This window comes from Cygnus atratus, chromosome 1 (assembly GCF_013377495.2).
Source record: "Cygnus atratus isolate AKBS03 ecotype Queensland, Australia chromosome 1, CAtr_DNAZoo_HiC_assembly, whole genome shotgun sequence".
NCBI lineage: Eukaryota > Metazoa > Chordata > Aves > Anseriformes > Anatidae > Cygnus > Cygnus atratus.
In genome coordinates, this window is record NC_066362.1 from 88377598 (window position 1) to 88521776 (window position 144179).

The 144179-nt window shown below is 38.4% G+C and overlaps 4 protein-coding genes across 11 annotated transcripts; 2 read left to right on the forward strand and 2 right to left on the reverse strand.

The window, feature by feature from the left end:
- Positions 1 to 6254: 6254 nt before the first annotated feature.
- NSUN3 (NOP2/Sun RNA methyltransferase 3) lies at positions 6255 to 25390 on the reverse strand. 3 transcript variants are annotated; one of them, XM_050713267.1, is made up of 6 exons: positions 25271 to 25390; positions 24034 to 24143; positions 22454 to 22653; positions 20585 to 20739; positions 19947 to 20068; positions 6255 to 6519 (listed from the first exon to the last, which is right to left on the reverse strand). In XM_050713267.1, the coding sequence occupies exons 1-6, from the start codon at positions 25367 to 25369 to the stop codon at positions 6258 to 6260; spliced, it is 948 nt and encodes a 315-aa protein (XP_050569224.1). In that variant the 5' UTR covers positions 25370 to 25390; the 3' UTR covers positions 6255 to 6257. The 3 variants fall into 3 exon arrangements, with proteins under 3 accessions (XP_050569224.1, XP_050569222.1, XP_035396404.1); XM_050713265.1 differs by having other exon boundaries at positions 22346 to 22653; XM_035540511.2 differs by having other exon boundaries at positions 22310 to 22653; positions 25271 to 25385.
- Positions 25391 to 28293: 2903 nt separating this feature from the next.
- On the reverse strand, positions 28294 to 77920 carry ARL13B (ADP ribosylation factor like GTPase 13B). 5 transcript variants are annotated; one of them, XM_050708040.1, is made up of 11 exons: positions 77765 to 77885; positions 73914 to 74004; positions 72411 to 72481; positions 67331 to 67580; positions 42033 to 42138; positions 39115 to 39317; positions 36702 to 36798; positions 35617 to 35839; positions 35020 to 35136; positions 34479 to 34547; positions 28294 to 30583 (listed from the first exon to the last, which is right to left on the reverse strand). In XM_050708040.1, the coding sequence occupies exons 2-11, from the start codon at positions 73970 to 73972 to the stop codon at positions 30507 to 30509; spliced, it is 1272 nt and encodes a 423-aa protein (XP_050563997.1). In that variant the 5' UTR covers positions 73973 to 74004; positions 77765 to 77885; the 3' UTR covers positions 28294 to 30506. The 5 variants fall into 5 exon arrangements, with proteins under 5 accessions (XP_050563997.1, XP_035396517.1, XP_050563995.1 ...); XM_050708038.1 differs by having other exon boundaries at positions 28307 to 30583; positions 77802 to 77866; XM_035540623.2 differs by having other exon boundaries at positions 28308 to 30583; positions 73914 to 74085; positions 77802 to 77920.
- STX19 (syntaxin 19) lies at positions 58336 to 59211 on the forward strand. Its single transcript, XM_035540625.1, has one exon. It carries the CDS (start codon positions 58336 to 58338, stop codon positions 59209 to 59211), a length of 876 nt encoding a protein of 291 aa, XP_035396518.1.
- An 88-nt stretch (positions 77921 to 78008) lies between the features above and the next one.
- On the forward strand, positions 78009 to 112554 carry PROS1 (protein S). 2 transcript variants are annotated; one of them, XM_035540528.2, is made up of 15 exons: positions 78009 to 78158; positions 83485 to 83642; positions 84737 to 84761; positions 85086 to 85172; positions 88861 to 88983; positions 89136 to 89258; positions 91427 to 91552; positions 97860 to 97981; positions 100427 to 100545; positions 102632 to 102821; positions 103780 to 103947; positions 104999 to 105167; positions 106685 to 106833; positions 107667 to 107880; positions 110718 to 112554. In XM_035540528.2, exons 1-15 carry the CDS (start codon positions 78080 to 78082, stop codon positions 110861 to 110863), a joined length of 1998 nt encoding a protein of 665 aa, XP_035396421.1. In that variant the 5' UTR covers positions 78009 to 78079; the 3' UTR covers positions 110864 to 112554. The 2 variants fall into 2 exon arrangements, with proteins under 2 accessions (XP_035396421.1, XP_050563994.1); XM_050708037.1 differs by lacking the exons at positions 106685 to 106833; positions 110718 to 112554 and having other exon boundaries at positions 78031 to 78158; positions 107667 to 107877.
- The last annotated feature ends 31625 nt before the right edge of the window (positions 112555 to 144179 follow it).

Consider the following 144179-nt stretch of genomic DNA (forward strand, 5'->3'; position numbering starts at 1 on the left):
AGGTACTAACCCACTGATCCATGCTGCCTTCAATTTTCTTTGATGTTTCCCATTTTTCAATTCTGAAGCATAATGGTAACCTTGCAACCGTAACGTGTATTTCTAATCTAGTTACCTCCTGCAATTTATTTGGGGAAATTTTCCAAAGACAGCCCTTTACACATGGAGACCTTCTACATGCACATTATGCCTAAAATAAATAAATAAATATCAACCTTTAAATCTCCTTTTGAAGACAGATCACGTTATCAGCTGGAGACTACATCAATGGTTGTGAGTTAACCACTTTATAAAACATTCTCAGAGCCTCAAATGAGAGGTACGTTATACACAGAAAGTAGTATGTGTAGAAAATACACATTGTATATCTACAGAATGGGCCATATCCCACCGCCATTAAAATTGATGGGAGTTTTGCCATTCACTTCAATGGGATCAGCAGCAGTATATAAAGATGAATTGGCTATAAGCACACACACTGGTGCTTTATGGGCATGACAATATAAAAGCCCCGTGTGAAGTAATGAAATGAATTATAACAGCGCTGGGTATGTCAATCTTCCTTCTTCTACCTTCAGTTGCTATATCAGGAACATTAAACTTTTCCCTGGTTAGCCACAGAATCATAAAAATTACAGATAAAAAAGTACTATTAAGTCTATTTCCTGCCAACACAAAATTATTCCTCCCTGTACCTTTTCTAATCCTCCGTGCAGTCTAGTTTTAAACTACTCAAATGTTCTGGTCTCTCCTCCTTCCTGTAAGGAATTACTCCATCAGCTACTTAATCACACACTCGACCTCGTTTTTTCCCAGAAAATATATCAACAAAGAAAAAAAAAAAAACCACAAAACTGTAAAACACACGATGTACTGCTCCAAACTCTTATAACCCTATTTCACTTAAGGACAATTAGAAAAATATTTCTTGAGAACTCTCTGTATTTCTGTGCCTTTCACAGCCCACCACACCCAAATGAAGGCACGGTAGCAGCTCATTTGTTCCTGGTGTGACAGAGACCACAAGATGCAGGCAGGGATGTGAACTGCTCATTTTGTTTTCTAAATTTTGAGTAATGTGACTTGAAAACTGTCCCTCAGTGGAGATGAGAAACCTGAAATCTTTGAGATAAAGCTTTAGCACTTGATGGCAGGCATATATGAGACTCGCCAAAGCAGAGAGCTACAACTGGTGGTACGGGAGGTCCTTTTCACTCATATGTTCGTAAGACACACTTAATGCCAAACCCCTTGATATAGGCAGTCCTTATTTTGCCAACCAGATAGATAAGCATCGTCAGAAGTAAGGTCAGGCTAAACTAATGGTCATTAAAGATGAAAGACATATGTCAGGGAAGCATCACTTTAGAAAAAAACAAGGTAAGAATATCACTACTTTTATCAGCTGAAGTACTAGTCTCATTCCAATCTGGGTAGCTGTGCTACCTTCTTGTACTTTTATCTCCTTTGACAAAAGACTTAGCTCTGCAAAAACTTTTGGAGAAGCTCTTATTATAGATTTCAATATTACCTGTAGTTTTAGGGTAGGACATCTTTCTTTTTTCCCCTGTGACTCTGACATGTTATGTCACCACAGCACACTGGCAAGTGACCACAATTTCCATGTCCATAGGACCATCACTAAGTGAAACAGCAAGGAAACACTTATGTAAGTGACCAACTTAAGCACAGCTGTAGGGAGTGGAAATTCTTCAGTGAAATATATAGACCGGTATGAAACCCAGATTTATGTTCTACCCCTTCCTTTCAAGAGTAGTTGTTTGTTTGTTTTTTGTTGTTGTTGTTTTGTTTTTGAACAGGGGATTTGATTTTCATACTTTTCATACTAGTCGAAACATTTAAAAAATGAAGCCATGGGAGCTCTGTTATGCTTGCCTCTCTTGAAAACTGTGTACCCTGCTAAGAAAAATCCAACCCCTTCCAAGGCCACTAGACCTTGACCTCAAATCTTAGGAGGCAGCAAGTAAGATCAGCCAATGAAAACATTTTCTGACAAATAGTTCTTGATTGCTATGATCTGTCTTATAAAATCCTATCTTTATTCGAAAATCATGCGGGGACACAGCAGCACCATCTAAAAGCTAAGACTAGTCACTGCATATGCCCTGTAAGCTCCGATCCAAGTTTGACAAATCATAACTGAAAACTTGAAAGAGTTTCACTTTTACCTAAGTTTTTACCTGGAAGTTGACTATTAATATGTGCTGTGCAAGTTTCCTCTGGGGCCTCATTTATAGCCAATATTGCATAGGTTTCCCAGCAGGCCATATTCTTTGACAGAACAGACTACTTAACCCATTTCCAATTCTCAGAATTTTCTCCCACCAAATCAATTTTTCTGACAAGAACACTGCACCAATTGTCATCCATTTTACTAGAAACAGCTAGCCAGATTTTATTTCAATGCTCCTAACCAATTTAAATACTTTGAAAACTTAAAGCAAAACCCCACAGCCTTCCTGGCAACATTCTCAAAAGGTATTTTCCTACAAAGATAGAAAAACAAACTAATCAGATCCCCTCCACCCCCAGCACACACAACTGGGGTTCCAAACAACTTGGGTACCCCTTCTTCCCCAAAGGGATTCTCCTCTCCCCCTACACCCATTTGCAAATCTTCTCCTGCACAGGATTCAGCACTGCTGCTGTTCCATTCAATTCAGCACTGCGGAAAGCCATTGTACCTCTCCTCCACCGTTTCACATTTTTCTTCCATTGCTATAGTCTTGCTCTTTCTGTTTTACCCCTCTTTCAGTGTATTTCCCTCTCTTTTTGAATACCTTAGTAAGAAAGCCAAGAGGTTGTTAGCTCTAGCTGACTGCAACAGTCCAGTGACATTTGTGTGTAATCTGTTTTTCTGCTCTACTCTACTGTGGAGAATACTTTTGACAAGCCATAATTGAACTGGGTCAGATATCATTGATAAAGGATAAGTTTTGGCAAATAGTGAAGTTTCTTTTATATAAGATCTTAATTTCTTATTGTACCATACGTATATATTTAAAAACAAAAAAAAAACTAAAGAAATAAATTCTTTTTTGTATGTTTGAAAGAGGAATGCCAGAACAGCATGATAGTATTTGAGCTCCAGTTATCTCTACTGCCTCTGAATAATAAAGGCACTGATATATGCTATGTATAACTCAATTGTGAGTAGTTACACAAGCACTCTCTTAAGTGCCTGCCTTAAAAATTAGGCAGATTTCTCTGGCTACTCCACCACACAACAGAATGGGGCACTTTCTCGCCCTCAGCTTGCTTACCTGCCTTTTTCCTGGGGCTGCCATTTCCACCACGATGGAGAGGCTGGCTAATTTGCTTCCTCATTTCCAACTGTGTTGCTTATCAGAGAGGAAGCAGGATGTAGTAAGGACTTTGACTACGGTTCCCTGAGAAAAAGCTGTAAAAGGGGAAAATGTTGCAGCCTTGTCCTGAAGGTGAGCAGAGAAAGCCCTATAGCATCAGAAGTATTGAAGAAGTATCTGAATGGACAAATAAAGCTTTCCAAGAAGTACCCTTACTTGGAAGGTGCTTCCTCATTTGTGCAAACTTATCCCCTTGCCTCCATGGGCATGCCTTCCTTCCTTTCTGCTTTTCCCTTCCTTTCCCCTCTCCCTCCAGAAATGCTTACCAAATCCCTGTCGGCAGCCAGAAGTGATAGAATATAACAATAAAAAATAATTCTCCGCAGCACTTTGGACTAGCATTCATCTGCTACAAAACAAAATAAATATCACTTCTTAGTTGGCCTCTTTTTTTCCTGCCTTTTTAGACTAGTTGAAAAGAAACTCCAGGAGAACAGCAAAGGGTTATACAGAACCCAGCGCAGCTTTTACATAAATCAGGAGGCCTTGCTGCATAAGTTAGGTCTAATGCAATGCAGTTCACAGGGACTTGCCCATATGCCGAGATTGAGCAAAGTTCAGTTTTCAAGGATTCCTTTGTTCTTTATGTGATTACCTAGCCCACGTTCTCCTCAACCATTCAGTTTAACCACATATTTTTAATTCTATTCCTGAATAAGTTATATTCTTGGCTTTCCATTTCAATTTCCACAGGGCAAATAAAACTGATGGAAAGCATTTTGACAAGGGTATTGTTATTTCATCCAGTAGCCTGAGATGACTCCAAATTCAGATATTACATTTAATGTTTCTGGGACAGATGCTGTTAGGTCTTTTCATAGGAACACAATATCATCTGCATGCATTAGTAACTTCTGTGCCTCAAGTTGCATACGCTTTATTTTTATATATATTATAGTTTTCAGACACTGATGATGATTTAATACTATAGGGACACCTCAAGTATTTTTCATCACAAAGTAGGGGAGAGGATAACTGTGGCAGCTCACGTACCCAAAGGAGCAGAGTACTTTATGCATTTATTTCCTTCAGCAGAAGGTGCAGCAGTGAGATACTATTCTGAGGACAAGCTGCCCAAACCATCCTCCTCTCTGTCACAGGGGCCTGAAGAACCAAAGCTACTGCTTGAGATCAACATCTGGTTTTAGGCAACTAAGATTTTCTTCAGGTCAGGTGCCGTGCTTTTGAACACTGCCATCTCCCTGCTGCAGATGCGATGGCCAGGAAGTTCCCAGCAAACATCATGCTCAGAGGGGGGACAAACGTTCAGTGCTCCTTGACCATGGATGTACTGAGGACTGGTACAAATACAGTGGAGGCCCATCAGTATAACAAGGTGAGCAAAGAATAAAGGCAATGAAAAGTCAATTGAATTTTTCCAGAGACAAGAGGCAGTTTAGTCACAGTTGTAACAAGTATTTTTGAGCTTACACCAACAGAATTGCTAGAGAAACTAATGTAGAAATACTGCATTTACAATGTGCTTACATGGAGCTTCTGATAGAAGACCTCGCACAGTCAGTGCCTGATTTTTTTTCTGCCTTTGTTAATGAGGTGCAGGATCAATAATTACTTGCTTATTTACCACTACTCACAAGTTGATGCCCTTTTGTATTCTGAAAAAAAATAAATAATCAAACCTGCATTAGTAAGTCATGTTTTTGATTGTGAAAACCTTACTACATAGATATACACACAGAGATGCATATGCAAAATATATGAAATATCTAAGTGTACACAGTCATACACACCTTCTGGTAGATGAGTGGCACATGTCTGAAAACTTGCACACTCCATTCTGCTTCAATACAGGGAGTCAACCTAATAGATATACCTATATAGTTATATTTATATATATTTATTACCTATATATATATATGCCTATATAGCTGTATTTATCCATAGGACTGTGTAGTAGGATTGAGGGAACCCAAGAGCAACATTAGTACACTGGGACTCTCTTTCCTTACACACCACAGATGTGACATCACAAATTCACACAACATTTCTCAACTTGGTGGATAAATCACTTCAGATTGTCCGTTTTGCTCATTATGACTGTAATTATGTAACAAAACTCTTTGAATGCTGTACCAATATTGTAATCATTAGTCATTCTGGTTCTATATGCTTTATAGCCTGCTGGATGTACTGCATTATGCCACAAACTGATATCAAAACTAAACACATCTAAACCTACTCTTTTAAGGACCTTTAAACAAAATTTACTCTTTCAAATTATATTTTGTAAGCTCAAAAATACAGAACCCAAAAAAGCTGGTGTTGATATAGCTGCTGACCTTTGCAACTGTAAACATAAGGCAGTTTTTAACCAGTGAACAACCCAGCAAATGTGAAACCTATTTTGCCAGTGCTTGGAATAGTCAGAGCTTAAGGTGACAGACTCTGCATACAAATCAGCTCTTACAGGAACACAGATTACTGGAAGCATTTGAGAATGAATGCAGGATTTCCAAGACTTCAGAAGGAGACACCATTCAAAATATTTATTTTAAAATATGCTGTATTTAAACCAAACAATTAGAAGTAATTTTTTAAAAAGTGCAAAAAAACACCACACAGACTTCTACTCTGGAATGTAAATCCTGTTCAGAGCATCACCTTGAAAATAACACAAAGCTTTCTTGACTTCAAAAGGACTTCACAGAAGCCCCCAAGTCCACGTTAGAAGACGCTCTGTATTTCTAGCTAAGCTAAATTTTTAGCTTCCATTTTACTAGGGAGCAGCATATACAAAACTGCAAAGGTCTAAATTCAGTTGACTTGGACGTGTGTTCACATACACAGAGTATATTAGGAATAAATATCATTTTATCCGCTTATAAATGAAACTAACAGACATCACATGGACTATATTTTCTTTAATTTAGCTACATACATTGGGCCCCAGGCTTTCCCTTCCTCCGGCAGAACCAGAAGTTCATGCTGTTGTGTATCACAGAGAAAAGTGAATTCCTGGGAAACAGCTTTGGCCATTTCACTTATATCTACAGGCATTACATTAGCGCAGGATTTTAGAATGAGATTTATTACATCGCTGTTTTCTGCCTTCGAGAGAGTGCAAGTGGAATAGACCAATGATCCACCAGGACGCAATGCTTTAATAGCAGACCTGCAAATAATGAAAAAAACCATAATTCAACATATGAAGTGACATGCTCAAAGAAGGGGCTGGGGGGTGAAGGGAGAAAGGTGCAAGAGTTTTCCATCCAGATTTACAAATAGGTATAAATAGAAAAAAAATAAATAACATCATGGAACAGTCTTAACAGAATATAACTAACAGTTCAGGAAACAACCCGCAACACGTTTTTGCTTTCTCATTTATTAATGTATTCTCAGTTAACTAAGGGTATTTTTTTTTTAAATATGAGAATGACGAGTAGATAGCAGCGTCCATTCAGAGTCACAGAATATACTTTGGAACATTTATATGCACAGTACTACTGTGAAAATGGTGCAACTGTGCATACAAAGTGGGTGAACACCACATCAGAAGTACTAGTTAGATAGTTAGATACTTAGCTGGCTCCTTGTGTGAACAAACAGAAGAATGTAGAGTTGTAGTAATAGCCTGGACTAATTACTAGGCTGTAATTAATTTTACAATCATTTTTGCAATTTCAGCAACTTATTTAGTGTATAACAGGACTGGGGGTTTCTCCGAGTCACTACTTTTCAACCTGATTTCCTAAGGAAATATGATTTATAGCATCATATTGTCTGTTTATGTGCCCTTCACTTATTAAGCCGTTGACAAATTTTGAAAAAAGTGGTTTAAGATTTCAGGTTTCCTTGAAAGCTTCAAGACTACTTGACTACTGGTGGACAGAAGAGAGGTGGGTTTTGTTTTTTTGTTTTTACTTTCCCACTGAAACTGAGTTTAAACAGACTGTTTACTTTCCATTAAAGCAGATCCCCAAGGTCCTTTTCAGAGAGAGAAAATATAGCCTGTGAGAGTAAGGAATTAAGGAAATAAGCAATCCATATTCACTTCTAGCAAATTAAAAGACTTAAAAAAAAAAAAAAAAAAAACTTGGATCACAGAAGAGCATTCTTCAAATCACAGATGGGTAGATATTATTTAGACCACTGTACTGACCAAAAAGAAAACCCCAAAACCCAACACCCACTAAACATATCCCTCCCCCCCCCCAACCCTACTACATGGAAAAGAAAAACCCCAGCTCCTGAATCAGGTGAGCAGACCCAAAAAGCAGTGAGCTTGGTTCCAAGCCCAGATGAATAAATGCAATGATATTGAAACAGCAGTTCCTCCAGAGACAAGCTGAGAAGCTGCTAAGCCTGATATCAGAATGAAAACAGTTGAGAAAGCAAAGGGGGAAAAAAGGGAAAAAGCAAGTCCTTTATGACAGGATTGTGCCTTTTCAGGAAAAGAATCAATAAAGAAGAGCCTTATCACAAGCAGGATCAAAGCAAATCTGAAAGTCCTGTCCAAAATAATAAGGAAACACTAGGACAAATGGGTGTTTCCTACAGAGATAATACAACTCTGTTCACCTTCCCAGGTGAAAACTCCTGTGTTACACCAAATCTCTTTCCCTGGGGAGAGTACGCAAATCTTGCTCATTTCTTCTATTGGTCTTGGCTAGGTTAATCAACAAGCCAAATACATAATTTACTGGTGTCTACCCTACTCCAGTTTTACTTAGCATAAGGCAACAGATCTCTCTTAACAGATGATGTTAAAAAAATCAGTGTTTAATGCCTGTGTTGTATCAGATCAATAAAAAGATGGAGTGAGCAGATGGCTAGCACATTTAGAATAAGTGATAGAGCAGTTCAAGTTCAGCCTGTTAAAGGTAAAGAACAGGTTACAAAGGACTTTGGAGGTCTGAATATTTTCAATTTAACTGGGTCTAATGGACTTCCAAAATTAGCTAAAGCTATCACAAAATAGGAAGCTTATCTCAGACTTCAAGTAGCTTTTTGAGAGTCTGCGAAAGCGTTTAAGAATATTTGAGACACTGGTTGATACAGATGATATTTACAACTTCACCTTGAGACAGTAAAACAGAGCAGGTGTCATCCCAACATTGCAGCTCTTCCCTGGTGACAGCTGTCCATTTAAAAGGGCTGGGTTTATGCTGCTTCTGTCTGGCAACCAAAATGGGCCCAGATATATGGAAGATAGCTATTGTAAAGCAGAGTAGGAAGCTACAGCGTGCATGTCTGACAAAATATTTGCAAGAAATTCAGTAAGTTAAGTAACATTCCATTCTGTCTTATGGCAGACAAAAGCAGTTTTTAAATGTTTTGTGTTGACTGCCTGTTTGCTTTCACACCAGCATTTGACACCTATCTTTCCAAAATCGGCTTGTTATGGCTCAATTTTTAGCACCATTTTCTAATTCAGAGAAGTTTTGCAGTAAAGCATCTCAGGAATTTTGGGCTAACGCTCAATGCCACTGCACTGTATGCTGGGAGGGAATAGCCCAGTGCAAGTGTCACTTGCTTGTATTTGCTAGTGAGAAATGGTAGGGCACAATGGAAACTTTGTACTTTTAAACATGTGAACAAAACAATACAAAGACCATTAAGTGTCACAGTCAGTGTCCCAAAGTATGCCAACACATCCATTACTTTGACAAATGCAAGCACTGATAAAAGTTGGGAATGCAGTTCACAAGTAAGCAGTTCCTCATTCGTACCAAGTAGATTATATACCTGAATTTTGCATGTAAAAAAAAAATACATATACATATATATATATCTATATACACACACACACACATATATATATATATATATATGTATGCAACATTATAACCAAGACTTAACAGAACTCAAGAGACCATTGAGATATGGGGTTTTGCCACAGGCAGAGTTGTTTCTGCTACTACGAGAAAGGAAAAGAATAACTATTGACGTAAGTTGGATTAATTTTTTTAAAGAAAGTTTAACTTGTTTACTTGTGCTACAGCAGTATCTGAAGGCTTCACTTATGCTAGGGTACCTAAGTACTGTACTGAAACATTGTGACACCATTCCTAAAGAGTCTGCTGTGTTTAAGCATAATCCAAAACTAAATACATAAATAAAAGAAACAGTTGAAGAGGCAAATACAATCTTCTCGTTCCAAAGATGAACAAACCAGCAAGAGAACCACACACCGATCAAGCCTCCTTAGCCTCATACCAGTTCTGGAAATCATAAAAGCTTTTTATCCCCCAGCGTAATAGAAAATTTATAAAGCAAACAACTACGCGAACTCAAAGAAAACAGAGCTAAATTTTCTAAGACTGGCTCAAAGTGGAGCTAATCTTCACAGTATTCTAAGAAACAACCTAATCTTCTCATTTTTATAGAATTTCCTCTCTTTACACCTTTTCCATCTATACAGGATTGCCAAGTCATCCAAGGGCAACTAGCTGAAATGTGAATTTTTTTTTTTGCACAACAATCAAGATATTCTTTTAGTACACCTGATAACTTCACTCAAAGAGTTGATAACAACAACTGTTTTCTTATAATGCAGAGACTATGAGAATATATACAAGTGAGAAGATGTTTTTACTGCGGAAAAGGTAAAAGGTAAATACCAAAAAGGTAGATGTAGCTCAAGTGAAAAGCACAGACGCTTGCTAAGTGTCTTTCTCTTACCATATATAAAGTAAGAACCATTCAAGACAGTACTTTCAAAGGCACTGTGCTCCTGCAACTGAATCTCTGGTGCAGTGATTCAGAGGAAGGAGCAACATAGTCTTCTGAACAAAATCCTGAAAAATCTCACAACAAAAAAAACTAATTAACCATAAGCCTCCTTAGTCTGGGAATTTTCACTAGCCCATGACCCAAAAAGCCTGGAGAATGAGAAGTTATCTTTACTCTGAACTTAAGTCATAAATTAAAAAACCTAAGAGGGATTACTTTACACTGCAAGGTTAATCAATGTATCTATCCATCTTGTCAAGTTCAGCAACAGTTGTTTCCGTGGCTGTGTTCAATGTCAACCGACCGCCACCCCCAATCAAGCTGTGCTCGGCTTTTGAAAAACCTTCAGCACAGAGCTGCAAAATGCAAAGTGAAGAAGTGTTGGGCTCAAAGTCACAGGGTGATACCGCGCTGGGTAAACAGGTTCAGGCGATCTGATCCCCTCGTCACTGGCACGAGGGAAAATTCATTCCTAAAAGTTTGTACAAATAAATTTCAGAAACTAGTCATCTTCTGTAATCAACGGAGGGGAACAAGCTCATTCAAGGGGTATGTCAGAACTGGAGCTTAATTTACTGACATCTAGCAGAACCCACCACCACTGCTGTGACCATACGATCTGAGCGTGTATGATTCCTCTTACATTAGGCATTACCCCCAAATGCTTCAGCTAAGAGTTGAGCTTTAAGTAAGGAATCTCATGCTTGTTATAAGGCACTTTGTAGCTTCTGAAACTGAGCTTCAAATCTAGAATGATTAAAATGTAGAGAGGTGGGGGTTGGTCTATTCTCCCACGTGCCTGGTGACAGGACGAGGGGGAATGGGCTAAAGTTGCGCCAGGGGAGGTTTAGGTTGGATATTAGGAAGAACTTCTTTACTGAAAGGGTTGTTAGGCATTGGAATGGGCTGCCCAGGGAAGTGGTTGAGTCACCATCCCTGGAGGTCTTTAAAAGACATTTAGATGTAGCCCTTAGTGATATGGTTTCGTGGAGGTCTTGTTAGTGTTAGGACAGAGGTTGGACTAGGTGATCTTGGAGGTCTCTTCCAACCTAGACGATTCTGTGATTCTGTGAAAAAGGATGCTAGTGCAGAAGACACTATAATATTTTTCACCTTTCTTTTATTAAAATGTGTAGCTTAAAGGTAAAATATATTGAAGGTTATTAATTTGGAGTTATTCTTCTCTTAGTGGTACAGATGTCCTCCATTGTATTTATTAAAGCAGTAAAACTTCACTTTAAATATAAATCTAGTTATAATTAATTTCATAATTTTAAATCTAAGTATATATATTTGCCATACTGAATTTCACATGTTACAGGCACTAATATTGTAAAGTTTCAAGCTTCCCATGGAGAAAAATGAGAACACATACTACAAGCACAGGGAAATTTTCCTGGAGTTCACAGTATGCCCACTTTTCCATACATTCAATTTTGTTTTACTAATGTGACAAACCTTTAGCACTTGCAATCAAGACCCTGAAGAAGAAGCACCACTGTCAGCATGTGGCATGCGTAACTCAGCTTGTGTTGCATATTGTCATATTATACCAATTATACCTCTAAGATAGTCAAGACAAAAATTGGTAAAGTGCAAGACCATCCATTAACACATCCTTTTCACCATGCAAGGCCTGAATACAAGACCTCCAAGTTTAGCTCTGCCAGGAAATAATATAAAACAGTATGCAAAATGAAATAATTATATGATAGAACTGCAAGCACTAATGCATGTTTGTTACAAAAAAATATACATGCTAAACAAACAAAAAAAACACAATGTTTTCTGAGGTACTGAATGTAACTTTAGGAGATAACAGCGTATCACAATTTAGGAGGGTCACTGTGATATCAACAGTAACAGTATTTTCAAATCATTAGTAACTTGCAATTACAGCAGCTGGAAAACCGCAGGATAGACTGATATTAACTGGCACATCATTCTGTAGAAACGTGCATGATGCTTCTCGACATCTGCTTTGACCTACTGACATTATCACTTCACAGTAACTGAATCCATGCTTAAATCTTTCCAGCACATAAGCCTAAAGCACAATTGCAATCCAAACATGAGGGTGGTTGGTATCCAGCCCATTCAGGAAGTACTTTAAGACAGTTAAAGACATGCAGATTGCTCTTCTCATTCTAAATTATTTTTTTAACTAAAAAAAATATTTTACTTCACTTTATATTTTTGCAGGATGTCTATTTACTTCAAAAGCACATATTGAGCTATGGAAGTCAGAGGTAGAAAAGATGCACTAGTCTCTTCTAACCCTTCATATTACAGGAGTACCGGATAAGATTTTTTTGGAAAGGAATATACTATTTTAAAGCACTTTTATTTAGTTTACTTCATAAGACTTACTTTAAAGTCTAAGAATGGATAAGGCACAATAAATTAGGGAAAACAAAGCAGTATGATTATTTAATATCTCACAGAAAAAAAAAGACCACTCTAGAGCCATACACCTCTTAAAGCAAAGCACTTGTATGTGCAACTAAAACGTAGTTAGACAAAACCCCAAAAGATTTTTCACACTTAAAGAAAATTAAACATGATAGGCTGACATTTCAGTTGTTCTAAAAGTCTTGGCATCTCAAACATCCTTTTAAAAAAAGCAGACAATAAATGTGCATTTCAAACTACAGCTAGCACCTGTATGTCCAGCCCACTCCTCCTATGCTTGGGTATACATTTTGTGCCATTGGAAGTGTCAGCATTAATTACATTACTCATTTAACCTTTTCCAGTATTAAAGTAAAAAGATTACATACATTTTAGGGTAATTTAAAAATAATACAACACTTCAATACTGCCATCTTTTGGCAACTGGGACATATTTCTGCTCAGTATGTGAGAATGTCTGATCAGAATAACACCTGCTTTTACAAGCTTTTCAAGAAGTAGAGCATCTCAAGATACCTTTGCTTTTATCCTCAGTTCTATTCTTTTTATTCACAAAAGATATTTATTTCCTTCTTGCTCTTACAAGAGTCCAGATGCATCATTGTAACATGGACTGCATATTGAAGGTTTTGCTTTGTTTTTTCCCCATATAAAGCCAAATTGATAAGGAAGTCCCTCCCGTGTCAAAATACCCACTTTTAATAATTTGTGAAGAGCAGTTACAAAGGTGTACAGGAGAAATTTTCTACGGCAAATAATTTTAAATTCTTCTCACAAAAAGACTGGACCTTCAGTTTAACATTATTAAGCTTTCTTCTCCAGTGCATGGTGAGTCCTGGAATAATCATCCTGTTAACACAGATATATAGGATATCCCTTGCAACACCAGAACTGCTGTGACCCTTTAAGGGCAACAAGTCAGCTTAATTCTGTTCCCAGATGTAAGAACCACAAATGACAATGCAATGCCCAAGAATTTTGCAGCCGCTCTCTTCCACACAGTCAGCATCACTAACAGCAAGGCTGGTTTTAGCTGGACAGCCTGCAGCATCCAGAGGCAGTTCACTCCAAACAACTTTCAACCCTTCTGTCATTTTATTTAACCCAGAATTAACTTCTATCTTACACACTTACGGAGACCCATTCCTATTCCCAACCTCTATTTGTTATTTAAAAAAAAAAAAAAAAGATAAACATATACAGCCCAAGCAGAACCATCTCAGCTAGGAAAGGGAGAACAGAAGACCTTTGAAGCCCACTACAGACTTTGCCACACAGCTTTAGAAGTAGTGTTTTTCATTACAGCTTACTAACCATGCATATACACAGGAAGGACTGAAGGTGGAATTAAAGCAAAATTAGTGTCTTAATTAAATCTGTGATCCCAACTACCTAGGCAACTACCTAGCTGCTGGGTAGCCTATTTGTTAATTTACTTATTAATTCCAGAAACTTCCTTTTGCAACCTGTCGCTAGGGACTCGATATGTAAGTTATGCACAGGGCACTACGAAAGGCTTAAGGAACTAGGCAGAACTTAAAATCAGAAACTATTTAATATCTCTAATGGAAGATGAGATGGGTCCACAACAACGGCCACAGAACTCACTCTTTGTGAGGAAATTCAAAACCAACCATGAGTCTAAAAAATAACTTGAGCCTATTCCAAGATAAAGACATTCCCTAGCTAAATTACTTACTACTTAAATGCATAAAGATAAAAGGCTGTGTCTCACAAGTGAGGTAGCTCAGGTACTTACTTAGAAGAGTAAGAGTCTTCAGATTCAGTTTGCAAGGAGTATTCCAGTGTTTTAGTTAACTGCTATTTATGCAAAATAGATAAATAGCCGCTGGAATACCAGACCAGAATCTAAGACTCCTCACTCTTTCCCCTAAACTCAGACATTGTGCTCTCTCCCCTTAATTCATCTCTATTTCTTTTCTGTCTGGTGGCACCACCTTGAGAGGAAGAAGTAAGAATGACTTGAACCTCCAGCAACATAACCAACAGTGTTTTGGGGAACGGCACAGAACATTGTACATGTAGGTATATGTAATTAGACCAAAAAGGTTCACTGACCAGTCAGCAGCTATCTAACCATTTCCAACCAGAGGGGCAAGGAGGCACAGAGAGAGAACACTGTTTGCCCCAAACAGCACACCTGGTATGAAGCCTTGGGTCAGCAGTCTATATAACTATTAACTGTCTTCCATCTTGGAGAAGTTGAAAGACAGAACCATCCACACAATCCATGGAAAATCTGTTAGTCCAAGAACGAGCCAAAGAACAATGCAGAGAAGCAATCCTCAGCACAACTTTCCATGCTTTCCCACGTGCCTTCTCTTTCCTTCTGCACAGGACATGGCTTTCCTTTCCTTTCCCTTTCCTTATTCACCTCCCCACCCCAGTACCTCCGTTCAGAATTCCCTCAGGTCATTTCAAAACACCCCATAACTTTACCCACAGAGGTTCGATGTCGGAGTTGAGCACTATACAAGAAGACTGCCATGTTTCTGAAGGGTCTCTTCTCTATTTCTGCTACCAGATGACATTCAGCCTTGCCATCCTTCTAAGGCCTCACACTAAATAAAGTCGGGCAGCTTCCAGAATAGTAACTTCTTTTTCAAGGCACAAGTCACTGGCTCTCCCTGCCTTTGCCAAGAACACTCGTGGCTGATATTTTTTTCATCAGCAGCAAATCACAAACTAAACTAAATCATTGCTTTGACAGAACAACAAGCTAATTACGAGTATATTCTTTTTAATATCATCATTACATGCCCATGTGCCATAAAGACTCTTGTCTTAATCAAAGCAGAAATCTCATGGCGGTATCCATATGCTGGTACAATATCGGGCAATACACAATGGTACATAAAAAAAAAAAGGACCATCACTTTACAACAAAATAAACAATTAACAGCTTAGACACACATCAAAAGTGTAATAGAGGGATTGTAATTCCTCTTCTAAGTACATGAGGAAAACCCTACATTTCAGTGAAAATGCACAAGTGACACTGAATTCCAGAGAAAGAACATTGGGATTTTTTGAGTAGTTCAATTTTTACTACACACTAGGCAAAAAAAAAAAAAAAAGCTCTCAAAAAAAATCTATGATGCAAATACATATGTATTCTATGAAGCCATGTCACTAATTTTGACACATTCAGAGAAAACAGAGCAACTTGCAACTTAAATTCTATTACATTTGTGTCTTAAGGTTTCACCAAAAGTTTTAATATTTCTTTCTAAGCAAAGGTCTGAGCATGAGAAAATAAGGCTTGTCTGCTGGTATGTAGGTTAGCCTTTAGAGACTTGGGTTGCCAATTCTATCTGATGACTTAAAGGAAAACGTCAATCTCACTTGACTTTCCACGTGTGTAGATTGGTAAACCACCGTACAAACTGGCTGCATGATCAGCAGTCTCTGCTCCAGTGGAGCCTGGGACTGCAGCAGCAAGGCAAACACAGATTGGAAGCTTGACGAAACTGTTTGCACAATACCTGGTTACTTACATTTGACATTAATTATTTATGTTCCATTTCATTCAGAAAATGAAGTACAGAATATTTAGGTGTAGGCTTTCTTTTTTTTCCTTCTGAGTAAAAGCAAGTATGCAACCCTCCCACTTCCTAAACTATTCAGCAGGAAATAATAAAGCAAGCAAGCAAACAAAAACATCTCACAACTTCTGGTAACCTTTTCTTGGAAAAGATCAGCAACTTCAAATACCATGTTATGACTGGCATCCAAAGAAAAAAAGAAAAAAAAAGTTCTTTGTTTAGAGGGAAACATTCCTTTTATCTCACTATTGCATTCCAGTTGCATAAGGTTTGTAACAGGAGATGCATTATGTTGCAGAGAATCAGCCACAGTTCCTTAAAAATCATAGTGTTTGTAATGACAAACAGGGATTGAAGCATTTCATTAACTAGGGAGAATAAAGTGTTTTCCTGATTTCTCAACCCAAATTTAGTGCTTCATTCTGAGTTCTGAAAAAGGAGAATCCGAAAAAACTCTAAAGATCAACTAGAAAAATGAGCATTTTGTATGGCTAATTTGCCACCAGTAATCAAAAGGGCAGAATATTCAAGGCCCTTCAAACTTCTCACATACTCAGAATTCCCTCAAACCTGCTGGTTTTGAATATGCAAGACAAGCACGCACAATCTCCCTTCCAGTTAACTACTAAGGAGAAAAAGAGTTGAAAACAGAAAAAGCCAACCACAATGTATCTTTTAAAGTTGGTTTGAGCTCCTCTGGACCAGAACTCTGTTAAACACCAATTAGAGCCATTTAATTACTGTGAGATGTTGTGTACAGAAGAGTTACAGTAGTCTGAACACCTTTTCTGCATTTTCCAATTCGTATCCTGTTTGGATTTATTTTCAGCTGAATCCTAACACCGTTTCTTTCAGCTGCAATTACTGGTCTAGGAATAATTACAACATCTGTAGCAGTTTCACCGTTAAGTTATTACGCACTTGACCCTAACCCCAAGTTTAACTTCCATCTAAGAATTGATAACAATGGTAAATTCACATGTGGGAATCACTGCCTTTTGCACTAGCATTCAGTGTCAGGAAATGAACTTTCCTTACTTATTTTGCGATTTGTTTTCTGCATGAACACCCCAAATAATAACAAGATTTGCAGTGTGTTCTCGGATTATAGCACTCTGCAGGGATGCTTTGGTTTTGGTATTAACAATCACTACAATCTCAATTTCCTTCAAATCAGTAGTGCCCTCGCTGCTTATAAAATTTGCTCTTCAGCTTTTATGCTGTTCATTTAGATTGCAAACTTGATTCAGACTGACATAGGAAGATCATTCCATCAAAGTTTCTTTCAGATCTTCATTCTCAGAAGCCTCCAAGTACTTGTAGTATATATCATAATGCAACAATACTTTTTCTTCCCTCAGTTCCTCTCTGATTTCCCCACCTTCCCCTACTCCCAAAGGCTGATTTGCTTAAAAAAAAAAAAAAAAAAGAAAAGAACCCACAAGATGACAAAACCCAGAAAAAGATGACAAGTGAAGCACTTCCATAATTAAAGAATCCCAAATTTTGTGCCAAAAATCACTTCATAGAAGTGACAATTCATAATTCTCTCCCATTTCAGAATTCTCATTTGTGGGTTCCTCCTTCTACTCTCTTCCTTATACTTCACTACTATTGCTAAACTGAAGTACTGCTTGGCCCTTATATTTCATCTTCAAATCACACAGCATTTCTTTCACTACTCCCAGCAAAATTGCAGGGATCCAGCTTTATACTTATTTTTGTTCTACAGATACAACAACTGAGGTGAGAAAAATCCCTGAGCATAAAACACCAGGTAACCTGAATAGGTAAGCCAGAGCTAGTGCTGCATGAACTGATTCAAACAAGGTGGAGTACAGCAGAATTAGTGTAGTTTCAACCTTCCTAAATATTAATGGAAGGTATCAGAGACAGAATTCAGTGTCAATTTTTGACTTATGATTATGCACCCTAACCATAAAATAAAGACTTGAATACGGTAGCATTCTACAATTTTAGTTTTGTAAACTTCTAATGCACTTGCAAGAATCACTTAACCTTTCCTGGTCTCATTTTATGATTTCTTTTTTCCCTTTCACACCAAATCTGACATGTCACTGATGTTTGGGAATCCATTCTAAAATGATCAGATGGAAGGAACAATAAAAATCCTCTGGACATCTATAGCATTTACCAAGTGTACGCCAAATATTTTACTGAATAAAGGTTGTAATATCTACATCTTGAATATAACCATGTATTTTATGTGCTCTAAAATCTTTTACAAGGCAATAAATAAATGAAAATCCAGTGCACGTAACAATAGATTGTTCAATCTATAGAACTACTCAGATGTATGTTGAACAACAAAACAGAAATTACAATCCTTTTACTTCAACTTACATGTAAAAAGTATTCTGTCCTTACAAATCCAATTCTTCTTGCTGTTGCTATAGTAAAGCGTACTTTCAACAGAAGCAAAGTTCTCTTCTTGACTTAGGAATAATTCAATTAAATCTGATTTGGGCTGACAGGAGCATCTCCTTTTTTAAAAACAAGATTCCTGCTGTCATGAGTTCTCCACTTCAGGATTACAATCTGAAGAGATTTATGCAAATTCCCAAAATTTCACTGCATGATATATGCTTTCTTTTGGTTGGGGCCCACAAATTGGATTTTATATGTCAAATATTGAAAAGAGAAAACCGGAACAGGTCAGTGTTTTAAATGTGATTGATTTCTTCAAAGGAAATGGGTGACATGATGCATTACTGCAATAAGATACTCATATTTCTGCTATAAATCATACCCCTCTGTTAGGTCTTTTTCAACTGGAACTCATGCAGAACTATCTGGAACTGCTGTAAATTGGAACTTTCCATAAAAACTTCTTTTTGTTGTTTTGTAGTATGTTATTTTTCCCCTCAATTTGCTTTGACAGATGGACTTCAGGCATGATTGTTACTTAGTTAAAAACACTCAGGTCTAAAAGGTATTATTGGGAAGTCACATTAGAGTTTTTCCTCATTGGGGAAAAAGGATTTTCAAAGTCTTCACAAATGCTAGCTAGCCTATGGCTGGTATCATTAGAAAGCGTAATACAGGACAACCTTGATTTGGATTATTGGATGGATGTTCCTTAAAACCACACAGTCCTCTCCAACTTGCCCCAAACCAACATTCTTTTACTTTTTTTACCCTATCAGTTACGATGAACAGTATGTGTGCCATAAGTAGTTAAATGGATATTAAATTCAAGCAACACTTAAGAATGTGCCACAGTAGACTCAAACTTTTCATAAAAACAGTGCAAGAAACAAATTCTGAAGCAGTATCAACTAATGAACTAAATGATGGTTGGTAACCAGTGTTGACTGACAGTTTGGTTATCATGTAGGCTGTAAAAAACCGTAACAGATAATTCTGCGACAGAACAACAACAAAATGTGTTGGGGAATGAGTACCCAGCTTGGCAGGTTTATAGACTACTTTCACAGATTAAAAAAAAAAAAAAAACAAAAAAAAACCACAACATTAAACATTCAATGCATGTTTTTGCTTCAACTGAGTAGTTCTGAAATCATTTTAGCTATGTCAACCAAAAACATTTCGCTATGGTACCAGACTGCTCTGAATCACCTGTAAATGGACATAAATGTTAACAAGTGAATTAATGGGACTGTACAACAGTGCATTAGTAGAGGATCTGGACCTCACCATTTATGTTATACCATGCAAATTTCCATATTCACTTTTTTTTTTAATCTGAACAGCAATTGCAACAATATATTCTTGAAATTTTTTCATGTGGTGAAACCTAGGTTTAGATATTAAATATGACAAATCTTGTCCACACCCCACCCCCCCAACACATTTTCATTAACTACGAAAAGCTCCTTTAATAGCTTTTCTTTGCATTTCTCACCTTAGCAGCTGGAATTGTAGAGAAGACAATTCTTTTCTTTGTATTAGCCTAAGCTTAGCTTGCTGAGTATCAGAAGAGAATAACCAGCTTCTGTCATTTGAACAAGGAGCATCAACCAGTACCTGTACAGCAAATAGGAGCAAAGAAGACAATTCACAATACAGTTTTCAGAAAGTGATTATCTGTACCAAAATCCACTCAACTGATTTTTGCAAGCACCTGGAACACCATTTTTATTTTCAATTTTAGGAGAAAAAATGATCTAATTACTATTTTGAGATGCTTATAAGGAGTCATCAAGGAGGAAGAAAAAAAAAATGCCTCAAAACTACCCTCTACCTGGAGAACAGAGCTTTCTCACTTGATCCCCTGTTCTTAAGTACACATCATGCATGGAAGCTACAAGGTCTTCAAAACTCATTACCAAAACTAAATGGGAAACATCATCTAACACATGAACAAATGCACAATAAGCTTCATAAAGGGATTCCTGAGGCCTTAAAAATCCTGTATATGACCTTGGTTCCCCTTGATAAGTTAAATATTTTTTTGGAGTCTGGAAAAACATGAAAAATAAAGCAGCACGGGAAAAGAATCAGAAGGAAGAAATATCATTTACTAATAACTAATAATGTTACCTTGTCGTACAATTCAGGTTTAAAATCTCCAATCTGTCTACCGTCTAGTTTAGAGACAGTTATTAAGTTAACCAACGGATCCGGGATGAAGGATTCCATTGTCTGTTTCAACCACCTTGATCTCAAATCATCATACTCGTTACAGTGAAATTGACCTTAAAAAATAAAAAATGAAGTAAACACCCTAAAATCAGTCCTCTGTATTTTCTGTGAATACAAAGAGTAACAACAAATTCAGAAATTGTTTTTTTTTCTATGACAGCCATAGACTTTACACCCTATGTGCTTATGCTATTGCACATTTTATGGCACTGCTAGATTTTTATAAACCCTAGTAAATTTCAACATGTTCCTACAGAGCAATCCATAAATATTTACTAGCAAATACTTATGGTAGCAATACACTTCCACAGTAAAACCAACTTTAAACATAAGCCACATCCCAAATCAGTGCTGAGTGTTTTTCTGTGTTCCTTCTACCACTGTCGTTAGACAATGAAGTATGTCTCTTATAGGTTAATTGCCTTTTAACTAAATAAAGCCTCAGCTTTCTGCACCCTATACCGAGCAGTCCAATTCCTGACTGAGTTGAAATTTAAGCTGTGTTTTAACAAAAGCCTGTTGCACTTAAAACAAAGCCTAAGTAGTTATCTCTTCTGAAGAAACTGTTGCTTGTAACTCAACCCAGGCCAGCAACGCACTTTCCTCTTAATTCCTGTTTACTATTTTTAAAAAAGTTTCTCTTTTTGAGTCTCTGGACACCCACCTATGGTTTGTCCCACACCTTTTGTCTGCCATACATAATAGGAAATGTTTTAGCATTCACTGAGATATAGTCAGAATCAACTTTCTTGCACCTTACTTTCTCAGCAACAAACTAATATCTTCAGAAGAAGATGTGGGATAAAAGGTTTTATTTTTAATTTTTATTTTTACTTTTATTTTTCCCCAAACTTTTTGAAAGGGCAAGTCATTCAATTCATTTCATTGGCAGCACCTGGTTCCTCTAGAAGAGGGGGTGAGAACAAGCTGTAATCAACATTTACAGGTGGCTACAATTAATATTCTCATCCTTAAGAACCTAAGGTGCTATAAACATTTTGAGACAATTTCTGCTCAACTTAACATATAAACTTGGGAACAGATGCTTATTGTTGCCTTCTAACATGCTGTGATTATCTTGGTGCTTTATTCTGATAAATCCAGGTAGATCAAGACACAGAACTTTTAAAATGCTGATTTAGACCAATTCCTCATCATAAACTCTTCCCCCCTACCTAGATCTAGCACATTTAATTTATATTCCATTTGATATTGGTACACTTATATTTACTTATACTATTTGCATAGCACTGGCCAGGCAGGTAGCAGAGTAAAAGAAAAAAAGGATTGCAAATTACTTAACTTCCTGGGCCAACAAATCTACAAAGGAGTTAAATTAGCTTCTTCAGAAGTAACAGTAAGAAAATCAGCGAAGTAAAACATAAAGCTACTACGCTTTTGTCTGTTAGTATGCAGTAACAGATATTTAAATAACTAATGCAATTTTCATGCTCTTGTAGGTAAACAAACCTAATAAAAATCTTACTAAAAGGCACAGAACTAATTAGAATATATATATTTTTTTCTTCCCACCCCCAATCCAAATCTATACAGAATACAGACACAACTAATATAGCCCAGGAACAGAGTGAGGAATCAACTAACAGCACCTCAATACAGTACCTGGATAGGCACACTGTAGGATAGTTACTGATTTACCCCCTGGTGCAGCACAGAGATCCAAAACGTCTTCCCCATCTTTCACCTCTAATGCCAGCACTGGTAACACTGAAGCAGCATTCAGCAGGTAATATTCTTTCAGTTTACCAGTTTGGTGTTTTTGCGCAGGGAATCTCCTAGGAGTTCTACTGATGTAACACTTCAATGATCTTGGAAGATAAGGCAAAGTTCCTCGAAAGGCAAGATGATATCCCTTCACACGCAACGTATTCTCCAGTTCAGCGGACTGGCTGAATTTGTTAAGCAGAATGGCATACTGCCAGCACGACGGGCATGTGAGTACATCTCTAGATTGGAAAAAGAAAAAGCTGTTTAATAACTTGACAAATAAAATTAACTTTCCAATATGAAGCACAATGCTTTTTCTGACTATAAGGAACTTCCCTGGGGCAAAGAATGACTGCAAAATTAGCTGCCAGAAATCACAGCAAAAAGAATCACAGTGGTTTTGCAGTGGTCATTCCAGCCACCACTGTAAAATGTACATCTATACATACATATACATGTGTATATATATATATATATACACATCTATACATTTATCTATGTATACACACATATATATACACACACACATCGATACATCTATAAAATGTAGTCTTTACAAGTGTTCTTTGCTAAATTTCCATTTACATTCTACAATCATTGGGCTAGAAAAACATAAACCAATAAATGTTCCTTGAAAGTAACCAAAAAGCAGCGTTTACATCTAGGAATATCCCTGCTTGTATTTCAGTTTGCTTTCTCAGACCTTTCTTCAAGGATTTTCATCATTTTCTAATTGAATTCTTCTCAGTACTTTTTCCTTCAGCACTATAAAATACTCCTCAGTAATATTTGTTGACTAAAAGAGAAATATGCATTGATCCAACCTAGGAGTTTCTAAGTTGATTCGGTTAAACTAATGTTATGTATCTATGCTTATAACTTCTTTCTAAATGTTATTTACGTATTTCAAGAGGGTACTCAGTAATCACATGGTTACTAAGATCCTGATGATGTGAGATGCTTTTCCATTCAAAGTAATGTGGCACAGATCACATCAGCATTCCTCATGCACTTCAGCTTGAAATCAACTGCTTTTGTTCACATTCCTGTTGGAAAGTATGTAAGCTAAGCAATGAACTTCTCCAGAAGGGCTCTTCTGCTGGCTTTCCTATGAGTGACAAGCACCACCTAGCAGAGGAGAGATGTCTTCTCTCAGTGCCAGTTCTTTAGCTACTGTGTGTTCAAGGCCCAAATTAACTGATATCATTTTTCTGTACACGTAAACAGACAGTAGTCAATTTCTTCTCCAGTCTCTACTATAAAGCTATAGAGAAAAAAATACTAACAGCATCTGTTGGGTATGAAGGGTTACTTTGGACCATGCTTTTACAAAACAGCAAACTGAAACACAGAAGATGGCAGTGTCCTTACAGTGTATACACATGTAGGAGAACAGAAACTTAATCACCATATAAAGAAATCTATTTCCTTATTATCAATGAGAAAAAAAATATCAAATTTTAGTCTTCTGTTATTCCACACTTTTATTATAGTTCTAAACTGCAAATAAACTGAAACAGCTGCCACAGTCTATGACTCTTTTTGAAGTTATTTTATGACGCACTTAAAAACTAACAGAACCTCTCTCCTCCCTCCCCCATTTCCCCAAAACAACAGACCTGACACTGGTCCACTTATCTCCCAGTTCCACTGTGTACTGCTTCTCAAAATGATCCAGAACAACTTGACAAATTTGCTTTTCAAGTTTCCCTTTTATTTTATTTTCCACCTTCAGAGAAGGGAATAGAAAAGTTAAAAAAAAAAAAAAAGTTATCGCAAGAACTATTAAAAGAACATTTTTCCAGCTTAAACCAATTTCTCCCTGATATTCAGATGCTCTGATATGAAGGTCATATCACACACGCAATCAAAACCTAACAGATTTTAGAGAATGAAGTTAAGCTAGTGTACTCTCTTGTTTCCTATGTGTGAGGAGGTCAATCAAAGCTTGATGATAATACTCTGTCTCCACATCAACTGAGATAACACAGCGGGTCCTGGGGCTGTGATACATCAGGAGCAAAATAAGCAATGCATGATTACGGAGATTGTTCCTTAGAACCATGATCACCTGCCACCAAGGTGTATCAAAGTGCTTAACTAAAAGAAAGAAATTCACCTGAATCACTGTGCGAGTCAGCTAGAATATAGTTAGAAAATACTGCAATAAGTAAGATAAGGAATAAGAAAAAAAATTACTTTAGCTATACTTTTTTTTTTTTTTCAACCGATAATAAATTGTTTCATTTGACAAGGAAGGGGAGGAAGAACTTGTGTTTCCTCAATAAACTTGTACTATTCAGAAGGAGAGCTCCAAATGATTCTTTTCTGTTTCACTTGACGGGGGGGGGAGGGGAGTGTTAGAACTTGTGCTTTCCACATAAACTTGTGCACCTCAGAACAACTCCAAATGCAAACCCGCCATTTTGCTGGAGTTTCGTGTTTAGGGACATACAGCACCTCCCTGCTGCGACCCAGTACCATCGTTATTGCTGGTTTCCAGACATGCCGTCCACGGCTCACCCCACATCAGAAAACCCAGTCTCCCAAAAGCCCTCCCCAACAGACGCTAGCGAGGAGGAAAGGGGTACACCTAACCACGGGCAGCCTTCGCAGAAGGAACAAGGCAGCAAAGGGACGGCACAAACCCCCAAGGCAGCCCCTGGCTTTATTATCCACTGTTCGCTCTCCCCGCAGCCCTTCACGTCGCCCGACCCCGGCGGGCAGGCGGGGACTGCAGCGCTGCGGGAGCCGCCTCCGAAGGCCGGCCCGGCCCGGGGGCCGCGGAAGGCCGCCCAGGAAGGGGCCGGGCGCTGCCAGATCCCCGCTGCCCCTGCTGCTCGCCCGGTGCCTCACCTGCTCCGACGGCCGGGCGGCCCCTCGCCGCGGCCACAGGCCGGCCCCGGCGGGGAGCGGTGCCGGCAGCAGCCGGGCCGCGGCGGGCGGCAGCCGCATGGCCAGGGCCGGAGCCGGGCGGGGCGCGGCAAGAGGGCGGCCCTCGGCCTGTCAGGTGGTGGCTGTGTGGTTAAACCGTGGGGTTACGGAGCGCACCGCCCTCCTCCTCCGCCCCGGGAGCGGGGCTTCGGGTGCTACAGTGGAAGGCGTAACGCAGGGTGATGGTGGGCCTGGGTTAATCAGTTTATAAAAACCTGCTCCAGCTGCCCCTGCCAGCCCCCATCCAAGCCCTGCATCAGACCTGTCTGCTAATAGTTTGTCTGCAGCCCTTAGCTCCCGGCTGGCCCAAACTTACAGGCGTTGTGACTACCACACAGCTACTCAGCGACCTCTTGCAAACCACGTCAGAGATCGGTTCTAGTTTCATCTGCTGTTACTGCTAATAAATCATTGGAAACTTAAAAATTACACACAAGAATGTCTTAAGGTTTTTAAGGTTTGAGATTGCTGCTTGCCGTTCCCAGACAAGAGGGAACATTTCTATTAATGGCTGCCTGGGCAGCTATTGGGTGCTTACGCTGGCCTCTAAAATCCAGAATCGAAAAGGGTGCAAAGGTAAAGGCAAGAGTGCTGTCATATAAATAAATATTTGAGTTTCAGGCACTGATTAATGAAGACTAAGAACGTTCATGCAAGCCTCATGCAAATTATCATCATCAAACTTCAAAGATTATTAGAAATGTTTGAATCAGCATCCTGAGAAGGAGCCAGTAGGTGAAACGTAGACCTACACAACAAATGCGAAAGGAAAACAGAAGGGTTTTTGATAAAGGAATTGTACAACCAGATATGGGACAAAACTGGTATAAAAGTATAGTTCTCTGCGGTTATAATTCTTCCAAGTCCTACAACACATACAAGAAAACACATAAGGTAATTTAATTTTATTTTGCTAACAAAATAAAAAAAAAAAATGCTGTGAGAGCCACCCTTGCTTAAATGTAGAGGACAAAAATTGCCCCATTCTGAAGAAATTTTAAGTTTATGTAAACAATTAAAAAGTCTGAGTCTGCTGCTCTTCCCCAGTCCTTCAGTCTTATCATCTTGTTGCTTACCAGTGAATCATTGTTTCAGTAGCATGGCTACCCCACCCAGGTCTCCCTTGGCTTTGTTGGTCTTCACCAGTCTAACCCGTGTACTTGTCTTGATGTAAGGACTTCACTTATTACACACTCTCACTCCACTTTTTCCACTGTCTCAATCCTTCCACTAGCCCAACATGAAGAGAATTTGATGTTAAATTCATATTCACTGAGGAATATACACTTACTTACTAACATTGCCAATCAGATTCCTAAAATTTTGTGAAAAGCGTGTGTTTTGTTACTACAGAGCAGTTGCCAGAGTAATCCTAGGAAAGAAAATAACAGTGTGTCTGAATAGTGAGGGGAAAGGGAGGAATTCCTCTGTCCTAGGATAAACTGGTCTCCAAACTTCATTCACTTTTAAAATTTAGTACCTTCTTCATTAAAGGATGCATCTGTTGAAATACCATGGGACTTGTTCTATTCAAAGTAATAAGTTGGATCAGTTCCAGAAGCTAGAAAGCTAATGGGCAGTGCTGCTATGTTAGTGGGTAGCATCCTGAAATTACAGTACTATGCTTTTAATTAAATTTTGCAATATGTGAGTGAAAAAAGAAATACTGGCTGAACGTTATTTTACAAAAAGACATGCTACTTGCTTTGTTACTGTCCATCAACCTTTTCTAATGTGGTATCACTGTATCTGAAAATAACTGCTCTCAGGATAAACACTGGCTACCACAGCAAAACTAAGAAATCCATTTTTAAGTGACAGATAGGTCTTCAGAGGATCCGGAGAGTTCTTTGAGTTTCAAGGAAAAAATAATGACCATGTCCTTTATAAAACCCATGCAAAAGTCACAGCCTAGAAAGTGATCTAACAGCGGCTTAGACCCTACTACAGGATGGGCTTCCAAGGCCTGTTGATAGCCAGTGAGATTATTTATGTGCTTAAGGTTTGCTGGCTACATTTGACTCATCGGCACTTTGGTGAATAGCAGAAGTGTTCCTTCCATCTTGGTCCTCACAACTAGAGCTCACAAGAGGGCCATTAGAAAGCATGCATCAGCTTTCTATTGCAGGCAATTCCTTTAAAGCATTCATAACTGTAGAACTGAAATACAAATCTTGCAAGATTATCTAAGCAATAAAAGCACAGTACTTTTGCCCCACCTCAGTAGGCATGTCCCCTTACTTACTGTGAATTATTTACATAGAGAGACCACGTCACAGACGTGATGCTAAATCTAACGGATATCAAACATACCTACCTTTTCGGTCAGCTATAGTTACTATTCTCTATTTTAAGACTAAGTAGGGTCCTTCTTTAAAACTTGAAATTTTGATCTTTCTGTGCGTTCTAGGTTTTGGCTAAATAAGATGGCGACGGTGAGAACAGCTTACTTGGAAGCACTGATTACTTTTTAGACTAATTCAGCTTAGGAAAGTTACTGTTCCTTATCTCAGAAGATACATGTAACTTACATTTTGAACAAAATATTTCAAAAGGTACTTAAATTGTTGCACAGTACAATGCAAAATGTTCTGCTTACACAGAATATTTCTGTATGCTTACCATTCATTAAGTAAAAATATTCTTAGCTGCATGCACTGTTGCATTTTGAAAATGAGGTCACTGACAATTAGAATATATTGAAATTTTAATTTTTTATCTTCTCATATGTTAAGTATGCTATCAAAGAATGTTAAATGTATCCTAATACATATATCCTAACGTCAATCTATCATGATATTCTCAATTTGACCATACTGCATTTGTGAAAATATGCAAAGATTCCATCTATAAGGTATCTATTTTGTACATGATAGCAATGTGAGACTTGCAGACATTAACCATTTATGATTATACTTGCCTAAAAAAGGGAAATTTATAATAATATGGGAAACATTGATGCTGTGCATTAGTTTTATTCAATACATAAATGTAAACTTGAGCAAATAAAAAGTCAAGATAATATAAAGTACTAAAAAAAAGCTACTGTAGTAAATAATTAAAAAGCATATTCATAAACAAACTTGTATGAAAAATTTTTTAGTATTTAGGTCATATATTGGTACAAATTTATTTTAAAAGCAGAAACAAAACTGATACATGTCCACACACAACACGCTTAATACACATTTCACACATAAGTAACAACATTTTACATTTCAGTTCTTCGAATTTTGTTTCCACAGCAGTATTTAGCTTTATTTATAATAGACTTCCATTAATTTATTTTGGATTGGTGTTAAAGTGAAAGGGTAATACACTTCTAGACACTGAAGCTGTAAAAAAAAAAAAAAGTCAGCAAAAGTGAAGCCTTTAAGCCAAAACAATTAGGTGGTAATGCAGTCAAAAATAGTAAGACTGGGATTGCACATGTAAACTTACATGCAATCCCCCCCCCAATCATCATGTTTAAGTGAAAATGACTAAATCCCGAGAATAATTAAACCGAATCACGTTGCACTACTAGAATACAAGACAAGTATTCTCATGCTGACAGTTACAATTGTTTAATCTTTATACTAAATTTGCAAGCTTGGAATATTTCTCTCTACCCAATTCAAACTTAATATTCTTAAGTCTGATCATGTTTTCCACTCATAATTTAAAAAATCTTAATCTTGTCATTTCAATTAATATGTTCAATTAATATGTATATGTTTGTGTAACTCATTGACCTAAGGGTTATGTGGCAAAGACTTCTAATGTCAACGTGATGAATATATCCATGGCATTAATTTAACTTCTACTAAAATAATTTGTTAATATCACATTATGGAAGACAGTGTAATAGAAAATCAAATAGCGCTTCTTCAAAAAACCTTTCAATGGGGGTTTCATCCTTGCTGTAATTAAGTGGCATAACTACATACCTTTACACAATATACCAATGATTGTCTCCAATGTAAGAGGAAAAACATCATATACATAATATATAAATAAGAATATATCTAATTCTAACCCGTTTTACCTATCTCCTGTATTTTATTTTATTTTTTAAATGTAAAATTAAAACACTACATAGAAGTATTATATAACTCCTTAAAATTCTGTTGGTTTTGTTTTGTTTTGATTTCAAGATGGCATTTTAGTATTGACGAGATTAAAAAGTGCTGGAGTTTATATGCATATTGGATGATTCAGTTTTCCATCAGAACTGATGACTGAATTAGTGCAAACTTTCACTATGTGCAATTTTATTATATGCCATAGTAGACAATACAACATTCAGCTCTTTTTCAAACTGAATTTATTACCTACACCCAACTCAGTTAACAAAACTAAGAAAACTATGCATAAGAAAACTTTCAGACAATTCAAATAGCATAATTTTGTATAAAATGTATTTACCTTAAACTTCCCTTTCTACCTTCCCCCCCTCCCCCCTTCAGATTGACAGAAATATGAAATATGCTTCTGGTAATGTAATCCCTAATAAGAGGTATTGCTACTGCAAGAAATATGTGAAAGTCAAACATGTTCTACTTGCATGTATTTGGCTATCAGTTTTCCAATGCTTTCTAGGTATCATCTTATTGGTAGTAGGTATGCATGTCCCCTCAAATTTTCAAATAGTTATATAAAAAGTTAGAAAAATATACTCAGTATTTGTTGCATAACCTGCCTATATTAACCCTAACATACATGAATCTTATAAAATGCTTTAGAACTATTTAGTAGCTGCAAAAATATCAAATCACTGCACAGCACCTGGTGAAAGGTCTTGATGAGTACATACAATCCCATATCGTGGCCTTGAAGGTATTTTTCTTCAGGTTTACAGCTGAAGAAATACAGCAGTTTATGTATTTTTGCAAGTAAACCCAACACATATTCCATACCATGTTCATAGGAGCTTCCACGGACACACAGACCTTTCTTGCACTCACTCTAAATCCTGAAGAAGAGCTGGTGATGTGAAAAGTAAAAGGATCAACCACGTACGATAGAATGAAGTCCACATTTAGTCGTTACCAAGTTATTATTTTGCAAGAAGCTGATAGACTTTTTATTATTATTATTATTAATTTTCCTTTAATGGCAAAACCCATTTCTAATACAATTTTTTGACCACGTGTTTTAGATGTTATCTATGATCCAGTTAAGCGATGATGTCGTGGGTATCACTGTTGGGTCTTTGGCGTATAGTCAGTGGGGGCAGAGGCTTTCCATAGAAATCTGTATAAGAAATGCCAGAAACAAAAACACATTAAACTGTGATTTACCATCTCCCTTGCTTAATAGGCTGTTTAAATAAAGTAAATTCTTGTTTTCTTAATAGAAGCTAAGTAACCTACAAGTTTAGAGCTAATTCCTACAAAGCAACCTTCAAGCATAGTGCTACCGTCTGGAGGTACATTGGCCAAACCAGCGTTTAATTACATTTTGTTAGACATGCACCAGCATTTGCAAGATCAAGTCCAGAATAACCTACAAACATCACGAAATGTATGAAACATCCAAAGTGTACAAATAACAATTAAGAAAATGAAGTATAAAAATTTGAATGTTGCTGTAGTAAATAACACATTGCAATAAGCTTTTAAGTGATAGTAACACTAGGCAGCATCCAAAATTTTGGTATTATTTCTGCATGACATCTACCTTGAAAGCCATACTAACTTTCTAGAATAACTATACTATGAAGTTTTAGATACAGGTATAGCATCTCTTGCTGCTAATAAAGGAATTCAAAATAGGAAAAATTTTCAAGGAAAAGTTATTAAACATACCAGAAGAAAGTATCATCCTCAAACATTTGCTAGTGATATGAAAGAAAAAAAAGAAAACAAACATGCAGAGTGGTACACATAATGCATTTCACACACACACAAAAAAAAAGAATATCAAGAAAAATGGTAAGTGGAAGCAGAGAGAAATCAAGAAAAATTAAAAGCAGCTTTTTGAAGCGTTCAAATCTCAATTTCTGTTACGTGGACAATCTCCTCCTCAACAAAGCTTTGACGATGTGCCATCAAAATTCACATTTAATAAATCCTATTTTTCCAAGAAAAGCTATATTACACTCATTCTATGTAGAGAATAACTTGCATTGAAACCGCATTTCTGAGCTAAAGTTAACAAAAGCAAGCAAGTTGGATCTCATTGCTCTTACAAGAATATGTGTACACGTATGTAGGATCACGTTTTTAGTTATCCTAATGTTTAATCAGTAAAATAGTAATAATTTTATACTGTTGTAATCCTTTGACTTCAATGAAGCTAGGTCAATGTTACAGCAGCATGAAAAAAGCAACAGTGCAACAAATGATTTTAGGGTAAATGAAAACCTGTACAATGGATGCTTTATTAGTCAGCTTCTTGAAGTCTGGCAGACAGCTTTACAACTGGCATACAATTTTAGCTCCTATAATAAGAGAAGTTCATCATTCTTGCAAATGTATCCTCCAGTGACAATAAATAGGCACTTACTAGCAAGTGTTGTGCTAGAATCATTACCATGACTGAAAAAATTGCAGTCTTTAGTGAAAATAATTGTGTAATTAAAGATTTATAGAATTGACAGCCTGTTAACTCTGCCTAAACATCCAATGTTTATGTAATGTTCTCTGCTAAGAATGACACAAAAATGACTCAATATATATACACGAAATAGCCCTATCACTAACACATTTTTCGGTTTGCACATTAAATCATTAAGACAGATTTACAACTCTAAGAACATCTAGCATTAAAAACCAGACCTTTGCATGTTGTTTTAACCTCACACCACACTAATTTTATGTGTTTCAGCAGCAACGTCAGTACAACCTCTCTGTGCTACTTCAAAAAAAAAAAAGTTAATACAAAATCAGAAGAATAACTGCTCTCCTAAACTAACAAAGACTTGCACTAGAATGCACATGAATTCTGAGAAATGCCTATTCCTGTGTTTTTTCATGGACTAGTAGAAATCAACATTAGGAAAATTCATGTTTGTTTTAAAGCATAAGGGTTTTTTCTTGACTTACATTGAGGAGCTATCAAATGATTAAGTGATGCACTCTTGGATATGGACTCAGAGTACTCCTGAAAATAACCTCTATGCATAAACAAGGCTCCTTAAAATTTTAAAAGCAAACTTTTAGTTAAATACTTGGAAAGGTTAAATAGCTTTTTTCTTTCCTTGCTCCTACGGACACAAACAACCTTAGTTGGAACCCTGACACAAGCACCCACTGGATCAGCCTACTGGAATTACATTTTTTCAGCCTGGTCTATAAGAAGGTAGGTGTTTATTTGCCCCATAGACAAAGACTTTACAGACACTTAGCCATTAATTGTTGGACAAAGCAAGAGAGGTCAACAGAATTCAATATTGCTGGATGAAACAGTTCACCTCTTTTTCCGTCTTAAGGAATCTGAGAATCACAGAGAAGAAAGCTTTACCAAAGCTCCAGATAAAGGAAATAAAAAAACTTGTAAGCTTTAACTGCAAATTGTGCCTTCAAGACACTCATGTTAATTAACATGAAACCAAGCTAGAAGCCTTGGCTCAGTCCCAGAGCTACAACATCATTGGCATAAGCAAAACCTAAAGGGAAGAGGCCAGTCACTAGGGTGTTAAAACAACAGATGGTTACAGGATCTTTACAAAGGATGGGCAGGGCAGGAAAGGAGGGGGGATGCCCCCAGAAATGGCAATATTCGAAAAAGATGAAGAAGTGAGGTTAATGAAGAACTTTTCTTTTTTCTTTGTTTAAAAGAAAATGTAAGCAGAAAGTAAGGACTTCTCCACAGCATTTGTTAAAAAACTGAGAATGCACAGGTTGCCCAGTCCTTGGAGACATTCAAAAGCCGCCTGGACATGGTCCAGGGCAATCTGCTCTAGGCAGCCCTGCTAGAGCAGTGGGAGTTGACTAAATGACCTCTGTCCCTTCCAGCCTCTGTGATATGAAAAAAACATCATCTGTGGTTCTTGAAAAATAAAATCAACCATCAATAAAGAGAAACATCAAGATTCTACCTACTGAACCTTGACATTTCAAGTTACTAAACCTATTTCTCCTACCAGTTTGTGAACTTTCAGGGACATGGCTCTTCAAAAGTAAAGCACCAGACAGATCTCAAGCTTTCCCCCTCACATCTCTCCTGGCAAACCAATAAGCAAGTTTTAAATTGGAAATCTCAATTCTGCAATCAAATTTATGTTGGACTTTTCATCAGAGCTGGGACTGCAGTACCTCATTTGGAATTGCTAACGTAATGCAATTAATGCATGGGTGCCCACATGTCCTTAGCTCTCCTCCTCACAAAAAAACAAGACAAACACCTCCAAATCCTTGACAAAAAGCTTATAGTCTATGCTTTTTAAACTGTATGTAAATGGAAGCAGTAGGTAGAAGAATGTGTAGACTGTCTCAAGAGGCAACATAAGCTGTCAGATTACACACCACAAATTCAGCTGGAGGTAAACTACAGTTCACAAAACCACAGAAATACACAGGACCCATTTGGGTTCATCATTGTGAAGTAATTAGCAGTTCCCGATCAGATCGTAAGATCAGTGTGGAAACAATCACACAGCTCAGTGCAGAACCAAATCAATAAGCCCAGCTGGATCTCTGCAGTCCTGCAGAAGTGTTTCTGCAGTATTCTTTCTGCTTAACACCTTAGGGATTTTCCAATATCTAATCTAGGTAACCCAAACCCTGTCCTCAGTGCATCAGATAATGAGGAGCTGTCTACACATGGACAGCAGAAAAATACCTTGACATCTTTATTTTGGAAGAAGTATGTGTTTGCACACTTAAAGTAACTGATCCTGTTACTCTTTGTCATATGCAACTTTATATTTAGTTGCATGCTGCTGAGCAAATAAATAGCTTTCTATATCCCATGTCACTTTAAACTTTGCACAGGAATCTGAGGGAACTTACTCTTTTGGTTAAAAAAAGGAAACATGACTTGAAAAATCAAAAAGATGCTTTCTACTAAGCAAAAGAGTTGCTTTTGGTCAAAGAATGCTGGCATTAAGAATTAAAAAAAGGATGAAGAATGAAATGAATATAAAAGTGAATGAATTATGGAGAAAGCTTTAAAAGAGGTCAAAACCCAAAATATTTTAAATTACCAGCATGATGTGTTTCACCAAGAGGCTCAAGTTTTCGAAGTCTATTAAGTTTGGGAGTTCCCCAGCCAACTAAAGGGAAAAAAAGACAGTCAAAACACATCACCACTGCACTTGATTCTGAGAAAATGTATGGAAGCCATATCCTTTTGGGAGAATTCAAAGCATTTAGAAATGGAAAAGTATGTAATATATTATACGTATATGATGAATATTGATGAAATAATATTCAAATAAACCAATCTACCCTTAAAAATACTGGTATTTTGACTACTCACTGATGAAAAATTGATTAGCATCTGACATTTTTGCGCGTGTGAAAATAATAACTTCCCCCCATGGAATGGATCAAATGATCAGATCAATACTGCTGAAAGTTCAGACCATGAAGTGCGAAACTGCATCAAAGATTTCTCAGAGAGGAATGCTCAGTAGCATACCTCTGCATAAAGGCATTTTAGTTTCGCCATTCACAAATTAATATTTTAAATGTTTAAAAAACACGAATTGAGACATCCATTATTTTGTTTGTTAGTACACTTACCTGGCGGAAGAGATGGTGGTGGTGTAGGATTTTTGGGAACAGTATCTTCTGCATTAATGGGTTCCACTCTGTGGCCCCTTTTTAATTTTGTTTTTCTATTTTTCTTCTTATTGTTATCTATATCAAGCAGAAATAAAGCATTACATACCATATAGTGATATCCAAAGAACATGTTAAATCATCTTTTAATACAATTGGTGGGGTGAGATGCATCAGCGTTTTCACTCTAGACTTGCACAATACAACAAAAGCTTGTGAAATGTACAATGTTCACAGCATGCTTTGCTATATAGAACAAAATGTAAGCATAAAATATATGGAAACTTTACATTTTAGTAAGTTCAACTTAACTTGGTACTGATGGCAATTTGATCACATATTTGATTATAATAAAAAAAAAATCCAATTTCAGCTAAACCAACAAATTCACGGTTCTTAAAAATAGTGGTTTTTTTTTCAATACAATAACCTAATGGTGTATTTGTATGTTTTCAACAGATTTAACTGCCATGTGGTGTCCTGAAAAGTTATGCAGACACAGGGAAGAATTACATGAGAAGTAACATTAAATGAAACATTAATAGGAAGCAGCATTACCTGAGTCATGCCTTTCTGAGGCTTGCTGCTCGTTTTCTTCATGCTGCAAATGCTGTGTAGCTGTAGAATTGCATGTTTCTAGTCTACTGTCATTTGTTTTTTGGCTACTGCTACTGGATAGTTGCTGCGCATCCATTTGTTCCTGCTCTGTTTGAGATTTTGAGACAACAGTAGCCTTTTCAGTCTCCAACCTTAGCCGCTTCTTTTCCATTTGTTTTTCATTCTAATGAGAATAATAATATATGTTTGTTTGTTTGCTTGTTTTTGTGTTTTTTTTTTTACAACTTCTAATGGAGTAAACTAATAATAAAAGGGTTTTTTTAATAAAAGGTTATTTTAAAATCAGAATATTCCTATATTCCTACTATCTTTTTTTCTTTAAATGTTTCACATGAAGAAACTAACATTTCCAATATACTGTCCAGTGGGGCACAAGAAAAAAAAAAAAAGAAAGAGATTAACAGCAGAAGAAATATCTTTGGATTTATATATTGACATTCACTTACATATGATTGACAGAGCTTTACAGTCTTGCTTTGTCTTTTTTTTGGGGGGGGGGGGGGGGGGGGGGGGGGGGGGGGGGGGCGGGGAGGGATATAGGAGGAAAAAAAATCATACTGGATATATAAACAACATGAACAGTCCTAAGCAAAACCTTTTCTACTGTCCTAGTTTTCAACAGAAAAGAAAACAAGTTATGCTCACAAATCTAAACAGTTGATGTAGGCAGGAAGATTTTGTGTGACCCACTATAGATCTCAAATACTTTAGAAGATACTGGTAGACCATGAATATTTTCCACTCCTGAATATCCAATAGTTTAATTGGCAAATATTTTCAATCATTTGGTTATAATACCTTTATTTTACTTGGTTTACAATTTTTTCCCCTGAATCTACGACAGGTGATTTTCATAATATGAAAGCATTGATTCAATGCACACAAAACAAGACTGAAGATTAAAAAAAAGTATTGTATGTACAGACTTAAAACAATTCTTTCAAAGGAACCATTTTTCTTATTACCTCTCAGACATTTGTTAGTAGTAGGTCTAAAATGATCCAGATTTCCACATATTCTCATACCTCAGAGATTACGGCTGCTATAGGCTGGAAGGGATTTTCAGAGTTCCCAGGCTCAGGGTCCTCATCATCAGGTATGCTTCTTCCTTCTTCTCTTTCCCTTTTTTATTGTTTTGTTGTTTAGTGTGTTTTGCGAGTGGAGGGAGGAAGATGAACAAAGAATTATGAATAAGACACACTATAAATTTTACTTAATAGAGAACAGTCGTTAGGTCATCTAGCTCATCCTCTAATTTATGCCAGCTGATTTTTACAGTATGCTTCTGTATTTTGAAAGACATTTGTCAAATATCACAACAACAGGCTGACCTCAATAAAGCACAAGTACATGTTACGTCAGTGGTAGAAACACATGCTTCTTTATGGCAAAACATTACAGAAAGTGGAAGCAGTTTCTAAGGACCAGATATGTGACAGAATGTTTCTGTAACTGGAAGGTATTGATTGTTCAACAGCGTGTTGAAATATTCTCACTGGTAATCTTTTGTAACAATTATTTCTAGGTATTCAACTTTAAAAAGAAACTACACTGTCAGAAACCATACTATCTGAAACATCACCTTCAATTTTTAATACACCTCCATTTCTCGTAATTCTAGATACATCTTAATATATGGAAGGAAGAACAGGTGACAAGCTATTCAGTATATATAGGAACAGTTAGGGAATCTTATTTGTTCCAACGACTCAGAAACGTTCAGAAAGATGCATGCTGCTCAGTACACTGTTATTGCAACAGCACCAGCTATTTTGTATGCACCAGATCTCTATGCAATGAATATTCAATTACCATGGATTAAATAATATATTATTAATATACTACATTGAAACACTTTTCATCAATAGATCTAATGTTACTTACACACAGGAAGTCACTGTTACACAAATTTTACAGCTGCAAATGCTGAGAAAGGAAGTAATGCTGTTTTTCAGAGGCACAGATGGGAACGAAACTGAGCTGATCTACCCATGAAACCACGCAGCTTGGAAGAAAAGGCCAATGCTATTTTAAAATTTACTTGCACTACTTCTCATTTTCCATTTGGAACAAGATGATTGCTACTAACATTGTAGCACATTGTGGAGGAAATGCACTTTGAGAAAACATTCAGGGAAGCAAATCTGAACAAAATAGAGCAGTCTGGAGAATTATTAGAACATAGAATGAAACAGAATTCTACTTGAATCAAGAATAACCTGTTTCTTACAGTAACAAATTGATTGGATACAAACAGCAAAATGCCATCTCTTAAACCTGAGCCAATCCCTCAGCTACATGATAAAACATCAGAAATTACTAGTTAGCTTCCTTCTAAGATGCAACGAGTTAGGCAACAATTTAAGCCTTTAATCCAGATCCAACCATTCCTCCAGTGAACAAACACTATCAAGATCACTCCGATCAGTAACAGAATATATGGAAAATGCCCATGTTATCAGACACTCCCTTTGAGACATTTTCTGCAGTCACCCCTTCTCTCTCTCAACACGGCATAAAGCCAACATGGTCAGAGGGCTTTGTCTACGCAGACATCTGGCAAGCTAACAGCATGTGCATTTTTATATGTTTGTAAAACATATTAAGACTGTGACAAACTCCAGGTGTTTAAAAACATATTCATCTCAATTGCAGTGTCTAAGTTATTCACTGTACTGGAGTATAACAAATCAATAAGAGCACAAGCCAAGATACTCACCAGTAACTTCACAATCACTTCTCAGTAACTGAGACTTGCAGGTCTCTGCATGTATAGGGCAGACAGCGAAAAAGGGGTGCTTGGAAGATTTTGTAATAATGCTCCAGTAAAATGATTCACAACAGTCTCTGATAGGAACCCTTGTAGGTTGCAGAGCCACAAGGGGTCTAAATAAATCACGAGTCCCTGGTTCCCCTGCATCAATGTAAGTCCCTCCATACCTCACCTGCTGGATAACCTAGTTTATCAAGCATTCTGTTGAGTAAAGTTTCACATTTACTCTTCGATATTCATGTGTGGATTACAAAGTCTTATTTAAGTTAATAAAAGTTTATTTTAGGACACACTTGAAGGCATATTAAAAATAAATGACAAGATTTTTTTTTTTTTTTTTTTAGGTTAGCCTCCTATGAAGTTATACCAGCAAGACTAAATTTATTCCACAACTGCCTTACAATTCTCACTCACAAACTCATAGTGCATCTCCAGCACAGTTAAAAAAAAAATAATAATAAAGGGAGTGAACCAAGCAAAAACTTGTAGGTCTTAAAGAAACGCTTTAGCATTCAGGTCACTATTTCTAATATGAAGGCTCTTGGCTTGTAAGCCAAATCAATCGTAGCAGGATTCCCACAAGCTTTATGTACAAGAATGAATCAAGCATCTTAGCGAGAGAAGGAAGGAGGAAAGTGAGGTAGGAGAAATTACAGAAAGAATACCTTTCTTCACGTATCCTTCTCACTCGCTCAGCTCGTTCTTGTTTCTTTTGTTCTTCAAATGCTTTTTGTTCTGTAGTGTCTCTTTGGATGCGCTCATTTAAGGCATCAAAATCTTTTGCTATGATATGTAGAAGCCAATACAAACCCTTTTTTATTGATTTATCAATTTTTTTCCCACAGCCCATGACAGCCGAACAAGGTTCCTGTAAATACAAGGAAGAGAAATGGGGAAAATTATTTGCAGTTCTGATCACATTACTTAACCAAAAACAAGAACTCAGCCAAACAACAATATTATGCATCTCAACTAGAATTAATTTTTTTTTTTTTATGATATTCTCATCAGCAAGCAAGAGAAACACCATTAGGCAAATCTGTTGGAAGATAGGTGCAAAACATTGCTAAATTAGTTTGGAATACTTTATCTAGCTTGGATGAAACACTTGAAGGAAGGCGTAGCTTGACTGGAAGGTATCAAGACGAACAGAAAAATAAAAAAAATCTGGTTATGAAAACACATCTGGGTAAGAAAACACTAAAGAAACAGGAGTGGTTTCTCCCTTGAGAAGAAAAAGCTTCAACCTTATAATAATAACCCTCAAGAAATGGGATTAATTGCAAATAGGAAAAGAGTAATTTGTTCTTCGTGTTCATAGTCAGGAATACAAGTATAATGGGCTCTAATTGGAACCAAAGAGACATGGCTTGATTCCAGTTTAGAGCATGGAAAAGGACTAGCAGACCTTTCTAGATCTCTTCCGAACTGTTTTCCAGAATCTTCTGGCACCCTGTATGGGTCTTGAACTCGATTAAAAGCTATTGCATATTTCAAGCTGTTTATTTGAAATGAAGAACAAATGTTTCATACTGATTGTATGATTTGATTGATTTGGGATTTATGTTCATGATTTATTTTTTTTTTTTAATTTTTCTTCCTTCTCAACTCATACCACCTAAAAATTCCCTGTATTCTATCTTCAGTTACAAGCACTTAAATTACACCATAGCCAGATAAGGTATGGACAATTTGAAACAGAAAAAAAGTAATTTTGACCTGTTGTGTCCCCCCTTGAGTGCCAAACATTGCTTGCATTTTAATACATTCCAACACTGTCTAAATTAAGGTTCAAGTATGAGTGTCATTCACCTTACAACCCTACAGTATTCTCTAGCAGAACCTAATCAGGGAGATGTATAGGCAATAATACCTTGTTTCTCTGAGAAGACTAAACTTGTTTATCTGAGAAAACTAAGATAATGGACAGCACTGGGGCAATTTTATTCTAGGTTTGCACAAAGGTTATTGTTGCTGTAGTTCAGATATAAAATACAGAAGTTTAGAAATATAGAAAGTATAGAAATATTTTTTAAAAAGGAAAAGATAAAGGTCATTCTCACTAACACTGTGTGACAGTGAGAAAATGATTCCATTTGTTTTAATATTTTTGCAGGGAATTAAAAAACAGAAGAAAACCAATTAAAATAGTAAGATCAAACAAAAATATGGCCTAATTTTATTTCTATCTTTTAAAAAATCCTCTTTAAATTCATCCCATAAGTCATCATATTGAAAGACCTTGGGATCAGGTTTATCTTTGATGAAACTTGTAAAAAAGAAGCTCCCCTTCATACTTTGTAAAGGGGTATACAAGACTCTCAACAACTGCTTTCAGCTAAGATGCCAGAGTACGCAATCTAGTGTCTTCGTTGACTACATTGAGATAAAAATGGAGAATGAGAACAGCACTGTGATGAAATATCATAAATTACATAATTCTAAAGTATTGGAAAAACATTTGAATCATTCAGGCCTTTTTTTTAATTATTGGTAGTGCTTTGCAGGAAAATATTTTTGCCACAGAAATCCCTCATGAAAAAAAAGTGAGCTCTTTTTTTTTTTAAATGATTGCTGTATATGCCTATTGCAAAGTCCACTGACTGAAGAAAAGCCCTCAAAGAGTCATGACATAATGAATATAGCTGTGGCACCGCTATAACCCAACTTTCTAATTCCCAACCCTCCCTTGGGAATTAAGAGGTTTTTTTTCTTTTTTTTTTTTTTTTAACTTCAAAACCCAAATACTGGATGGAATAGTTTTGCAAAATTGTCTTCAAATGATGTTTAATAGTCTCAGCATAACCCAGATCATCTTTTAAAACATTTATTGTTTCAATTAGAAAAAGATCATGAAGCTCAAGCCCACAAATAGTTAAATTAGCAGCCTTGTTGATTAAAACAAAGGCTGAAAGAAAACTTGAAGCACTGTTGATTTGGATAAGTTATCCAAAATTCTGACTAATATTAAATATCCTTTATGGAGCCTTTTGTTGTCTTTTTAAATAAATATTTTAAGGATTTTTTTTTTTTTTTAAACATGACACTGACTACTGCACCTGAAATGTGGTTATTTTAAGACAGATGTTAACCTGATCTTACTGTGACTACTGGGCTAGGAAATAAATTAAATTCTTACTCTTTGTCAGATGGTAGCTCAGACTAAATGGTGGTTGTAGCTATCAACAGAAAGGAGACAAATATCATATCTGAACAGTGGTTCTTCCTGAATGTCGACATCAGCAAATTTTATTTCCTACTTTTTTTTTTTTAAAAGGTGGAATAATAAACTTGCTGTATTAGCTGAAAAAGTTTTAATCCACATTGGTACGTAATTATCTGTATGTGGTTTCAGAGTGGACCAGGAAGTATACTCTGAGGGCCATTACATAGATTTCTTTAACAGATCCAGAAACCAAGTGTCAAGGTGAACAGTAGATCTACTTGCAAAACATATGCACCTACTGTATCTTTGCTGGAATTGCAGCGTTCCAGATTGGTTTTATGCTATATGGCATAATCCTCTACCTCTGGCAAGCGTTACGTATGTATAAGAAAATGAAACATCTTAAAAAATACTTACAATTTGACATAGACACTTGTGTTCATTGACAAGCTTTTCCAGAGATAAGGACTCAATTACATCTGCTTCTGACAGAGCTCCTTCTCTGTCCTGCTTATTTGCCAGCCTAAAGAAAAAAAAAACAAAAGAAAAGAAACACTTAGCACCCTGACACAAAGAGATCAGATCTCCAAAACTGTATTTTTGACAGAAGTAGGAAAAATGAAGAAAATAAAGAGAAAACTCCTTGCTCCAGCCTTATTTCTTAGCTTTTCTTTCAACTTAATAAACGATATGTTAGTCCATATACCATTTTCAGAGATACTAATATCAAGTAATTACTATGCACCCGTAGACAAAACAATTTTATTTTACAGCTAAGAAGACAGAGGTAAAAGATTGTACTGCTCTACACCTGAAGCCACCCAGTACAGCCTGGTGGAGTATATGGATCAAAGTTCAGAACATCATAGCTTCCCAAACCATGTGCATTTTCCTACATAACACTACTCCATGATCATCTCAGGTCTGTGTACTCTCTAGAATCTTTCTCTGCTGCCAGTTTGGTATGTAGTGTTTTAAATCTGCCCTTCATAAGTAAAACTCAGAACTTGCACGAGTGGCTCTAAAAGACATTCTTTATTATTGCATGGAGAGAAGAAAAGGAAGGTATATGAAACACATAGCTTGTAAAATAAGTCTTCTGTATGATAAAGTGACATTATTGTCTTATTTCTTAGAAATATGGTAACAATGAGGACTCCAGAATATAAACATCTCCTTAATTTTGGGGAGATTATTGTTCTAGATAACACTTGTCTTCCACATACTCCATAACTGTATCCAACACTATTGCCAATAACATGTTTTGTAGATGGTACAAAACCAATCTGCCTCACCACCCAAACGAATGTTATTCATCATTTCACACTCAAATACGTACATAGATCTGAAAACAGAGGATATTATGTTCCTTTCAACACTGTTATCCATAACTATTAAAAAGAGTGCTGTCCGGAGTAATAAACATCCCAATATTTAAATTCTTCACCTCAGTAAACTTGTGGTGATACCATAGTACAACCACAAAAACTTGAGTTGCTTCCTCAAGTCTAATTTTTGAATGTTTCACTGGCAACTCCTTTGTATGATATCAAACTGGAAAAGCTTCTGATCTAACGCCCTAATAGGTGCATCACAAACTACATGTAAGGAAAAGTACAACTGCCAAAACCTCTATAGAACCGTGTCTCGCAGAAAGGTGAAATCTTGTCCCTGATGGGGATTTCTCTCAGCTGTCCAAGTAATAATTTTCATGACACAGTGGACTCGACAGTCCCTGAGAACTCAATTCCTTGATTACAATAGTCTTAAATCGGTAAACATCCAAGAAGGTACGAAGGACTATAGGCATTAGGATTGTGTATGCCTCATTTCTTTAGGAAAAATAGAGGCTAAAATCTCCTCAGTCATTCTCCAGCAACATGCATTCATCCTAATAAATGTATTCTATACCTGTAGATTTCAAATTCAACAGAAAAGGATAAAGTTGTTAGAAGCAAAAGACAAGTCTACATGAAAAAATGTGTAGAAAAATGTTAACAAGATAACTAACTTCACCTAAGCGTATAGAAACATGTTAGCCAAGCAGACATATTCCCCTAGAACAAATTTTAAAAAGCAAACTTGCACTCACAATTGGTGAATGATTTTCTGAGTTCACGTGTAAGCAGATGTTAATAACAAATCAGCAAGTTTAGATAGAAATCCAAAGAATACTTTTATACAAACAAAGGCAACAAAAAAGAGACAAACACATAAGAAATATTTTATGTTCATGAGGAGCTAAGGGTTTTATAAGAAATAAACAAAACTTCACAAGAGGAGTCAAGTCCAGGTGTTGATCCCATCCTTCAGAAAAACAGTTGGTGACAACAGGATATATAGTCGTTCCTTTCTCATTAACTGCTTTTAATTAAAAGCTAGTATGGTAAATCTCCAGGAACTGTGAAAAGGCATTAAATAATATTTCATCAACAATATACCATTCCTGTTCAAAGTTACTACTTGCCAGCATGTAAATTAGTACTGTTTGTGTCGAACAAACGTAGACCATTTTGGAATATAAGCACAAAATGCAATCTGATTTTGCTTTCTACAATAGTTGTAATACTTTCTACAATAGTCATAATCCAAATTAAGTGCAAAAGTTGTGAAGAGAAGTATTGCATAGCATTAGGGAACCTAAAGATTGCACTGACTTCTCCCTAGTAAAGCAATTCAAGTAAGCTCATGTTCAGAAATTAAGCAACTGTTCCATTGCAAAAGAACTCTGATTCAAATTTCAGGATAAAATCACAAATCATTTAGTTTCCATAAATGCAATAGAAGATTGTTTTAGAACCAGACCTCATAGCTTTTCTTCCGAAATCTCAAGTCATTGTCACCAACTCAAATGGCTTTTAGGGACTGTTCAACCAAGGCTAGTACTTCAGATTTATCATACTTCTTGCAGGGAGGGAACAAGTGGTAGGAATTCACTCTATTGTTAAGCAGAACTTGTCAGCAACTCAGTTTGATCCAAGAACTTATTCCTTCCCATTTTCCAGAATAGCAGTATGAGAACCTCAGTTCTTAATCATTTTACTCTTAAGAATTTTTAACCTCCAAGAAATATAAAAAGAAAAATCTGTGTTACATCTGCAGCTCTAAAAAACATTGCTTGTCACCACTAATTTCACAGTCTTTCCTTTCAAGGATTGTGTACAAAGGAGACCAGGGAAAGACAGTTTTTTAAATGTCCAAACACAACAATTTTCTCATGATTTTCAACAGTCTTAAGAATGATTTGCAGTCCAAAAGATTCACACACTTATCATCAGCTTGGGGATAAAATCTCCTACATCGTACCAATGATCAAAACTTTGCTGACTTGAGTGCAGAGCTAGAAAAAGCACAAGGCCCTCCTCGCCCCCACCCAATTTAAATAATCCATTCTCACTTCTCGACAAAAAGACTAATTCTACTGTACTCTGTACACTGTACGATTTAGTGCAGAGATTTCCTAACGGTTCTGCAATTCATATACAGAGCCAATGACATGTTAAATATGATACTCTGGCACTGTTCCTTCTCAACAAACAGCGAAAACAAGTAACGTCATCCCAGTATGTGGCTATTAAACATGGCTAAACTAGGGAAAAACTGAAATGGAATTCAAGAAAGACATGAAGAGTAATTAAAGGACTGGACATAATTATCTAATTATTTCCACTTTATTTTTTCATTTAACCTATCTTTGTCACAGTCTGAAAATCCTGTTGGACTTTCCCTAGTCTCAAAAAGCGTTCCTTAGTAGTGCTGTCAGTTCCTGTCTTGACCTGATTGAAGAAAATATTTCTGATTGCAGACTTTGTTGCCACAGCCTATTCCTTTCTCATCTCGAGATTAAATAACTGCAGCTTACTGTGTTACTGGACTGCACATTCTACAAACCACAGCTGAAGTAGAATGAAATGTTGGTAAGCTGCATAGCTCAGTTCAAGTGTGACATGAATGCCCTATAACTTGCAGTACCTGCTGATTTTCAGCCTCAAATAACTTGAATAGCATACAATTTGGTTTTGGGTCAATTATCTTCGATTTTCTCCACAGAACTTATGTTGCAGTACTGGCTGTTTTCAACAGCTAGAGCTGAAGTGCTCTATCTGGGTAAACAAAATATCCAAATAGCAGTCTCCACTTTATGGTCCCCAAGAACTGATTTAGCACAGGTCATATGTTTCCTGGTGTACTCCCTGTTCCACTTCAGCCTTTATGGCAAACTTATGAAAGTAATTAAAATATTATTAAGATACTTACTGCTATAGAGGGTACTATAATGCTGGATTTTTCCCCCTTTTAAGTAAGTGTATGAACAGACCCACAACCTTGCTTTCTTTTTCCTTCATGCTTCAGTGTAGAAGAAAGCAATTAGTGCACTTAGCTCTTGTGCTTCAGAGGTAGGCAGCGCTATGCTTGCAGCTCACCAGGTCTCTATCTAGGGAGCCGGTCCTGGACACTTCCTACTATTGGCCAACTCCAGGAGAGCGATCCGCCTCGCAGCTAGGCTGGGTCGCAAACAGGCAGAACCAGATTCCCCAAGTAGAAAGTAATCAATTTGCCTGTCTACTGGAGTTGCAGAAGTCAGCTCCTCTCTCACACCGCCGCACTCAAAGATGAGCCCTTGGACAATTATTTAAGAACTAGGAGCAGAAGGCATGCAGAAAATACTTACCGGAATGCCACTCAAGACATGTTACTCAGGCAAATATTCAAAACAATGTTTTTCAGATTATGCTGGAGCTTACCGTCAGGAGTTCGTTTGTAAAGGATAACACAGAAAGACTGCCACCAGCACAGGATTAAAAGGTAAAGATTTTTTTTTTTTACTTAATGTTTATAAGGCCGCAAATATCAGAAAAAGTCTGTGTAGTTTAGAAAAGAAATGCGTCTAAGTGTCAAAACACACAAATAGTGGATGTCTACCCTGAAAATAATTCGGTATTTCTTTGGGTGAATATAGCCTCAGAGTACTACTGTTCATGCACATGAATGCTAGGTTTTGAGGCAAGTTTTATGCATAAAACCTCCTCCTTTGGTGCATATGTCAGAATTATCTTAAAGGATAGATAGAGCTTGATTCTAATTTTCCAAGTCAGTAGAACTTCACATACAGCAATCTTTTGTGTTTAAGAACTATAGGAAGTATATATAAAAACACACTTGAAAGCTCTGGAGAGCACATCTGTTAGCTTATCACATTAAGGTGGCTGAGTGAAAAGCTTTCATATATAAAATCATGCTTCGCTTATTTCAATCTCACAAAGTATATTTGGAACCCTCACAGTGTAACAACAAACTTTTCTCCATTTCTTTCATAAAGAAAGGAAGGCACCAACTGCTTTTATATCAAGTAGGGTTTTTTGTAAGCAACTAGAGAGCTTTGAACTTTATTTTTGGAGTCATGGGAAACAGTGTGGAAAGGGAGTGTATGTGTGCATTGGCACAACTGACATCTACAGTTCAATAACAATATTTCCCTCAGAAGCCTGAAGACATGCCAGTGAAAAACAATGTCTGAATGTGAACTATGTGCACTCCTTGACTTATTTCTAAAACGTTACTGAGCAAGTAGTAAACAAATCAGCATTAAAACTTACTTCACAATCCAAGAGATTTTTTGAAAAAATCCAATATGAAAAGCATTTGTATCTCAGCTTTCATCAAAAATCCAAGCGTTAGAGAAAGGGCAGTGGTTTCTTTATTCAGGGTGATAGCGTTTTGCATGAGTGTGCCCATATGTGCTTGCTTGCTTGTTTTGTTAGCTTGGAGGTTTTGTTTGTTTGTTTTTTAAACACTTGCTTACCAACTTGGGCATTTTGTATGGGATTCCCCCACAGCAGCAACACAAAACTAAGTACTGTAGAGACATGCTGTAGGAAGCAATCTCTAAGTGTCTCAGATGCTGCTTTAGGGTTTAATCACAGTCAGTTATCACAAATCCAAAATTTTCAGTCAAACATATGCGCTGGCCATAAACATCTATGAGGAAGCAGGAGCAAAGTATCCCTAAGGTCAAAATATTAATGTCAGAACTGTCAGTCTCGAGTAAAAGTAACTTAAAGAAAATGTATCATTATGAGAATGATTTACGTGAGCTCAAAAATATTAGGCTTTAAGGCTGCTTCAAGGAGCCATCGCTTTGAGACTGACTGAACTGGGATTCCTTGAAACACAAAGGCAAGAGGAAGAACCTTTGAACTTCACAGCAATCGACACAAGGAAAGAACAATGCTATCTTTTTTCTTCTGTAGTCGACCTTTTAGAAATACTGTTCTACCGATTTTCTTCAAAATTTCATTTCTCTTCCATTTATTTTTCTTGGACAATCCTGTGGACAGCAATCACTAGGACAACACACACTAGAGAAGTTACAGCAGGAGAAGGTTTGTTTTGTTTTGCTTACGTTCACATCCATGCAACTTGAACCGATCCACAAACAGGCAGAAAAATGCGAGTTTGTCAGATTTTGTCTGTTCTTTCCTCTCTAGTTATTGGCAGTTTACCGGCTTTTTGAGGAAGTCACAGAAAAAAAAAGTTCTTGCTACTTTTAACAAACAAGCACACAGGAGAACTAGAAAACAGTTTCAGGCCTCCCATGGAAACTGTAAGGCACTCTAAGATTGAGTTTCCTTCTTTTTCTGCAATTGCCTTTAACAACTTTTAACTACAGAAATAGTGGCTCTTAACAGATCTTAAGCTATATTCTTTGGCACTCTAAGCAGCTGCCCTAATTTTAGGCACCTTCTGGATTGTTGACAACAGTTACAAACTCATCAGTAACTTTTTACTAATTGATACTAGGCTTTTTCTCAAATACACTGAATATTTCATTTCCCTAATCTGCTTCTCATGCCTTCAATTCGTATGTAAAACAATACTTTGAATATTAGGGTAAACTGTACTGAAAATCTAGTGAATGAGGAGCTCCAGGATTATCTGCCTATAAACATCAGTTAAGAGTTTGTGTGTATGTAGTTGCAAGAAGATAAATTTCTCTAATTCAACCTTTCCCTAACCAGTTCCTCCAGGTCACTTAACTATTCACATTTATCTAAATGTAGGATTCTAAACTCATCCTGTTTACAGTATCTCTAAGCAACTCTAGAGAAACTTTATTCTCATACTACCTTTTGAAGCGGTCAAAAGAATGACAATTATCATTTGTTTCACTCTGGGTAAGTGGCCACATTCCCACCTTATGCCTGAATCACATTCCTATTTACTAAAAGTGCATTCCTCTGACACAACGCTCTGCTATCAGTTTAATCCTACCTATTAATCAAATAGGTTTGCCCAGTGAGATCTGAGCTCACAACCACAATACTATGTTCAAATTCCAGGTATGTAACTCCAAACGCAATGACAGTAAGTAATACTGCCACCTATTTTCATATAAGATGTAGAAAACCTGCAAATATGAATTATTTTCTTATACTGTATTTGATATATCAATACCAAGGCAAAAAGTCAAGTTGTTTGATCAAGTTACCTGTAATATATATATATATATATATATATATATAAAAAATTAAAACTGCCTAGAAATCCTTACATTTGTTAAAGATGAGTTCCAAGGCTGCAGTACTTAGCTATATAGTCTGACAGATGAAATGGGAATTAAAACTAGGTGGGATTTTGCACAGTACAAGTTTTGTGCCTGCAACTACCAGGATGAAAAAATCTTAGAACAGATGTATAGCAACTCTAGTTTTAGAGAAAGCTGCTAACTAGAAGATCAAACTATACATTCTATTAAACGGAAACAATTTCATCCATTCTCCATCCTGCTGCAGCCCCTTCTCCTGTTGCTAATTTACTTTCAAATTCTGCCTTAAAATAGACCAATATATATGGTATATATATGGACCTTCATTATGTCATTTTTGGCAGAGGAGATAATGATTTTCTATCTGGATTGCTGTGACTTGTAGGTGGCCATCATATTTGTACCATCTAAACCAACAATGGTGTTGATTTCTAGGATTATTCTTGTCTGAAAATAAAAAAACAGGGTTCTCCAATGATACATTTACTTCTTTTTACTGCTCTTTTTTTGAACTCTCTTAAAGAGCACTACTGACAGTAGATCTTTAGTTTATAGGTGAAATATCATAAGAATATTAAATAAATTAATTTTTACTTTAAATCAAGGGATACTCCAATCCCTTACCAATTGGAAAGAATATAGACTAACTGATTTGCAGAGTGAGATCATTGTTTTGTCAGTGAGGACTTCATGATACATACTGCACCTGCAACTGTGACTTATGTCAGTACAAAAGCATGACATTACCACCTTTCATTATCTAAAGTTTCTATAGAGAACATGAGAATCATTGCCTGCATACATGGAAAGAGTGGTATATCCCTTTCCTCAGGTCCTCCACACATTCATAACATGTTATTAAACTCCAAGGCACAATCCTAGTTTTGCCTCTTATTCACTGTGCATCTCTGAACCAAATGCTTCATTAAAAAAAAGCAACATCACCACGTTTTTCTAATTGGAATGGACTAGATTTTGAAAGTATAAAAGCTTTTAATATAGATGATTCACAACCTACTATATTTTCCCACCCTACTAACGCTAAGATCTATAACTTCTATTACTTGTTTATCCTTTTCTCTCCTAGGATTCTTTTCCTATATCATGCAACACCATAAAAATCGACATAAGACAACTACATTTCCAACAACATGAGCACGTTATGAATTTCTGGCCAACAGCTAAAGAACATCTAAATTATTTTAAATAACTAAGGTCTACTCTGTAGCCCCAACCCCATCTCCCTTGGAGTGCTTACTCCAGCAGCAGCGTTTTGTGACACTTTTCCATCAATCCTGGACTCATTTTTACCTGACTCGTGAACTCCTTGAATATTCAGACCTGCTTTATTCTATTTGAACCACACATTCATACTGTTTCGATGTTTCTTCCCTTCCCATGACTATGTCACACTAGTTAGAGAACTCCCCAACTCCTTAGCTTCAAATGCGCTGTTCCTATTCTCCTCCATATCGGTCATTTTGGGTTTACCTGGTAGCTTTGTGGCAGTTATGTTGGATGATACTCTCTCAAGGGGACAAGAAGCAAGAATGCATTTCCTCAGTGTCACATTGTGGGCTATGCCAGAGGCAACACACTACAGCCTATTTCCCAGAGACAAAGACTGAAGAAAGCAAACGACCTTTACATATTAGTATTTCTTAAGAATGAGACATCTATTAACATTTAAGTCCCCTGCACTGAAAATGTTATTTATTTTACACTATCATATACTATACTCTGATACTAATCAGCTACCTTCCACATATAAATAGCATCTTTTTTCAGGTTTATAGCCAGGGCAAGCTCTCTGTCCTTGATATTTTCCTGTTGAACAACTCCCACACTTCCCACAAACAGAAACTTGAATTTAGAACTATTCTTAAGTATGTTTTTCCAAGGAATTATCATCTTAAGACAGAGATGATATAAGAGGATAATTTCATCCAACCACCTTGCTTCCTGATAATCCTTGGCTTAAGCATGTTTGTTTGCAAGACAAGTTAATGGAAACTTTTTTCTTCCTCTTTTTTTTTTTTAATAAACAAAGGAGAAAATAAACATAAGCTGTAGCAAGATTTCTTAGTTCCTTAAAATATATCTTGGGGCAATAATGCAAGATTCCAGAACACCAAACAGGTTCCTTCTTTTCTTGGGATAATATATAAGAGCACAGGCTTTTTAGCAAACTGAAATTTCAATTCAAAACCACAGTTACTCGAAGACACTGCTATCAAAAACCAGTTATACAGTTATACACCATATAACAGAGCTGTAAGACAACTGCAGCCTGGAAATTGATCAAAAAATATTTACTTTTAACCTGAAATTCCTTTGGGACACATTGCCTCAAAGCATTCTCTACCCTGTGCCCTTCATAACTAAGGGGCAGGGCAGAAAAACAAGCTGACCCTTATTTTTGCTGCAGTCAAAAAAAAAAGCTGTTTCAGCAGAGGTAATGAATAGAGTGTGATGTAGAACAGAGATTACACACCTCAGAGCTTTAAAGAGAGAATTCTGTCCTTTGCTTGTCTGCAAGTCTTCCTCTTCCAGTGGACCTCAGCATACTAAAACTAACGTTGGCAGCATACAAATTAAATCAAAGATCAAATACAGAGTCTTCTTTTGTATCAGACATTTTAATGAAGGTACTCAATAATCTAGAAACAGCAAATAAAACTATGGAACCTAAACAGGAGTTTTTGGTAAATCAGGAGATAGACAAAAACAAACAAAAAGCACAAAGAACAACACACCAGACCCCCAAAAGAAGCCACTGAATCTAATGACAACCAGTAACAAGAGTTCCATAAGATCAGCTTAACTACTTCACGTATGCCTTTTAACTTAATGCATACCAAATATCATTTTTGTACATACACTCCCTGATAAATGGGTCTATAGACTAAGTAGACAGATGAAAGAATATTCTAAATGGCTGCTTCGCAATTAAGCACAAGAACCTTTAAATATATATATTTTAAACAAAGGAGATAGTGAATTTGATGTAAATGAACATTTTGAAAAGAATTGAAAAGAATTTAGGACAAACTTTATCATCATGACAAATTAACAATGGTGGTCTATTAATCAGGATCTGTTATTCTCCTAGGCAGAGGTAATTGTCTTTATCAAGACTTGCCTAGCCACATGTCATCAGTTTGGAGAGATTCCCTGATGAGTAACAAATTAAAGTTATAAAAAGTCAAAGATTCTTGCAGTACCCTTAGAACATTTGACAAGGATGTGAAAACTGTGTTCCTAAACCTGTCAGCTATAAAGATGCCTACCAAAACAAATACAAATTTAATCACCAGTGGATCTGCATGATAAAAATAGTGGGGTGTTGGGAAAAGCCCTTCTAGGAGATAAGGTATGCCAGCATGACCAAAATGAAATGCAGCGTGTGCATTCCTCCTCCTCCCTCCCTCCCCCGAATAGAGTATGCTTATGAAAGCAGGTCAATAATCCTTAAACTCTGAAAACAGCTTAGTGCTAGGCAAAACTGGGCCTGATTCTCACTCCTACAGACTGTCTTGTTCCCTTCCTTACTCCCATCCTACTCCCTACGTCCTGCTCCCTTTATCCATCCTGTAGCCCAGTCTGATCTTTGGCTATGTTTTCAATATCACACAGCTTTTAACTGTACCCAGAAAGTGCACAGCGACACATGACTGCCTGAATTACTACAGCCATATAAGAGGGACTCCATATCTACACAGTATCTTTTTTAAAGACTGGCCTGCAGCTTGAGATCCTGGTTCCAAACAAGGTTTCAGCATGGGTTAACTCAAATAGAAGAAAATGCAGCAGCAGCTATGTCTGAGGAATGGCCAGAAACATGGACAGACCTCGCTGATGCTCTTCAGGTTTGTATATGTAAGAGCATTCAGAGCCATTTCTGAACTTAGCCAACAACGTGAAGCTGCAGTTCAGCAAGCTAATGCTCTCCCACCTACTGATTTGTTTCACCTTTACTGCTTTAAGCTGTTCTAACCCCTTTTCCAATCATCAGTGAAGAAAATGCCTGATAAGGCCATTGAGGATGTGCTAAGCTGTGATATTTTAATCACCGATTAAGTATTTTTATTTATTTAAATGTAGGGGACACCGAGTCACTCAGGTGCTTTCCATCCACTTATTTCCTTTCTCGACTCTATAAAGGAGTAGGCATATTCTCTCTGTATTGGCCAAAACTTCAACAATATGTCTTTCATCTCAACTGAAAGAACAAGATGTGCCCCTACACATATACACAAACACAAAGTACAACAACAAGGACTCACTATATGAACAAAGTTTGTTAGGGAACATTCAAAAAGTCAAGCGGACAATTTCCAAGGTTATCTTCATCATGAAGACATCCTTATTTATTTGAAACCAGCATGTGTTTCAGCTGCCAGTATAATCAACCACATTTACTGGCAAGCAAATTCAGAGGCAGGTTTTGAAGGCAAGCCAGATAGGATGGAAGATATGAAACTGGGGTTCAATTGCTTACATTCCACTTCTTAGTGAGCCTGATGTTTAAACAAGAAAAACAAAAACATAGTTAACTACCCAAAGTGTTTTCTGCTCACTTCTTTACAAGTTTGATATTTGAGAAGAAACCGTTCCATCTGCAGATAACTGGTGGTGATATGATTCACACCTTGCAAAGAGTCCCCTAACAGTCACACAATTCTATTGCTTTTTTTTTTTCCCAAAGGAATTCAAATATTTCAAGACCAATGAACCCAAAACATCAAAAAGTAGACATTAGTTGTTAATAGACATACAAATTGAACATGAAGCTCAGTTCTTATGGTCCTGTGATTGACTCACTTTCAAGTCACAGCAGACTGAGCACATGAAAAAATGGTAACTATCTTTTGGAGAACTTGAACTGTGTTCTGTTGGAGTAACTGCATGACTGCATGTATGTTTTAGAGCTTTTCAGTAATTACTTGAATTTCCTTAGACACAAGAAGTCTTGCCAGCTCACATAAGCATTAAATGGTGCCATTAGAACTTGCTTTTAAGCACAGGATTGCTGAGGCACGTTAAATTAACATGGGTCAACAGATGTGTTAGGCTGTACTAAAACAGATTGTCAGGTCACTTCTGTGAAGCCTTGTTTAGCACTCCTGGTTCCTTTTGCATGCCCCACACTGAACTTTCTCTGCAGCAGCCTTGGTGGTGCCAAGCAGTTCTGAAACATTTCAAAAGAATGTTACCTTGAAGAAATTGCCTCTCGTCTGCTGTGGGGAGATACACCGTGGCAAGTTAAGCAATTCAGAGGAATGACTGTAATAAAATAAATACAACTTGCGTTTTTCTCCACCCCAAAGTAGTACTTTCCAAAAAATTACTTGCAAGCTCGCTTGATCGTAAGTCTCAGTACAGTTACCTAACTTCTAATAGCTACCAGGCTTTTGGAATTCTCTTGCAGTAAATCAACAAATGTTAAGTTCAGATATTAAGGCATGGGGGGAAAGGAGAGGGAGACATCAACAACAACAACAACAGAAACAGTAAGGGAAATCCACACTACGGTACAATATCAACATTCTTTCTCATGATCAATTTCTGTAGCATTTAAAGTTTTGTTTTTCAGCTAATCCAACTGCAGAGAGCCAGATTTAAATCTGTGGAAAACATGTTCTCAGTGTTCAGCTCCATGACTTAGATTATGCAAAAACCTATTTATGGACTTTAAATATGCATAAGGGATCAGAGAAACCCCAGCAGTGGCATTTGAAGCTATTCAAATGTAACAAAATTGTTTGCATGTTGACAGGTTACTGGACTGATTCTTTGCATCTATTACAAAATGCATCCTTTTGGATAAGACGGATTTGCTTACTTATTATTACTTATTATCTGCATTTGCTTACTAAAAAGAATCCTTAGAATTGGGATTTCAGCTTTAAAACGGTACTATTTCAGAAGACTACCTTGAAACCTCTAAAAACAGCCAGAAGATACTACTGCACTGTTTACCATTAATGGCTGAATAACCCTATGGAAGAACCATGTCTGATGTTTGACTTGTCCAGAAGACCCTAAACAGAAATCTCACGGACCTGAACACTTCACTTGTTACCAAGATTTTTCCATTCTTGATCTTAGCCCAAGGAAAACATTCATGGGAAGTTTGAAAAAAATACTGTCTTTCCTACAATTAAAAATAGTTGAACTTTATCATAGTTGAATTTTATGAAGCCTACGCAATGGAAAAACTCTCTCAATTAAAACAAAAGACTTTGTGCTGAGTTACATAATACTAAACATAAGCATACATGCATCAAAGGTGCGGAGTCTTCCTAAGGAAATCAACAGAAATGCTTAACAGAGGTGATCCACCCTCGGTACCATGGTGAGCTGTCATATCAGGCAGACGTATCTAAAGGAAGTAATTCTTGCTCTGAGTAACTGAGATGCACTGAACAGTTTGGGATTAACACAAATGTGTCAACCCTTGAAGAATTTCTGAATTGTTATATCTTTTAAAAAGGCAGTTACAGCTTAAGCACGCAACCCTGAAAGACCAAACTGCTCATTTTATTGCTGCGCATACAGCTTACAGCTTTGTATTTTCTATCTCGGGCCCAGTACAGCCAGTATCTGATTTCAAAGGTTTCACAGTCATTTTGTAATGGAAAATTACTAGTTAGGCCCTTTGGCTGAGATTTTGTGCTGAACAGAGATCTGTGACTTCACTTGGACAGCACTGCATGCAAGCTAGTCTCAAGCTAACTGCTAGCTACAAAGTAACTCTTGATTATATTTTCACAAACCTTCAAACTAAAAAGAAAAACCCAACCCCAGTCTACTTCAAAGCAGTAATGACCAATACATTTGATTTGTACAGAACGAAGCAGCCCCTTTGTATACAGAGCAGAGGATGAAAAAAGCAATCAATAGTAGCAGCTCTAAAACAACCATGACAAAAAGCATTTTAATAAAAGATAAGCTTTGCAGTTGCTGCACAAAAGGGTGCAGGGTGTGTGTGTTTAGTATTCGTTCCTTAAACTGAAGTTCATTAATATGATTCATATTTGAAGACTTCTGGAAGCTGCCTGCTAGGGTTTAGAGGTTATGCTCCACGTAATGAAAATGTACATCATAGAACGTCTTACTACCAAATGCCCTTCCTTCAGTATGTGAATTTTGAAAAGCCAAGTTAAAACTTAAAAGAATATTTCAACGAAAAAGTAGTGCTTTGCCTAAGTTATTTGATGAAAAAAATGTTTTGGTCCTTTTCAAAACTCCTATCCAGGCCCCTACCACCTGTAACATTCCAGGCACCTCAGTTAGCTAAATAAAAGCTCACAAAGAAAAGAAATATTTAAAAATTGAGTGAAGGTGCTACATACAAATTCAAACAAATAAACCTTAATACTCTTCAAAAAGACTTAATTTTATGACAATCATAGGAAAAAAATGACTACAACATTCACATTTGTGTGTCAAAATTACTGAAAAGTCTTTTGGTCCAGAGCCTAGGACATGGCACAATTAACTTTAAATCCCAGAACCGTGCGTTCTCACTTAAACACCCACAAACAGCCCTTCCCAAGCTCTTGCTCCTTTTAATATAAAAGTGTTCAAGTGTTCTTTCTTTCTTTCTCCAAACTTAAAGAAGTATTTGCATTCCAAAATATTCATTTTTATCACTTCTGTTTTTCAGGGCTCCTTGGTCAATGTTCCATCTAGGTGCATAACACATTACAGACGTACCTCCATGGATATTGCTGTGTTCAATAACACATGCAGCCATTCAACAGTCTAATTTTTATTTTTTAATTTTTATTGTGGACATATAGTTATAGCACAGCTACATCAAGCTGACAATTTCTCTTTTTTTATTTTTTTGGATTGATTGTTTTTAACATGGAATATGTCTTCAAGCAAGCTTCTGAAATATTTACAGGACTTTTTTCTTTATTTGAAAGCAAAAAGGGAAATTTAGAATAACCGCACAGGCCAGGCTGAGCGTTATACCCACAGTCATTTGAAAGGTATGTTTGTTTGTTTTTAAGATTTTCTATAAAAATCATTTGCCATAAAAAAAAAAACTTCAATATCACACTAAGATCTCTGTTAACATAACTGGAGTTTAACTATCTCTAGTGAAGCTCACACAACAGCTAAGGTAGAAAACATCACTAAGTCCACTTTCTGTTAAACAAGAAACATTACTGAACTGTATCTTAATATGGTGTACAGAGTACATTTGTATAAAATTTATTAAAGATCACAAATGACAAAGTAAGAATAGAAAAATTCAAAAGTGGCTTAGAAAATCTTCAAGTCCCAACATAAATGATACTGGGTCCACTTCTACAAAAACTCAGACATTAAAAAAATACGTATTTTCATAGTTAGAGTTCTGCTGTTCTGTTTTGCTGTAGAGTTTACTACTTCAGTTACCATCAGTTTAACTCCACAGGCAAATGAAGCCAAGGAAAAAGAAGAAAAATTCAGCATGGCTAAACTAAAATAGTTTACTCAAGTCAAAACTGACTCCCTAGACTGTCTCAGCTTCTATGGCTGAAGTGTACTTTTCCAACTGAGAAACAAAGAATAAAGAACTCACACTCCTCCCTCCCCCCCAAAAAAAAAGCAACACCAAAAACATTACTTTTCTTTCAAATGATTAATTATGGTAAAATAAGAATTTGAGTTACTCCTCTCTTCCTCCCCCAAATAAAAGTCCTCTCCACATACCAAATTCCTGGATATTCTAGGTTCTGGATCCTACACTATAAATTTATCACAAAAATGGGATCAGGCTTGAAATCACTGTATGTGAAAAAAACACTAGATAACAAAGAAGCTGAGAGAAAACTTAGCTGTACCCCTCTGAAGATAAATAAAAAAACGCTTGGTTATGAGAATAAACCCTACAAAAACTGGGTTAAAGGGCAGAATACCCTGACAATACCTATCTTGTACATTTAATCATAACGCCTACTCACTTTTGATTTGCTGCTGCTTGTATTTTACCTCTGTACAGAGGGAAATAGCTCTGATCTCCAAAGCTACTTTTGATGCATATGGACAACTGCTAACATGGATTTTTGTTACACTTTGATTACAGTGAACTAAGAAAATATTGGATATTGGAGTTAACTCCCTGTCTTGCAAGAGAGGAAAAAAACAAGCTAAGAAAAACTGAGTACAAAAACCATGAGAGACCGCCTCCAAGAGCTTAAACTGAGAGCTAAGGAACTACAGATAGTTGGAGAAAATAACCACCCACCTGTACAAGAAGAGCAGGAAGAGCTTGAACAGCAGGCCATTATTTACGAAAGGGAGCCCATAACTGAAAGGCATTTCCATGAAATCCAGAAGCTTCAGAATGAAATCAATAATTTGGTGGACGAAGTTCATAAATTTAGTCAACAACAAAAGAGCCTAGTATCTTCAATGAGAAGGTTCAGTGTTCTCAAAAAGGAATCTAACATAGCAAGAGAAATCAAAGTTCAAGCAGAACACGTAAGAAAGGGTTTGGACGAACTGTCAAAAACAGTGAAAAAAGCTGAAAGCGAACATGGGTTATCATCTGCCATAGTAAGAATTCTAGCTTCCCAGCATGCTTTCCTATCCCGGTGTTACCTAAATGCTATGCTCTCCTACAACGAAGCTATAACGGTCAAGCAAGAGAAATGCAGAAGATTTATCGTTCGTCAGCTTGAAGTAGCTGGTAAGGAGGTATCTGAGGAAGAAGTCAATGACATGCTTCAACAAGGAAAATGGGATATTTTCAATGAAAACCTACTCACTGAAGTCAAAATTACGAAAGCTCAACTTTCAGAGATTGAACAGAGACACAAAGAACTAGTCAGTCTGGAGAACCAGATCAAAGACTTGAAGGAACTTTTTATCCAGATATCGCTTCTGGTAGAGGAGCAAGGGGAGATGATCAACAACATTGAAATCAGTATGAACAACACTCAAGAATACACTCAAATATCTAGAGAAAAATTTGGACTTGCAGTCAAGTATCGGAAAAGAAACCCTTGCAAAGCAATATGCTGCTGGTGTTGTCCATGCTGCAAATGACAAAGGAAAAAAAACATTTGAAGCAGCAACCGTTCCTATTTAGTAAAAGTTCCTTATTAGGCAGCCTCAGAATCCTTCTATTGATTCATTTTTCTTCCTATTTCTTCTTCCACACACGTCTCAGGAAAAACTGCATCTGTTTTTTCCAAACTGAGTTAGAAGAATGCAATGAGATCTTCATCTGTCCCTGAATTTTACGATTTTCACAGAAACACATGAACTAGAAGGAAGGATCAAAGGAGACGAGTGACGCTTTCTTGTTCTTCTGCTCATAAGAAGCCAAAACAACGTGGCAACATCTCCCGTGCTTTTGGGAAACATCAAAAGGATTGTTAATCTCAGACAAGATTCATAAAACTGGTTGAATTACCTTTTATAAAATAATATTCAGTATTTATTTAATTGCCTTGCTGTTTTTTGTTTGTTTTTAGCACTCATATTTTCTTGGTTCTTTTTTTTTTTCCCAAGAATCTGGAGTTCTACAAGTAAAATCTACACAAAGTAGACATCCTCAACAACAATGTAGAGCCTGATACCTAAACTGTTTTCTGACTTGGTTTGGTTATCAGGACTATTTGAGCGCTGCTTCTACAGGAGGTTACTCACAGGCCATCCTGATATCATGAAATAATGCTCAAATTGTAGTAGGACAGCATGCACTGTTTTGGAGCACGCAAAACATATCTGGTTATTTATTTAATAGCATCTTCTTGTATTTCTTACAAATACGTTTTGAGTTGATATTTTCTGAGCACATCAAAGGTCATTAGCAGCAGAAGACCACATCAAACGTACAGGGCATTTGTCAGCATCCTGCTGAGAAACCAATTATTAACAAACTGACACAGAGATACTTACATTATTCAACTACCTAGGTAGACACCTACCCCGTGATGGTGGGGGAAAATGATACTTCTATTACTCCGTGATAAGATGCGTTCTTACTGCTGCCTGGCCTATACAAATATGCAGTTGCTTCTGCAGTCTCACTTTCATTAATTAGAAAATAAATGAAAAAAATTAATCCTTACAAAAAATTCTATAACCTGGAACCAGGGAATTACGTCAGAAGGAATTTCTGGGTGACATCCAGACCAACATCTTGCTCAGTCTCTTGGTCCTATCAGAACGAGCATTTCCCTGGTAGAACCTCTCGTCCACCACTTCTCAGCCTATCAGCACCTCTCTGAGAAGAGCCACGTTCTGTTTCCTCCACACCTCCCTAATAAGTACTGGTAGGCAGCGGTAAGATTTCCCCTCCTTGTTTTCTTCTGAAGTCTGAAACAAATGCAGCTCTCTTGCCTCTCCTTATGTCACATGCTCCAGCCCCTGACTAGCCTGGACTTACTGTAGCGTAATCAACATTCGTCTTCACTGTCTTTTCTGTAGCGAGGCCAGACCTTTATTTGCACTGCTACAGGAGTGGCCAGAAGAACCAGCTGGGGGTTTCCAGAACACTAAATGGTCCTATGAAATTCTGCTATTTATAGAAACCTAGGATCCTCATTTAAGAGTGCAAGATTGATGCCTAAATTAGTATTATAAGTCAAGGGAAATAGGAATACTTTACCTTAGTAAAATGGATACAGGACACACAGAAGAAGGCAATAGTGTGTATTGACTGAAACATCCTTGAAAGATTTAGAACTACCATCATTTTAATTAATTCTCCTTTTAAAGCTTTAAATTGCAGCCTAGTTTAATCCTTATAGATTATGGATGCCAGATACTGTACATCTACAGACAGCTAAACTGACTGTGTCAGCTGCTAACACTTCATGCCTGGAGGACTTGCAATGGAATCCAGTCCAAAGATGCTAGCAAGGATTAGATAAGAGGCAAACTCCTATTTCTTTCTGTATCAGCTTAATTCAGGTCAGACTGTTGGCTACACACCCTCCAGGCTTCAATTGCACCAGCCTATCAACAGCACTTGTATCATCCTTCCATCTCTATTTACTTTGTATTTCCTTTGTACTTTTTTTTTTTTTAATTCCATCTTGTCAAATTTTCATTCATAGTGATGCCATTTCCATGCATGAATGTGGGCATACATGCCTCCCTACCCACTTAAGTGCATGGAAATATACATTTTTTTTTTTTAAAATCACAATTACAATCACACTTTACAGTGGGATTGGGTTAAATTCCCATTGTTTCACAAAAAATAATAAGCAGTTTCCTTTTAACATCTTAACTGAATGCAAATCTTCAGTACAAGAACAGTATAAGGTACCTAAGAACCTACTTTTCAGATTTAATAGTTCAGCAGTTCACAGAGCTACTTATCCTTCTGTTTTACGCACACTGCTTGTTTTGTTCTTTTTCCAGCTTCTGATAAGTTACATTCACGTGTCCCTCAATATTAGGAGCTACAAGATGTGGGAAAGAGCTAAGAACAGCTAGACATTGACTCAACCAGTCCCTGAAGATAACTTAGATGTTCCTATGAAATGGCTGAATTAGCAAGACAGGAAGCACACCACTGCTTTATTTTATAGCAGCAGTTATTTCTGCAGAGAAGAGAAACAAGTAGATGGAGACTATTTTTGCTTGTCCCAGTGAGTGCCATCTGCCCTGTACACAACCCCTTTGGGAACTGAATGAGAAATAGTGCTCTAATGCAATTCTAAATGGAAAATAACAGTGTAACTGACATGAAAAAGTTATTTCAAAAAACAAAAACCACCACAGGAATGTATTTCTAAATACATTTCTTTATACTGTGCAAAGACAATCAATACCACTATATCTGGATACACTCAGACCAAATTGCGCTGCAATTCTGCAATACACTAACTGGGCTAGATGCCTTTGATTTTTTTCCCCACCAGATGCAATTAATCTATCACAAGGGACTACCAACTTATTTTCACATTGCTAGATTTAGAAATACGTGGATTTGTTCCATCCCAGCTTAATATCACTGCTGAGATTAACTGTTAAAGTGCAACCAGAGGTCTGAACTTTAAAGTGAAAAAAGATGATTTACACAGTAGAAAAAAAAATAAAACCTGATAATGACACCACTGATACTATTCCATTAAATAATCTCCCCTAACTGCTGCATTTATGGAGCCACATTTTTGTTCCAAAGGCAGAGTAGAATCAAGCCCATAATCAATACAGGGAAAAATTTGCTATGGCCAACATGCTCTTTCACACACACACACGTGTATATATATACACACAAATACAAACACACATATGCATATGTGTATGCATACACAGAAACACCACCCCATCTCCCATTCCCGTTCTTACTTTTAGAAAACAAGGTACGTAGCAGCCATCTTTCCCTACCCAGCCCTTAAAACAGAAGGCATTACTGTAGTTCTGTGAAGGATTATCTCACGCACAGTTGACAGAAGCAAAGACCAAAACACAACAAACACCACCTGCTGACACAGCGTCCCCCATGGCAGAAGTGTCCACACAAGCATCCTTATCTGTGAGAGAAATGTGTTTCTGGGCTAGCCCTTCCTTTTCACACGACAAAGATGTCTAACCAGACAAACAGACAATAGTTATTTCAAATAAATGTAAGCCATACATTAAATCCTGAAAGAAAATTCAATCTTCAGTAATACTCAGGAAGACAACTGCCTAGGCATACGCAAGTAAATAATTCAAGTAGTTTTCAGCTTTATATTGTTAGAAAACTGCAAAACAAATCTAAGTAACATGCTGAAGAATCTTCAAGAAGAAAGACATCAAGACTTGAGCAGTTTGTTGTGTTTTTTTTTTTTTTTTAAACACAAGGTTCTATTATTACACTGACATCATGAGAAATTGATATTGAATATCCAGAATGATTAAGAGCTGAAATTATGTAGGCTGAAGTAATCATTAAAATGAACTTTCCAGTGTTTTTTTTTCCTCCAATAGTTACACAGTTATGTGTAACTGACAAATAGAAACTGAAGCAGAGAGGCTATAATTCCAATAAGAAATGTGAAATATTGAAGATTATAATCCCTCTATCACCTAAATAGAAGGTAGAAAGTAGCTTTCTACTTAAAAAAAACCTGCCCAGCGATCTCCCTAATATAAGAACATCCACACATGGAGTTCAGTATTGCCTCTTGTATGTTTATTTCAAATACTTCAACAGTATTTGTATTCATACTATTAAATACAGGTGATCCTTTCTGATAAAATGCAGGATAAAGTTTTAAAAGAAGAAAATCTTGCAGACCTATATAAATCTTGAGGACACTGACAGCAGAACTGACCCATGAGCTCAAGAACCACCAGGTCTTACTCTCTGCAAGTCAATTTCCCCATGCTTACTGGACTGATTAACTATATAAGCACCTGAATATTTTAAAAACCCTACATAAGCAAACAAATTAAAGTAGTAACAGTGTACAGTAAAAAAAAAAAAAAAAAAGCTAAACACCAAGTTTAATGTCTTCAAGAAATTTGTACCAACAGTCAATAACAGCCTTTTTTAGTCAATAACAGCCATCAGCATTTTAGGAAAATGGTCTTAAAGTTACATTGTGACACACTGATAGATAATAAGATGCCACTGTCCCAGTGCAATGTGATGCAAGTATCGCACTGAACAGTATTAGAACTCTTACATCCCCACAGTACTATAATACAGAGCATCAAGTACCAGTTTTATGCCCACACTGCACAATTTAGTGCATTCTCTTCCTGGGTCTCCACTTCTCCCTGCATCAGGATTGCTGTGCATCCCTAGAACAGGGAGGGATGAGGAGCAAGAGCCGTCTCCTCCTTCACCCTTCTTCTGTCAGCAGTGTGTTGTCTTCTGGCAAAGAGCAGCGCTGCCACCTACACAGGTGTACTATTAGGGATTCGGGCATGCCATAATGCAGTTGGTTGGGATGGGAGAAACACAGCAAGAGGTGGAATGGGCCAATGACTCCAACTCTGCTTCACTCTGTAACAAAGATCGCACCCCAAACTCTCTAATAATGGATCTTGTTCTTCATCAAACAACAAGACTCTTCTACCCAACAGTGGTTCATAGTGGTGGCTTGCTAGCACTACTCACAGACATCTAAGACTATATATGGTGCCATAACTTGCCATAAATTCCCAGCACTTGTCAGAAAGGATGGTTGTTTGTTCTGATATAAAACAAATTAGAATAAAGTATTCCAATATTCAAAGACGGAATAGGAAGTTATTTACTGGAAAAAGCTAGCATTAAAAAAATAGCTTTAGGAAAAACTGGCTTTTTAGAATAAAAACATGTATTTTTCAAGGTCCTACTCTTCTACTCGATTTTAAAGTATTTTTTGTGGATACAACTTTTCATGTATTTCAAGAAAAAAATGTGGGCCCCAGTTGCACACCTCCCTGCACATTAAGGTTTAAACATTTTCATTGCACACAGCGCGGTCCTAAAATATTCAAAAATTATTAGACAAAATATTCAGAATTCTTCTACCACCTTTACCACCTTTCCCCCCCACACACTCCCTTCTTCCAAATACCCACCCATCTTAGATGCTCGCCTAGCTGCTTAGTTATAACTACGTTGTCTTTTGGGACAGCACCAGCTGTGGCCCCTGGATGAAGTGAATGGCATGGAGTGGCTCCTGCATGTGCTGCTTGGAGCGAAAAGCTTTTGGGGATCCCTTTCTGGAGAGGACTGCTCACATCCACGCTACACAGTGCTTGACCCCAATCTCTCATGGGCTGCAGGTGACATCCCTCTGGCCTTGGGACGTGGTGATGCAGCACTGGAGACCTGTCTTGATTAGTAGGAGCTGGTGTACTCCGCACCCTTACTACCTGGGTAAACTAGAGTTCGACACACATCCCTGCTCAGGAGTGGGGAGACATGCAGCTGTTTCCCTCTGAGAAGGAACGAGCAAGTCAGCTACCACACTCAGCTCATTGTAGTGCCAGCACCCGAGAAACAAAAGGTCGGGGGAGAGAAGGGTGGGAGGAAAGGGGAAGGAGCGAACAACTACATCTCTGTGTAGACAAACCACATGATTACTGCACTGTTCAAAAAGGGGAAAAGAAAGTTTAATTACTCTACTTTAGTGAAGGACTTCGTTGAACACTCCCAAGCCTATCCTGATGACCATTAAATGTTTCCCATGTAAAGGTACCTGAACTTTGATCCTTTTTTGTTATTGTTGCCTTTTTTTTTTTTTTTTTTTTTAGTAATTCTACAGTGCAGATGAGTACATCTTGAAAATGAATATACAGAGCTATGAGTGAATATGTAGAGCAGTGGAAAAATCTACTATCACATAGCAGCGGCTTAAGAATGCCTGGAGAATAGTTTTATGCAATGTTGTTATCAGATACCTTTTTACCCTAATGAACCAGACCCTGCAGTGACAGATACTTTTTACATGGTAAAAAAAAAAATCTTTTATCTAAATTAGGTTACATTATTTCCTTTTTAAAATTTTCAAGTTAAAAAGGAGATATATTTACATAAATAAACTTCATGATTCAGCATATATTTTACCCATTGCATAACATCTAAATTTGCTTATCTGAGCAGCATCACTATGCCATGAGCAGACACTGAACAAAAAACACAGACAATACAGAAAAGAATTTGCAACTCAAGATGCAGGCATGTACAGGGATCATAAGACAATGAACTACCATTTATCTTCACAGAGCTGGGACACTGCCAGAGCAAATTCTGTTCAAAGGCTTGAGGGTCAATCAGCTAGAAGGCAATAACATTAACAAACTTAGTTTAGTTACTATTAGACTCAGTTAATAGACTCTGCCTTCTGATTAGCTACTGACATGGATCAAAAACCAGAATCAAGTCCCAGGGAGGCATGTGGGCTCTGTGCAGATACAGCCAACCACCCACATCAGCTCTGTTACAGGATTAGGACAAAGATTTATACGAAAAAATAAAGTTACATTTATTTTGAAACACTGCACAGTCGTCAACTGTCACAGGTTTATTTTCAGAAGAACATATCTGAGTTAAACTAGCTGCATTAAAATGGTTTTATTGCCTTTCCTATACCACAAACATTCAGACAGAAATGGAATTTAAAATCTAATCCATTTTTCAACACGTACACTATTAGCTTGTTGAACTATACACTCTGTTTCATCAAAATGGATTAGCCAGCTTCACTCTCAAACCACCAGAGAATCACTACGCCTTAAAAGTAAACGGCATCTCTTCTTAGCTTTAAGCACAGATGCTTTATGATACTACGGAGATGTTGTATAATCACTGAATTATGGAGTTCTTACACCCACCAAAGATACTGTCCTGAGAAACCATTTTCAACTTTCATAGCTTATTTTGTAACTTTAAAATGGCGTTTGTTCTCTTTTTTTTCCCATTGCTGAATTTAACAAAACTGTTACAGTGTTTTACAAAACTTAGTTTTTAAGTAGAGAAATTGATTAGTTTTTATCTGTTCTGTGTAGGAATTTCCAGACCTTTGAAACTTGTTTTTTTTAAAACACATGCACTGAAGCGAAACAAATGCCAAGTACTACTGAGGTAAGCTTCCTTTAACAAGATTTTGCTGATCGTGCATCAGCAGCACCACCGTGTGTTAGGTGAACAAGACATTTTTATGTTTACTGATATTGCAGAATATAAACAATCATTTACAATTTATGGAATTGATCTAGGCCTAAACAGTAACAACGTTTTTACAAGAAGTCACCATGTCAGACTTGCACAGCCTTTAACCTGCCCTATCATATGAAGTAATACTAAAATCTGAAAGAGTTTAAACAAATCTTATGGATTTTTCCACTGCTACTGAAAGAGACGAGAAACAGATATAAAGATCTAATAAAAGGCTAAATAAAAAAAAAAAATCTAATGTCAGATGCAGTGAATCAATTTAGCATGTCACCATGTACAACTCGAGAGGGAAGGCGAAAATGAAGAGAAGAAAGAAAGAAAGAAAAGGTTTTTTTTTTTAACTGCTATAATATTAAGATGGCACAAACACTTTGGTAAGATCATAAAACTAACTGTAGCATTGGTCAGTGTTAAAACAACACTACTATCAGTGTACATTATGTCGATACGATACACAACTACTTCTTTGGAAGGTATACCCAAGGTCAAAAATTAATCAATATTATTCTAATGATAATTTGAGCCTTTGTAGATAATACTTACACTAACACGGGTTTCCCTGATATCTTAGGGCTGTTTAAAACTTCTGTCATGGCTTGCTTTGTTTCTTCCATTCTTGCAATGTCACTGGAATCCACGACAAATATTACACCGTAAGACTCAGCATAGTAATTTCTCCAAATGTTCCTAATTCGTTTTCCACCTCCTAAATCAAAGATGGTGACTTCAAAGCGTCCCTGTTTCAGGTCAATCTTCGAAAACCCAACCGTTGGCGCTACGTCTTCAGGAGACTCTGTTAGAGATCAAAGGAGAAAGCCTTTAGTAAACAGTTGCCTTAGCTATTTAAAGAGGATTTTACATTTTGATTTCTGTAGCAAAATCTGTATTCTGAACACATGGAGCAAATCCTCACTGTTAAGTGACACCATGTTGCTAACCACATATTTTACATTAATATTTTCCTTTTCCTAAGATAATTTCAAATTAACACATTACTCTCAACCAATTATTTTACATTGATTTAGCACCAGAAAAAAAAATAGCAAAAAAGGCAATTTTTAATATTTAACACCACAGTTAAAACGAATTGTAGTTTTTACTTTTACACACAACCTTACCCTAGGTGCTCCCTTCTGAACAGTTATATAGCATTTGTATGGTATTAATCCAAATTTGAGAAGCAAAACAAAACAGTTAATGTATTATGAACTGGGAAGCCTTGTGTTCTGCCAGATTTCTTCTTTATCCCTCATGATTGCCAAAATGGCTTCAAAAGCTCAAATCAAGGGCTGAGATAAAGCAGCTGCCTGATCAGCCTTTAAAGAGCATGAAGCCAGGTTCTCCTTAAGCATCAATTAGTTCATTCCCTTTATTCAAGGGTAGTTTGGCTTTTTTTTGTTATTTTACGTTTTTTGAGTTTGCCACGCAATATGCTAAAAAGCTATAGCTTTATATGTAGCACTTTTACTTGCTGTCTCCCTCAACTGCAAAGAAAGCCTACACTTGCCTCACACCACTAAGCTGACTCTTCAGGGGTGAGTTAATTGGATTTCTGCAACTGTCTTATGTAGCTTGGTAGCAGAAGGTGGGAAAAAACAGACGTAAAATTCAGCTTGTTGAGAGGAAGAAGCAAAGTCATGGTCAACAGCACAGAGCAACCTGAAGAGCAGCACAGAAGCTAAATTACTACCAGCCTGCTGCTCCCACATTCCTTTTCTGAGAGAGAGAAATCCTTGTCACACCCAAGATGGGGATCCAGAACAGCCCCCTGCCAGAGCAGCATAAGCCAAGACTCCAGCTACAGAAAGGGGACACCTGTTTGTGACAAATTCCAACTCCAAACCTCAAACTCTGTTTTGAGAAGTAGTTTGGACAGCCAGCTATAATGTTCTCTTGTACAGGCAAATAAGAGCATGAGAGCTTGTTAAGGGTGAATGTTACTGATGGTACTGAAATTAAGGTAATATCACTGAAACATGTAGTCCTGTTGTACTGCAAGGTCTCCAGTAATAAAGTCTTCATGTAAAAAAACCAGCATCTGCTGTATAAGCTGTAGACCCATTTTGGCAAATACAACTTTGAAGGTTATGTTAATTTGTCCAGGTTTAAGAGTCCTAAGAACAGAAATACATTTGCAACAGGCTTCTACTAAAACCCACCAATTGCAACTGTCACCTCCTCCCATATGCTGCATGACTTGCACAGGCAAAAAAAAAGAACATGTATATATATTTTGAATCAACCCTGAAAACTAAGTGAAGGTTCTAATTTCTGCAAACCCTGTTAACGACAAAAAAATTGCTTTCTAAGGCAAATAGTATTCAAGCCTTGGGAAACAGGCACAGAAGTCAGAAGTATCCTTTCCAAGAGTTCCTCTTCACAAGCATCCATCTCTTTTTTTTTTTTTTTCTTCCAATAAACAAATTTACTTTCAGAAATAATAGTCACTTTTCTCTGATAAAGGTATTAAAGTTGATCTTGAAACAGAATGGAAGATGAAATAATGAAGTACTCATGTTTTCAGAGCAAAGATTCAGGAATAACTTCTCATTTATGTTCCTAACTTTTTTTTCACACTTTAGCAAGTCAGTGAGCTTGCATAACAAGCATAAACAGAAAGCCGACATGGAGCCTCTGAGTCTGTCAAAACACTACTTGGTAGTCTCCTATGTAAACAAGATGAAAGTTATTTAGAAAGCCAATCGCAAAAGGAAAAATAACTTAGAAAATATTTGTTCTCATAAGCACAAGTTTTATCTCAGATTATATCCTGCTTGCAAGTGTTACTGGACAACACAAAGTACCCTCCAAAATCAAGTGGTCTCTTAGCCAGATAGGTCCCTAGAAAACTGCTAGTGCTATTCTAGAGACAAGTAACGATATAAAACGTATCACGAGAGCCATTGCTTATATGTTATACACACACAATTTCCTTTTTTGGAACCTTTTCCTAGTTATACATGCGTATGATGTTGATTTTATATAAAGCTTACTGATATGTGCACATTTGCTGTGCAGTCACCAGAAAGCTACTTCTGCACACACAACAGAAAGGAAGACTTTCCCTTGCCTAAGGAGGATAGGATTAGAGATCTCTTAAGCAAACTTGATACATGCAAATCCATGGGCCCAGATGGGATACACCCATGAGTGCTGGGGCACCTAGTGGATGTTATTGCTAAGCTACTCTCCATCATTTTCAGAAGGTCATGGAGAACAGGGGAGGTATGCGAGGACTGGAAGAAAGTGTATGTCACGTTGGTCTTCAGAAAGGGCAGGAAGGAGGACCCTGGAAACTACAAGGCAGTCAGCCTCACCTCCATCCCCGGAAAGGTGATGGAACTGCTCATTCTAGATGTCATCTCTAAGCGGAGAGGTGGAGAAGAAAGTGATGAGAAGGAGTCAGCAGGGATTTACCAAGAGGAAATCATGCTTAACCAATCTGATAGCCTTCTACAATGGAATTACTGGCTGGATAGAGGAGGGGAGAGCAGTGGATGTTGTCTACCTTGACTTCAGCAAGGCTTTTGATACCATCTCCCATGACATCCTCATAGGTAAGAACAGGAAGTGTGGGTTAGGTGAGTGATCAGTGACGTAGATGGAGAACTGGATGGATGGCAGAGCTCAGAGGGCTGTGGCCATCGGCACAGGGTCTAGTTGGAGGCCTGTAGCTAGGTGTCCCCGGGGGTCAGTACTGGCTCTGGTCCTGTTCAACTTACTCAAAGACCTGGAAGAAGAGACAGAGTGCACCCTCAGCAAGTTTGCTGATGATACAACACTGGGAGGAGTGGCTGACAGACCAGAAGGCTGTGCTGCCATTCAGAGGGACCCGGAGAGTTGGGCAGAGGGGAACCTCAAAAAGTTCAACAAAGTCAAGCACAGGGTCCTGCACCTAGGGAGGAATAACCCCAAGCACCAGTACAGGCTGGGGGCTGACCTGCTGGAAAGCAGCTCTGCAGAGAAGGACCTGGGAGTCCTGGCAGGCAACAAGTCCACCATGAACCAGCAATGTGCCCTTGTAGCTGAGAAGGCCAGTGGGATCAGGGGGTGTGTTAGGAGGAATGTTGCCAGCAGGTCAAGGGAGGCGATACTCCCCCTCCACTCAGCCCTGGCAAGGCCACACCTGGAGTACTGGGTCCAGTTCTGGGCTCCCCAGTACGAGCCTGGAGCTCCTGGAGAGATTCCAGCAGAGGGCTACGAAGACGATTCGGGGATTGGAGCGCCTCTCTTATGAGGAAAGGCTGAGGGAGCTGGGCCTGTTTAGCCTAGAGAAGAGAAGACTAAGAAGGGGATCTTATCATTGTATATAAATATCTTCAGGGCTTAAAGATGACAGGGCCAGACTCTTTTTGGTGGTGCCCCACAATAGGATGAGTAGCAATGGGCACAAAGTGAAACACGGGAAGTTCCATCTGAATATGAGGAAGAACTTCCTTACTGTGAGGGTGACAGAGCACTGGAACAGGTTGCAGAGTCCCCTCTGGAGACTGAAAACCTGTCTGGACGTGATCCTGTGCAACATCCTCTAAGTGACCCTGACTGAGCAGAGGTTGGACTAGATGATCTCTAGAGGTCCCTTCCAACCTCAATCATTCTATGATTCTGTGAACACGCAAAGGATTTGGTCCTCTGATTTCTCTAGTGTATGCCGAGATGTGAAACACTTCATTAACCAGAATATTCTGATTCTTTGCATTGATTCAAACTAATTGTGAATTAGAACATTGCCTACAGAGTTCTGAGATTTTTTCCAACACTTGCTTTCACTTAAATTAAGCAACCAACAGAGACAGACAGCTTGCTTGTAGTTACAATGTTCCTTCAGCTATTTAGTGAAATACTGAAAAAGTTCCTCCAGTCCAAAAATATGCTATGATGCTCATGAAATCAAAGAAAGAAACCTTATCCAGAACAGATTTTGCTGCAAACTTATATTTTGCTCATTAACAATACAGTGGTCAACTCAAGCCACATAAGCGCCAAAGTACTATGAGCGCTTTGACCTGGTATTTCCAAAATAACTGAAAACAACTCTGTAGACTAACTGTCCAAGCAGACCAATGGCTCTAGGCTGCATGGTGCAATGTCTTAAGAGGTAGTTGTCTGCATATTATCCACCTTGCCACTATGCCATATTACTACCTTTGGAAAAACATGCAGTGGAGCAGTAACTACGCTGCTTGTCAACTACTGCTGGTGTGTTAAAGTAGCACTGATTTACTCCGCATTACTTCAACGTGATCTTACCTACACTGGCCAACAAGCAGAGCTTGCTCTGCTACTTTTCCTGAGCATAAAGCACAGGTCTGGGGGAACATACTTTTTAAGTCACCCTAGTATGACCTGCCAGACATCAAAAATCAGGATCTTTATGTTTCCATCTAAGACCCCCCTTTTTTTCCCCCCTTACCTGCAGTTCTCCACACAGTAGAGCCGTGACATGCTCGCTTTTGTTACCAAACTCTTTAAGAAAAACACAATCACCAAAATTTTCTTTAAGTGACATGGGAAGAAGACATAAATTAAGAGATGAAGTAATGTTTTAGACAAAAATGATGTGAAGTGAGTAATTATGCTCTTTCAATGCTTTAATTAAATAATCACTGAATTAATCGCTTACCTCCTTGAATTCCTCGGACTGTAGCCGTTTTACCAGCATTATCAAGACCCACCATTATTAGTGTCACCTTCCTCCATAAGGAATAAAAAAAAAAGAAAGATATTTCAAGTCTTTTTTCTTCTACCTAGACATCAGCTATTTTAAGCCTTTCTTTTTTTTTAAAATACATGCATGGCAAATTTATGACTAAGTAGTAGACAGAATAAGTATCAAAATACACAAATGGAATAATGCCTGCCACTTGATATCTGGCGTTCAATGTGTCAGACCATCTGATTAGACAGAACAGCAGAACAAGCTATTAAATGAGAAGTCTAGCATCACACTAAACGTTTCACGTGAGATAATGACTTTGCTCTTAACTTGCATTTGCCTGCTGAAGCTTAATTTCACAGTACTGTAAATTTTATACTTTTTATGGTATAGTCATGGTCTCTTTAGCAGTTTCTTTAATTTCATTTCCATTCTCCCGTATTTTACTCTCTATCTCAGTCAAATCTGTGCTCTTGCTTACACCAGCAATTCATTTCTGTCTCAACCAGTGCAGCTGAACAACACTACACAGAATAAAAAAAACCTTGGGTAGACAACATAACACACTATAAATTAAGTGGCACTAGTACTCATCTTGCTTTTGTTTCAAGCAGGAGCAATGAAAGCTGCAAACATACAAAACAGTGCTATTTATTTTATAAATTCAAAGTGGTGTAGAGGCTAGAATTTGTACTAGAATAGGATTTTAGAATAACACAGGAAAAATATACTTATGTATGTAACTCAATCATTCCTCCAATTCATGAATACTCAGACAAGTCAAAGAAATTTGCTCACCTTTATGCTCCTTTAAGTGAAGGAACAGTAAAAACATTGTTATTTCCAGTCTTAAAACTATAACAGTATCACCTGTGAAGTATAGCTTACACAAGTCTGCTCATCTCTGCTAATCAGAGGGAAAAGGATGCAGGATGTTAAAATAAAAGTAACAGAAACAAATGAAGACAGTAAAATTCTGGAAGTGAAAATGGATCATCAGGTTGCCCACAAAATGCAGCATTAGGGTAATTAAATAATAACAATAAAATAGAATTATACTGGGGTACAGTATACTCCTGGCAGTGTTTTAATGCACCACGCTTCATAATCTCAAAATGCAGAAGCTAAATCAAAAAAAGACAGAAGGGGTTGAATTTTACATAGACAGTCTAGCGTTACCCCAGATGCCCTACTTGAGAAAACAGTGTGTGAAGGACAGTATTTTGAACTTTATACTTTCTTTCAGTCAGAAACAAAGTACCTGAACTAAAAGTGATTAACATTTTATTTTCAAGTTCAGAACATGTATTGATACTCCCTTGGAGAAAAAAAGAACAACAGATTTTATCTTCAAGTTTAAAAAAATATACTAGGAACAAAATAAAGTGAAACACGGGTGAGATGACATGAGATACAGTTTGGGAAGAAGGTCAGCACAGAAGTAGAAAATGAATGCTTTCACACGCTTACCTGACAGGCTCCTGCCACCGTTTTAACCAGTTGCAACAATTGGCCATTAGACTGAACATCCCTCTTCACTAGCCATCCAGAGCCTCAGAAGCTACAGGAAAAATGGAGACAGGCCAGAACAATTCAGTGAGACTGGAGAGACGGCAGAGTCCCAGGTCTTGTCTTGTCACCACTAGCAAGAAAACCAAAAACAGTTAGACCCAAAGCATGACGAAGACAAGCCGTTTCCCGAGCAGCAGCTTGTCTGTTCAGAGCATCTCCATCTTCAGCCAGCCCCATGACAGTCTTGTTGTGTCTTTCACTCTTCCATCCTTTCGCACTTCACTTGCCCCCATTTTATGCATCTGGGCAGCAACATCAGAGTACTCACAAAACATAGGAGTGCGAGACCGGCGCATGTCAGGAAACCTGCAAATTAGGGCAGTACAACAGCAAGCTACGAAACAAATCCCAGTGCTTGCCTAGTTATCGCATCACACAGCTGTGCTGACTGACAGAAAAAAAGGACCAATTTGAAGCACAGGTGATGCCTAAGAACATAACAGGATAAGACATTACATTAAAAGCAAACAAAGGATGTCATACCCACTAAGTACATTCCCTCACTGTCAGTTTCTTTTACACATCAAGGAAACCAGTCTCTCTGGAGAGTACTTGGAGGAATGGGCAACTTAAGGACTAATAATTTTCACTAAATTAAATAGAAGAATCAAGCATCTGTCACTCTACAATCCCATTTTCTACTCTTTGAGCATGAGAAAGAAAGAAGCAGGGAACATATTCCTCTTTCTGATGCTGCTTTGTGGAATAAACTACAGGAAATGACTCCTTGACGACGCGCATGTTTATTTCTTTACATGCACACACGAGCACGAAACAGTAAAACTTACACAAATCATGCAGTGAAATGCATAGAGTCAAAAGCTATAAAACACCCTCAGTTACTTTAGCTACAACAGTATTACTGCAAGTAACAGCAAAAGAAGTGTGCTCAAGTAAAGGCCTTCACTGAGCTTTGGTCAATTTTAGTGCACGATTTCAAAGCCACTACATCCCTGACAGGGTGCTCTACTGGGTCTGGCTGGGATGAAGTTTGTTTCCTTCACAGCAGCCTGTATGGTGCTACATTTTGTATTTTTGGCTAAACCACTGCAGGTACCACACCAATGCTTTGGTGATTGCTCAGCATCAAGGCTTTCTCTTTCTCGCTCTGCCAACCCCAAGTTGGCTCGGGTGCACGAGAAGCTGGGAGGGGACACAGCCAGGACAGCTGAATCAAACTGACTGAAGGGACATCCCGTATGCTGCGATGTTGTACTCAGCAAGATGGCTGAGGGCAAGGAGGAGGACGGGGGGTTGTTCATCATCATTGTGCTTGTTTTCCCAAGCAGCCAGATGTATGCCGAGGCCCTGCCTTACAGGGAATGGCTGCTGATGGGAAGCAGTGAATGAATTGGTTTTTTTTTGCTCTGCTGAAGTATGCAGCTTTTACTTTCTCCATTAAATTGTAATTATCTCCATCTACATCTTCTCACTTTCTCCCCATCCCAGGTTAAGAGGGGAGCGAGCAAGCTGCTGGGTAGGGGTTTTCCTGTTGGCTGTGATCAACCCACCACAGTCCTTGGTGCCCAACACTGTGCTCAAAATAAGGACAGTTTTAATCTGAGAGCATTACAGTTATTAGCAGGCTCCTGTAGTGGTCACGGAGCCTCCTTACTTCAGTGTATGTTACAGTACAGTGCTTGTTAGTGGCTGGGAAGGGCAGTGTGGTTGCTTCTCCCTTGGCAAAAGGCAAACCCACTTGGGGGATTGTCTTTGCTTAAGTATCCGGGTGCACTTGATGGATACTGTAGAAGGATGAGGAAATCCACTCTGTACCTAAAGGAGAATAAAAACAAGGGGAAAATAACCTTTGATTTGAGTGATTTGAATTGTATGTTACAGGAACCACTCGAACCAACGCAGGACAAGCCTTTTGCAGGGAACCAGGCGAGTGCGCTCAGCACCCAACACACCACCTCCCTAGTCCTTCATGGATTAAGCCCAGCTCATCGACTCTTCTCACCAACACCTGGGGGAGTGGACGCACGTACAGGATAGGCGAATCTTATCTGTGCGCTTGTCAAGGAACAGTGACTGAGGACACTCCAAACCCTCCTCCAGAGGCTATCACAAACCTTGCAGAAGGAAGGTGTGTGATCACCTCAGTTCATTGGCTCATCCCGTCGTAGATCAGAATCTGATCAGCAGCTTCAGCTGACAAACAACTGGTTTTATATCAGAGTAGCCAAGATGTAGACAGATATTCCCTGCTGCTAACTCGCCTTCATGAGCAGATTAACTGAAAGCAGTAACACTTTTAATTACCATGGAAAGTTTTGTGAAGCTTGTTTATCAAAATTCATTTTTTAAACAAATACGTTTCCTTCTTATCATTTAAAATAACTAGCCTCAAACCAAGTAAAGTTCAAATGAAGCAGAAAAGTGAATAATTAAAGATACCTTTCTGAAGTCATCATCTTCCTAATCTAGGTTTAAGAAGTACAGAAAAAATTGAGGAACTATCCCTAACAAATTTATTTCGTCCCTATTGAGCAATGACGGTTTAAATAATCTATACAAGCAGTAACAGAGGACTCCTGATCTTATGAAGCTGCTGTATTCAAGGATGCTTTTGTGCAGATCTGCATCATTCAATATCAGAAACAGATCAGATTTCTTCTAAAACAGAGACAACAGCTATTCTTTAAAAATTTATGCTGCGTTGTGTAAGGGCACCTGAGAATAACTTCTCCGCGAGAAAATCTAGGGCATGAAGAACAGAGAAGCTCCCGAGGAGAAGACCGAGATGATTACAATGATTCCAAGCATTAAAACTGTGCTCTGAAGAATCCAAAAAGCCACAAGAAAAAACACATGCAGTACAGTACACTGCCTAAACCCCCAAGCAAGCACCAACACTAACCTTGACAACATAGCTATACCAGTTTTTAGCTAATTCTGCTGAAAAGCAAAACGTAACAGCTCCGTGAATGATTAACTGACAAAAATGCAACATTTTCAATGCCTGAGTGTCACCACTGAATAAATCCCATCCCACGTTCACAACCTGCAAAGCTGGACAGCCTGTAACTAAATGGCTCTAAAGCACTGACGGGGTCCATAACGTCCACACAGGATTCACGAACAAAACCTGCTAAAGAGAGAAGAGCAACTAAAGACTACGTCACAGAAGAAGAATCTTGTTTAAATACAAAACCCGAAGAGGGGAGAATGATGTCAAAGTAAAAACAGAATCCCCAAAACATGGCACGTGGAAGAGACAAGGGTGTTCAACGCTACGCACAAACTGGGCAAATGTATGATATTATGCTACAATATTTTGTGTAGACCATACACTTTTTGAACTAGCAACAGCAAACGACTCTTGATCTCTGAAATTAAATGTAAACAGTACGTTCATGTGTGTTCACTGACAACATACGCGTACCATGTCAGGTATAAAAGCTGCCACCTTGAACTCCTTCTGCTTGCTGAGGTGAAGCACCACCACCAAGCCCACCAACTCAGAAGCACGTAAAGCCGTAGGTAAACGGGAATAACATCCAGGTAGCAACCGTGCATAATTACCAGGACAAAGAACTTCAAGAACCCAATTTTTAAGGAAGAACGCATAAAAAAAGCACTACAAAGATAAAGAAAACCATGAGATAACTGCGTTAACTGCTAACGCTCTGGAGTAAGACCTCCTCTAGACCTCCGCTGCAGAGTAACGGCTGTTCGCAGCCCATCCGTTAGGCGACCTCAACGGACCCCAGCCCGCCCCCCCTCAGCCCCCCCCCACCCCGTACCGGCGTCCCGGGCCCTGGCTCCCCCGCGGTCACGTGCCTGCCGTCACGCCGGGCCGTGCCGGGCCGCCCCCCTCGGGGGCCGCGTAAGCAGGCCCCGGTAACCCCTGGTTACCGCTCACGGCGCGGGGAGAGGGACAAAAAGGCTCCGGGAGCGGTGCTGGGAGGAGGGGCGAGCCGGCCAGTAGCGGCTCCGCCCTCGGAGCGCCAGCCAATCAACGGCCGGTCCGGGCTACGGTGCGGCCCGCCCCCGGCCCCTCCCTCCCTCAGCGGGCGGCCCCGCGGAGCTGCCGGCGCCCCCCGCTCCCCGCCGCAGCCATGAGGCCGCGGGGCGGCCGCTGCCCGCCGCTGCTCGCCCGCCTGGCGCTGCTCGCCGCCCTGGCGGAGGCCGCGACCTGTGAGTGAGGCGGGGGTCCGGGGGTGGGGGGCGGCCGCTGCTCGCGGGTAACCGGTGACAGGACCAGAGGGAATGGCCTCAGGGAGCCGGGGGGCGCTCAGGTTGGAAGTTCGGAGAGATTTCTGCTCAGGAAGAGCAGTCGGGCGTTGGGACGGGTTGCCCAGGGAGGTGGTGGCGTCACCGTCCCTGGGGGTGTTTAGGGAGAGGTTGGACCTGGCGCTTAGGGACGTGGTTTAGTGGGCGACATTGGCGGTAGGGGGTGGTTGGACCTGATGGTCTCGGCCGTCTCCTCCAACCCTAATGGTCCTCTGCGCGGTGCTGCTCGTCCCCGCCCAAGCCTTTGGGCTGAGCACCAAGGCAGCGTGTATCTGGGGCACCGGGACCCGCAGCGCAAAGCAGCCCCTTCCTCTCGCGCCTCGCTAATCATTAATCAGGCAGGAGAAACAACTGATGTTTGCTATTCAGACTTTTGTTTGAGTGCTCGGGATGTGGACTGTGAAGGGAGCAGCATGGAAAGATAAGAGGTCATTTTATAAGGGAGCTTCCAATGGGTCCTAAAAATAAACCTTTCTCGTCACGTCCCTTTCTCCTGGTTTCATAACGCTTTCTGTTCCGTTTACCTTCTCCGCTGCATACCTTGCCAGCTTTCTTTTCTCTGAACAGTGGGAAATGAGAAGCCGTCGTAGCCTTGTGAAATATCTGCGGTTCATGTACTCCAGTTTCCCATCTGCAGCTCTGAACAACGCCAGGGATTTCTGTGATGGGGGGAAAAAAATCTTAATACTGCAGCTTGTGCCATACAATAATCATAAAGGAAAGTTGCCTATCTGCAGTTTTCTATCATGAACAGACAAATCAATCTGGGACAAATCTTTGTCCCAGAAGGACAAAGAGGGGCAAAAATCTTCGAGGTTTATTGCATCTGAAAAAGCTACTTGGGCTGTTCTTGTTCATCTAAATGGCTGATCAATTTTAAACTAAACTCATCTCAGTAGTAACTTGCTACAGCGAACAGCACAGAATGAGTTACAAGCTTAATAAATGTTTCTGTTGGCCAGCTTAATTGTGTTTAGGTTTATGAAAAGTCTTTTAATATGTTAGGAAGAAGTAAATAAGGGATCCTTTATGGTCCTACAGGTGCTACTTATTGGTTTTCTTTTACCTTAAAAAGCTTTTAAAAAAAGAAGTCTGCAATATCAAAGACTCAAATACAAACCTTGCGAACTTCAACCAGTTGTCCTAAACATATGTGTTATGATAGTCTCCTAATTCACACCATCTGCCTGCGATCCCTGTACCCCGCAATCATCTGCGGGAATGGTGCCTGATCCCTCTGGACAGATCAGTCAATATCCAGACCTCGGTGTGAAATCCATGTCTGCTATACATCCTATGGCAGGATCAGAGTATTAGTCTGCAAGAATCCGAGAGCAAGAGCCATCTTGGTTAATTATTATAATGTTTAGAAAGCAGGATAAACAGTTGACTAGTTTAGAAACTAATCGTTGCTGCTCCTCCAGGGAGATGTTTTGCATAGTGTTCGGAAGTGAAGATCTCAATAGTACACGGTCTAAATACCTGCACATGCCTAGATACGTGCATCTATGTGCATATAAATAGGTATCTTTTGCTCCCCTTGTTGGAAGAACTTGATTTGGAAAAATGAGAACACTTTCTTTGTGGTTGTCTGCAGCTAGGAAATCTTCCATTACTATGTTGGCTTCTGATGTCAGGTATACAACCTAGTGCAGCTGTATTTGGGCCAACATCCCGTGAAGGACAAGCTTTGGATAAGATGTAGAACAGGCAAACATAAGCAGACAGTTGGCTTTGTTTTGCTGGTTACCTAAACCTTATGTCACTGAGGAACATTTCAGAAGACTCTGGTTGCTGGAATTGCAGAGCTGATTGCAGTACACCAGCTGTACGAATCAGGTGACCCCGCTATCTAGAATGGCATCCCATTTAATTTTTATTCAGTTTGCTCAGTCTTCAGAGTTTCTGTGAGAGGGCACTAGCAGGCTGCGATGCCTTTGGGTGTTGGGTAGCAGCTCTAAGCTGTGCAGGTTTATGGCTGGCTGTGTGTACACTACAAAACAGCTGTGAGGAACCCCTCCGTCTCATCCTCTGCCCCATTATTTTTCTTTATCAGGAGTATTCTTTTTAAAGGTGTTTGATAATGAATTACTGTACTGTGACTATACAGCACCAGCTGAAACTGTAGTCAGGTTTTCCATGAAGCTTCAGTGATATTTAAATGAAATACACCAAGATCATTAAGGGTTAACCATTGGTTTGGCAGGGGCACAAGTTGACTGGAGTTTCCTGTAATCAGCCTGGCAGCAGTAGCCATGAGGAGGGTTTTTGTTTGTTGTTTTTTTTCCCTAATAAAAGTTCTATCATTAATTATCCCTGTAGGGAAAGACCAGTTGAGTAGACAGCCTAAATCTGAGCATGTGAATTGAAGCACTTACAATAAAAAGATGGCATTTGCAGTGAGTTACATATCTTATTTACATTCAAAAGTTGTAAGGAATCAGCTTAAGAGGAGGCAAAACTGCTGTGTTGTAGAGGAATAGATCTGTTTCCATTACTCTACTGTATTCAAAACAGGTAGGTAGCGTTATAGCTGGTGTAACATCCCCAAGCACATCATACTTGGAATTTTCTTGCACATTATTTATTGAAAAGGCATGTCAAAATGAAAATGATGTCGCTAAAAGGTCAAAAATAAGATTGCTTAAAGTCAGCTGTGAATTAGGACTCATCTTCAGCTCCGAGCCTCTGCCCCAAAGCTCCATCAGCATGCTTGCAGTGGTCATAACCTCTAATGTAAACACAGTCAGCAGGAGAGTTTTTCTGCTTGCACGCTTGCGCGTGTTCTGTCTTTCACAACAGCATAAAGTGGTGAAAGCACTTTTCTGCCAGCATAATCACATCTACTTGAATCTTGTGCATTTTAAGACCTTCCAAGAGAGCTTTGTACTGCAGTCCAGGCCTTACTACTGTTACACAAAATTTTCCTTTTTTTTTTTGTCATTCCTATTACTTAGAACAGATGGATTAACTTCATCCTTCTTGTTAGTCTGCTTGTATGTAACAACAACTATGGACACTTACCCCAGTTAATTAAAATGATGCTACTAGCAACAGTTGGTGAAAAACAAATTACCAAATTGCTTTTCTGGGTGTGCTTTCCCGTGCAGCTTTGGGCTTAGAAGAGTTCTCAGTAGGGCCCTTCTTGTCCTGTGATCTTGCCATGCTTTTTGCCAGTCTTGCAGCAGGCAATGTTAGTGGTGGTCTCGTAGATTGAGAGAAAAGTTTCAGGAAATCCACAGCTGCAGCAGTTTTCAAGTCATTGCCCCTCCTAACTGCTGTGTAAAGGATGAGCAACAACTCGAAAATCCAACTCTGTCTCTTGAAACATGTTAGTAGCCTGTAAGATGTACTTACGCCATACCTTAAAATTTGTGAGAGTGGGAAGCAGCAGATGAGGACAGCAAGCTTGAGCCTTTTCTTTTGCATCAAGAATTTACCTCTGGGACTGGGGGCTTAGACAGTAAGGTGAGCCTTTTCTTTCCCTGAGCAGTTTTCTTGTGGCTCAGTCTTCACCCAACAGTTCTTTCCCCTCTCCGGTAAGACTCCCACGTAGATGAACGATGTCTGTCAGAAGGAACGAATCCTCCAATTCCAGACCGATGCCTGCTGAAATACTGAGGAGTGGGGAAGGACACAAGCTGACCTCTTCTCCTTGCATTTCTGAGCATCTTGCTGGTTGCTTTCTGAGATAACGGTGTGCTTCAGAGGTATGCTGTAGGAGGTCTGCCTTATCCTCAGAAGGTCTTACCTACTGCCTTACCATAAAGATTAGTCTTGTCAAATGCACCAAGCAAATAAATCAGTTTGAAACTACAATCTTATCCTGCATCAAATACCTTTAGGATGCTGTAACAGAATGGTTTCTTCAGGTCATCATCCAGTGTTGAAATGCTCCAGAGTTCTCGTCATCACTTGATAGAGAGCTTTAGTAAAGGGTGTAGGGTGCTTTGGTTTTGAGCTATACCTGTCACCTGAAAACTATTCTGCCTTCAAGTTTTGGACTTCATTAGCTGCTCCTTCTAATAAACCTTTTATGTTTTTCTTTCCTGTTAGTTCACTGGGAGGCTGTTTCCTGACAGTTGCGTGCTGGCATATCTCATAAGGGTGCTCTGGGTCTGAGGCATTACATGAACATAAACAATTCTCAGTTGACTATGTCTGCTTAAATCGATCTCCACAGACTGGTGATGAATATGCAAGTACACCCTGTCTGGTGCGCACTGCAGGTGCTGTGACCCTCTCGCAGTTACCCTGGTCTGAGGGGTTACGTTGTATGAAAACTGGTAAAAGGAGGGCAGGTGCAGAAGTGCCAAGCTCTCTAGTTAACATGTCAGCCATGCTCTTTAACCCTACGAGCTGGACTTCTTCCAATTATGCTCATCCATTTTTCTCTTAATCGCACCACAAGTCCAAAAATAAAAGCAATGAGGCAGTCTAATTTAGTTGCTGTTCCTGTAATATTGTGTGCTCTGCAAAGAACATTGAAGCTAACAGACACCTTTCTATTTCATACAATTTCCCAACTCATTTCTTCACCAGTTGTGTAAGAGTCAATACGATAGCAATAACAAGATACATGAAAATTAGGAATGACACATAACACAATGGATCTGAAATACAGAAGTTAACTAGGATTCTATTTTACCGGTGTAAAACGTGAATGTATTTGCAGGTTCTCTGCCTTGATATTTCTCAGAATATCATTCTCACCTTTTAACTTGCCATGTTCTTTGCGGTTCTGAAAAATACAATGGCTTTATGTTAATTACATATAACAGGTAGCCTGATTTTATAGGACAGATTTTTGGTCTCACATAAGTTAAACAGGATCAGAAAATTTACTTCTAAGTCACACTGAAAGAGGTAACATAAAAAGCTTAAGGGCATTTTTCCCATTAGTCAGTCACATCTCTCTCTTCACAATATCTGTAGTTAAAAATGTATTGTCCTGCACATGACATTTAAACTGTGCTTCAGGCATAGCACTGTACAAACTTTTTATGGTGACTTGGCATTTTTGGGGGGTCAGAAACAGCTAGCATACATACCAAAATCAGAGTCCTGGAATGCTCTTGCTCATGTTTTCCAATATCATAGGAAACTGCCACTTCATTAGTAAGCATTTATTTATTTATTTGTATTAGAGCCCCATAAGTGTCCTGTTTACAGCATTTCTTTCAGCAGTTAAAAAATAAATAAATAACAGAGCTCCTTTGTTTCTACCAAGTTTTGTCCCAGCGGTATGCCTCCGAGTTCCTGGTGAGGAAACGTCGAGCAAATTCTTTTATGGAAGAGAGTAAGAAGGGAAATTTAGAAAGAGAGTGTGTTGAAGAATTATGCAATAAAGAAGAAGCAAGGGAAATCTTTGAAAATAATCCTGAAACTGTAAGTATCTCATGAATATCTATGAGGTAGATAGTAGTACTTTGCAGTGGGAAAGCTAGAATTACATAGAATTCACACTGTAAAGCTAACAGTAGCAAGAAGAAAAAATTGCAGACCAAGAACTGGCTTGAAAGTTTCTTGTGTATAGAACCTGCACAATTAATAACAAAGACCGTATGAGCAAAGAGAATACTTGAGTAGATATTATTTTAAATTCAACTACGGATCACCAGTTTTAGGCCACAGTTGTCTGCAAGCATTCCATGTGGGGAAACCGTGTTGGCTTCAATTAAAATTTTACACAGAGAAGGCATAGCAGTGCAGCCATTTTAATGAAGGGATTGAACATATTACTGGGAGCTTTTTTCCTAGTGGGGAAGGCACTGTTCCATGGTTCATTCCCACTGCACGTTATTTAGCATTAAGTATATTTTATGTAGCTTTGTACTGTAAAAGGGTTATTACATACAAAATATATGTGATTAAAATTAATTCTTGTTTTGCAAACTATGCAACAGGTCTGTCCTTCTGTCCATTATAATGTTGCATGTATTTGGATATACTGTTTATTAACATTTAAGTACAAAAATTAAGTAATTTCAGTAATCAGTCTGTAAAAAAAAATGCGTTTTAGTAACACTTTTCACTTCATTTGAAATGAATTGCTTGTGAAACGTTCAATCTACTCCATTTGTTTGTTTGTTTGGGGGTTTAAAAATGGAAATAAAGGAGACTGCTCTCTATCCAGTAGTAATATTGGGCAAGATCCTTCCATTCTAAGAGACAGTTTTCAGAGTCATTTTGACTTACAATTCATTTTCACTGCCACTTTTCATTGATACTTTGAAAGTGTCCAATTCAGTGCAGAATCTTCTCTCCACTGAGTCCCGAATTAGGAAATAATCTGCTGTTCTAACCTAACCAATAGTGATACAGAAAACTTGGTATATATTCTAAGAGTCAAAGTGATCTTCTTTCTTGCTTCTTTTATAGTTATAATACAAATTTATTTTAGAACATATCTGGTGTATTTTGCTGTTAATTCTATCTACCTTTGTTTTTTCTTACTCGTTGTTTTTCTTTTCTTTGTGCAGGAGTATTTTTATCCCAAATATTTAAGTAAGTACAAGAAACCTGAACAACTCTAGTATGTCATTCCACTGGCCTTCTTATTTGGATAATACTAGTTTTGTTGTTCTGCCCATACCATTTGAATGATTTCCATGCTGATGATAATGCATGGTAGCTCTTTGGCAGTTTACTGTGCTTAGATCCCGGCAGAGGCACTCAGAAGGTTGGTCTGTGATCAGCTGTCCTTAATATGCCCAGACAAGTTTTCTAATTCAAGCTGTGAGAACAGACTCTTTGAAGATGCCATGCAAAGCTGTTATAATTTCAGACTAAGTGAGCATTTGTATCACGTGTGTGGGTTTACGTTTGCAGGCTGCCTTGCCTCCCATCGAGCAGGGGTTTTCAGGGTTACTGCAGTTACTCCAGATTCTCCAGCTGACCTGAGGGCTTGCGTCAATGGTAAGCACTACTGCTAGATACTTTACCTAACACACTCACATCTAAAAACACGCGTGCCTGGTGAGAAAGTAGTTCTCGCTGGTAGAAAAAGAGACAAATCTCTATAATATTAACTCAGGCAAACACAATTACCTGGAACAGAAACTGACGAAAAATTTAGGTGGTAGTGTTTTCAGAGTAAGAGGTATAAGTGACTGGTTTTAATTTTATAAAGCATAGTGGAGAAGAAACATAATTAACTGCAAAATGGAAGGCAGAATTCTTCCAGAATCACAGAACAGTGTGCTGCCTCAGCTCACCAGTGTTCCCCCGTATGTCCTCTGTACACTGCCACATCTTTAGTAATCATGCCTAACTCTTTCTGTCTAGTAGGTCTTGTTTTGTCAGCTAAGGGAAGAGACCACCTGGTAAATTTCGTCTTTGTACTTTGTTTTGGCCCATGGTTACACTGTAGCCCTTCACATTGTGGGTAATATAACCAGCTGAAAAATCCAAAGAGTAGCTAGAAGATACAATTACTTCAGAGGCAAGAAGGTTACAAAGCAAGAAATGTGCAATATTGCTCATATATGTAGTTTTTATGCCAATACATAATTTCACTGTAAACTGTTTTTTCTATTGAATTCACAGGAAGCATCTATACCATATTCCCTACTTGTCACAGGAGAAACATCTCTCTAAACCTCTTAAACCTTTACAGCCTAGATACATCAAAGAGGGCTTCTTATCCTTAGGCATCTGACCCTGTTTTTGTCACTGAAAACAACAGAAGGCAAAACAATCCTTAATGACACTGCACATGGTCATGGATGAACATATTTTCCAGATCACTTGGCCAACGTGCCTGCTGTCACAAACTAAAATGTACTCCCATTCACATCACTCTTTCTCACTCATTAAAGGTCCTGGGAGGAAAGAATCTAGCAGAGTTGTGTGAATGTGCAGTGTTTCCATATTACCCAATGAAAACCAGTTTACTTGATAGTCATTGTATTTCTCCATTTGGGTTCACATAACAAAATCAAAGAAAAAAGTCTGTTGCTATTGGTCAGTCACCGGGAAAAAGGACAAGTTAAGAGAGGATGAATAAATTTGTGAAGTGTTTTTGCCTGAGCGTTCAGAGGACTTTATGCAGAGCATTTCTGGAAAAGAACTACTGCCAAGAAAGCAGGATATAAAATTCCCGTGGATATAAAATTCCCATTAAGTCTATAACTTTTTTTTAATGTGTATTCATTGAGGCAAATGTTTAGTGATAGTGAATATCAAACATTTTTTCATTTTAAAAGTTTTGTCTTTCAGAACTTATTTATCCAAGTTGTTTTGACACTGTCAAAATGAAAAATCCAATTTTCCTAATGAGAAAGAAGTGATTATAACAAACAGCTTGTAATACAATGACTAGTTTGAATCTCAAGATGGAGAAATCAAGGGAAAAAAGTAACAGTACAAACAGAACTGAAAAATAATTTTACTATGTTCAGATAGAAGACCCTTTCTTAAACATTTCTAATCCAAACAAGTATCTAAGCTGTATCATTAAGTTCCTGAACATCTTATCACATAATTGCATACTTAACATATTTTGAAAATAAGCACTTAAAAAAACCAACATTTACATCTATCAGCTTACCTTGACACATCTCCTGGATACCAAAGACTCTGAGTGGTAGAAGATACAAGTACAAGCATACATTTCTTGCCACCTACCCTTTCCATGGGAAGCTAAGTAGATCTTCTGACATTTAATTGTTATCACAAATGTTTCTCAAGAAGCGTTGCTGGGTTGTGGGTTAGAAGGTGCCTCAGATTGGGAAAAGAGGAACACCAAGCCCACTTTTGGAACAAGCAGTTGCAACATTACTGTCCCTTCTGTGGCATCTAAATCAATCATCCATGGACATTTGGACATGGATATCCATAGACATGGACTCTTTGTCCAGTCCTATTCATCCTGTCTCATCTTCCTCCTCTAGCATATTTTACCAGTTCTCCTTTTTAAACTCATTTTCCCCAGTTCTCTTCCCTTCTACATACATAATTCACCTTATTCCATCTACACATACTTTACACTGACAACCTAATCCATCTTCTCTCAGTTCAGACTCTCTCACGAACCATCACTGCTTTTGGCTCAGAAACATTTACGCTCAATTGTGTTCTGCAGTTGCATACTCTAAGGGTATCCTCTACATCTATTCCTTATGAAATACTTTGCTTATACCAAACCTAGTTCACACACTTGTTTCGTGACCTACAAAAGCAGCAAATAAGCAAGAAAGAGGAAAAAAAAGTTCTAGAACTTACAATTGGAAGTTTTTCTGACAAGAATCATACATCAAGCTCATTCCTTTTATTTCTTCTTCACAATCTGTTCTGTCAATATTTACCCATAACGAGTCATTTGGTCTGCAGCATGAATATTAAATAACATGCAGTAGCTATTTGAAAGATACTGTTTAGTTCTGGAGCTTAGCTGGCTTGCGAGGTTTGAGATTTACTTACAGCAGAATTTAATTAGAAGTAGATTTAATTGGCAAATATACTAACAGAGATTTTGTTAAGCTTTCTTTCTCACAGAAGGCTAAACATAATTCTATGGATATCAGTTCTTTAGTTCTTTTCAGTAAAGTAAGAAACATCTAAGAAATCCAGTGAGGCCTTAGTAACAGAATCACAGCAACTTTCAGTCTCCAGGAACACGTGCTCCTACTGCTTTCTTGAATCTGAACATCACAAAATCCTTCCTTTTTATTCTATCTGTTCTTTTAGGGTTTTGTTGTGTTTTTTCTGTTAGGTTGTTTTTTGTTGTTTGGTTTTTTAGAAAGCATGCCTCAAAACGACATCCCAGAACTGTACAAGAACATAATTTTGAAGTAGAAACAATATATTTGTAATTATGAGGGGTCTGCAGAAAAATAATCCATAAAGCTACCAGCATATTCAAGAAAAGTAAATGTGAAGATGCCTTGTGTAGCATGCTGATGTAAATTTATGAAAATGGTGAGAAAAGTTAAAAGACCTTACATATTTTGGGTAGAGCAAGACGACAGTGAATTCTGTTCTCTGCCCCAAACTGTGTATTTTGAGCTTTCCTTTCTGAAATCTTGCCAGTATGCATAAAGAGTCTTCAATTGCTCTTTCCAATCCAAATTTTGGTTTGTCGTTTAAGTTAGTAGCTGTGAAAAGTGACAGTGTTAGATACTAACGTATCCAGTCTACCCAAAGAACCTGAGTAGCAAAGGCAACCTGAGGTATAAGGTTCTTAAACATGATCCTCCTTGAATGGGGAAAATCATCACTTGAATTGTATTCTCGAATTTTTGGTGCTGAAACTTTGGTATTTCTACTGAAATTTGTGGTAACTTGATGAGGCAGAGCACTGTTCTTTAAAAAGTGGAATAAGTCCTTCAAATTTAATGAAAATAGTATCGTCTTCCTTTTTTCACAGTTTGCAGGGATTAACATGGCTTAGTGAGTCATTTGGTTTTTAGTTGTTTTCTGAAGGACAAAGGAGGAGTGCTGGTGGCTTTTTAGCAAGATTTTTATATGGATATTTGATCTTATGCATCAAGTGCCTTCCTATTTTATGAAATGTACCTGCGGGAAGACAGAAAGAAGGACTAAAGCTATCCTCGAGGGAAAACAACCCCTAATAACAAGTATTTCTAATGTTTTCCTCCCACAGAAATTTCAAACCAGTGTAGCCCTCTGCCATGCCACATAGATGGATATAAGGATTGCATAGATGGACAAGCCAAATACACATGTATCTGTAAACCAGGATGGCAAGGAGAGAATTGTGAAGAAGGTATAGTCTCTAATCTCCTTACAATATCAGTTCTCGGGAACACAGTTACATATAAAACACTGAATACGATCAGATCTTTAAGTATACCTACAGTCACAGAGGTGTGAATGAATGCTTTCCCCTGAGCAGAGATTATTTTGTTTTTCTTCAAGATATAAATGAATGTGAAGACTTCAATGGAGGTTGTAACCAACGCTGTTCTAATTTACCTGGAAGCTACCGTTGTTTATGTGAGGATGGCTACTTCATGCTTTCAAATAAACGGGACTGCAAAGGTAGGAAGTGAGTCTTACGGAGAATTTCATTACATAACAATACACTGCCTATCAACTATAGAGGAAAGTAGTCTAGTAGTAGTTCCACAAATGTTCTAAGTCCGCATAAGCTTGCGTTGCCCCTGACAGAAGCAGGCCTTCTTCAGCCTGGCTCCTCATCCCACCTCCTATCTTACACTACTGCAAACAGTTGTGCAACTGTATAGTGAAAAAAGATGAAGGAACTGAGGTGGTTAAAACAACACAGGGTTTAAAAAAAACAAAACCAAAAAAAAAGAAAAAGATTGAAAAAAGCTTGATACCATGATACTAGATACCATTTCCTTACTAGAGCATTGTAAAGGTTGTTTTAAACACTAACCAGTTTCACGTATCTTTTAGGCATGCTGAAACAAGAATATAGAGTGGTGCAACCAGCTAACAATGTTACCACTGAAATCCTCTCTGATAAACACTGATTTAGGCTTAGTCACTCCTAATATGTGATGCCCTTCTTTTCAGGGTTTGGAAGTTCATTGGAGAATAAATTATTAATGAATCTGCAAATGTTCTTTATAGAGAGAAAGATTTCTCTTTCACTCACACAGCATAATTTTTCCCCGTACCTAAATGTGTCTATTATTATTGACCATGACCTACGTGCTGCATTCTACTCCAGAAAAAAAAAAAAATTTAACTCATAGCTAGCAATTCCCACTCAGGAAAAAAAAAAAAGTAACCTCATTTCATTTTAACATTTTTTTTCCCCCTGAACTGTTCCAACAGTTTTGGGTAATGTCAAATAACTCCGGAAGCCAGACCTGAGGGCCATCTGCTACTGTCTCTACCTTTAGTCTCTATATTTTTGTGAATGAATACTTTCAAAAGAAATTCCAGAAGAACATAAGATGGCTGTTGTGTGAAATAGGGCAAGCAGATAAGCTGGTTAGAATCTCTGCAGTTCTTGGAAAGATGTTGGAAAAGTCGTCTAAAAAAAAATCAAAGAAAAATACACTAACAGTTTAATAACTTGGATCAATGAGACAAAAGTTTAGAAATAACTCTGATTCTTTGCAGAAGTTTTAGCATAATGCTTGGCTAAAAAAGAGCTAGTTCTTTTCAGTTAGTTAACACTAGAATCAATGAGTAACAGACAAAGTGAAATAACCAGCCAACACACACACACACACAAAAAAGCCTTCGCCAAGAAGTAGAGTTTTACACTATTTTTGGTAGTGATGTAAGTACAAATCTGACTACTGATCATTCAAAGACTCTCAGACTGGCAAATAACAGTAAGAACTAAACAGCCTGAGTACCAGTATCATTTGATAAACTGGATTTACATATCTCCTTACATCCAACTATAAAATTATACACCAAGAAATTTGAAGTGCACAAGGCAAATGTCAAAAAGTAGACTGTATTCTGAACACCGTTGACTTCAAAAACACTTTGAATCCTCACAAGCAGGTAACAGAATCTGTTCTCCCCATACAATGCTATTTCAACAACTACTACAAAACCGTGGAGAAAACTAGAATGATCCTTGCACGTGCAAGTGGGAATTGAAGTACTACCAGGGATCTGTTATTTTTCTGTCTACAAAACATTTAGTTTGATTGATATGATATGTTATATCCACTTGTCACATCTGCATTTTGAAAACAACATTGAAAAATTGGAAACAACACTAAAATGGTTGGAAGGATGGAGAAACAGTGAGTGACTTGAACACCTGTCAACATAGCCAATTCAAAGAAGATTGTGACACGAATTGATCGTAGCATGCAAGAAGCTGATAGAATTATTTCTTGTCTTTCTGTATGTCGTTTTATAAGATAAGATTTTATTATGCACTGTGGTTTAGTTTCTAGGAAATCTGCACTCTTTTTCTCTTATTGCCTTCCTAGATGTGCATCTCTTTTCCTGTTATCCACAGAACACATGAGAAAATGTTAAAGGTAGGCAGGCAGAGAATTCATTTTCACTGAGGGCATACAGAAATGCCTTTCACAGACCTCTGGAAGTCTTTACTGTTGTAGTTATAGTCTGCTATAAAATCGTGACAAACCTAGCAAGGAAACCAGTTTGCCAGCCTCACTAAGTTCTTACAGTTTTGGTTAGGGTTAGGAAAAAATAGCATGCAAGAGATTCACTTGTTTTTAGTAACGTGTTTGTATTTCTAGATATAAATGAATGTGCATTACATCCAAACATCTGTGGGACAGCCATCTGTAAGAATACCCTGGGGAAATATGAATGTGAGTGTGCGGAAGGCTACACTTATAATTCAACATCCAAAAACTGTGAAGGTAGGTCTTTCCCCCATGCCTCCCTCCCTCCTTATCTTTTTTTTTTTCTTCCTTCTCTTTTCATTTTTGACTCTACTGCTATAGCAAACTCCAGCATCTCTTCTAGTGGTGTATTGATTAATCTTCATATTGTTTATTGTGATATGACTCAATTGTTTGTTCTTTCAAGTGCCCAAGCAGGCGATATTGTGCAGTATGTGCAGTTGCAATGACTTGCTCCCAGGTAGTCAGGGGTTACCATGTATTCCTGTGTTTGCTGCATGCTAAACAACTTCATCAGTTCATACGAGCAATGTCACCTGTCCCACTGTAGAGAGGACTTTCTGTCCTAGCTATCAAACCATCAAGCACGTTTCTTTCAGATAACTTGAAGCAATGTGTTAAGCATCTGGACATTAGTAGAGAGTCTTATACCCTGTTTTTAAGCATCATTACAGTTATAAGGATGGAATATTTGACATCAGCCAGTTTAATATATACCCATAACTCAAGATACGTTATAGGAAAAGCAATTAAAAGTACTTATTCAGCAATTCCAAACTAGCTGAGACACTTAAAAAATACTTATAAGGAGACAATCGCCAAAAATTAAAGCCATACTTAATCTATTGGTCTCAAAAATCTAAAAAGCTTCTCTATATCCACCTAATAGGTTGTTTAGGTGCTTATTTAGCTCTCACGGCCAGGAACTCAGTCTCTCTGTCCTTTGTATGTCCTTAGATTTAAGGTACTGGAAAGAGTTTTTCACTGTATTTAGTGAAATTTTAAATACCATTCAATTGTCTAAGCCTTCCTTGGGGTCTCTCGTTATGCTGGGAACTAATAACATTAGATTGAGTTGATCTTCATTCTAGGCTGGAAGTAAAAGCATAACAATTGCATGAAATATATATATATATTTTTTCAAAGACCTCGCATTTAAAGTGAAAAAAAAATCTTCTCTACCCAGAAAAAGAGCTATTGAGAAAAAAAAAAAAAAGGAGCTACATCAGAAGAATATTTTCTCAAGAGTATTTTTTTCTTAAATGAAAATCTGGAAGAAAAAAACTTAAGACAAAGTTCTGTAACAATTATGGCAGAGTTGAAAAGTACTGATAACTTGTGGTAAAGTAGCAAGAAGCCATTCTGATGAAGACCATCATAAAATAACCTTTTCAAGTACTGGAAGTATTTGCATAGCTGTCCTGCAGTGTACTTTATACTTCGCTATACCTGTCAAAGTTTGTTTAGTACACAAATCAGAAATCAAATTTCAGTCATAAAAGAGAGAATGAGCTTTTAGAGTTTTGCTATGAATGGAAATTTTTGATGTTGCCTTTAAGAAAAATACATCAGTGACTGGTTTTTATTTTAAATGCTACTTCTATATTATTGTTCAAACAGACACAAAAGCAGCTTCTTGCTGGCTATGAATCTTTTGCTCCATGGCTTTTCATGCAGCATTCCTGTGACAAAGCTTTGTATAACGGTAATGATTACATATTCAGACATCTGCTCTTTGTCCAGTTACTACAGGATTAAAATTTTACTGACAATTTTGTGTCCCATTTTGAACGACACGCACTGGAATGGGAAAAACCTCACCATAATTAATCTAATTCTCACTACTCTCTGCAGATACATGGGCTGCATCAAATTGAATTTAAGTATTATTTTTCTTTTGAAACTGGGATCCCAAAAGATTGCAAGATGAGGACATTTAAACCAGCAAGTTTTACCTCCTGGATGGAGCATAACGCTGCTAAGCTTTCAGATCTGGTTGTAACCATATTAAATGAGTCATCAAATCCTATCTAAGGATTGTATAGACAGACAGGAACATAGCCTTCCAGAAAGACTAAATGACATTAGTTTTTCATTGCCATGTTACACGTAGGTGGCAAAATTCAATTACTCTTACTAGGAAAATCAGGTTTGCGTATAATTATGTATGCATCTCTATGATGACAGTTACAATAGCATGGAAAAGATTTTTCCCCCAAGAATTCCTGGGAGCAGTTGGCTGCAGTTCTTCATCCATACCTTTTACAAGACACTATCAGTGGAAGAAGTCTTTGTTCCATAGAAGTCATACAACTTTAGATACAAATTTATCTTCTCATACCTTTTGCAATTTTGAACATTCAGCCAAAAAAATGAAGGAAGAAGTATGCTTATTGTGTTAGTTGGGCCTGGCTTTCAGTCAGTGTCTAGGAGATAAAGCATGCTAAAACCATATTTTAAAGAATTACCTAAATTTTTGGGAGGCCTCTCCCCATATTCTTCTTCCTTCTCTGGATAGGGAACTCCTCCTAAAGAGGTGACTGAACCAGTTAATCAAGCAGGACAGAGCATATCTGCATTCCAGGTATTAGTCCTCCCTAGCACCTGGTATGAAAATCTGAGACAAGCAATAAAACTTTCCCTTTCCCTCATGAACTGTTTAACACACACAAGACACTGCTTACCTACAGCCATGCTCTGGGGAAATTACTGTTTCCCTAGCAGCACGTAGAACACCTCCCCTCTAGGGCATGGTTTGCAGCTCCTTTATGGTCAGTTTTATCATATTTTCACAACTTATCCAAAGCACGTTATTTCAGTCTTCCACTGAAAGCAGCTGTATGAACCCAAGATGCTGCTCAAATTCATGGGTTTACATGAGAAGCTTCAGCTGACTGTTTTATGATCTGGGACTGACATTTGGACAGATATGAGGGAAGCCTTTGAAATTGCTCAAACAAGCATTCAAAGATGTTGAATAAAACTTGGAAGAAAAAAAAAGTAGGATATTTTTAGCGTAATTAAAAACAAAACAAAACACCTTAGTCCCCTCCAGCCTGTGCAAGTCAATATTTCTATAACAGGACAATTAGCTCTGCATGGGAAGATTCATTTGGACTGATCAGGGATTGCAGAACAACTGCTGAGGAAGGAGACTTTCATAACTACTCAAGAAGCTTGCCTATTCTGCAGCTATCACACACTCTGGAGGGAAACCTTACTCTTGAACATCAGGTTCATTTTGGCAATGGAAATTTACACCCCTCACTCCCCCGAGACTGGTGCAAGTCTCCAAGTAATTGATTTAATGATAGAAATTCATCTGTCAGGCAGTGTGTGATAAGCTTTCATAACAACTTCATAAGCTTCTGTTTTTCTGCAGGCTCTGGGCCTGAGCAGCGTGCTCAAAATGAACTACTGCTTTCAGAGAATTCAATACTCTGTTTTACTCTATTGCTACAGGTTAGCTAGTGCTTACAGTTTTACTTTTGTACTGTAGCTGGGTATTCATGTGCCAGAAGCGGTAAAGAATCTTTTAAAGAATCTTCCGCAGGGAGCGATGCTTCCTGAAGTGTCTGTACAGAATCAGGCTCCTCTGGGAAGGGCTTGGGAAAAGAGTTGCTTCTCAGAGTCTCTCTACTTCCACTGCTCTCAGGAGACATTGAATTTCGTGGTTTACTGTTACATCTCCACGGTGAAGCAAGCTATAGGGTTTGTTTTCTTTTTTTTCTTCTCTGCGTGCTCAGGCCTAAGTGGATTTCCTAGCCTATTCAGATCCCTAAATGATCATACTGAGAATGAAATTTATTTTTGCAAAAACAGGCAGAACGGGAAAGGACAGAGAAAGCATTCTTCTCACCCATTGCATACTATCCCTAGGCTGTGTTTTGGAATTTGGCTCATTTGCATGTTTGGTAAGATACAAGAAAACAACCAACCAAGCCAAAAAACAGTGACAGAACCAGCTTGACCTTGTAACACATCATTTTATAGTCTTAGTTTTAAATGGACATCACACCACCAGTCACCAGAAGTTATTAGAAAATGACTTTCACAGCAGAACCCCTTGTACCAAGTTGATCTTGCAGTCTGTTGGGTTAGGTAACGCCCATCAAGACCATAAACAGTTTAATGACTTCCAAATGGAAAGGAGTACACATGCCAAATGAAAGAGAGGTGATCTAATTGCAGACAGAGGAAATGGAAGGGTCAGTTGCAATTATGCACCAGCAAAACATTTCTTAACAACTGACCAAATCCTGCTGCATGACTAATTTGTGAGCATTATCTCTGAGGCATATGGAAAGAAGTATGATTCAAACTCTAAAATAAGCACTTAGATATTGCAACCCATCCTTTTATCGTACTCACCTAAGTAGTACTACAGGTGACAAAGGCCAAAATGAATGAAGAAGGAATCAAGCCACGCGCGGAGCGTTGGTAATTTCCAGTTGCAGGAGTTTGTTTGTGCATACATACAAAGTAACATGTTTTAATAGGACAGTTTTCTCAAATCTGAGCAAAGAAAAACTCTTAACATTGACAGACATTCACCTCTGAAGACTGCAATTTCAGGCACAGTCACAACTGAATTTATACATTTGTTACTTTAAAATAATTCAAGTTATGGCGTTGCAACACAAAAGCCATCTGCAAAATGCTGTCAGATCAACTTGTTACAACATCCATTACTATATTTTTATATTAACTTATTTTATTCCCTTAGCTGAGATATTGGATTCGTGAGGCATTTGAAGGATCAGAGAGAAGCAGGAAAATCTCCTCTGTAACCTTTTCTGCAGCTGTGTACCTAAGATCAGTTAGAATTTGAACAATCCAGAAAGCTGCAGTCATCAGCTCTCCAATTATATGTTAGGAACTGTCTTTCAATATGCATGAAACCTTCTGCCAGAACAGGAAAACACCATTGGCAACACTTGCCGGTCAAAGACTTAAGGTCTTATGTACATCCAGTATATCCTCAGTGAAGTGTCCCAGAACAGGCAGTGGAACCACGTGCAGAGCAACTGATTTGACCTCTCTGTTTTTAGAAGTACCATGATTATAATGCAGAGAACTCCCAACAAGAACTTTGTTTCTTTTCTCATCTCCTTCCAGGAGAGAGCACTGTCTTAGTGAAATGGAAGCAAGGCAAGTGGTGGAACTGGGTGTGGAGTTCTGCACAGCTCGAACATACTACAAAGACAATAACAGATTTCTTTATTGCATCCTATGCCTTTCAGTAGGAATATCCAGAACTTCAGTTCTGGCTGTATTACCTGTAATAAGGGACAGTACAGCTTTTTCTTTTGAGACGAATGTGCAGGAGGGAGTGTAAGCCTGAGCACAGTTCCCTTGCGGTGATCATTTAAGGAAAAGGTGAGGAGATGAGACATTTTAGTAATAAAGAACTCTTCATCCAATTACAAGGTCAGTTTCCTCAGCCTTTTCATGAATTGTTGCCCATTTAAATAAGGTAGAAGCTGCAAGCACTTGGAGGCTAAGCAGTGTGCAAGTGATAGTTAACTGCAGCAACAGTAGAAATCAGAGTAGCATCCACAGACTGCAAAACGTAGTGTACTGTTTTGGAAGGAGGTTATGCGTGGTTGCTGCAAAGTAGCAGATTTTACAGTAATTTTTTTTCTTTCCCTTATTTTTGACTCCTCCCCTCCAGCAACAGGAAAAAAAAAATGTATTTTAATCTTGAAAAAACTAGCATAATATGAAACACTTTTAAAATTCACACAGTATTACGAAATTGCTTATTCCCACTTGTTTCAAAACAAGTCTTGCAGTTTCTTTAATCTGAGGACCCGAACCACCCTTCAGAGCCTTTATTCAGGAGAGATTTTGCTTGTTTCTGTATTAGAAATGTAACAGATTGGCTTTTTACATAGCCTTTCATTTCTAAACTATTATATACAGCCTGCAATATAGAAAATGAAGTTGCTGTAGCTTCCTTACAGCTTAAATCAAGATTGGTCTGCACAAATAGATGCTGTCTGAAACTTAGTTATTTGTAAGATTATTGCGTGTTGTTTTAACACTTTTTTTTTTAACACATATTTTGCCCTGAAATTATTTTGATCTTATGTGAAAAAATCATGTCCCTTTTCCACACAGTTGCCATACAAATTCTTAATAACTCTAAATTATGTTGATATCCATTGGGAAAGGAAAAGGTCTGACCCAGAATGACATTTCTGCCATAGATGGTAGTGATTTATTGAGGTCTCTTGCACTAATGCAACCACCTTGCAGCTCAGCTTCTTACTGCCTCACAGATCAGACCAATTTTTCCCCTGCTCTGCACACAAGGCCCTTATCAGATTACTAGGGCTTATACACCCAGCAGGTAATTCTGGATTGTAAATTTTACATAGGAGACATCTGTTAGCATTACTTTAGCTTAGCAGCAGTCACCTGATGGATTCGTGTTATGCTGTAGAACCCATCTTGTCTGTTATTCCATTAAAGTGTTTGTTTCCAGTCTGCGCCACGAATAATCTTAATAAATCTTTCTGTATGCTTCTATTTCTCCTAGATATTGATGAATGCACTGAAGATATTTGTGCTCAACTTTGTGTAAACTCTCCAGGAAGTTATAGCTGCTATTGTGATGGCAAGAAAGGGTTCAAGCTCTCTAAGGACATGAAGAATTGCGAGGTAAAACTGCACTATGTAATATTCCATATGGAAAATCAAAGTTGGATATCTCTTGATGACAGGATGAGTTAGATTCAAGAAAATAGGAAGCTAGTTGACAATGGATTCAAAATTGCTGAGAAAGTGCTGGGGACTTTGAGCTGTGGTTTGGCTCAGAAAGCAGACCCAGTAGGGATTTGGATGCCACTCAGTTCATGCATGCTCATTTACAGGAATTCTGTCAAGAAAGACTGGCTTAGGCAAGCTTCTATTTCCTGCTGCTTCCAAAATAAGCTCCAGCTTTCTCCTATCGAACAAATAATTCCTGTTCAGCTTACTCAGAGCCAAAATACTCCAATTTGCCCATATGTTCCTAGGTTTTCCGTAGACTGCACAAAAGTTTTCACTCGCTCTTTCAGAATTACTCTATTCTTTGCCTGTTTGGATTAAAAAAAAAAACGGAGGTGGACTGTTTTCCGCAGTTTTCATCTGCAATAGCTTAAGAAAAAGCACTTAGTAAAACTTTCCAATTGAACAGCACCTCACAGCCAAAATAGGCTGTTCATGCTCAGTTTATTAGTAGCAGAAAATTTAGAACTCCGGAGAATCCCAGTACAGGGATTTTCTTGTGAATGGTTCTCTGTATGCTCTGAAAGGTTCAGGCAGGCTGAGACTTGTTTTACGAGGTAAGCTCAGATAACTGCCAACAAAAGAAACATCTCTAACACAGTATAATAAAACTGGGCTTAAACCTAGCCTGAACAAGGTCTGGTACAAGTGCTAGCATGTGTGTATTAGAACTTGTTTGTACTTTCTGAAATTTAATATCTGAACAACACTGGTATTCATTACATTTCCTCTTCCTTCTTCCTGAAAGGAGAAAAGCATCTTCTAGCTTCATTACATATTTTTTTCAACATGGTTATTCAGAAGTGATTAACTATCTATCTAGAAGCTAGTTTTAGAAGCTAGTTACAGGCCTTTAAACTGGAAAAAGTAGTTTTATCATTTTAAAATATATGCAATCCAAAGACTAGTCATATTGGCAGACATAAAATGGAGTAGCCATAAAATTCAGGAGCACCTGTACGTTTAACAAAACTGCTTCATCATGAATACACAAGTCAGAATTTGGGAACTGTATTTAACTGTTTACCAAACTAACAATAAGCATATTTTGAGAACAGAAGAGCCCTCCCACACCTATTCTTGTCGGTTCTGTTCTGTAGGACTGCTATACTGCCGTCATATAAAAATTAAACAAGAGGTCTTTTGAGGGATAATTTCAGATCAAAGATGTTCTTAGGCTCCAACTAGTCAAGGACACAGGTAATCTAAAGCATATTTTGCAAGTCTTCCTACCTTATGCAGAGCGTAGGTACCTGTATCTAAAGCAAATCTGAGTGCTTTACTTTCAAGACAAAACTGTAGATATTAATTATAACATCAGTTTCAGAAGACAAAGAAATCAACAACATCTTAGAAGGGATGGTTGACATTTCTTGAACGAATATTTTACTAGTTTAAATTTGCACTTTATTCCTGTATATAAGGTCTGTTTAAATCTTCAGGTAGCTGAGTAACAAAGACTAAGAGCCATTGTGTCCCCATCCCCCTCCCCCCTACTGCAGCTGATTATTCACATTTGACTTTGGATCGAGTATTATGATTAATTCCAGTTTCACATACTGTTTTAGGACTTTCAGTTGCCACAAATACTTAGAACTTCTCTTTCACACTTTTCCTGAAAATACACTGCTTTAAGAGCTTCATATCCCCACTAACAGTTCTCAGAAATATTAATTCAATGCTATTCCAGCAGGAGGAGTGTTGATTGCATCAACATCCCTTTCCAGAGCTCAAGAAAGACAAGTACATTCAATGAACAGCCAAAGATTTTGTATTGATCTGTTACTGAATCTACTTGTAAATTGCTTCTTTTTATTCTAGGTAAATGATTCTAGTAGTGCTAGAAGCTGTACAGATATGAATAGCTGTACATCAGTAATGATAAAGAAAAGGTGATTTTTGTTAATTTTTAAATCTGTTTAAGACACTGCTCTGGCCCCATTCCCTTCTAAGACCTGATCAGGTTTAGATTTCACACAGCTTTAATAATGGAACCAGGCAGAACCATAGCAGATGGGTGTCATAGGTCCCTGGTGACAGAAAAGGACGTGATGGAAGATTAGAATTCTTGATTCAAAAAATGAATATTTAAATAGTTACAATCCACCAGGACTGTGTTTCAACCTCAATTATCCTTTAACAACTTAAATAAACAGACAAACACTACTTCATTTGTACATAGATATTCAAGTTAAAATAAATTTAAAAAAACGAGGCAAGCCATCCATTGCTTAAGGAAACAACAACAAAAAAAAGACTAACAGGCAACAACAGAAGTTGCTTCATGGAATATCGCAATGCAACGTTAACAGCTTTTTTCTTCTCTATTATTTTCAGTCTATTCCTCTGTGTATCCCACTGAACCTAGAAAAGAATAACGAACTGCTTTACCTGGCAGAACAGTTTACAGGGATTCCTGTTGTGAACTTGAAGTTTAAATTGCCAAATGTCACCAGGTAAGCATTTGCTATTGAAAAAAGTATGCCTGGAAATCATGGACATTTGTTTTCCTTAATTTTCTGAGGGTGTAAAGTACATTGCATGCATAAATTATACCACCATCTCCCCATGGGTTAAGATACTTTTATATGGAGAATGAATTAACTCAGGTTCCTACATACACCATCACTTAAGGGAGTGCAGAGTCGTTTGAAAGCAGACAGGAAGAGTAATGTGTCTGGAGTCGGTTTACAGCATCTCTTATTGATTGTACTGTGTCCTTGAGACACCTCATCAGTGTAGACAGCAATTTTCGTATGTGGCAAAACTAAAAGGTCAGCAAGTTTCTTCCAGACACCTCAGAAGCAGATAGGAGCCACTAGCAACTGTGTCCCAGCCAGGAAACAGCGCACAGCTGGGGCAGACATGCACCACTGGCACATGGTGTGATCATATATACGAATAAACAAGTTGGCGTCTTCCAGCCATTACAGACCTGGTTATGGATGCTGTTGGTAGGGAAGAGGTATATGGACTGCGAGAAAGAGTTCAGAGAGATCCAGACTTGAGTGGGAAAAAAAAGAAAGAGGTTTGAGGACAGTAAGTATAATAGGCAGTAGGTCCCATTGGTTTGTTGAGAGCAAAATTGGTGCATCTTTGTGATAGAACCTTACTCATGAAAGAAAGAGCAGGGGTTAGGAAAGGTGGGAGTCAGCGATGCAGATACAGGAAGACATTTAGAATTCTCAGCATGAAATTCAGATATGATAGAAGAAAAAGTTAATGTATAGCTTCCATTCTCATCTATGGGTATGGCTTTAGGTTTGTTAGTGGTGCTACTTCCTTTCTTCTTTGGGTAGAAGCTGCCTCCTGCTACACACACACTGCTGAGAAACAAAAACAGGCCAAGGCTCCCCCCATCCTGTTCTTCCTTTCACACAGCGTTCCAAGGACACTGATAAAGTGCAGTACCTTGTCTACAGTGCCATCTGTGTGATTTCCTTTACAGCTGTCAGAACAATTGACAAAGGTAGTGACCTCTTTATTGCTCTTGGACTTCTTCACAGTGGCAGCTGAAATTGCAGCATTCCTTGACATACTGGCTGAACAATTTCAAGAGTAACAGCAGCAACAGCCATTGAGCTGGTGATCCCCAGAGCCTCAGAACCTTACAGAAAGACATAAATAGTGAGAACTTTTTCCTCTGCCATTTTTCCAAGTTGACCTAGCATTAATGCTCTCCTGAAAGACCTTTCGAAGATGATAAATGTTTGACACTATCTTAATAGTCTTTGTGTAAATACAGAATTATTTTCTGTATGTCTGTGCGAGAGACTGACATCTAGTGGACAAAGACCAAGACTGGGAGTTAAAGTGAATCAAGTTCTCAATTACAGCCCCCTTACTTGTTTCTTTTGTTGTCTTCAGCAAATCCTTACTTTTGCGTGCTTTGCTTTTTCCTTTCGTGCTAAATCTGTTTTATCTAGCCCGGAAGTTCCAGGAGAAGAGAGCTGTTTCTCACTGTACTTATACTCTCTCTCTACTACTGTAGCCTGTACTGTAAATAAATCAATCATGTTATGTATATGTTCAACTAACTGTTGAGGTCCAGACAACAAATCCTCAAATTAGAGTGCTGTATCAAAGGCATCAGTAACTGTAACAAATTGCTAGGTCATAATTGTTGTAGGACAGCACTTGGCAGCCCCATTGTGCTAAAGCACGCCATAGATCATGTATTTTTCCCCACATCACATCTCCATGCAATGCAGTAGGGTTATCATCTCTGTCCCCTTACTGAAGTGGATGTGATATCCTTCACAGGCAAAGCTCATAGCAGATTTGAGAAATGAACCAAGGCTCTTTCAAATCCCAGCTGCAGGCATAAATCTCAAAACTTCTCCGTGGATTCGTATGAACAACATTAGATTCTGCATTCGACTAATAGCATGCAAATATCACAACTGCTCAGAAACAGAGCTACCAAAAGGTTAATATCTATGAACTTTTTTTTTTCCTAAAACCTTACTAATAGGTTTTCACAGGCTCTTCAGGACTTAGGTTTCCTGTCTTTATTAATAAGATTCCTTCTTCACAACTCAGATTTTCAGCAGAATTTGATTTCCGGACATATGACGCAGAGGGAGTTATACTATATGCAGAATCCCTTGACAACACAGCATGGATCTTGCTTGCTCTTCGTGATGGAAAGATTGAAATTCAATTCAGGAATGAATTTGGAACAAAAGTCACCAGTGGAGGAAAAGCCATTAATGATGGCCTGTGGCATATAGTAAGCTGGGTTTACCTCTCTCCTCTCCTTCCTTTAATCCCCTATGGGAACATTCTGTACTGTATGCAGAAACTAAGCAACTATTCCAAGGGCTTAAAATGATGCCCTCAAATTCCAGATTTGAATATCAACCAAGGAATGTATGAGGATGCCTTACATCTGGGAAATCATGGCATTTGTTCATCCTTGATAATGAGAATTAGCACTGGCAGCGTAAGAATTATTCTTTGTAGTCATGAAATGGGAAGCAGCAGATCATTAGCAAGTATGATTGCAGGGTGAGCTGAACAATAAGACACTTTGCTTAGGAAGCAAGATTTACTTTTGGTGGACCAGAAGCCCAGCTTGTTCTTCAAGCTTGCATACCTAAGGTGAAAGGCCTTGCTCAGTTATACCATCTATAAATGATACCGTATTATTAACACCAGTAAGTTTGTTTTTAAAGGAGGCCAAGAGAAGCTAGAATTCTGCATAGACCTGCTTCAGTTTAGTACAACTTGCATGAGATTAAAAATCTACTTCTATGCCTCACAATAGCAGAAGCAGGCGTTAAACCTACTTTGTCCCAGTCCCATCTGGAGATTCAATCCTGTGCAGCAGGTTACAGCAACATGAACTGCCAGACATAGATGGGATGTAGAACAGTTGTAGAAATGAACTTCTTGCAAGCTCAATAGAGCATGAAGTAGACTGACTAATCAGCTGCATGTGTTTTCCTGAGGGTAAGGTGGGAATAAAAACACCCAGGTCATCCTCCTATGCGGTGTCCATGGAAATGGACAGTTGCTATGATGCAAATTTAAACGTGCTATAAGTACTGAATACATTAAAGTATTTTATAAGTCAAATATTTAAGGGTACATAAGTAATATTTTCATACAGATATATAAAATTGGCATTTAAGAGTATCCTAATTGTTTGTGTATGTGTATACGTAAACATTTCTATTTAATTCTAGATATCAGTTGAAGAACTAGAGCACAGCATCAGTGTAAAAATAGCTAAAGAAGCAGTGATGAACATTAACAGCCCGGGAACGCTCTTCAAACAGTCACATGGTTTCTTGGAAACTAAGGTGTACATTGCAGGATTACCTCGCAAAGTGGGCGACACTCTAATTAAACAGGTAGCTAAAAAAGTAATGTCGATTAAGACTTAGTATTTTTGTATTCTTTCTTTAGCAGTCACACAGGACATAGTAGCAGCTTAGAATCCATTTAGAAAATGAAAACGGCATTATTAACCACTGTTTTGAAAGTAAATATGCAGAAAGCTCTGTACACTATCCTCAGTTAGGTTTCAGCTACAAACCCACAGTTCTTAAGGACTAATCTTTCAGGATTCTGTTGCTTGTTTCTTAAGATAGCTTTAAGATTCCCTAAATCACCACCACTTCTGCTGCAAGAGCATTTCAGAGCTATTCACGTGTCTGGTGCTAGCTTTCACTATGCCCTGAATGGGTATGGAAATCACTGTGCAGGCAGCACAATAAGCTTTCATTTTTACTAGGTTTTTCAATAGCTGAGACTAGTTAAGGCCAGTGATTCACTCAGTCTTCCATTCTCGGCAGCTCTGTCTTTTGATGAGGATGAGTACAACCAGCTACCTGCTTCTCAGTCCAGGAACTCTCAAACTAACTGACGCTCTAAACAGAGAAGCAAAAAGTAACTGTACACTAGAGACTGTGCTTTTTAAAAAAATAAAAAGCTCAATTTTTGCTCAAAAGTGAAGCAGAGGGAAAAAGCATGAAGCAATACAACAACATCCCCTTACCTAATAGAGAGTAATTTGAGGAATCTCTTTATGCTTTCATACAAATAGAAGACAAAAACCTTGAACAAGGATCAGCGCTAATAATCATTGTCCTACAGGTATAGGAAAGCTGTGGTGATCTAAACGAAAGGACAGCATGAGCTTTAAAAGTGAAGCAATTTATTTTGTACAGATCTTAAACTTCAAAATGGAAATAATATTAAATCAGGAGTGCCTTTTGAAGACTGGGGTTCTAAATGCATGACATCTGTTTTTTCCTAGCCTCAGTTCTGTAACGTGGTAACCTATAGCATTGATAGGGCTATTTTATTGGCTATAAGTTGATATTAGTAATGAGGCGTTACTTTACATATGTTTTAAAACAAATTTGACTTCAAACACCTAGTACTGTAATTCTTCTACAGATTAACCCTCGCCTAGATGGGTGCATTCGTGCCTGGAACCTGATGAATCAAGGACACTCAGGTGTAAAAGAAGTTATTCAAGAAAAACAAAGCAAACACTGTTTAGTAACAGTTGAGAGAGGATCCTTCTACCCCGGCACTGGAATGGCAAAGTTTCAAATAAACTATAGTAAGTATTTTTCTGTCTATTTCTATACCTTTTGCTGCAATGGTGATGGAGTTGTTGAATTGTAAAGAAAAGAAAAATAAAAAAAAAACTAAGCTATATACCAATTCATCCAGCAGTGCTTAGCGTAACTTGAGAGAAATTTGCTTGCATGAGGATTTTTGATCCCATTGGTGTTGTCCATTGAGTTTCTGAAGTGCTTTAGGTTAGGAAGAGTATTCTTCAATTGCAAAAAAGATGGGGACCACTGAACATGTTCACTGTAAAAAGATCTAATTCTGGCCCTTGCTTATCAGTGAAGAAAGCTATAGTATTATTGACAGAAAAACAACATTGGGGATGGGGAAAAGGATCACTGATAGTTTTGTATATGTAGTTTTGTTTCTAAATGAACATCATATCTAGATGTTTTGGGTGTATATCTTGCTTCTTCCTGAACCCAGAACTTTCTGCCCTAATTTCAAGTTTTGCAGTCCAGGATCCCCCTCTGTACACTTGAGAGCCCAAAGCGAGGCATCTCTAGAGCATCAAATCTTGTTGTCATTACATACTTTAATATCCCAGATGCTATCCTACCCTTCAAACCCTGTCTGATCCTCAATCCTTTTCATCCCAGGATTTGCTATTCTTTCCAAGGCCTTTTCTTTAATTTCCCTAGTCCACTTCAAAAGATTTCTATGGCTTTTTATACCCTACATTTCCAGCAAACTCATATGAGATGTTTCTATGCCACTGACGTTTACTCATCTTTCCTCCCATTCATTCACTAACACCATGCTGCCATGTCTCCTCCTGACCTATTTCTTTGGGGCTGCTGCCATGCTTTCATCACCCCTGCATCTTCCTGTTCCCATCACCATCCCATCCTCCACCCCAAATCTGAATATGACCTCAATTCATGTGCTAGGATTTCTGCTTCCTGAAAAAACTACTAGAAATCTGTTTAGATGAGACTGGGGAAGGGAAGGGCAGATGCTGGAAGAAAAGATTTAAAAAGATGACAAACAGCACTTGAAACAGTAATTTTTGTATTAGCTTGACTATGAATGCATCATCTGAAGTTATATTTGCACCATCTGCATATTTGTTTTACCCATCTGCGTATTCCCATTTTGACAGTAGAACTGCTTTGGAATGTAAAAATGTGTCAGAACTGCCAATCTTCTACTCAGTGGCAGCAATTTATGAGTAAAGTAGTCTTTCCAGGTTTAATCTTAAACTGACCTTTCATGAATGTGGCACCTGTTCCACATTGGATCAGAGAAACCAGCAAAAAAAAAAAAGCGTTCAGTAAGAAAAGAAGATTAGGGAAGATGCAAGATTTAAGTAGTATTTTTTGTTGTGTTTTTATAAAGAACTATAAGTCTAATCTTAAAGTTCCAAAATTTGTGGTTTTTTTTCCTGGAGATGAGTACTATTTTTTCCACAATAGGAGCAGATGAAGTACTAATTTTTTAACACCATATTAATTTTTCATTAGCAGATAGATTTATTAATTTCAATCTTTTCTTTTAAAACAGATAATCTTGACAGTGCTGAAGATTGGCTAGTAAATGTGACTATGACTATTCGCCCATCCACAGACACTGGTGTTTTGTTTGCCCTGGTTTCTAATGAAACAGTGCCTCTTGCTTTGTCCATAGTGGACTCTAACTCTTCTGACTCACAGGTGATCTTACAATTATAGCAGCTCAGGGCTGGAGCATCATCTCATAAATCACACCTCTCATCTTTGTCTCACTTAACTCGCTACTCTGCTTTTGAAAAAAAGTCAAACTGAAAAGAAGTTACTTACGCTTACATGCAGTGGAGCTGGAAGGCTGAATTAATATTTTGCATGGCACTTCGATCATATGGTGATGTGGAGAAAATATATTACTATTAATGATTGCTACATCAGGGATCAACCACTAAGCACTCTTACATTAGGTAGTATCCATTATGTCTTGTCTCTCTAGCCTTTCCTTCCAAAGGCACAAAGCAGAAAAGGGAATATGACAGAAGTAGTCATGATATTATAGCAACGGCAACATTAGTTTCAATTTATAAACAGATGTTTTTGTCCTGAAGTTCCTATTTGCACATTTACATCAGGTGTCCCAAGACAGATCATAATAGCACATCATAGCTAATCCACACCTCTGCCTGAAATAAGAACATACAGTGAAAACTGGGTTACCTTTGAAGTTGTAGCAGTACTCCCTTTAAAAGAAACAGGATTTCACCTCAGAACCATAGCCAAAAGACTTTTTCCCACCCCACAGAGAGTATTCTCGCTTATAAGTTTCAGAATATAAATGAATGGCTTTGTTTACAAAGGTGATAGTTATACAGCAACTATCAACTTCAATATCTTTTCCAACCTAAGGTAACAATTTTTAAAACACAGCTCTAACATTCCTTTTCTTTCTACTTTCAAGTATAAAATGTATCAAAATTAAGTATAATTTTGTGTTAAAGTTACACGCGGCATCTTTTTTGACTCCACATTCTTCTGTTTAGGAAATCATTGTGACCATTGGAAATATCACTGTTGCACATCTGGAATCAAAGAAGTTATGTACACCCAGAAAAGTATTGGTTGGACTTGTAGTAACCAAGCAGCAGCTCGAACTGTCTGTTGATTCACGTACAGACCAAAGCAATTCGGAGCAGCTGTCTATCCTGCATCAAGCGATGATGACAGATGTTGTTACCTACTTGGGTGGCCTGCCAGGTGAATTACATTTCTTTTCATTCATTTATAGAAGCCTGATTACATTCAGCCTTACACGAGTTAGACAAAACCTGTAACTGTATAAGAAACACCTTTTCCCCAAATGCTCCTTGTTTCATCCAGTCTATGCAGCTTTTGAGCGAGCCCGCTTTTCAATAGCAATATCATTAAGCCTATTAAGAGGCATAAGTCTCTCTCAACAGATTTGGATTTGCAATATATTTTGCTTTATTGAGCTGGGGACAAGTGACCATTGTGTTTTCTGAAATGCCACCAGCTGGCACAGTTTAGAAACTCTATCAAGTATGTAAGAAAACTGACATTTATGAGTAAATTAAGTGTCAGATTTGGAGAAGGAAAAGTCCAAAACATGGTTTTAACAATTACACTCTGGGCAATAGATGACTGACAATCTTCATGAGAGAGAAAATATGTTAAAACAGCAAATAATATTTTTTTTAAAATAAGCTGCAAGTGAATACCCAGTCTTAAGACAAGTACAAACAGGAATTTTGTACAGGAAGCGTACACACACTCATCTGTAAAATAGTTTGACTTCAGTGTGAACCATGCAGAAAAACAGCATCGCCACAAAGATTTTTCAAAGCCTGAGATCCCCGAACTTGAAAATCAGTAGAGAAAATACACCATGGTTACAAGGTGAAGGTCCTACTAGCAGAGCTTTTTAAGTCAAAATTCCTAGGGAAACCCTTGAAATTTTCAGAAACAATCTTGAACTGACATCCATTTTACTTTTAGGCTGCATTGTCATAGCACTGCCCCAGATAAAGCCAGTCTTCTTTATCTGCAGTGTGTTTCTTCTGCAGAAGAGTACACAGGAGCAGAAAGATGAAAAACTGCGTATCCCTTGGAGATGGTCTCTTTAGGCATTTCTTCCAAGGTAGCATCATCCACTGGGGAAGCTGGAATTGTGATTCCACCCTCTAGAGTTGCTTGTCAGAATAAAAGCAAGATGTTTAGGGTGGCACAGTAGGTACCACAGCTTCAGTCTGAAGTGGTACTTGCCTCTGCATCCAGGCACGTATGTTGGGATTGACTTCTCTACAAGTCTTTAAATAGTGATAGTCAGGAATATAAGATTCAGCCCCTAAATATGCCAATTTCTCCTATGATTTTGTTTTTGACTGGATGTGCAATGTCTTGTAAACCAACTAACCAGGTAAGTTCAATTCAAATTGAGTAAGTAGAATGAGAATATGCTAGTGGTACAGTACTGTCAGATACAGGTAAGTATCAGTTTTTGTAATGCCTGCTCACTTTTAAAAGAGAGTTGAAGGCTATGTTTACTTAGTAGAGGTGAATCAATAGGTTAATTGAGCCATAGTAACTTGACTATGACTCTGGTCATTTCTTAGCCCTCATCACCATTGCGATATTTGTCATTCTTCCTAGTACCTTGCTAACACCAATGCCTTAAGAGTTAAGACCTTGCAAATTAACAAAACAGATCTCTATATAAATCCAATATCTACTTAGAAGTAAAAAAAAAAAAAAAAAAAAAAATTCCCCACAGCAACAACACACTCTACAAAACAAACAAACACACACCTTATCCACAGGAGCCTCTTCTGCAACAAACTCAGTTGCCAAAGAGAAAAAAAGTAACATAGGAAAGCAACTTTAAGACTACATCAACTCATTTATTTGTTATAACTCATCTCTGAAAAGTCTCTGGGATTATTGAGCAGTATAAAAAGGTAGGTAAGAATTCCCACACAGAGCTAAGTGTACAGAACTGTATGGTTAAGAAGCACCTAACAAAAATGTGTGTTTTTCATGAAAAACAGAACTGCCTGTTTTTGACACACATTTCTTCAAACTTGTAACAATGCTGGAAGTATTCCTTTTTGCTAATTAATTCAACACAGTCAGCGCAGGCTAAATGAGTGTTGCACAGTTCTGTGACAGCAACACGTTATCCCTGAAGCCAAAAGAGCAGAAGGACACAGTTCTAGAGGACAGTTTGTGCAGTACCTCAGCTTGCAACAACAGCAAAAACCACAAGGAAGCAATGTTTCATGTTCCCCAGACCATCATGGCAATCTTTAGGAGAGAGAGAATGATTAACACCTGACAAAAAGATGATGCACTTGATATCAGCTTCTAGGTATCCTCATTCTGGTTGCTGAAGGTACTCGGATCCCCTTCAGTGTACTTTGTAATATGGTTGTGCCCTAAGGCCTCACAGCAAAGCCTGCTTGGTTCTGTGCTTAACATATTGTGTGCTGGAAGCACATCAATGATATGATGTTACCATGACCTAAAGAATAGCTAAATGAGCAACAGATAAAGGGGGTCTCTCACAGACATTTCACTTGGAAGAAGCAGTAAGGAAGCAATAAAATGTGTGCAGTTCCCAGGGGTGCCCTTTTTGAGAACTTGCAGATTTGAATCCAGAGTAGCTTTCTGGCAGAAGTAACATGGTTCTTTCGGTGACCTCTAAACCCATAAACATCTGTTTGTAAGTCAGGAGAAGAACAGTGCACTCCAGGAAACACAGTATTAGTTCACTATAGTTAAAGCAGGAAATGCTGCTGAGAAACACTTATGTATAGTTTTTTGGTTTCTGGATGGGAGAAGACTTATAATGCATATTTCAAATCTTATCGACCTTTCTCAACTTTCCTGACTTTATCTCGAAGAATCTTAAACAGAAGGGAGAAGAACTTAGTTAAAAGTTTCCTGCCAAATTGCTGTTTTCTCCCATGGACGACTAATGCAGGGGGAATGGAGTGTTCCCCATGATTTTGCTAATCTGAAAAATATATAAGATGTTGCATGCCTTGGCCTAATAAATTGAATGTGTTTCTGTGCAGATGTTCCTCTGGGTGCAACGTTAGTAACTGCTTTTTATAACGGCTGCATGGAGGTGAAGGTCAACAGCAGACAGCTGGATCTGGATGAAGCCGATTTTAAACACAATTCCATTAGATCTCACTCGTGCCCACTGATTATGGAGTAGCCATTCAATTCTTAACTTTTTTTTCTTTCAGATATAATTTGCATAATTAGTCTCATGCCATAATGAAGCCTGTACTATTTTGTTCAAGATGTGCCAGGAAAATAATCAACGGCGTGTTTTTCATCTCTTTTATATAGAATTTGGGTGAAAAAAATCTCCTCTCTTTTCAGCTGTAAAGAGACATAATCAAGATCAAAATTCCACAAAGCGTTCTTTTATCCATATCAGTGATAAATCTTAAAGCCAGAATTATCTTCCATGCTCAGAATATGCCCTTGATATATTTAGTTTGGAGAGAGAAGTTTTACATCCTATTTACATATATCAGCACAGAGTTACAAGTTGCAAATTTTGGCAGACTATCTGAATCTAAACAAAGCCATTCTCTTTAAACTTTTCCAAACGTAATATACAAAGAGAAATCTCTACAGGTTTTGTAGTACGTGCTTTCAGTAAAGGGGAAGGTGCCCTGGAATCCAGAGCCCAAGCTCTCTGTGGACATGTTTACGTATTGTACCAATGCTGATAAAGCAACTTCCAAACTGAAATATTTTTAAGTAGTTCAACTTTTGAAAATAGCTCTTGTTATATTGTACCAACTTTAATTCTTGTCTCATAGGAACCCAGCTTTAGACCATTAACAGAGTTCTGGATCAGATCAGGTAATTTACTTCCAAAGTGGATTAAAATACAGCCAAGGCAATTTTAGGAAACAGAAAATTGCATGAGGGAAGGAGCTCTGGTCTTCATCACAGCAGATCAAACTGGAATTTGCTAAATAAAGCTGAGAACTTGCAGCAAACTTTTATTCCATTTATGACAAATTTGGCACTCCTCAATAGGAGCACCCTCTAATGTTCCATCATATTCCCTTTACTTAGGTTAACCTCATATTCACAGAGCCCCCAGAAGAGATTTATTTGCAAACCCTGTTGCAGTTATTTCTGACTTACTTGAAAGCCTAAGTTTTGCTAGTAACATCAGCACGTAAAGCCATATTCTGCTCAGCCAAGTTTAAAAGCACAAGTGATTAGAAGAGTATTTTTCTCCTCGGGTGTTCATTTCAAGCATTTCTAGTATTTCTTTATCATTCTTAGAGCATTCTTTCCACTTCCAACCTCATTTTCACACAACCAGGAGCCTTCCTGTGCAGCTCACCTAGTGCTTTTGATAACCCCCAAACAAATAAATAGCAAGAGAATTGCTGTAAGCAATGAATATATACCCCCATCCATCAACCAGCGAGACACTATCTGTCAGAATTTTCAACCTGAGGTTTGCTTTCTTTGCTCGAGACAATCAAGTAGAAATGTATGTACAGAAGGATGGATTGTGACAATAGTCATTTTGAGGATTGCCTTTCTCCAGAGATACTCCTAGTGACATTAGCGAGGTTTCTTTCATGGTTGAGTACTAACATTAGTACATCAGTACCGCAGAATCTGAGGCCATCTTTCAATGTTATTGCTGTGAGGTTATTGCTAACTTCACTTCCCACTTGTGCCCTTTAATATAACACAGAGTTTGCTCTGACGTTCACATCAGCCAGCATCAGAATGGTCTACAAGTCTGTCCAGCATGGATTTGTATTTAGCTGCTTATCAGCAGGAGTTCCACACAGCTGACACCCAGGGGCTAATTGCCAACAAACTACTTCAGTTTTCTAGGATGGCATAACAAAAAAAAAACAACCACATTCATTTATCCAGACTCCGTGGAGGGGAAATCACCGCAGGAAAGCATCCCTCCTTGCTCTCTTCCCATCCCCACAAACACATGCGTCATTTGAGCCTAAGGCAAAGAGTAACTCTACTGAAATAAGCAGGTTTTGTTCAAGGTGAAGCCGAATTGGGAATTTTGACATAAAATACACCTTTAACTACTTCATCTGTGGTATCTCAGCAGCACCCACTGAATTTTGCAAAGCCCTCAGTCAGCTTCTTTGCCTTGTACAAGTACACACAGAAGTAGTTTGAGGGGAAACAGAGTAAGGTGTCAGCAATACTATGAACACTTATATCACTCTGTGTGAATAGAAGAAAAACAAAAAACACATCCTTTTCAAGGGGGATAATTGGTATAGACTTGGAATTAAAGAAAACAAAAATCACTTAAGTTTCCCACACAGACACCATTTCTTTTTATTTTCATGCAGGAATATTTTAGGATACTGTAGTTGTAATGAAACCTCTGCACTGTTTTTTTTTTTTTTTTAATGTAAAAGTGCCTCCCTATTGTAAGGAATTAAATAAAGCAGCATTTGCAATTTTCTTCTCATTTTAAGTTGTATTTATTTATCTTTGTTCATTTTCACTGTGCAGGGCTGGTTCTAGTGGTCAAATGGCTGGCTTAAGAGATTGTGATAATCTTCAGTATCAAAGAAAAGTGCTCAAATTAATGTGCTGTCCAAATAGGAATCCATGTTCTCTAGAAAAATGTTTGAATTTACTAATTTTTTAATATCACCTGAAGAAATTTAGCTCAGCTTAAAAGCACACATGGAAGAATAAAACACAACAATTTAAGTTATTAACTCCCATCTTTTCTCCTTTATCAAATGTGTTTAATTTCAATTTTAGGCATAATCATCTCAGGAAGGGCTGTTCAGTGTTCATACAGCGGGAACAGCTGGTACCTGCTCTGGGCTTCTTCAGCTCCTATGCACCAAGTGTTACAACAAATCTACATGTCCTGATTTCCCTGAAAATGAAATGTAGCCATAAAATTGGTTCTTATTTATACTAAAGCAGATTTCTGCATATATGCCTGATCTAAGGTTAGCTTACATGCTTTAATACCTGCATGTCTCCTGGTGAAGATAACTAGCTAGACTGGGTGAGAACACCTTCACTACTGTTGTTTAAAATTAGCTCTAGGGTTGTCATCTTCAAAGAAAGAGAGGCCAGGCTTTCTCAGACATTCCACTCCTGCTTATCACTCAACAATGCACTGATGTTGGTCCTTCAGTGTCATTAGTCATATGCACATGCTTAATATTTTGCTGCCTCAGCAACTTCATGATAAAAAAAAATACACAGATGTGGGAGCATTTCACATTTTGTCTGCCAGAAACAACAGTTGTGTGCTAAAAAATTAGATAACAGGAAAATTGTAAAAACTAATACCAAAGGGATAAATAAGGCATCACTTAGTAAATAAAAGAAGAACCGAGACACTGAGATTCTGATTTTCTCCCACACTGTTTTCCTGACCACAGTCCTGCAGCAGCACTTTAGAGCTAGATGACCTTGGCTGCTGTCATTTTAGACAGCTTATTACCTGTCACATTGGTGCAAAAGTGCCAACAAGACAGAAGCACTATCACTGTGCTACATGCTATCATATCACATGTGCCATCATTGGAAATCGAAAGGAGCGTCTACAGCAGCCTTCATCCGAACTACCTACAGAAACTTCACAGGAATAGGGTTTACTGTTCATGTTTTAAAAACAATGCTTTCTGTACGCAAATGAGTATACCCCCGCTGTTACACTGGTCATACATGGAATAGTTAGATTTCAATAGGAATATGGGAATAAGCAGCTAAATCATCATCTGGTAGGGGAGCCCTTATCACGTTTCTTACAGGCATTTTTATTGAATCAACCAAGTGGCTAAGAAACTACACAGTTGTATGTAATTCAGGAGTTAATTGTATTGCTTTCTTTTAAAAAAATAATAATTTGTAGCATCTCCAGAAATTAGGGAAATGGAAAAAACAAGTAACAGGAAAACAAGGTTAAGTGCATTTTAGGAAAGACAAACATGCAAAAAATACATTTAAATACATACTGTTGGCATAGGTTAGCACTTTCTACACAAGCATAACGTTAAAGTATTCCACGTTGCCTTTTTTCTGCCTCAGTCTCTAGATTTTTTTTGATTGCCTCCCCAGACAACAATAAAAAAGCACAAGCCATTTGATCTGACAGAGTTTCACTTCCCTTTCTCTCCAAACACAAACACTGTATATAAAAAAACAACAACAACAAAAACACCATTTAAAAACATTTTAGCCTTTCTTGACATACAGGGTGATGTAAAATTGCCAACAGTTTGTTCAACAGTCAGTGGTACATCCCTCCCAGAGTGGCCAGCCTTACAAACATTGGTATTTGTACAAGAATTCTTGCACATAAACTCAAACTTAAACAAGGACTTCAGGTTGTTTATGAGTATCCACCATTAGAAAACTAACTGAAGACACTGAAAGTGCCAGACTGACTTATGATGCCAGACCTACTATAGATCAAGTCCCCTGACCACGTACTCTCAGGAGCAAAATAGGTCCTAGAAGTAGTCCCTAATATCCTGCTTTGCTTTTTCAAGTCTTTTAACAGCTCCACGCAAAACATTGCTTTTGTTCCTTGTCACTATAAACTGTATTTCCCTTTCCTCTCATCACGCACTTATGGGAAAAACAAAAACCAACTTAACAGCACGCAACTCTGCAGTTACAAAAAGCCATATATTTTGCTTTTCTAGATACAGACCCAGAATCAGCTTCTCTGACTTGGGCAAGCCTCCTCTGCTGGAGGCCCACCACAGCACTGTGTGGGAAGCTCATGCTAACAGTGGTGCTGATGCCCTGCACAAGTGAACAGAGGAGGTGCTGAGGGCCGCAGAACCGGGGAGCACTATTTCTGGAATTTACTAGGGGTTTTAGGCATGATATCAGAAATATGAATTTATTAAAGATAAGGTCTTCATTAATAGGATGCAAGAAGACACACGCTAGTAATTTTTGCAAGTTTGGGGTAGTACAGAAGACAAAGAATAGAACTGCCTTTGCTTAAAATAAACCCAAAGAAAAAAACAGTTCATGTATAAAACAGCAAATATTTTGATTGCCACTCAGCAGTGCCTTACCTTTCCAGGAAAATTCTCTTTTCATCAAGTTCTGGTATGATTCTCATAAACCAAAACTCTGTATAGAAAAATATAAATAAATAAGTGAATGAATAAAAAAAGGAGAGAGACAGAGAAAGGAAAACAAAAGGTTTCCTTTGAGCAAGCCTTTCTCTTTTGTAGGCTGTCACAGGCTGTATGATCATTGCCACCAGCTGGTCACAGACTCCTGCTAACTCAGTCAATTGAAAAGCAGTCTTCTCTTTTAAACCTGGGCAGAAGCCAGCCTTTTGTTTAAAGGGTTTCTTCTGGAACTGAAGGTCATGTAGATTTAACAAACCTGTTTGCCTGGAACAGGCAAATCCTATCACCTTGTAACTCATGTCTTTATATTGAAACACTGGTCAATAGAGGCATTAAGCAAGCTGCATAGACAAACTGAAGTTTGTATCTTGGTAAAGGATTATACAAGCTTTCAGAGTCTTCCAGACGACACATAAGTAGTTCATTGGCAGCCTCACAAAATCCTCATAGTGAAGCCATTACCCTGCATTTGCCATTTTCCACAGATGTGAACCAGAATGACATCAGGATCTGCCCCAAACCGTCCTTCCTCACGCTGGGGTGGGCCAAGAACATGGCCTCCTTGGGGTGCTCCACCCCCTGTGGGAAATGAGATTAGTCCAGGTCAAGCAGTCAAGAGAGATGCTGACGTCCTGTCTGCATGAGTGAAGGGTGCTTTTGTAGGCACTTAGCTTTTTAGACAAAGATAAATGAACAATAGTTCCAAGAATGGTCCGTATAAAAAAGATTGTCTCATTAAATAAATGATGGATAAGAACAAACATTTTGAGTAAGAAGAGCAAAGTTGCTGAAAGTCTTTTTAAAGTAAGACGAGCCTTGCACTGTTGTTTTCCAAGTTTTATTTGCAAGAAATATACTTTGAATAAATAACCTGACAAACTTTAGAAATGTGGGCTGAATGTTTTTCTAACACACACAATGTAATCACAATAATTTGGGGCAAGATGTGTTGCTAAGTTCTTTATAACTGAAAAGCAAATAGGCATTGATTTAAATTATGTGACTTCGTTTCACCTTTTCTTCCTGCGGAAGACATGATATCTTCTACTACAGTTTCAAAGTAAGCAACATAAATGGTTACCCTCTCACCTGTTCACACTCTTTAGCAACATTTCTTCTGAATTGACTTTGGGCTTTTATCAAGAGACGAAGACAGCAGGAGTTGCAGGTTCCCCGCCACTGATGATATTAGCAGCTGGTGCATTCAGCAGTTCCTTGCTCTGGTTTGGGTGTCAGTGATGTCATCAGCCGATGCTGGCGAAGCAGAGCTATGACCTATGATCTCAAGGGCTGAAAATGTAGTTTAATGCATCCATAAGAAACTAAGAACAAGCTTTGCCAGTATTTCTAGTGTCCTGCTACTACCAGAAGCCTAAAGAAACTGTCACTAACAAATTACGAAATTGATTTAATTAGTCTTACCTTACAGCCTGTTGTAGGTCTTGACAAAAAAATCCACCCTCCACCCCCAAAAAACTCCAATCAGTGAAACTTTAAAAGTGGACATTAGCTCCTCAGCAATATTCACAATGAATATTAAACAGCCCCCCAAAGTGCTTTGTCCAGAACCATTTTTTATTTTTTGTCATTATGTGCACATTATGTCATTATGTTTTTTCTGCTGCTAATATTGGGTTTAACTCTGAACATGCAGAGAGAGTGTGTGTAGGCAGATGGCAGAACAATACACGAAGGAATGCTCTCCAGGGGTGCAAAGGGACACCAGGCATCCACCTGCCACTCCACTCCCCTTCATGCCTCTGAAAATCTGTCCTAAACTTACTGTTACACAGGCAGAGGGACCTGAGCTGTGTCCCAGAGCCCAACTTTAAATTGTGTGCTAGTCTTTACCAGAACAAGAATCTACTTAGGTACAAATGCAGAGTGTTATGCTTGCAGTCAGAGGAGAAATACCACAGGTCCAATGATTCTGTGACAAATAAAAATTACACATGCTTGTGACAGTACTGTGCTGGGGCACTCATTGTAGCCTGTTTCTGTTAAGTACAATGTATGCAGAGAGTGAGAAAGTTGTTCCCCAGACAATCCAGAAATCTAATGGTTTCCCATGTCTGTTGTACATGTTACTATATAAATCCATGGCTTAATGTGTTTTTAAGTCATTAGTGCTTAACATAAACCCTTCCTGGCTTATACGGCAATGCAAGTTTAAACTCCTGCTAATAACTTTCTATCCAGACTTTAATTTCCTAGTAACGAAGGAAGTTGCAATGGCACTGATACCTTTTTGCAGCTACCTTTACACGCCACAGCCCCAGTGAGTGTGTTTGGGACTCTGGCATGCTAGCAGAAGTCATCTCCACACCGGTTCCACCAGTGAAGGTCCAGTCACTTGGTGTGGCTATGCCTGAGCCTCGGAGGAGAGCTCTCTGGCTGTCACTCAATCCTGATAGCAGAAAGGAGAAGCTGGTTGGCTGTGCAAAGTGAGCAGAGGAGAAGGAACAGATGGCTCATGTTGGGTTGTTCGGGGCTTATCCTTAACTGATGCTGTACAAGCCTGATGTCTAGAGGTACGGTCGGATGCTCAATTATTGTGTGGTGCAGAGAGCAGAGGACATGTAGATCCTCACCTGCAGATGATTCATTTTCACTCCAAGAAGCTGTGATCCATTACAATAAGCCAGCTCACTTCACAAACTAGATTTGGTATCCACATGGAACATGGTACAGGCTCATTGGCGTTGCTTCGTAATGGAGAGAGAAGACCCAGGTAGCACTGCAGCTGATCTCACTGCCTGACTGTGGTCTCCACAGACAGTGCAACATGTATGGGTTGATTCACAAACATACAGCAACTCTGTGTGTTCATATTGCCAATCTCTGCTCAAGGACTTCAGCCTCGTGCTGCTGGTCACAAGGTTGACTTTTCACTAGACTACAATGCCAGATTTGCTACCTTACCTTACAAGGCAGAAGCCAATCCTCCCCCTCTTCTATTTTGTCTTTATAAATGGAAAAAAGTTTCTCCAAACACTACACCGAGGACAAATTCTCTGTTCTGCGTTAGTCTCCTCCTTCTAAGTATTTGGTTTCCCATCCATCATCCACAAGGGGTGAACTGCAGACGTGCTGCTAGTCACTGAATGTTCGCACTGAAGTTTATCTTAGTACAAATGAACCATTTTTAGGTCCCAGTGAACTTACATGTCTGATCTGCTTAGCTTAGCAATAAAATAATGGCTGTGGTGGCTGCCAGCTCAGCAGCTTCACTTGGAGTGTAACAGGCATGCCGCTGTCTTGCAGGCTCAGGCACCATCTGCGCAGCAGCGCCTGCCACTGGTATTTAGTTACCAATTCCCTCGCTGCTTCATAAACCAGGAAAGAATCTGTTTCACTTTCTTAAAACTGGGTTGGTTTTTTTTGTTTTGTTTTGTTTTGTTTTTCACAAAAGTCTGGGAAACCTTTTGAAATGGGGATTTACAGACAAATTTGGACTTTGTTGTGCTACCAGAGTTTCAGTCACCCTGTCAATTGAGCAAAACAACATACACACACATACTATTCTGAGGGCAATGAAAAGTTGAATTTTTGGTTAAGAACTAGAGATTTTGCAAGCACAGTCCCCCCACTCTCCCATGTGCTTTCAGAGTTCCTGTACTGCATCTTCTTCAGAGCCATTTTCAGCTGGGCAGGACTCAGTCTATTAGTATCTGGCCCTCACAGCTGTTTTGCTGCTATGCACCCCTTAGTGTATTGTCATGTAGGTAAGGAGAAGCTTTTCCTCAGGGGAAGCACAGAGAAGAGAAGGTCATTATGCTCCAAAGCCCCTGCATTTCTGGGATACAAACATGTAAACAAGGCACTGGTCTCCTCCTGGTCCCTAACCACTGTGGCCAGCCCCGTACACCACCTCATATGGGACTCCTCATGCCTCTAGATGATTAAATGCCTACCCAAGCTTCCTTTTCTGATCTGTCACACATTTCCCTGACTCCATCGTTGATCACAAAGTGGGATTCAAAATGTTTGGTGTCATCCAACAATATTTTAGTTTTAATGTACCAGATTACATAGCTTGGCAAGCTGTACTTGTGGATAACCCGATCCCCTGCTGTCCCCCTGGACGATCCTGTGGTCTAGGAGAAGGGATGGTCTGGTCCCAGGGTGGCTCTGAGGTAACATGTCATGCTGCAATGTAGTTTGAAGGGAGAGGTGTAAGCTGTTACGGAGATCCCAAATTTTGAGCACGTTCTGGGTAGTGACAGTGCAGCCAGGCTTCTGTCTAGCCCTCTACGGTGATATTTGGGCCTGCCTCTGTACCTGCAGTTGCCTTATCCATGTTCACATCTAGCTCACATGCAGAGACTCTACAGTGCTGTGACTTCATGGACACTGAGGTCTGCTTTCATGTTCTCTGACACAGATGTTGGGAACTTCTGTTGCTTTGCTGAGTGGTCGAGCCCTTGCTTCAGAAAACACAAATCTTGACGCTCCCAATACTCTACTAACCTGGCAAAAGTGACCCCAATGTCACCATTGACGTTAGGTTCCTGTAAAGCTCTGCACAGGAGAAGTGTTTTCCTGCTGCTGGCCCTTTGAGCCTGCCTCTAGGTGTGCTGTTGGTTTAAGTGCTGGTCTTCAACAAATAGGTGGAGAAAGCTGGCAGCCTGAATCCATTACTGGAAGCAACGTGAAGACAGTTAGCTGGCCATGCAAATTGTAGCTACAAATTCTTGCCACAGTTATTAACCATCCCATTATCTGCTTTAGTACATTATCACTGGACCTGCCCTCTGCTTCTCCTACCTGCTGAGAGCAGAGGAGGAGAACTAAACAAAATATTTTGATCTGCCCAGGAAATACACATTTGAAGTCGATGATCTTACAGGGATGCTGACCAGCTGTTTGTTTGTTATTTCTCTGGAAATCTTAGCCTTGTTTCCAATCAAACAATTTCTGTTGTAGATTCGCTACATTTCTCTAAGACCAGGGCACTGTTTTTCATTTGTATTCTCTGTTTCCTGGCCAAACATTGCATTGCAGCCAGAGAAAGCTTGCAAGAATGTAGCAGCATGTCGGGGTGGAAAATAAACATTCAAGGGATATCGCAAGTATTTCCAAAACAAGCAACACACCCTGAGCGGGGTCAGCATTAAAGTTCAACTGAAGAGGAGCACAAACACATAATGGACTGAGACAGCACAAATATTTCCTGTGCAAAGCACTCTGTATTGTGGGGCAGGGGACTCTGCTTACAACATTACAAAAGGTGATGGCCCATATTAAGATACACTGCCTGCCACGTATCACTTCTGCCTGCATATATCAGCTGCAGCCATGTGCCCATTCAACCACTCTGCCCCATTGGCCAAATATGCTTAATTAAGACACTAAAAACAATCAGAAACAGGTGTTTCTCACATGGATAATTACAGCTGTGCTGTCAGCAGAGCACGTGTGTGGAGAATTGGATATTTTAAGAACAAAACACGCACCACCACCACCCAGAGAGTTTCTACCTTTGCCATATAAAGGCAAAATCATTTCACGCCAAACTGCATAATTTTGGATGACCTATTGCCAGTTCCTCATCCAACACTTTGATATAGCGTGATACACCGGATCTTAAAGAAGTGCTCATATACATTACGTAAGCTGTTAAAAGCCACATGGTTATCGGGGAGCACACATGCTAGGCTTATATAAAATATTTGCTAATACAGTTATCAGCCTGGCAGCATCAAGTTGGAACTTGGTGATCTTTCAAGGTGCTTGTCAGTGCTGATTTACATTTTCCCCTGGGGATCAGCTATCCATCCATTTGCTGTTCCATAAATCAGGTTTCCAGAAATAAACTCACTTTCTAAAGGCTACGCAAGATCTGCCGCAGAGCAAGTGCATCTGCATGCATTGCTATCTCTGAAAAAAACCCTTTGATGTTCCTCCAAACTTCTTGGTTTGTGTTGCAAATGGAATCCAGGAATGCCAAAGGATTACAGAGGAGTGGAAACTTCATGAAATTCAGTTTGGGAGGAAATGCCGTGCTGTGTTTAAAAATGATTCTCCTGGGTGGAGAGCAGCCTAGGAGGGGAGTAGCCGTGCTCCCCGCGGGGCAGCGTTCGGGCTTCCAGGCCAGAGGACGGCAGCTGGGGCTCCAGGGAGGCACCAAGGCATTGGCAGCATCTTCTTAACTATTAACCTGCAATTAAATTAACGTGCCATGCTCAGCTCCCCGGCCAGCAAACTCCTGGTCAAAAAATCAAGAGGCCAATGTTAGGGTGAGGCAAATGTGAGAAACGGGGAGCGGGTCCGGACAGCGTTGCGATGCTGTTCAGAGGGGACGCGCCCTTTCAGGTTTTATCAGACCCGGTTCAAACACCCTGCAGAGGCTCGTTGCGCATTTTAAAGGTTTCTTTCCTCAGCTTCCAGCAGGCTGAACACGGGAATGCTGCGGGGCTGCCGGGCTGCAGCCCTTGCAACCGAGCAGGGGCAGCCGCAGGCGGTGACTGCGCGCCTGGGAGCCACGCAGTGGCGCTGCCCGATCGGTTTCGGTAGAAAACGATCGCGTTTTAGCTTCTGGAAGAGTTATAGCGCAATTTTAATAATAATAATAATAGTAATAACAACAGGAATGATAAAACCTCCTGACATGTTCAGACTTGCGAGGCCCTGTAAAGCCACAGTGACAGGTTTCTGTATTTATGGGCAAACAAGGTTTCTACCTCGATGTGTTAGAAGGAGGGCGTTTGGTTTGCGTGAGCATTTCAAATAGTGTTTGAAGATTTTGTGGAGGAATATCTGAAGTGGTCAGGGTAAATACATCATCCCTTCCACTAGCAATGTTATCTTTGAATTAAAGGAAATTAAGATGGTTCTGTCTCAGAGTTTTAACGCTAAAATATTTTACATTAAAATCTGAAAAAAAAAAAAAACCAGCAACAGTAAATTGCAAATAAGGATAAGAGCAAAGATCACTATTCTGGACAGCTATGGTCTGCATAAATGCATAAATGAAAAGAAGTATTTGTAGTGTGTGGAACAGAGACTACTTTATTTTTATTTTTGTTTTTATTTTAAAGAAGCCAAAATGTTTCATAAAAAAAGCATCAGAAATATACTCTGATGGCAACCTTGGATAAGCAAGGGATCCTCTCTCCAGTTATATTTTCAAATGTCTCCCAGTGGTCTGGTCATTTATGAAGGCTTTTCAGGTAATTCTAACACACAGAGCACCCAGATTAAGGTTTTGTATCTGACCGTAAAGGAAACTGAAATCAGGTGTTCAAGTTGTTACAAAAGCAACAACCACTTACCTGAACCCCTCAGACATGCTCTAAAGAAGTATTTACAGTTACTTGGCTTAAGACTCTGCTACATACAGCTGGATGCCAGCTCACCATTTCTAATGAAGGTCTCCTATATATTCAGATAGATCTGTCACAGTGTTATCACTAGAAGCAACTGCCCTATTTCTGAAAACTACACCAAAACCAAGGCATGAAAAGCAAAACCTCACTCAAAACTAAAGTATTAAGTCCACATAAAATCATCATCAAAACCCTGTGTAGACAACATGCGCTGGGATGAAATGAGCACATCTGCTTTATATCAACAAGCATCTTGGGCAACATCTTCACATTCAAAATGTTGCTAAAGCCGCAGCCCTGTACTGCGCAGATAAAAGGAATTTTATTGCACAGTAGTCAGGGCTTTGACTGTGCTATTATTGAACACAGCCCCGCCAACACAGACCTTACCTAGTTATAGGTCATAGGATTGTTTACATACAGTCTGTTTATGTCACTGGCTATAAAAAAGAAGGCAAAAAGGGCCACATGAAATTATGTCCTACAATAAGCTTCTTAGGCGACACAAGATAGGCAGAAAAGTGTATTTTTCTTCAATTATGCTTCAGACCCCCATGTAGATGGCAGATTTTGCACCAAGGAATGGAAGAGGGGTTGAAGAAAAGAGGAGATGAAGCACACGGCTCTATGCTTTTTTGTTGCTTTCCAGAGCTCCAAAGGGACCAGGGGGAATGGGATATAAACTGGCTGCTCTGGCTTGTGCTGGTGATCAGGCAGGGACCAGGTGGCCCTTGCATGTCTTAACCAAAAATATCACTTACAATAAACTTTATTCTTATTTTTCCCTTGAGTACTAGGGATGGGGAACAGAGCCGAGGCCCGTCTTTCAAATCAGCCACAGTAATACTACAGGGAAGTGGGAACACCAGCTTTTCTCCCAGACATATGAACCACCAAGCATCTTACAGTCCCTGTACAATTTAGGTAGTATTACTTCCTCCTCTCCACTCTTTATCTCAACTGTGCACTGCATGAGTCCTATTTAGACTGAGGGTCTGGTAAGATGTCAAGAAAGAATAGAAGGCAGTTTCCTGACAAAAGTCAAGTAATGATAAAAACCAGTATTAATTTTCAACTGAATTTGGAACAATTACATAGAAATAATTGTTTTGTTATAAAAATCTAGCCACAATACTAGCTTGTTCTGCGGTGGAGCAAATTAGTGTTTTGCTATTTTTATTTCACCCTTTGCTATTTGGAAGGGGATGGCTGTGTGTACATTTTAACTTGACTGAATTATTGAGAACTGTTTTATTAGTTTATCTTCTGTAAGAGTCTTGCCTCCCTCATGACCTTACATTTCATGTTGAGAGCCTACTGCAATTTGCAAGTAAACTGCCTTGAAGCATACAGGAAATATAACTGCACTATAGCACACAATTTTATGTTAAAAAGAATGATAAACATTTAAGCTCAATGGCATCTAAATAACTATTCAGAATATTTTCATAGAACTTCAGATGAAGTTCTTATATGTTAAGTGGATATAGATCCAGCATCACAATAAGAGTCCATCAATAAATAGCCTCACAGGTCTCACTTACTATTTGCCTTATTTGTATTACCCATGTAAAAGAAACAGGGATCAAACTTCATCTTTTTTTGCTCTCTGATAAGCTTAGGTTTGTTTCTTTTTGTTGTTTTGTTTTTACTTTAATAAAGGAAGTTTATACAAGTTTGGAAGTATGGAAGTCACATGCAAATATCTAGTTCCCTGGTTGTCCTGAAGCCTTTTCTAAAAGCAGCATCACATACAGAATGTCAATATACCTCTAAAACAAGAATCACTTAAGTACTGAGATACAAGAAGAGTTTGGCTACTCTTTGAGATTCCTTAGAGCTTTTGTGTGAGTTGCACTCTTCCAGTGTGGCCCCTGTCCCTGTAATTGCTTTGATTTATTCTCATCTCCTTTACTATGAGGCTACATAGAACAGAACCATAGAAAAGTTTGGGTCGGAAAGAACTTCAAAGAATATCTAGTTCCTCATGGCAGGCCCCAACAAAGTGTGGTTCCAACAGGGAAACATCTTTGAGCCCCTCCATCATGAACATTTACAGATCTAATATTTGCAATCTTTTCTGCTATAGACCTGTACTTCTAAGGTGGTCTTGTTATATTTCAGTAATATATTGGCCCCATCAATATGCTGGCAAGTTCCTGCTCCTGATGTACTTGAAAAAAAGCTTTTATCATCACTTTTTGCACCCTAACTCCTCAGAATCTTTTTTGTTCAGCTTTATTATAGTTTCACATATAGCTTGCCAGAAGTTTTATCCTCTTTTCTATGTCCTTCATTTGGGTTTCCACTTACTGAAAAATATGTTTTAATTTCTAATCACCTCCTTGGCTTGTCTTTGGCTATATAGGCTTCCCTTCTCATCCTTAGTTCTTTTAGACTTTGGGAGTATTGGAATAGATTCCAAATACTCCCTCCGAAAAGGAGAAGAGAAGAGAGGGGAAGGGAGACATCTTGAAAGTTGCCTTTTTTTTTTTTTTGATTTACATTTGAAACTGAAAAGCATGCCCACTCTACAGTAGAAGACTCAAGTTCAAAGTAACTCGCCTCATCTTAGGTCCCCCCTAAATTAATGATAGATTTCCTGAATGAAAATAGAAGCATCTGAAAAGATTATGGAAAATAACTTTCATGTGGGGAACCCCAGAAGACAGAAGGATTTAGATTTGAAATTGTTTTTAAATATGCAAAATGTCTACCTTGAGATCTAAAAGGTTTAATCAGATCTTACAAAGTGATGCAAGTTGAAAGATTTAACATGAGCATGTACCACAGTACTTGGGAAAAAATACTGCAAAATTGACCAGGCAAGAAGCTCTGAAGTGAATAATTCTCAAAAAGCATGTGTATGGAGCTGGCAAAGACCATGCCCTTAAAACATTGGCTGAAAGGGAATGTGTGATTTAGCAAATCATTCAAGCAGTGAGCTTTCATCTGTGGATCCCTGGTCTATACCTGACTTAAGGCAGCAATTATAAGTGTCTTGGGTATCTATTCTTCACTTAATTAATCTCCACACTTACATGAATTGTGAACCCAGAGCACAACCAAAATCTCCTCTAGCACAAAAAAAAAACTCAACTAACTGGAAGAGAAGGACAGCCATCATGGTTCCAGACACAATGGAAAGACAATTCACACCTAAAGATGTATAAATATTTGTGCATGTGAAATGTTAAAGATTTAACTTTTCCAGCCAACAATGACCTTCCAAATCTGAGGAACCTGATCTGAACAGGAGTTCTCAAAATTACTGTACAACTTCCCACCAGAGAAGGTCGTGCAGGACTTAACATACATCTACTCTGCAGACTTTTCTTAGTACGCCACATGAGCTCAGGTTGATTCATATGGTGGTTGGACCTGTACTGTTAACCAAGCTACTCAGTTTAAAGCTGTCATTGGTATCTGCATTACTGTCCTATGACTACAGTTTAGACATCCCTATAACCTTATGGTGTTTGGCCCTTCATGGTGCAGTGGTGTTACATTTCTGATTCAAATAATGTTGTCTATTGAAACTTCACTGACGACAAGAAAAGGAAGCTGAAAGGACTAAGAAAGATAATATGAAGATGAAAGAGAACAGACATACAAGAAGAACCAGACAGCAAAAAGAGAAATACATTTTGGAGAGAAAAATATGAAAGGCAGCAGACATGTCAAAGGCAATTACATTGATTTAAATGCTTCAAAAGCTGGACTTTTCTCATAAACTACATTAAATGGAGAAACACTGACAAGCACGGTTTGTTTCTCTGCACTACACAAAGCACTTACTAATTAAAAATAAATAAATCAAACATTAGATTTCTGGGCACATCCTGGTCATATTACCTGTGTAACTCAATTTTTAAAGATTTTTGATGTCTCTAGTGATGAGTTCATATAGCATAAAGCATCACTGGATTAAAAAAAAAGACAAAAAGCTTTTAACTCACCATTGTTCTTCTCAAACAACTGCAGCATAAACATTCTTCATATGATTAGTTTTGCACGTGAGTTAACGATATAATTCCATAATGGACTCATCAGGTTATGAAAGTTTCTACATCTGTCATTCTTGCAATCTAGTTATTATTGAAAAGATAGAGATGCGCATACATTATTGCAAAGCATTATTAACCACTATAACAACATATAAACATTAGATGGTAGTAGTTATTTAACTTTTTAAAGACTTTTCTGTTATTTTGTACATAGTCAAGTTTAATTTAAGAATACATTTAACTGAAGCATTACTGGCTATGTCCAGGTAACTGTTTCAGTTCAGAAGCTCATTTGTGACTGTCATGTAGAGTACTATAAGACAACACTACTCAGAGGTTACAACATTGTAGGTTATGAAATACTGTATGGACTGACTTTTTTTTCCTCTAAAGGACAAATAATGTTTCTGAGATAGTACAATCTTTGTCTGCAGACTCACTGAATTTAGCCCTGCATCTCCAGGTGAAGGTCATCCTTAATAAATAATCCTATCAAACACCCTCACCCCAGCTTCACTTCTGTTGAACATTTACACCAGGTAAAGTGTAGTTAAATCACAGAATCACAGAATTATTTAGGCTGGAAAAGACATTCAGGATTGTCAAGTCCAACCATTAACTTGATTGAGTCCCATCACTAAACCTTAGGGTGGCATCCACACATATTTCAAATACCTCCAGGGATGGGGTCTCCACCATCTCCCTAGGCAGCCCTTTAAATAACTGAGCTAAATAGAAAACACTGTTATAGAATGAAACTGTATGAACAGTTTCATCGTGAATATTTTTTCCCTAAGTGTAACCAAATTAAGTTTTATTATTTATTTTAAAACTGTAGTTTTACTATTCCAGTAGAGGATAAAACAACTCCACTTTTTGACTATAAGCAAATTCTGCCTTCACTGCAAGCAAGAAATAACCTATAATGAACATACCTGCAAATTCCAGTCACTTTTTTTTTTAATAGAAACAAGTTGGTCGATGACCCAGAAGTGCAACGTAGAAAAAAGACAAGGGATTTGCCACCAAGGACCTGGCTAGGGTTCATCAGATACCCTAGAAGAAATTTCTTTCACAGAAATAAAATTATCTTTAAAACAAAATATGTATTTGCCATACCACTGTCAATGTTGCTGAAAAAAACTTGGAAATGTACAACTCCATAGTTTAAAACTGGAATCCAAATAGATAGAATCTCTTTTTTATTTAAACTTTTGACTCTGGGTTGATTTCCTAGCTTTTGAATAGCAAACACTTGAGAATGGCAGCATTGCTGTCGTTTTTATCTCCCATTCTCCATTCAAGGGTAACTCAAACCTAACTCTCTATATCTAATTTCTTCTCATTGCTGTAAGCTGTGTGCATACACAAGTACATGCACATGCACAGAATATCATAGCTTCAGCTGGCTCTTATGGACCCAAAGTGCTTCAGAGGAATAATTGAAATGTCATTACCTTTAAAAGTATTTTTGACATAAAAAGATAAGGTTCCAGCCCTGTTGTTAAATTACAAAGCTAAAGTGAATCTCTATTTTATTTTGCTTGGAACCCAAAGGGCAAACTTTGGTACAGAAATCAACTGGATGAGGGATCACAAATTCAAGGCTCTTGAGCTTCTTCTGGTTCACCGAGAATTTAGGTGTGGCCCAGGCATGCAGACTATATCACACCACAGCAGCAGTGTCACAGTGGTTGCAGCCTTGCAGTAATCCCCATAACCAGCGAGAAGATGGAGCAATCTAATGGGGAGCATTGACTTGGTTCACTGGTTCATCCCCATCCTTGAAGAAGTAGGTGGTTGCTTCAGAGCACTGCTGGTGCCTCCCACCTGGCAAAGCTTACCTGGAGCATTCTTCCCAGGTTTAGCTTTCTGGCTCTCAGTTCCTTGAAAATTTTCTACTTTCTCCTAACATCAAGGACGTTGGCTGCTCCACCATTGGATGTGTTTTCTATTTTGGTCTGATGCTAATTTGGATCACGTAAAATCTCACATATCTGCAGGAATTCTGTTTGACATGAAAAGATGCTATGCTTGCAAAAAGTATCAGTTCCTTAAATACAAAATAAAATGAAACAACATATAAAGAAATAAAAATGTTAAGACAGTACTGTGTTCCGTAAAGCATGAAAACTATGCACATCAGATTGCTACAGACTCTCAGAAGACACTACAGAATGTGTGGGCCACAAAAAGACAAAACATTTTTATCACTTATCTGGAAAGCTAAAGCAACTTCCCATTCTACATGGGGAAAAAAAGGAGGAGCCACTCTTAAAAAATAAAAACTTTGTGCAGATGAGTAGGTGCTGCAAAAAATAAAGCCATGATTTTTTTTTTCTAGCTAAATTACATTGAAATATCACTTACAAAAATATGACATTTCAAATATTTCATACAGTCCATCCAAAACACGGACCCAAATCTCACAGTCTTTTGACTTTTTTTTTTTTTTGAGTGTGCATTTCCACCTGTTTTGTTTAGGTACCATGTGACAAGCAGAAGAGTGTAATAATGCAGAGAGTACTGTAGTGGTGGCAGCTTAAATAAGAGCCATCGCTGTGTAAATAGTTTGACAGTCATTTCAACTGCATTGCTTCCTGATGGGGATAGACATATGATCACCTGATTTCCATATGAGAACAGCATATATTTTTTAATAGCCACCTCATTTTTCACCAGCAGGCCATGAATATTCAATAACGATATTTCCTACAGCATTTCTTACCCTGGTCTTCTTTTCCCTCCAAATGAAATTAAAAAGAAAGTGGGGAAAAAGTCACAGCTGCTTGCTCTACTTTCCCATTTTCTAACTTTTTTTTTTGTTTGTTTTTCATAATACTACAACTGTCCAATGATCGCATGAAATCCTATCTGTGCTTTTCTTAAAAAACAAACAACACTTTTTTTTCCCTGGGACACTTTGTCCTCATTACTTTTCAGAAGGTCCTAAAAACTAATAATAGCACTTCTGAGCCAAAACTGTCACATTTCTTGTCAAAGATCAGCCCCTTACAAATTTAAAGAGAAAGAAGCTACTCAAAGACCCCTCATCTCTCTGTCTGGCCTAAAGGGTCCCTGGGTTGCAAGTAACATATTTCACATCTTTTGTTCTGGTCTAAATGCTTACTTTTAAAGACTTCAACGAGACCCAGAAAGAAATAACCACTGCTGCTGGATTTGTCAGCTTAACCTCTTCTTACCTTACAGTTGTTTGACAGTATATACAAGATGGTGATAATTTTCCTAGCCTGACGCTACAAGAAGTGGCTTCTGTACAAAATTAATCAGAAAAAAAAATACTTTGGTTCCTTTAACAGCACTGTAATCAGAAAAAACAGTGATTGCAGAAGCACAGGAACTGAAGTCCATTTGATGCCCAGCTGTTGTCCCTTAAGATTTGTACTTAAGCAATGATGACAGTCCTGCTTTACCTCTGCTATACCACCTGAATATATAAAGAGATTAGGGCTGTCAATATAGCACCCACCAGGAACTACAAATATTTAGGGTCTGGAATTATTCCTACAAGTCAACGGGAATCATAGTGACAATTTTAATGAAAGCTGGACTAGATTCAAGGACAGGGGAAGAAAAGGTTTTGTTCCTATAAGTACCTTAGGCTGCAACTGTTTTGATCTCCACTATGTTTTATTTTTTCCAAGAGTTTAACAGGAACAAATATTTGTATAGGTGTTACACAATTGTGCTATGGGGAAATGTTGAATTACAAAATAAACTGCATTCCTGACAAATTGTAATTACTGCCCAGGAGAATGAACACGAAGAAACTGCTTCCTCTCAGTTGTGGGAACCAGGTTTCTGCTGTGCACCTGATCAGAAAAAAAAAAACATATATGTATATAAAAATCCCGCAAATAAAAAGAAAATTCCCACAACCAGAGGACTTGCACACGTTCACATGAATATGTTTGGGATTTCAGAATCCTGTGCAGATGTCAACCAGAAGACTGGGATAAGAGGGATCAGTGTCTGGTAATTATGGTTACATGAGCTGACATAAAGGAAATTTGAGATTAGAAACTCTCTCCAAATCCAGAGGCCAGACGCACACTGTCTGTTTACCAGAAGTAATCTCCTTCTCTTCCATGATATGACTCCAGATACACATACACATGCAGAGGGCAGGATTTGGCCTCTTCACTTCACTTGTTTTTCCACAGTGCTGTATCAAGACCTCCAAAGATGTGTCACTATCACTTCTAAGTGTTAAAAAAAAACGAAATTAAAAGTCAAGTCTCAAAAATTCTGAGGTATGCTTAGAAGTAGAATTAAAAATAATAAATACTAGGCTCTTTTTATTTGCCCACCCGCTTTCACATTATGGAAAGTTTACATATTTAAGATTTTTCGAAAGCCACAGAGGCCAAAAATGTATTTCTTTTCCAATAAAAATTGTGATTCTCAGGTGAAAAACAGATTGCAGCCCATACAGTGAAACTCATGAAGCTGGAGTACTCAGCAGTGGTGAGAGCAGACTCCAGTCAGATGAAAGCATGAGGTGGGTGGCCAGCCAGGGTTAGCGGGGGCTGATTCTTCTATAAGGCCAGGCAAAACTGAACTTAGCCAAGGGGTTTGCTGTGTAGTCGACGTGACCCGAGGTGCCCCTTCATCCTGCAGAGGGCGACTGCTGCCATCAAACCCCGAGTGCCTGCCTCAGCCTACCCCAACACACAGTACTCCCCTCATTTGGATCAATGTGATCTTTCCTCTGTGTCCGTAGTCCTCCCAGGGCCTGCCACCCATCCACCCATCTTCATGGGAATAGGAGCAGAGTCACCATGTGTGGCCGCAAACACCCAGTGGCGACTCATCCCAAGCCTGAGGCCTACACACCCCAAGGCCAGACCTTGTGCCTCGGTGTGCCCCAGGGCTTACAAACAACAGAATGAGAGTTGAGGGCCCCAAACTACCTCAGTGAAGGGGTCATCAACAAAGGACTCTTACATGCCTATGATATATCAGTCTATGGATCAAGAAAATGAGCACATCCCTTTCTGTTTCCTCAGTAAAGTGGAACATCCTTGGGCTTAAGGCACAGTCCTCAGAGACGTCCCTCAATTCTTCTCTTAACATTTATTATTTTTCCCTGAATCATGGAGCCAGTCAGACAGCCTGTCTGTCGCTCCCCTGTCCCAGCCAATTTCTTTTGATGTTGTCTAGTCATGCAGTTAAATGAAAATAAGTCCGTCATCAAATCATGGTACCTTTTCCCTTCAAAAACAGGACACCTTACTTCTACAGTCACTCCTGATTTTTCATTTCTATTATCTGAGGAGGAAGAGGGATACACTTTCCACCTGCTCCTTTCTTGGAGAAGTTACGGGAATCTGTTCTCATAGCTTCAGCCAATCTCTTGTCCTCCATCCATGTTTCCAGCTAAATATGGGATCAGTAAGGCTTGCTGGTCACTGTCTCCAGCTTCTCATTTGGGAGATCAGAGCCAAGACTAGGATGTTTTAGCAATAGCAGGAGCTGTGCTGAAAACCCAGACGTATTGTATCACTGTCAAAAGCTTCACTGGGCAAAAACTGTGGTAAGGGCTTTTCTTTTGTGTCACAACAGCCTCTTCCAACTAACCAGCTCTCACCTCTCTAATAGCCCCATTCAGAACGGCTCAGACACTACAGAATTTTCTGACCTTATTTGTCCTTACAGTATTCCCAGAAGCAGGGAAGGGCAACTTTAAAATAAATGGAAAACTGAGGCACTGAAAGACAGCAGCAACACCAAAGGTCACACAGGACATCTGTGGGGTAGCAGATCAGGCTCTCAAAGGCCACACACGAGTGCCTTAACCACCAGACCACTTCTTCAGTCAGGTTTGGAGCCAGGAAATGTCTGGACACTCTTTTAATAAAAACAAAACCGGCTAAAGCTTTTGGATACAGACCCAAGACTCACTCATGCCTTAATTCTCCACAAAAGTTTGCTCCAATTCCAGGCAGTAACAGCTAAAGAAAACATTTTGGGCAGTATCTCCCACTGATTTAGCCCTGCACAAAATCATTCAAATCAAGGCAGCTTGACCAAAAAGTTGCCTACACATCTTATTTTCTTTTCTCTCCCAGACGTAGCCCTCACCCAAGTAAGACAGAATCACATAAAGCACAAAAAGGCTACACTAATTGTGCAAAGAGGAGAAAGAGGGTAAAACATCAATTCCAATTTTCTTCCCCTTTTCCAAAAATTCTTGCCTTTGCAAGCATATTACTATAATAAATGAAGGGAATATGGGTGGCATTTAGGATGAAGTTTTTCACTCAGCCTCCACCTGTAGTACATAGCTTAATTGATTCTCCACTGCAGCCAATTCGTTAACACTCATGGCTTGTCACTATAAGAAAAAGCACACCAAAGACAACGGGGAATTCAAACTTGGGGCTGGATGAAAGGTATTTAAATAGCTTTTCAATTCAGTGAGGCATTGTAAGATTTTCATTAGCAGTAATTATGCAAGAAGTAGAGGTCACCATCAGAAATTTTGCGGAGATTAAAGAGGCAGGATTCAAAATGAATTTAAAGTTAGAAAATTAGATTGTACATTAACACAAGAGACGGATAGATGGAAGCTATTGCTAATGTGCATCTACTGTCTTTAAAAAAATAATTACCTGTTTTTTTTTCCTTATGTCACTTTTTTTGCAACTTCTGTTTATTAAAGCACAAAAGTTTTAGGTCTGAGGTGCTATTGATAGGGCTCAGTGAAGTAAGCAAAGAGAAACATCTTGGTGAATTAGCCCTCTAAATTGTCTTGCAAGTATTTTCATTTATTACTTTTCGGACAGGGAACAACAAAAATCCTGTATTTTGGCAAAAAAAAGTTCTTTCCTACATTGTTCCTTGCTACTGCATCAGGCCAAGCCAACACAGAAAAAGAGAAATTTTGGTTACCAATGTAGAAACCAAAGTTCTCTACCCAAAAAAAGTGCTTCCATGTAGGCAATTTCAGAGCAGTGACATTTATAGAATCACATCTCTTGTGTAAGACGCTTCCTTTCTCTCCAGTAATATTCCAGGAGTAGCAACAGAAGAGCTGTAACACAGCTGGAGGCCCTTGGAAACCACTGTGATTTACTGAAGTAGCTGCATACAGCACTGTGAAGCTGACCCTCGTGCTCCTTTGAGAATGAACCTGTACTTAGAAAAGTCATCTTTCATTTTCGCACCACATGGGTCAGAATCCCTGAGGGACCATGGACTTTCAAACTGTAATTCAGTTGCTCTTCGAAGGGTCATGCTGTACAAAGCCAGACTCAGTGCTCAGTTTGAGTGCTGATGCCGGGCTTTCCACCCAGCATGCCTCCTTGCTCGCTCCAGGGCAGCTATAGATTCATTAAGAACAAATGCTAATGGTGCTCACACAAACTTTGAGTAGAAGGATGAAGGCAAGCAAAGACTTCTTCAGATCAAATTCTTCAGAGGTGTTTGAACCCTTAACTCACCAAGTTTCACAGAGAGACATAATCAGGTGCCACTATCAAGCTGGAGGGAAACAGACACCAAAGGGAAAGAGACTTCCTGAAACACAGGAGCATTATTCCCCCACAAGAACGATCACAACCTGTTTGCTTTTATGAGCAAACAGCTTCAGAGAACAGCCAAATTACCACCTGTGACGGGATTGTTCTCTAAATGTCTTTATTGACCATTCAGAGGAACTACTAATATTGGCAACAGGATTCTTCTAAGTTGGTCCTGACAAGCAATTAAGTACAACCTGGCATATTAGTTTGCTTCATTCATTTTTCACTTGGGGGTTGAGAGGTTCAAATGGTCTAAGCAACACAGAACCCACATTTGAAACAGCTGAAGTGTTACAAAATCGTGTAGCACATTGAGCGTCTTCCTTAGCGGGAATCAGTGGAGGCCAAGTCCTTAGCAAGCTCTGCTAACCAATGAAGCTCATTTGGCTTTAAGAGCAATAAACTGATTTCTAGCAGCTGCAAACCTGTCCTGAATTGCTTTAAAATACACTGTAACATAACAGAATGAAAGTCACAATATATTACAGCTTCTGCAGCTCTTTAAGAATTTCATGTTCAGGCTGCAAGAGTCTGGGGTTCTTTGGAAGTGGATGCAAGTTCACTTCCTGGTCCTGGTAGTAAAAGACACCTGTGATTACAGTGCACAGGAGAACCAAGACTTCATAAATGTAAAAGTAATAAACTTTCCTTACCTGAATAATATAGGGTTTACGTGTTCCTGCTTGGACTACAAGCTCTGATGGTACAAGCTAAAGCAGCGTATGAGTTAATTGATTCAGGGGTTGCTACTGCGTAAATAATGCATAATAATAGCAAATGACACTTCACAAAATGCATATATTGAGTTAAATAATGTGGACTCCTCAAATATGGAGAACTGCCTGTGCATGAGAAGTCTTTAGTTTTGATTAATCATTTGTAATCTGATCAAATGGAAGAAAGAAAGCTGCCTGGTGCAAATGACTATTTTCCCTTTTTTAACAGCTGACCGAACAATTGGGCACCCTTCTGGGTTGAGGAACAAATTAATATTCCTCAAATAACTCAAAAGCATTTAAAGACTGAAACAGGCTGCATATGGGGATGCAGCTAGAAGTGGGTTAAGTAGTAGGCAATTAGCTGCACATAAACCATGAATCAGTCTGTTTTGATGATAAGACTGTAATTTCAGCTTATGCCTTTTCAAGTATGTTTCACAAACACAATAGGCAGGCTTATACTGAAAAGTGAGTAAAATGGTTCTCTTCTGTTAAGTGAAAACATTTCTTTTTTCTTCCTTACTGTTCTCTAGGAACCAGCAGAAAGGTTCAGTGTAGCACTACAGGCCCTTACTGTAGTTGTGTTTGTATGATCAAGGCCTTTAAGAAAAAAGAAAAAAAAAAGAAAGGAAAAAAAGGAAAGAAAATATTCACATTAATTTAAAATTTGGCACTGTGGTACCAAACCACTTAATTAACTCACACTAATTTAAAATTTGGTACTGTGTGGCACCCTGCTGTAAAGTAGTTCAACATGGCCATCCAGAAAACATTGCTCAGTACTAAACATGATTTCTTTTACACCAAATTTTCCCCCCTTCCTAAATTGAAAGTAAGGCTTTATTTTATGTTTATTTTTCAAGTTTATTGTCTTATAATTTTATTATTATTATATTATACATATGCTTATATTATAAAACAATATCATATTATTATTATTATTATTACATTACAAATACTTAAACCTCTGCTTGAATTCATGGAGTAAAATGATAACCGATGTTTGAAAGGAAGGCTAGAGGTAACACAAAAGTTCAAGAAATGCCAAATGAAGAATGCATTGCAGAATCTGGGGAATGCAAGAAAAAAATAACACACTCTTTAGAGTCATCTTAGAGTTTCTAACCCAAACTATTTTACTTGGAACCATTTTGTGGTTCAACTCACTTTCACTCTGATTTGAAAGATAGTATAAGAGGCCTCATTTACACTTTGAATAGTAACGTAAAATACGATCAAACATGCTGGGTCACATAAGGATCAACATTAAAAGGAAGTTAAATGAAAAGAGGGTATGGCAATGGATGTTTTAACCACTAACCACAACATTAGGCTAAGCTGAACAATGATTTTATAACGATTGATTCTTTTTTGTACACAATGACTTGTTCTTTGGGATCTCTCCCACATTTTCTTCTCACAGGATTTTAGGTTAAAAAGTGTCTTCTGGCTAGCCGCAGAGAAGGGGTAAAAAGCAGCACAGGAGAAGTTCAGAGGAAACCAGTTCACTGATGCCAGTTGCAGCACTGTAAGTTGTGATGGATCCCCACGTTAATTTTGTCAGTGCTTTGTGCATGAAATACACGGTCAGATTGTACATATTTCTTTCCTACCATGCACACACAGGATAATGCCCTTTTTGCATAGAAGGAACCAAATAGATACACAGGGAAACAGATTTTTCAGAGATGCAACCTTTACTTTCGCTTTTCTTCGGCCTCTCAAAATTTCTTGGCTAATTTTTGAACTCTAGCTTTCTTGTTGCTCATACTCCTCATATACAAAGGATACACCTCCAAACCACTAATGACAATTACTTATGTTTATAGCGTGGTTGTGAGTCTGCTGTTGGCAACATCTCACAAACAGACCATGGCATTTCAGCACATTAGCCATGGTTAGGCTGAGCCCAAACTGTGGAAAATGAGAGCTCAAACTCTTATGCAGCATAGTCGTGGTTCTGGCTCCTGCTACAGTGTACTGTTTTGTACTGTTTTAAGAATACAGTACAAAAGCTATCTCCTTTTTGCATTCAATACCAATGTAACCTGAATACAAATAAACCACGAAAGAGATTATGCTTCTCAGCAATTATAGCAATTGGGTCTGGAGAACAAGAATGCCTTTTCTTTCTCTTATTCATGTATGTCCTTTTGTTCATTGTATGTTGGGGATGATGATGCCAAGAGTGAAGCACCGTAGGGATGAACTGACATCTTGTTAGGTAAGGGGCAGAGCTGGATAAGGGACCAAGCATGCCTGGAGCAAAAAATAAAGTGAAGACTTCATGGCTGCAATTCACATCAAACTGCTATAAATTAGTAATAGGATTTGGTCAATTAATCATCTTCTGTCTTGAGGACAGTTTTCTCTACTTCAGTCAACTAAATGATCAGATCATTTAGTGGATGGATACACTGATTCCTGACCTCTTCTTAAGAGTTTTTTTCTGCATGCTTGGGTCATGGGACTTGGTACAGAATATATGATCCATTCTTAGCCTGTTTTCTCTCTAGTCATGACGATACAGCACCTGAACTTGTATTGCCCAATATTCGTTTTTAAATTTGATTTTACCATGCATAATACAACTGAGTTAAGCCTGAGTGAGTTCTGGAATGCACTCTGGTAAGTCAGACAGAGACAGGATTGTTTTGGAACTGGTCTTTCTCCTTATCGCATTTAACCACAGACAATAGAGCCAGCAGGAAAATAAACAGGAAATCTAGCATGTTAGTTTTGCTTTGCCAATGGAGAAATGGTCTTACCTTGATTGCGTTTTAAAGAAATATTTACAGGAGAAACAGAAAAGATACAACTGCTTTTGGAGTATTTTTCTTGTAGAAGAGCCATATGAAGTTTAACAGGAATTTAATATGTAAATCTGGAGATGTTTACGACAGTGGAATGGAGGTGAGTTATAAAGGCTCACAGAGAAGACTTCTCAGCTGATAAGAGCTATCAGAGCACTTTTGTCTCCAGTGGATATAGGCCAGCTGAGCAACAGCCCACATAGTACAGAATGAAGTCATTTCTCTTTTTAACCATCCTTATAGACTCCTGTGCATGTGATGTAATTCTATTTAACTCCACAGAGAAGTCATCATTTCCTGTTAGAGTCCATCAAGTGTTTCTGTGTAGGTTTCCTTTCACAGACTCCTTAGCATAGCCAGAAAATTAATTTTCTCCGTGTAAACTAAATGGCATAGCTCTTTATCCTCTGAAGTCGTATGATGCCTGTCACCACAAAAACAGCCTACATGCAGCTGTATCTTGTTTTGGAGCCTGTGCTCTTGCATATGGTTTCTAGATGGAGGCAAATATCACTGCAATAGTTATTTAAATAATATATTGTCACACAATGATTAATTTCTGTTTTATTTTCCGCATGAAAGTCTGTGGCATAGACCCCCATATGGTAAAATAATAGGCTGAAAGATTAGCCACCATCACCATCTGTTACTCATCCCTGATTTCACTCCCTCTTTCATGAGCTGATTGCAATTTCAAAATCTTTCATTGAATGAGTCTATTTTCTTTCAAGTTATTACCTAGATGACTTCAGTAATTCCATATAGATGGGGCCTGAAAAAGAAATGCTGAGAGCAGTGAACGTGCACAAGACATTTGCATAACGCAGTGGAACAGAGGGTGCTGTGATAGGAAATTTGCGGGGCTGGTGTCTCGCTTCGCCTGTCAGTGTTTACAACAGTGTAAAGCCATTGCCTGCTTTGGAGTCACTCCAAAGAGCTACGCTACCACAAGAGAGAAATGAGGTGCTTGGCATCCCTTTTCTTATCAAAGTCATCCATTGTGTACAGCAGGTGAGAGATAATAAAACACTTCTTTGAGTATGACTGCCTATTACACGTTGTTTTCTTTAGTTGAGTATTCACGTCTATATAGGTGAACTACATTTCTTATTGTGTCCAAAGGAAAAGAAAGTAAAAGGGAGTGGGGAAGAAGGAAAGATAGGGAAAGCCAAACAAAAAAAGAAAAAATGCATCTGAGGTAAGCACAAAGGGGAAATCAACAAAAAGTATTCTGTGATTGAGATCCCCACTAATTTGTATGACAGGCTCCAAGTCAAATCTAATATGCAATGTATCTTTGGCATGCAGCCCTTCAAACGCATATCAATCCTTGCAGAAGAACTTTTGCTGTTTGAAGGTTTGGCACTGCTGGCAGAGAGGACGCTGCTTGCACTGAGCTGCCCGGTGTTTTGTGATAAGCATCGCTCTTGACAGATTGAGGTAAGGCAATCAAGCCTGAATTTAATTGTTAGCAAACAGACATTCAGACTATGACAAATACAACTGAAAGCAGAAAGAATCTATCTCCCCTCCCCTCCTTTTTTTTTTTTTTTTTAAGAGGAAACAAAATGAAGGCATAATCCACATCTCCAGATTTTACCAGCAGAAACATCAGAAACACTACTGCTACCTCTGAAACTGAATTAGAAATAAATGGCATTTCTGTTAGTGTTCCTATGTATCACTCTATTTGAGCAGGAAAAAAAGACCGTGCCTGTCAACATTGGATAGCACTATATTTTGAGGTGTCCTTGCCTTTCGCTGGCTCTGTGCACAAGTTAGAGCTCAGGACCCCTATTAAGGCTGCAAAGTTTTCTCTGCTTTAACTTTGAAACTGTATCTACAACGCGACATCATTGAAGAGTGACATTTTTCTATGACATGTTTCACAGCTTCTTTAATGGTGAAGTGAAATTTCACTGACAAATTTCCAGTTCTGAGCAAGCAATTGCTTTGTTCCAGGCTATCACTAGAAACACTTACCCTGCAGGATCTGCCTGTGCTAATACCATTATTTTCACACAAGAACGTAAAAAAAAAAAAAATTAACTTACAGCCTGTTACTCCATTTTGTTAGCTGAATGACTGCTATGAATGATTGAATGGTATGAATGATTGGCACGTATATGCTCCACAAGCTGATTCAAATCACAAGTGATCTGAGCCACTGAGTTGTGAGTACATCACAACTACAAAATCACACTTTTTGCCCTAGCCTGGTCTCAGGTCCCATTGCCTGTTACATGTTCCTTCAACTTTACTTTCTAAATTAAACTTCAGGCATGTGAAAATTACTTTCCTGCTTGTACCATTGCCTAGCATATCATCAGGAAGCAATAGCCAAAATAAATAAATAAATAAATAAATAAAAATAGAGGTACTTAATGCCACAGGGTGTCAACTTTGTTTTTCAGATCCATCACTTCCATTGTTCACTACGGGACATCAGGCCAGATTCATAGTAGAAGTAAATCTGCACAGCTTTGCTATACGTGACAGAGCTGCCCCAAAATGGAGCTACCAGTGTTTATGTGCATGAACAGTCTAAATGTCACTCTTCTGTCTGGCTCATGATTCAGAAGACCATAACTGTTTGACATAGCCCATGTATTTGTTATTTTAGGGGGCTGGTTGGAAGGAGATGGCAAAGGTTTTGGAGTCAATGATCTCCATCAGCTTTACAAACAAGGCAAGACTGCTGGGCTTTGTTTTCTTTTGGGAACTTTCCAAGCACCAGTACTTTACAAGTTACCCCTATAGGCAGCTCAGTATCTGTTTCAAGTTAATGCGCTTTGTTTTTCAGGCCACAAATAAAATCAGAACAAAGTAAAAGTTCAGATTTGTTTGAAAACAACCCGAATTGTGTACCGTGTGAAAAGAAAGGTAAAAAGAGGGTCAGGGAAGCTGAGAGTAGAGAGGGCATGGGATAGGAAAAATCTCTCCAGAGGAGGGAAAGCAATTTTTATGTCACAGAAAAAGAATAAATTGAAGAAAGGAGAAAAAGATAATAGTCAAAAAGTCTATGAAAATCACTTCAAAATACTGCAGCTCTCTTTCTCCTGGTGAAGTTTCGGTCTCGATCTTAAGAGGGTCAAAGGGACTGAAAGTGCTAGCTCTCATATTACCTTTGTATTAGAGGTACAAGAAGCAGATGATAACAACACAGTCAAGATACCAGGCCAAATTCTGCCCTTGATTATAATCACTCAAATAATTTGAGAACCTTGCTCAACATGATCTTTTAACTTTTCAATTCCTGGAAAAGCTATAGCAACAGTGGAGGACTTGTATTAATCACACATCAAACACACACATACCTTTCTTAAAACAAACATAACCATATAAGCTTTAGAGGGATACATATACATACATACATACGCATATATATATTTCCTATTAGTAGGTTTTGTGTATCCAACTTGAGACTATTCCTCTTTGCTTTTTGGAAATTAAATGATTTATGAACACTGAGATTTGAGATGTGGAACTGCTCTGCCAAAGGGTCATGGATGTGCCTGCTCATTTCAGAGATGGGAAAAAGAGGCAGAGAACTGTCAAGGGAGGTACTGAGGTACCTTTGTTTCTAAATCTGTGAACATGCTGCTGTGTTAGTTGATTTCCCCCCTACTTTGTCCTTGCTTTTATCCCACAGCTTTATTCTCAAGAATAGCACCAGTTAGACTTCAGTAACTTGGTGTTTGGAAGACCCAGTTTTAAAATTCTCCATTCCTTTGAAAATATGGAACAAATCTGGGGACGGTAGTGCCCATCTGCTAGGTGGGGATTACGACATGTTCCATACAACACAGAGAAAGGCAAAGAAAGCGTGTTCTTCAGTGATCGTTTCTCTCCTCTGCTGGATGTACTGCTTTGTGCAATCAGCCTCAAAAATTTCCATTGACTACCATGGAAACTGCATTGGGCCAGAAGAAGCCATAGAGATGACAGATGGTAAGAAGTTATGCATATGACCGCCATATAGAATTGCTCACTGAATACTGAATTCAGATGAGTGCATTGGCTCCTCAAGTGATCAGGGTTGAGCTCAAAAGCAGACAGGAAACCACCCCTCAGAACAATACCAAGTTAAAAATGATGCTAATATTTTGTGAGATGTTAAAGCAGGCAAAAAACATATTCAGTGATACTATCACTTATCTACCATCAGTGGGGTAGCTTCTCTCTTTGGTTCACTGGACAGGCTGATCTTTCTGTGAAGACAAGCAAAAGAAAGGGGGGAAAAACACAAAAATGAAAAAAGCCGATTCTACTAAGACGACTGATAAGCAAAGGAACTGTCTGGTTCAAAGAAGTGGAAATAAGAGATGAAACCTTTGAAATCCATGTCACCGCTTCAAGACTGGCTCAGGTCTGCATCGACCCATAGCCATTATCATAACTGGGAAAGATTTTGGTAGCCTCCATAAAATAGGATTGGGTTCTTAATCCAGTTAAGAGCAGATGTTCACATCAAGCAGTTCAAAACAAAATCTCATTTGTGACACGGAAAGGAATTGTTCCTTTGTCAAGGCAGAAATTGATAGTGCCACAATTTTCTTCCTACATCTCCCTGTTTAACAGTAAGACCTCAATACCTGGGTATTACAATGAGGACAACCAAAGAGAAATTCAAGACGAATGTGTCATCTGCCACGTGGGATAAGAACGTTATCAGAATGGAGAGAAATTTTCATTGTTCCTGTAAATTGTGTTGCTATGCTTTGAACTATATTTGTTTCATTTTTCTCTGAAAACAACTCAGAATCTGCTTGCATAAAGAGCCAGCACAAGTAACTTAGGCCCCTCTGGGCAGGGTAAAGTTTACAATGCCCAATTATCAACTTTGCCCGAGCGTTTTAGGTCCCTTGCAAGTGACAGAGAAAGACAGCTTTACCTTTCAAAAGATGGCTTGCTAGCAACAATGAAAAGATGCAATTGAAAAGCTAGGCAACAATTTATATAGTTTCCTTTTATTACAAAGTTTAGATTTTTTCTCTTATAGCTAAGAAGCAGTGGTAGGCAAGGAGGGAAGCATATAACACCCTCCTCCTGGATGATTAAAAAAGAGGAAAAAAAGTGTAATTTCAGTAAAGCTGCAAGAAGAGAAATAAGAAAGCTCTTTACCCTCCACAGATCCAGCTAGAGGAGCAGTCAACAAGGCATGACTAATGACAGCTTGAAAATGTTTCTCCACACAAATTGAATAGATGAGGGAATATATTTTCACCATTGCTCTTAAAATGAATGTGGATGATCTTCCCAGATGAGTTAGGCCCCTAACTGATGTCCGTATGTATTTATTTCCACATGAAGCAATGCTGACACAATGGCAAATTTGTGCTACTCAAATCACACCAAACCATTGATTTTTTTTAAGTTAAGCAGCTCATCTCGTGTGGTTGCTTGCAAAGGCAGGCAAAGAGACCACGCTGTAGCAAACTGAACTCGTATCTCACACTGACTTGAAGATGCAGTTTGACACGTGCTGTCTAAACAAACCTGAGCACGTCAGGTATTTTCAGATGATTTACTTGTTACAGTGGCTCACAACATAAAAGCCAACAATCAGTCATTAGCACGCAGCAGAGGAAATTTTCCCAGGGTATTATGTATCGTGTTTGGAGAGTTAGAACTCACTGCTATTATTTATTCACACCACTATAAATTATTCTTCTCAAAATGAACCCGAGTCACGTAAATGCTGACTTGGAAAGTACCAGAGCCCTCTCTTTTCTTGCAGCATGTATTTTTTCCTTTATAATAAACTTCCTGGTTAAAAATGAAAAACCAAAGTCTAGCAGAGCTTGTGTTTCAAATCAATATGCTGGAGTCATGGGGAAAACCAGTTTGGTTAACATTGGCTGTATTCCTTATAAAGCTGTAAATTCATTGAGGGCTTCAATTGTTCCAGTGCTGCAAAACTGCAGAATGGAGCACTGCTGAAACATGCAAATAACTTTCATATTGGT

Bases quoted from the DNA above. Each gene is read 5' to 3' on its own strand.
- NSUN3 (XM_035540511.2), bottom strand. From the start codon at position 25,369: ATGCGGCTGCCGCCCGCCGCGGCCCGGCTGCTGCCGGCACCGCTCCCC. The intron at 22,654-24,033 runs GTCTGTTGTTTT...TTTCCAATCTAG, and splicing joins GATAAGTGGACCAGTGTCAG to AGATGTACTCACATGCCCGT. The intron at 20,740-22,309 runs GTACTGTATTGA...TTATTTTTTAAG, and splicing joins CCTACAGTGTGCCTATCCAG to GTCAATTTCACTGTAACGAG.
- STX19 (XM_035540625.1), top strand. From the start codon at position 58,336: ATGAGAGACCGCCTCCAAGAGCTTAAACTGAGAGCTAAGGAACTACAG.
- ARL13B (XM_050708040.1), bottom strand. From the start codon at position 73,972: ATGTTCAGTCTAATGGCCAATTGTTGCAACTGGTTAAAACGGTGGCAG. The intron at 42,139-67,330 runs GTAAGTATTATC...TTTTTTCTTTAG, and splicing joins TCAGGGAAACCCGTGTTAGT to GCTGGCAAATAAGCAGGACA. The intron at 39,318-42,032 runs GTAAGTATTTTT...TTGTATTTACAG, and splicing joins ACAAGTGTCTATGTCAAATT to GAACCTTGTTCGGCTGTCAT.
- PROS1 (XM_035540528.2), top strand. From the start codon at position 78,080: ATGAGGCCGCGGGGCGGCCGCTGCCCGCCGCTGCTCGCCCGCCTGGCG. The intron at 102,822-103,779 runs GTAAGCTGGGTT...ATTTAATTCTAG, and splicing joins ATGATGGCCTGTGGCATATA to ATATCAGTTGAAGAACTAGA. The intron at 105,168-106,684 runs GTAAGTATTTTT...CTTTTAAAACAG, and splicing joins AAAGTTTCAAATAAACTATA to ATAATCTTGACAGTGCTGAA.